The sequence below is a fragment of the Bubalus bubalis genome, chromosome 9 (assembly GCF_019923935.1).
Source record: "Bubalus bubalis isolate 160015118507 breed Murrah chromosome 9, NDDB_SH_1, whole genome shotgun sequence".
Taxonomy (NCBI): Eukaryota; Metazoa; Chordata; class Mammalia; order Artiodactyla; family Bovidae; genus Bubalus; species Bubalus bubalis.
The window spans coordinates 94628934-94763885 of NC_059165.1; the positions used below are offsets into that span (position 1 = coordinate 94628934).

Consider the following 134952-nt stretch of genomic DNA (forward strand, 5'->3'; position numbering starts at 1 on the left):
TGCAGGGCCCCTGGCCCCTCTCTGGGACCTGGGGCCTCTGGGAAAGGATGGTGTGGGTTTCCCCTGACTGCGAGAGCATCCACTCATGACTTTGAGGCGGCAAAGCCCTGGGGAGCAACTGGCAGCATAAAACATTTAGACAATAGTCCAGCAGCAGGGTCTGCTTCTCCAGGGGTGGTCTCCTCCGATGCCCCCTCCCCTCCCCCCAGGTTTCTGAGTCCTCCAGTCTAAACCAGCTCTTCCTCCCCCTAGCCCGCACCCTGCTCTCCACCACCTGAAATTGTTCTGTGGATTGATGAATTTTAAACTTTGTTTTGCTGCAGCAGGGATGAACCTTGGGGACCTTCCACTCAGTGAAGTGAGCCAGAGGCTAAAAGAAAAATACTGATTGATTCCACTTCTAGGAGGTCCCTAGAGTAGTCAGATCCATAGAGACAGGAAGTGGAGTGGTGGGGCCAGGGGCTGGGGGAGGGGAGTTCGTGTGTAAGGGGGACAGAGTTTCAGTTTGGGAAGGTGAAAACATTCTGGGATGGATGGTGAGGATAGTTGCACCCCAGCAATGGACTTAATGCCACTGAAAATGATTAAATGGTACATTTTGTGTCAAATATATTTGTATGTGTAATATAAGCAATATAACATTTGTGTATATTGTATATACAGAATTAAAACCGAAAATCTTTGTTTTCCTCTCTCAAGAGAGCTGGAACTTAATCTTGTCTGCACTGTGGCACACAGTAGGTGCTCAGTGATTGTTGAATCAATGATTGTTGAATGAATGAAAGAGGTCAGAGTTTATCTGTCCACAGTGGATGGAGAGAGAGAGAGATAGGAGACAGGGAAATACGGAAAAGCCTGAAGCCAGTACTTCTCCACTGGAAATCTGCTACGAAGCAGTAGTCCTCAACTGTGGGTGATTCTGTGCCCCTCAGGGGTCATCTGGAGAAGCCTGGACATTTTTGGAAAGGAGAGGGGAGGTGCTAGGCAAGTGCCGAGTGGAGGCCAGTGCGCATGCTCAGTCGCTAAGTCGTATCCGACTCTTTGCGACCCCATGGACTGTAGCCCGGCACGCTCCTCTGTCCATGGGATTTCCCAGGCAAGCATACTGGAGTGGGTTGCCATTTCCTCCTCCAGCGGATCTTCCCAACCCAGGGATCGAACCTGCGTCTCCTGCATTAGCAGGCAGATTCTTTAACACCTGGGATTTCTTTGGAAGGAATGATGCTAAAGCTGAAACTCCAGTACTTTGGCCACCTCATGCGAAGAGTTGACTCATTGGAAAAGACTCTGATGCTGGGAGGGATTGGGGGCAGGAGGAGAAGGGGACGACAGAGGATGAGATGGCTGGATGGCATCACTGACTCGATGGACGTGAGTCTCAGTGAACTCCGGGAGTCGGTGATGGACAGGGAGGCCTGGCGTGCTGCGATTCATGGGGTCACAAAGAGTCGGACACGACTGAGCGACTGATCTGATCTGATCTGATCTTTAACACCGAGCCACCTGGGAAGGCCAGAGCAGAGACCAGGGACGTTGCTAAATATTCAGTAATGCACAAGACCGCTCCCCCATGACGAGGAATCATCTGGGTCCAACCTCAACCAGTGCAGAGAATGAGAAACCCAGTTTTAAAGACACCTCGTCTGGAAGTCCTCCTGAAGTTGGCATGCCTACTTGCCTCCCCCACCACACACTCACACACCCTTTGCTTGCCCCTCCTCACAACATTAGGAAAAACTGAACAGGTGGGGTGAGCCCTGAGCAGTTCCAGGACGGGGTCCAGGTCAAGGCCGCGAGGTTCCTGCTTTCATCACAGCTGCTTTGAGTGTCGTGCCCTGTCCCTGGTGCTGAGAGTCCTAGTGGGCGCCGCACCCAGGACCGGTTAGTGTTGGGGATGGGAGCTTCGTGGGGGACGAATCGGGGTCCAGGGGGTCCCTGTTGCAGCTGGGATCCCGCCTGAGAATTGTTTACGGTCATTGCCTAATCTCTGACCAGTTCCTACGGGAGTCCAGATTCAGGAGTGACTGGCAGCAGTGTAGGGATGCTGATCCTGAAAGAAGAACCGACACCGTCGGGTCACAGCCCACATCCGTGTGGTTTCCTGTTTATCCTCTAACGTCAGTGAGAGACGTGGGTTGTCACTGCCGAAGGGAAGAGGGAGCAGGGTCTGTGATATGGTCCCCCGCCCCCAGAGTCAGGGGCGGGGGGGGTGCGTGCCCTTCAAACATCCTCTTGTCTAAATTGAGTCTTGGTGGGGACCCAGGACCGCAGTGAGCCCTCGAGCCCCAGTTAGAACACGGAGGACCAGTGGGCACCAGTAGAGATCAGGGCAAGGTGCATCCACCTACAGAGCTGTCAGAAGCTGGGAAACTCCAGACTCCATCACTAGCCTCTACTCCAGCCGCAGCCTGTATCCAGGACTCCGTCCTGAGGCCTAGCCACAGCCCAGCAGGACTTGTTCCCAAACTTTCTCCTCCTCTTCCGGTGTCCTCACTGCCCGGCTGTCCACCCAGACACTCCTGCCGAGACTGGTCATTTTCCATAGCATCTTCTGAGCACCCGTCCCCATCTGTTTCCTATCACCAAGACCATCTCATCTCAAACCTACCTGCTTCTCTCCATCTACATAACCACTGCCCCTGGCCACTTCCTCTGGTTCCTGGACCAGGTGACAGCCCCCACCATTGTCCCCATTACCACCTGGCCCCCATGGACGTCCCCCAGGGTCCCCACTCCCCAGGCTTCCTGCCATCTCTGGCCACCCAATGGCTCCCTGTGACCTCTCTCTGATGCCCAGCTGATAACTCTCTCCCCAACTTAAAGTGTTTCTCCTCTGTCACTTGGCAAACCATGCCAAGGGTTCAGGCCCCTACAATTAGCCTGGATCAAGGTTGCAAGGGACACTTGGGGGCCCAGTATGAGCTGCCTCAGGCCACCAGAGTCATTCGTTCAATAGACAAGTGCTGAAGGCTACCCATCCCCAAGCCGGGGATACAATGACAGATGAGCAAACGCAGTGCTTGCTATCTTGCAGTCCGCCGTCCAGGGAAATTCCAGCCAGCCCCTTCCTGCTCGGTGGACAGCCTGGCCTAGTCTTGGTTGGGAAGTGGAACACGGTGGGCACAGGTGGACATCTTTCTGGGAGGCAGAGCATCAGGCCTGGGGTGGGGAGGCAGCCCAACCAGGAGTTCAGCATGGGACGTTTCCCCACTGAGAAGCCCTGGGTTAAGGATCAGAAGACACATTTCAGGGAGGAAGAGCAGGATGCATGCGGTGTCAGGAAGTTCCCTGTCAGTACAAGGCTAGGTGCATGGTGGGGAAGGCTGCAGACTCAGGACCCACACCACCTGGGTTCAAATCCTGGCTCTGCCATTTGTGAGCTGTGTGACCTTGGAAAGTTACTTACCCTCTCTGTGCTTCCCATCGTTCATCCGTAAGACAGCATTGGTAACAAAACAGTCTGCCTCATAAGGTGGTTGGTCAGGAACTTACATTTGTTAATGCATAAGACACAGAGGACTGTGCCCAACATGGGTTGCTACTAAAATAAACCATATAACAAAACTCTCAGTATTTGACTGGAAGGTTACCACATTATCTCATGTATGTTTCTTTTTCATCCTTCCCTCCCTCCCTCCTTCCTTATTTTCCTCTCTCTCCTCCCTCCCTCTCTCTCCTTCTCTCCATCTCTTTGTCTCTCTTTCTCTCTCTCCATGTCTCTCTCTCCCTCTATCTCTCCATCCCTCTCTCTCTCCATTCCTCTCTCCATCTCTCTCTCTGTGTCTCTCTCCCTCTTCCCAGCATGATGATTTAGTCATTTTGGGGTTCAAATCCTGACTCTATCACTTAGCTCCTTTGGCACTCTGGGAAGGTGACTTGGTGCCTCAGAACTCAGTTTGTTCACCTGAGAGATGGAGCTCAACATAGCAGAGGCCTGGCCAGGTGGCAGGGAGCTTCAGAGGAGGCCATGCGTGGACTGGGGTTATCCGGGTGGCAAGCCCATAATTAGGTCTGTGAAAATACAAGCAGTGGGTGAATCTAGTTTCAGGAGAAAGTATCTCTCTGGGTTTAAACTCCTCACCAAGCCCGTGGCTCCTGCCTCCATTGGCCCCAGCTGACCAAGAGGACAGCGACACATTCAAAACTCATGTGAGTGTGCAACACATGTGATTGTGTGTCCGTGCCTCTGAGTCTGTGACTGTGTGTGTGTGTGTGTGTGTGTGTGTGTGTGTGTGTGATGGTTGTGGAAAGTGTAAAGGCTTCCTGGAAGAAACGACCTCTGGACTGAGTCTCAAGGGATGACCAGGAGGAGGACTGCCTATTAAACGGATGGTGGGCAGGGGGGCAGGTGGGGATGGAATTGCCAGGTGTGTGCAGGGGCCAGGTTCAGGGAAGTGAAACCCAGTTGATTGGCATGACTGAGCAAGAAAGATGGGCTCGATGCGTGCATGAGGGTCTGATCATGCCGGACCCTGGGGAGCTATGAAGGCTGTAAGCAGGGGAAGGAGTCTTGTGTTAGAAAGGTGGGCTGGCATAGGACCCTGTCACCCCAGCCCTCGGCAGCACACACACACCAGGAGGTCATGTCTCCCTGGGGTGGAGCCAATAGGCTCTGAGGTCACTCACCTGGGTTCTAGGTCCAGTCCCGCCGCAGTGTGAGGCGGGCAGATTCCTTCCCCTGTGGGTCCCTCAGTTCACCTACTGTGCACAAGCACCTCCAATGTGCCCCCAGGGCAGCCAGTGCTGCCGCTCGCCCCCAGCTTACAGATGGGCAAACTGAGCCGTTTGTCCAGGGAGAAGCCAGGACTCAGCCTCAGGTCTGGTCAGCACGGGCTCAGGCATGTCCGGCCACAGGATGGTGACCCCTTTGGCTTCCTCCAGGATGGCAAAAGACCCAGTTTGAGCAACAGCCTGGCTGACCCCTTCTCCGTTTCTCTGAGACTCAGAGAGGGGAGGCGACTTGCCCATCATCACCCAGCAAGGCAGGGCAGCTGGTGGACCCCAGGCTTCTCTGATGGCAAAGCCCATGCTCTTCAGCACCTAGTAGGTACTTTAGAGTCAAGAGACTTTTAAAAATGCCTTGGGCATGTCGGAAGAGAAGGAAGCTGAGGCCTGGGTGACAGAGTCTGCATTTCCCAGCAGGAATTGGCACAGAATGGATGCTTGATATAGATATTTAAGACCTGAAGACCCACTGTGTGCAGCTGTGCCACAAGCCTTAAGTCCACTGTTATCTCATTTGGTCCTACCCTGGCTCATGGGTTGCCCCATTTTACAGAGGGGAAAACTGAGGCTCAGAAAGATTGAGTCTTGGGCTGAGGTTGCACCGGCAGCAACAGTAACAATAGCTGATGGTATTTTCGGTGCTTGCTATGTCCCAAAGCACTTTACACATTCACCTAGAGCACCCTATGGAGTAGAATACCTTAATTTTGTCACATGGTGGATGAGGAAATTGGTTTTGAGGTTAAGCCACTTGCCAAGATGACTCGGGTACACACTGGTGGAACACCGCTCTGCGCCTCACATGTGATGGACCCCTGGGTGCCCACCTCTGGCTTCAGGCTGCTCACCCTCCACTCCAGTTGCATCCCCCAGTTAACTGCAGCATTGATTTCCCGTCATCAACTAAACAAAATCAGCCAATGGTCACTGCACTCCTCAAGTCCCAGGTGCTGGCCTGTGTGAGTAGCTAGAACCTGACATCTAACCCTCAGCCCCTGTTAAAACCCAGATCCCAGCCAGAACTGCCGCCACTGTGCCCGTCAAGTGGGCTGCCTTGACAGGTAGTGAGCACCCCATCACTGGGAGAATCCAAGCAGCGCTGCCATGGAGGAAAGTTCCTACTCAGGTGAGAGAACTATCTGAAGCTGACCCTGGCCAAATCAAGAACTCTGACCTCCTATTTTCCACCCAGGAGAGGAGTGGGGCTCCAAGGTCCCTATTTGAAATGAAGAGTGATTTTTTAGCAAAAGCCCAGCAAGGGAAGGGAGGTGAGCCCTGACTGGGGTTCGTGGCACAGAGCCAGGCAGACAAAGGAAGCTTCAGGCCACTCCCTTCCCTGACTCAACACCCTCAAGACCGAAAAAAAAAAAAAAAAAAAAAAACCCAGCTCCAGCTGGGGCACGGGGGAGCCCGTTAGACCGACAACCATATGAAGGGGACTCAGAACAAGTGGAATCCAACACAATGACTCCTCACAGCCGGGCTGAGGGGAGGGGACCCAGGCCTGCAATGGGGCAGCAAGGTAGAGTTCTGGGGGAGCCCGGAGGGGGTGAGGGAAGAGTTTGGATTTGGGGAAGAACTGAGACCCAGTGTCTGGTGTTTAGGGAATAGGCCTCGGGGTGAGGGCTGGGGGTGGGGGGCCAGGGACCCGGGGGGCCCGGGAAGGAGGACCCAGTCTTCCTGAGCTGGTGTGGGGTGCCAGCATCGGGGGCAGACGGGTAGCTGAACCCATATAAGGGAGAAGGGGCACAGGTCGGCCAACTGAGGAGGGGGGTCTGTGGAGAATGGGGGAGCTCAGCTCCTGGCCCCCAGACCCATCTCTCTGGACAGTGACCTGGCACCACGTCAGGCTTGCTGGCTGCTGGAGTGTGGGCAGAAGGAGCAGCCGTCTTTGGGCTGGACTGGCAGAGGGACAGACTCAGAGATGCAGAGACGGACAAAGATGGGGGGTGGTGGCGATCGCTGACGGACATGAAAGCAGCATGTGGGTAAAATGTCCAGAGGAGGCTGGGGGGTCCACTGAGGCCCTCTGCTCCACTGTGGAGCTCTGGACGAGCTCCTAGGACTCTGGGTGATGGGACGTCCGGCCGAGCCGGAGCCTAGCCTCACCCTGCACTCCCTGTTGCTCCCCGTATTCCTGGCAGAATTCACGAAATTTTCCAGAAGGCGGAGGCCGTGCTGCTCTAGGGGAACGCAGCTGGCCCTGCTGGCGCTGGTGACGACGGCGCTATGGGCCGGGCTGCTGACTCTGCTTCTCTTGTGGCGTGAGGACACCCCTAACCCCCGAGACCCCATCTCATGTTCCCTCCCAGACCCCCACTCTCAGGTCCTGGGGAGCCCAATTTCCCTCATCTCCCCACCTTGGGACACTTCCCACCCCAAACCTCCATCTCCAGCTGGCAGGTGGGGTGTGGATGGATGGGAACACCCGAAATATATCCTTTCTCTCCTCTCCTCTCCCTCATCCACCCCCTCTCCCATGCTCCAGACTGGGAAAATGCACGAAATCTAAAACAGCTGGAGGAGACCGCTGCCCTGAATGGTATGGAGGGGCTGAGAGGGGAGGCGTGGGGGAGCAGAGGGGCAGAAACCAGGCTCTTGTCTTGCTTCTGCCACTGACTGGTGTGGGATGACAAAGTCTGGGCTCCAGGGTCTCTCCCAGGATCTAAGGGTCAGTCTATGCTCACCCGGGGAGGTGGGGTGGGGGATGAAAACCCAGAGACTCTTGGAGGGGAGGGTCTGAGCTGTGCCTAATGGAACTGATACCTACCTGCTCTGTACCTCAGCTTCCACACCTGTAAAACAGGCATCGTGTTAGTGCTAAGAGGCAAGAAAAAAAAAAAAAAAAAAACTTTTGAAGAGCTCAGAACTGAGTCCAGCGAGCTTTTGAGAAATGCCTGCTGCTTTTGCATCTCGTTCTGGGTGGCAGAAGGGTACACAGGTTCACTGGACTCTTGCCTGCACTTTCCTGAGTACGGGCAGACCTCAGACATATCAAGGGCTTGGTTCCACAATAAAGCCAATGTCACAATAAAGGAAGCCACAGGAATATTTTGGTTTCTCAGTATATATAGAAGTTATGATTACATGATACTGTGGTCTGTTAAATGTGTAATAACATTAGGTCTAAAAAAAAAGTGTACATACCTTAATGTAAAAATACCTTCTTGCTAAAAAAATTGCTGATCATCATCTGAGCCTTCAGCGAGTCGTAATCTTTTTTGCTGATGGAGGGTTTTATTCTGAGATGACAGCAATTTAGTCTTATCTTCAGTGAAAGTGTTAGTCACTCAGTCATGTCCGACTCTTTGCAACCCCATGGACTGTAGCCGGCCAAGCTCCTCTGTCTATGGAATTCTCCAGGTAAGAATACTGGAATGGGTTGCCATTCCCTTCTGCAGGGGATCTTCCCAACCCAGGGATTGAACCTGGGTCTCCTGCTGCTTCTGCATTGCAGGCAGACTCTTTACCGTCTTTACTCTTCCCACCAGGGAAGCCCATCTTCAGGTTCCCCTTCTAATTCAAGTTCTCTCGCTGTTTCCATTGCATCTGTAGTGACTTCTTCCATTGAAGTCTTGAACCCTCTTGAGGGCTGGAATCAACTCCTCCCAAATTCCCGTTAACGCTGATAGCTTGACTCTTCCTATGAATCACACTTGCTCTTCATGTCGTTCGGAGTGGCGAATCCTCTCCAGGAGGTTTTCACTATCTGTGGCCGCTTGGTGTGCTTAGTCGCTCAGTCATGTCTGACTCTTTGTGATCCCTTGGCCTGTAGCCTGCCAGGCTCCTCTGTGCATGGGGATGACCAGGCAAGAATACTGGAGTGGGTTACCATGCCCTCCTCCAGGGCATATTCCCAACCCTCAGGGATCGAACCCAGGTCTCCTGCAAGGGGAGGATTCTTAACCATCTGGGCCACCTAGTCTTACGAAATGGCAGCTCTAGTCTTATGAAATGTATTTCTTAAAGAATAAGACTTGAAAGTCAAAATGCCTCCTTGATCTATGGGTCGTGGCGTGGATGCTGGTTAGCAGGCATGAAAGCAACATGAATCTCCTTGTCTGTCTCCATCAGATTTCTTGCATGGCCGGATACATTGCCAATGAGCAGTCATATTTTGAAAGGATCTTTCTTCTCTAAGCAGTAGGTCTCAACAGTGGGCTTAAAATACCCAGTAAAGCGTGTTGTAAACAGGTGTGCTGTCATCCAGGCTTTGCTGTTCCATTTATAGACCATGAGCTGAGTAGATTTAGCATAGTTCTTAACGGCCCCAGGATTTTCAGAATGTTAAATGAGTACTGGCTTCAACTGAAAGTCACCAGCTGCATTAGCCCCTAACAAGAGTCAACCTATCCTTGGATGCTTTTAAAAAAAATTATTTATTTATTGGCTGCTCTGGGTCTTCACTGCTGCACGCAGGCTTTCTCTACCTTTGGAGAATGGGGGCTTCTCTTGTCGTGGGGCTCAGGCTCTAAGGCGTGCAAGCTCAGTGGTTGTAGTAGCTTTGTTGCTCTGAGGCATGTGGGATCTCCCTGGACCAGGGATTGAACTCATGTCCCCTGCATTGGTAGGCTGATTCTTAACCACTGGACCACAGGGAAGTTCCATCCTCTGAAGCTTTGATGCCAGGCATTGACTTTTCCTTTCCAGCTATGAAAGATGGCATCTTCTTCCAATACAAGGCTATTTCATCTACAACAAAAATCTCTTGTTTAGTGTAGCCACCTTCATGAATTAGCTAGATCTTCTGGAGAACCAGCTGAAGCTTCTACACCAGCATTGGTTACTTTCCCCTTGCTCTTTCATGTAATGGGGGCGGCCTCTTTCCTTAAACCTCATGAACCAACTTCTGCAGGCTGAACACTTTTCTTCTGCAACTTCCTCACCTCTCTCAGCTGAGAGTTAGGGCCTTGCTCTAGAGAAGGCTTTGTTGTTGTTCAGTCACTAAGTCCTGTCCAACTCTTTGCAACCTCATGGACTGCAGCACACCAGACTTCCCTGTTCTTCACTATTTCCCAGACTTTGTTCAAATTCAAGTCCATTGAGTTGGTGATGCCATCTCAACCATCTCATCCTCTGCCGCCCCCTTCTCCTCTTGCCCTCAATCTTTTCCAGCATCAGGTTCTTTTACAATGAGTTGGCTGTTTGCATCAGCTTCAGCATCAGCATCAGTCCTTCCAATGAATATTTAGGGTTGATTTACTTTAGTATTGACTGGTTTGACCTCCTTGCAGTCCAAGGAACTCTCAAGTCTTTTCCAGCACCACAATTCAAAAGCATCAGTTCTATGGCGCTCAGGCTTCTTTGGCTTTGACTTCATGAAATGTTGTGGCTGATTTGATCTTCTCTCCAGATCACGAAAACTTTCTCAGTATTAGCTATGAGGCTATTTCACTTCCACATCATTTGTGTCTTTATTGGAGTAGCATTCTTAATTTCCTCCGAGAACATTTCCTTTGCATTCACCACTCAGCTAACTGTTCAGCACAAAAGGCTTAGCTTTTGGTCTGTTTCAGCCTTCCAGGTGCCTTCCTCACTGAACTTCATCATTCCTAGCTTTTAATTTAAAGTGAGTGACATGTGACTCTTCCTTTCACTTGAACACTTGGAGGCTGCTGTAGGGATATTCATTGACTTCATTTCAGTATTGTTGTGTCTCAGGGGATAGGGAGGCCCCAAAAGAGGGACAGAGATGGGGGAACCGCTGGTCAGTGAAGCAGTCAGAACACACAGAGCACTCATCAATTAAGTTCACCATAATGGGCATGGTTCCTGGTGCCCTAAAACCATTATCAGAGTGACATCAAAGATCACTGACCACAGACCATCATAACAGAGACAGCCAGAATGAAGAAGTTTGAAAAATTGCGAGAGTTACCAAAATGTGACACTGAAACAGGAAGGGAGCAAAAGAAGCTGGGAAAATGGCATTCACAGACTTTTCCTGTGGTCGCCACAGACCTTTGTCTTGTAAAACATGTGTTAGCTGCCAAGAGAAATAAAAGCAGATCTGCTTGTACTCGTGTCCTTGGAATTAAGAACAATTTTTAATTGCTTTTAAATTAAGCAACAGCTGCGGTCATCCAGATGATGTGTTGGGGGTCTGTGCACTTGGGATGGGGTGGGGGGTGATTCGCCAGCCTGCGCTCCTAGCTCAACAGGTCTTCTCTCCCCCTGCTCCAGTCTCTCAGGTGTCCAAAGACTTGGAAAGACAAAAGGGTGACCAGATGGCCCAGAAATCCCAGGGTGAGTGAGCTGAGCTTGGGGTCTAAGGAGGATGGATGAACATGTGGACACAGGGCTCCAGCCCTCCATGAGTTGCAAAATGGGCAGGTGACTCTAAAGACTCAGGCGAGGAGACCACGCTGGTGGCGGGGTTGGGGGGTGGAGAGTGGGAGAGGAGGTGTCAGGAAGGGACTACTGGGGGGTGAGTCTGAGAATTTGCTTACCACTGAGCCCCTCCCCTGCAACCAGCTGCCCAGATGATGCAGGACATGGAACGAATCCAAACTGAACAGAAGAGAATGGAATCTCAGGGTGAGAGCTGGGGGCGGGGCGGGGTGGGGTGTGGCCTTGGGTTCTAGAGCTAAGGCAGGGCTGTGCAGCTCGGGGGCATCATCCCTGACACCAGCCCTGCCCCCGCCACCACTCCCATCAGAGTCTGAGCTCTCCTGGAACCTGGATGGTCTTCGAGCTGACCTGAGTGACCTGAAGTCCCGCGGTGAGCAGCTGGGGAGGAACAGGGGGGTAGGGGGCAGGGAGGTATGCCTGGATCTGTGCCCTGTCCCTCCGCAAATTAAAAACAAACACTTTGACTCCTACCCCCCTACCCCTGACCCAACCACTCAAGGCTTGAATGAGATGCGTCAGGCCTTAGATTCACTGGGAAGACTCCAAGAGGAGGTGGGAAAGTTGTGGATCGAGCTACGCGCAGCCAACGGTGAGCATGCACCTCTGTGGGGTGTGGAGGGGGGGGGCTTGTTGGCTCATGCAAGAGACCTTGGGTGCGACCTGTTCCAGCCTGCAGTAGAGGTGTGGGCATGACAGTGTGGATGGGTGTGTGCTTGTGTGTGTGGCTGGACCCACATAGGGACACTAGAGAAAACCCTTTCTGATTTCAGCAGCTCCCCTCCACTGACCTGGGTGGAGGCTTCCAAGCTTTTTCCTCCTCCAGGTAAAGATGTTGAGCATTCACCAAAAATGGGTTCTCTTTACTGATCTCACCTCTGCCCATCTCCACTCAGGAGAGGGTCGTGGGTAGGAGGCCCTCAGCCACAGCCCTCGCGGAGGACTGTCTGACCCAGCCAGGGGGCAAAAGGGGGAGTAACCTCGCAGCAGTGCGGACCAGGGAAACCGTGGGGGTCTTCCCAGGGGTGACAATGAGAGAGATGATGTTGGCAGTCCTGAGGGTCATAGGGGTGGTCCCAGCAAAGTGCAGAAAGTGTTCAATCACTGTGCCTGGAACCTGGGGTGGAAGCTGGGGGTTCCTGCCTGAAGACCCACCCCCTCGCCCCTCTGGGAAGCCCCTGCTGGGTCAAAGAAGAGGAAGGATCTCTGCTCTGTGTGGAGTCCTGTCCCCTGGGACCTGGGGTGGCTGTGGGAATCCCAGCAAGAAACCCCGCCATGCCCTTCCCCCTACACCGTAACCTGGATCTCATTCGTTTTGACCCGACTCCCTCCCCCAAAATCTGACCCCATGGCCTGGGTTCTGAGCCCAGCTCAGTGGCTGTCTCTCCATGATCATGTGACCCAGAGCCAGGGCATCATCCCCCAAAGTTATCTTGAAGGAACAGCGATGCCCTCGTCTGTTTTAACGCTGTTCCCCTCCCCCCTGCGCCCCCCCCCACCCCCCACCGAGGGCTGACTTCTGGTTACAGTCTGATGTGTGGGAAGTCTCCCCAGGGCTCTTCAGAGTTCGGTGGACCCACGGCTCCTTAGAAAAATTCCACCCAAGCTATGGAGCCCTCCATAACTTCACCCTAAGAAAATCTCATTTAAATAACCAGAGAGTCAGTCCAGTAAGTGTGGTTTTAACCTCCCAACTGGCAGTGCTGGCTGAGAGTTTCCTTGGGGTTGGGGCAAGGAAAGAAAGACCACGGTGGTCCCTGATGGAGATCGTCAGGACCCAGCCCTCCAATCTTCTCCTACCCCACCCCCACCACAGACTCCCCTGACCAACTGAAGAAAATCATCTCAATTTCCCAGAAAGTCACCAAGAGTGCTGGTTGGGGGGTGATGGCCATGATGGTGGCGAGGGCTACTGTCGGGGGCAGCTGTTGGTGGGGATGGTAGTGGGGAAAGTGATGCTGGCGGTCTTGGCCTCCTCGTGCCGTTGGCACTGGAGACTAAGATGTGGCTGGCTTGGCACTGGCTGTGGAGTGGGTGGTGGAGAGATGCCGCTGGCCATTGTGGGTATCTGTGGTGGGGGTGCTGGTGATCACGATGTTCCTGACAGTTGTGGGGGGTGGTGTGTGCTGATGGTGGTGGTGGCTGAGGTGCCCCTGCCGTGGAGATGGTCTCACATGTACATCAACATGGGAGCTCCAGGGAAGGAGACTTTCTGTTAGGCCCTGGGGTTGATCTGCTTTTCAGCCCAGCCCCCAGGAGAGATGCTGCCACCCACTTTGTCTGTGGTATCCACGGCACCCGCCATTGCGCTCTCCACGGTACCCAACACAGCATCCACCTTGGTACCCACGACAACAACATCCACTACAGCACCCACCATGGTGCCCAGCACCACGGCAACTACGACAGCAACCACCATGGTGCCCACCACAGCGTCCCCCCTCAGCCTCTCCTCCACCCCAGGCTCTGTGTGCAACACGTGCCCCGAGGCATGGATCTATTTCCAAAAGAAGTGCTACTACTTCGGGGAGGGTGCCAAGAAATGGATCCAGGCCCGGTACGCCTGCGAAAATCTGCACGGGCGGCTGGTTAGCATCCACAGCCCAGAGGAGCAGGTGGGCCTGGGTTCTGCAGGGGAGGTGGCAGATTCCCACCCCTATCTCCTGTGGGGTGAGGGCGGGGGAACCCAGGGACGTCTCCCCAGCCCTCCAGCCCTATCCTCCTCCCCAGGACTTCCTGACCAAACGCGCCAACTGGAGGGGCTCCTGGATTGGCCTTCGGGACCTGGACATTGAGGGGGAGTTTATCTGGATGGACAACCAACCCCTGGACTATAGGTGAAGATGGGGGGAATGTAGAGGAGGGGAGGGGAGCCTTTCTGTCTTGGGAGAGGAGGGTTTTGGGGTGTATGTGCCTTGGGGAGCTTCTGGATGGAACCCAAGGGAGATGGTCAGGGTTTGGATTCAGACTAGACTCAGGGGAGGGAGGGTGGTATCTCCAGGCTTCTGGGAGTTGTGATGGGAATCCAGTGATGGGGTGGGGAGGGCCCAGGGGACCCTTCCTCCTTCCTCATCCTCTGACCTGAAGCCTTTCTGCTCCAGCAACTGGCAGCCAGGGGAGCCCAACGACGCAGGCCAGGGTGAGAACTGTGTGATGATGCTGGGCTCTGGGAAGTGGAATGACGCCTTCTGTGGAAGCGAACTTCATGGCTGGGTTTGTGACCGGCTGGCCACGTGCTGAGCGTTGGCCTGCCACCTTGGCCCTGGGTGCCCCTGCCCACCCTCCAGCTGCACCCTTCTGCATCACTCCTCCACCTTGAACACGGGAACAGCCCAACCCACAGCAAGACCCTGAGGACCCCCAGCAAGCAGAAGCAGCAGGCTCATTCCCGTGTCCCCACCAACATCCCCGAGGGCCCGTCCCTTGCCTCTCAGCCCAGCGGGCCGTCACCACTGGCCTGCCCTCAAGTGCTCGGAGTTCCCAATCTGAGAATCCCCTGCCCTCCAGTTTGGAGGCTAGAAGCCCCCTTCCCTTTGGGGCACAGCGCCTAGCAGCCCAGCCTTCCAGGGAGCAGCAGGGAACACCTGAGACCCCAGCGTGCCTCCTCCATCCCCAGCTCACCCTCTCCTGATACAGACCCATATCCTGGCCCCAGAGGACAGAGACCTCAGCTCAGGCAGCCAATGCTCCCCCACCACCCACCTGCATCATGCCCTCTCCTTGGGGCCTTGCTGGCTCTGGTCTCCAGGTGTGGAACAGGGATGCTGGGAGTTGTAGAACTTGGTGCCCGGCGCCACCTCTGAGTACCAGGAACTGAAGTGGCATGGATAGTTCCCCTGTTTTTTTTTTTTCCTACTTCATTATAAGAAGCATTTACTAGGCAGGGCCTGAAGATGAAGACTCAGGTCTGATGGAGCAGAGAACACCCCTAGACGTCTACTCAAGAATATTGCAGGGCAAGGCAGTGGACTGCTGTGAACGTAGTTCTCAGTCCAGAATAGGGCCTAGTACACAGAAGGCTGGAGAAGCTCATGGGGGAGGTGGACAGGTCACCCGGAGGCCTGTTTGGGTCCTCAGCTGCCGGCCCCACCCCCATGCAGGGTCTAGGAGGCCGGGGCAGCACCAACCCCAGATTTGACATGGTCAGCCCCACACCTCTGGGGGGCCATGGAGGGAGGCAGACTAGGATCTTAGAATGCCCCTGGTTAAGCACCTCACCTGCCCACCCCGTTTCTCATCTAGAAAAGGAAGAGCCAGACACACTCATGTGATTCTCGGGCCCACTCGAGAAAGAGGAGATCCACAATGGGCCACCCAGAATCCTAAGAGTCAAGGGCTAGGCTAAGCACCAGCCACACGTTTGGAGCCTATGGAGGGTTCCCTGGGGCCCAGAATAGGGTGGGGACAAAGCTGACCCCTTGAGTGAAACATGGGCTAGAACCCCCATTCAGCTGTTCGCTCTCCCTGGCACCACCCTGAGATTTTTCTCTCCCCCAAACCCTTCCTCAGAACTCTGGGCCAGCGCACAGCTGCCTACCCAACCTCTCCTCATGGGAACTCAGGCTTCTGCCTCCGGGCTGCTCAGGTCGACAGGGCGTCACCCTCGCCACCTCTTTCTCTCACCAACCCCCTCCCAAACCCATCAGAAAGAGCCAAGGCCCCAGTCAAGCCACATTCAGAATCCCCTCCCCTCTCACCAACTCCTGCTTCAGCCTTGGTGCAGGCCCCCTCCTTGCTCACCCAGGTCTTCCTCTTCACTGCCCTAAGACCCCCAGAAGTTTCCTTCCAGCTCAGGGAAAAAGCCAGAGTCCCACAGGCTTCTTTCTGATCGTGTGGACCCCTCCTGCAGGCTGTATCGCCCCAGGTTCTCCTCCGCCAGCATCCTCGCTGCTCCTTCAACATTTAGGCTAACTCCCACCACAGGGCCTTTGCACATGCTCCTCCCACCTCCCTCCCATTTAAAAGGACACCTCCTGACTCCCCATCCCTTCTACCCCACTGTGTTTTTGTACCAAAGCCTCTTCTCCTTTCAGCAGGTTGTGTAAGTTACTGATCTGTTTCAGGTTAGTAAGGGCCTTTGTTTTGTTCTCAGCTGTGTCCCTAGAGCCTGGCACAGAGTAGACACTCAATAAATATGGGTTGAATTAAATTGACATGCGACTTGCTCTCAGCACCTGCTTCGGGGGGCTGTGAAACAAAGGATGCTGCCTGCCTTCCTCACCAAGGATTGGTGCTGGGTTCATCGTCCTCACTCCACTCCCCTCCATCTGGGGGCTTCAGTCCCGAGCATCCGAAGTCAGAGCCCCTGTGATGGGAGCCTGCAGGACTGGGCTGCTAGTTCGTTCCCTGCATCCTTCCCTTGCCCTTAACAGGTACCTGGCCCCACAATCCTTCAGCTTGTCCCAAACCTTCTCCCTTTGTCCCGAGTCCCTACCTATCCTCTGCAGGGAGCAAAGGACCCTGGACTCTCCTCTCCCAGCTCCCAAGCTCTCCAGCATCCTATGGGGACCAACTGTATCTCCTTCCCCCGTCCTATTTCCCTAGGGCAGGGGTCCCTAGCTTCTGAGATCTAATGGCTGATACTCTGAGGTGGAGCTGGTATAATAATCATTTCATGTGCTTGAATCGTCCCCAAACTCCCCTCTCCCATCCCCCATTCATGGAAAAATTGTCTTCCACAAAACAGGTCTCTGGTGCCCAAAAGGCTGGGGACCGCTGCTCTAGGGCATCCTTCATTGCTGGGCTTCTGAATGGAGCTTGTCCCGCCACCCCCACCTCCTGCCCCTCGCTCCTGCAAGCTGGCCCCTGCCCCAGTGGGCCCGAAGCCTCTCTCTCTAGGGTCCCTGAGGACCTCGGGTTGCTCAGCCCGAAGGTGATTCCTGCGGCTCCCTCTGAAATTCCGCTTCCCAGAGCCTCTGGCTTGCCATCCTCCAGGCACTGCCACTGCCTCCTCACCCCTGGTTCAGGCTGCCACCCCAGCTAGCCCTCTCCCAACTGCCCGGGGCTGCCTCCCCTCCCCCCAACACCCCCGCCCCACTAGCCATTTCCTGATCATCTGTGCGCTACACAGGGTTGTTGTTTCTCCTGTTGACACCCAGGACCTCCTTGACAATGTGCTGAGCCTCATCTCTTGCTGGGGTTACTGAAGCTGTCCCCAACCAAGCCTGGCACCCCCACCCCACCCCCATCTCCCCATCTTGTATCCCCCTCCAAACAATCAGTGGAAAAGCTGCACCCGCCCTAACCCTTAAAACCCTTCTCATACGCCGTGAGGGGCACCCAAGCAAAAGCGTCTGAGATTCCCTCTCAAAACACACTTGCTCAGGTTTTGGGGCTAGGAGAGAAAGGAAGTGAAAATTTGAATAAATTTCCCCCCCAAAAGTCCAGAAGGGCTTTCCCTGGGTGGGGGGGAGGGGGGAGGAAGGAGTGATCAGGGACCAAGGGTGGTGGGCACATGGGCGCAATTCACCTGAAGTGTAATCATCGTCCTTTTTGAACAAGGAAGGTGTGTCCAGGCATGGCTCACATGTTCAGAAATTAACCGCAAACTATTTTAAGGGCCCAGATGATTTTGCAGAGAGCCTGCCCATTTCCCCTTGAGAAGCAAGTTGCTAGGGCCAGGGTTCTCAAAATGGGCCCCCTCCCGGACACCCTCCCCCCACCTCCGGAGTACCAGCAGTTCCTGGGAACTTGTTAGAGATGCAAATCCCCAGCTGGGGCCCAGATCTGCAGAACTGGAAACTCTGGGGAGTGGAGGGAGGGGGCAGCCACCCCAGTGTGCACACAGGAATCCCCTGGGGACCTCGATAAAATGAAGACTCTGATGGTTAGTCTGGGGTGGGCCCAAGCGTCTGCATTTCCGACAGGCTCTCAAGATGTGACAGACAGAGAAAAGGGGCTTCCCGGGTGGCTCAGTGCGTGAAGAATCCACCTGCAATGTAGGAGAGGTAGGTTTGATCCCTGGGCTGGGAAGATCCCCTGGAGGAGGGCATGGCAACCCATTCCAGTATTCTTGCCTGGAGAATCCCAGGATTCTGGAGCCTGGTGGGGCTACGATCCATAGGGTCAAAAAGAGTCAGACACAACTGAAGCGACTGAGCATGCACGCATCCAAACAGACAAAGCAGGTCATTAGATAGCTAATCCTGCTAGGGGATTGTAAGTAGAAAGATATGGGAGACCCCTGTAAATTAATGATTACTCAAGAAAGCAGATTTGCTTAACCACAAAACTAACCAGGCTTGCTTAGCAACATAACCGTGTAACAGAAGCTCGGGACATGACCCAAAACAATAAAACAATGGTGACATGAGCCCCATCTCCTGCCCAGGGAGCTCAGTAAGTTAGCGATTCCTGGGACAAGCTCACTGCACACAAGAACAATAATTTGCGGCCCTAGCTTGACTATGTGGGGACAAGAAAGTTCCCCTGCCCACCCTGGAGAAGGAGCTGATGACAGAAGCATGACGTCTACCCAAGAAAGACAAAGGAGGTCTTCTCCCCCTCCGCACTTTTCCTTTGATTATAAAACTGCAGCTCAGTTAAATTCTCAGGGTGTGGCATTTCTCACCCACCTGCTTGTAAAGCCTTGCTAGTGTCTTGTTCTAATCAATCATTTCTTATTTATCTCAATCATTTCTTATCACTGCCCCACTCACTGAATTCTCTTCTTCACTGAGACATAAAGGACTATGGTAACGGAGCCCTTCAGAGCCCCCAAGATGACACCCAATTGGTTTCAAATGCTGATGCCAAGGCCCAGGACCACACTGGGAGTAGCAAGGGTCTAAAAAACAGTCGGGGGGAGGGGAGTTGACAAACAACTACCTTCTGCTTGTTTTCTAGATGCACAGCTACATCCGCTCCTCAACCTACTGCTGCCTACCCCTATGGGCACAAAGTAACCTGGGAGAGGCTAGGGGGTAGGGGGGCAACTGCTCACTCTCAGGTCTTTACATAAAGCAAAGCCAGCCCCTGGTCTAAAGGAATCTCCCTCAGCCCGACCCCTGCCCGAACTCTCATAACCACCTCCCCACACCTCTTCTGCAGATGGATGGCCTCCAGCTGTGATTCCAGAAAGTACCAGCATTCCACCCACACCCCAGCCAAACCAGCAGGGGGCTTCTCTTGTGGCTCAGCTGGTAAAGAATCTGCCTGCAATGAGGGAGATCTAGGTTGATCCCTGAGTTGGAAAGATCCCCTGGAGAAGGGAAAGGTTACCCACTCCAGTATTCTGGCCTGGAGAATTCCATGGACTGTGTAGTCCATAGGGGTTGCAAAGACTTTGACATGACTGAGCAACTTTCACTTTTGGAGCCAAATCAGCAGCTCCTTGGGCCTGGTTTCTCTGCCCTCTGCCCCACCCCGGCGTCCCACCCCACTTCCCCCAACCCCCAAGCTAGGTCAAATCTGCCCCCACCCCACTTCTCCATTGTATTAGGCCTCTGGCCACCCTCAGCAGCCTGAGGCAAGGCCCTGGGTCACGGTGGGGTTTGTTTTGTTTGGCAGGGCCCTGTGTGGCTTGCAGGGCCTTAGTTCCCCAACCACACTCTCAGCAGTGAAAGTGCTGAGTCCCAACTGCTGGATTGCCAGGGAAGTCCCCAGTTGAGGTGCTGAGGGGATCTCCGAGGCCCTCAAACAAGACACAAGACACACTTGGGAAGGAGGCTGTCCGCATCCTTTATCTTGAGGGGATCAGCGGCCCTCCAGGGCCCGGTCTCGGGCTATGACCGCCTCCTCGAACTTGATCATCAGCGTGGTGCCCTTGTGCCAGTGCGCCGTGACCTTGGCGGGGAAGCCGCTGTGCGTGAGCACCGCCTCCACGATGCCCGCGGTGAAGCTGGCACAGTTGAGCGTGCTGTTCTCTTTGGGCACGGAGATGTAGGTGTTGATGAGCGGCTCGCGCTCGATGATGTAGAAGGTGCGGGCGTCGTCGTTGGCCTGCTCCAGCTTGTCGGCCTCCTTGCCGAAGAGCGCCTTCCACACGGCGCCCTTAACGAAGAGCAGGGCGCCCAGCACCTTGGTTTCGCGCCGGGCACCCTTTTCGCGAGCCACCAGCGCATCCAGGACGCGGGCGCCCACCTGGCGACCCAGAGCGGCCAGGCGCGCCTGCAACTCCGCCACAGAGAAGACGCGGCTCTGGCAGTGCTGAACCAGCTCGGAGAAGAGCAGGGCAAAGGCGCTCAGGCTCACCTCGGTGCGTGGCCGGGCCAGCGCGCGTTCCAGCAGCGCCGACTTCCCACGCGTGAAGCGCGCCTCCATGCCGCCGCCCTGCAGGGAGAAGAAAAGTGGGTGTCAGAGGCGGGAAGGAGACCCCCTCCCAACCACCTCCCGTGTGTATGCCATCACTGATTTCCCACGTGGAAAGAGATAAGAAGAAAAGGAGAATCTACCCGCGTATAAAGCATACCTCCCTTATGAGGCTTATACCCTTGTCCAGGAGAGGGCTTGGGAGGGAGGCGAGTGGAGGGCTTCCCTGGTGGCTCAGATGGTAAAGACTCTGCCTGCAATGTGGGAGACCTGAGCTCGATCCCTGAGGAGGGAAGATTCCCTAGAAAAAGGAATGGCAACCCACTCTAGTATTCTTGCCTGGAGAATCCCATGGACAGAGGAGCCTGGCTGGCTACCATCCATGGGGTCGCAGAGTCACGACACGACTGAGCAAGTAACACTTCCATTCTCTGATGGAGAGGGGAGGTGGGAGGAGAGACACCTGGAAGGAGGCACTCGAAACCATCCCAACCCATGAGTTCCAGGTGATCTTTGTGCATTAAAAGCATCGTCCTGAACCCTTCAAGCCGGTGCCAGTAATGAGATGTGTGCATGGGGAGGGGACGAGGGTGAGGGGCCGTGAGAGGACACGCTCCAGCAGCAACAGCGCTGACTTCCCAGGGTGAAGTCAGAAGAGAGAAGAAAGGGGATGTGGCGAGACCCAGGGCCAGGAGGGTTTGGGGCCTTGGGGAACAAGCAAGGCACATGGAGCGAGCCAGGAGAGGATGCTGGCAACCCTTCTAAACCCGCAGCCTCGGGCACACCGAATTTGTCAGGCACGAAGCATGCCTCTTGGAGTGGACCCGCGTTGGTAAAAAGACGGGAGGGGCAGCCAGACAAGGCGCTGAGAGCCCCACCTCCCCACCCTCGTGCTTTCCAGAAAACTAGCTGCACTGTGGGAAACAAGACGGAGGGGGCGGACTATCGGACCCGGGGTGTTAGCGGAGCCAGGAGGGGGCGCCGTGATCCTCCCACTCCAGAGCGAGAAGCCATCAGTGGCGGGAAAGACCCGGAAGTGGGGCTGTGGGGAGAAAATCCCTATGGGATGCTGAGACAAACACACTGGATCTGCGACGAGAATGGCCGCGGATGGGGGATGTCAAGGGCTCGGAGTAACACACACACACACGCACACCCACCGTTAGGAGGGGAGCTGAGAGCCCCGACCCCCCACTACGCAGGGACGGGACCAGAGGCCGGAAGGGTCTGGGGAGGCTGAGACAGGGCCCCAGCTAGGGTCAGTGTGGAGGATGAAAAGCGGACCGGAGGGAATTTTAGGAACTCCAGGACGTCCCTGCCCCGCTGCGCAGCCGCCTACATGGGGAGGGCCCAGCGCGCGACATGCGGGGTTGGTGAGCTAAGCCACGGAAAGACCGGGATCCCGTGACCTCGGCGCGGGTGTGGACCAAACAACGGAACCGGGGAGGAGCCCACCCTCCTCGCGCCCCCACCCCCGGCGGATGGGACGAGGTGGGGGATGACCGGGGATTGCGAACACCGAGACCTTGGCCCAGGACCCAAAGACCCGCGGGCAGGGGGTAGGGAAATGGACTAGGCCCGGGCCGGGGAGGGGTCGCGGCGGGCGGGGTCTCACCCGAACCTGCGGCCGCCGATTTGGCCGAGCTGCTTTACGGCGTCGTAAAAAAAAAAGGGGGGGGGGGCGTGCGCAGGCGCAGCGACGGGCGTGTCGGCACGGCGCGCGAGGCGATTCCGGAGAGCGGCCGCAGGGGGGCGCATGTGTCCGTGGAACCCGACTTAAGGGCGCAGGTACCCGGGCAGGGGCCTCGCTGGCCTTGGTTGGCCCACAATCAAGGGGACAGGGGCATGGGTCATCCCCTGCTCAGAGTGCACGTCTGATGGTAAACACGGGTCTCTGTGTCAGGCACATGTGCGTCTGCTCATCTTGGGTCACACATACGCTCACCTTCCGGACAAACATGTCCATGTGCATGCCCGTGGGCACAAGTTCTCTGAGGGGACGTGCGCTCCTGAATACATGCTTTGTGGACAGATAACATGCCGGAGCACAGTACCGTACTCAGGGGCTCATATATCCGTGAGGCCATGCACGCTTAGGGAGACATTAATGTCAATATCTTGATTCTCTGTGCACCAATGTCTAACAGAAGCACGGAGACTACGTTTGGAGGAGAAAAGAAAGAGGAGTTTTATTTTTTTGCCAGGCAAAGAGGGAACGCAGCTGCCTGGAGCCTCAAGACCATTCCCCAGCCTCCAACCCCATCCCCCGCCGTGGGGAATCAGGAGAAGTCTAATAGGTGGGGCTTCAAGTCCCGGGGTGCGGGTTGGTGGCAAGGATCAAAATGGTGAAGGTCTTGTGTTTTTCTTCTTCCTGCATTATTTCAAAACAGTCAGAGCTAGTGTCAGGTGGCTCAGAAGGTAAAGAATCCGCCTGCAATGCGGGAGACCTGGGTTCAATCCCTGGGTTGGGAAGATTCCCCTGGAGGAGGGCACGTCAACCCACTCCAGTGTTCTTGCCTGGAGAATCCTCATGGACAGAGGAGCCTAGAGGGCTACAGTCCATGGGATCGCAAAGAGTCGGACGTGACTGAGCGACTAAGTACACAGTGTCAGGCAATCCAATAATTGGGTCCGTTGCTCTCCCGGTTATTGACCCGCGACCTGCTTTCTGAAATGCAGAATGCTGCAAGCGGTGATGTGCTACAAGGGAGTGTAAAACAACAGGAACAGGATGTAATTCAGAGTGTTAGGTGCTGGGTGTAATTCACAGATTCAGAGAGTGTTAGAGGTTAGCCTTGTGAAGGACAGAGTTACAGACACTACAGATTAGTAACATTTAAAATAAAGCTAGGATTAATTAACTCTTTCAGGCCCGTTTATGCTACTTTTCTAGTCTGTTCATTTTTCCCTATATTTTCCTTGTTATCAGAAGAAAACCTTCATTTCTGTTTTGGTCCAAGAGCATTGCACCTCTCAGTCCACAAATACTTAGGGGCACAGGGATTCAGTCACCCCTGGGTATGGTTCATGGACACACAGGGATCCACTGGGTGCATTGGTTCTCACACCCCCTCCTGCCCCCAGGGCTCCTGGCATCAGGCCCACGTGTTCCCCACATGACCTTTCCCATTCTCCAAGTCTACACACTTACGCACCCTCCCCCACCAGGTCCCAAAGCCCCCCCAGCTGCACCAAACAGACGGGAAAGCCATGTGGTCTCCCTTTGGGCTTTATCATGGTGAATCACAAAACGTGAGTGCAGAAACAAATGGACACATGTGGGGACTGCTCTGAACCCTCGGCGGCGCAATCAGGCACACTCGTGTTGACACACACCTGTTCACGCCGGCATAGCATGACAGGACACTCATCCACAATTACAGTGATACCTTCCCATGCACCCCACCCTCTCACACCTGCATCACACAACACTCAGCAGGACACATGCGTGTGTTTACGCTGATGGTGAAATGGGTGCCTGCGACACGTGCCACCGACACCCACACCTAGAGTGACATGCCTTTGTGGTCCCCACAGCCGCACACAGTGACACGAATTACACTCACGCCACGCCACAGCCCACACATGTGTGCCTGTGAACAGTGACCTGGAAGCACACCACACTCACCATCAACATTCACCTATAACACCTTCCTGTGCGACACATTGAAATACCCACCCTCCTTGAAGAGCTTACCCTGACACACGCATGCACATGCACACATGCAATTCCACAACACTCATTCGCAAGACATGTGATTTTCTACATGTGGGATGAAGGGCAGCTTCAGACCAGCGTGGGTCCCCATGTTCCTTCTTCATGGAAGAAGTGCTGTCTTTCCTCCACGGCGCAGCCAGGGCTGTGAGATTTTCTCACTCATTGAGGTGTGGGACCTGCAGAGTAGGGGCGGGGGTGAAGGATGGAGACCAGAGATCAGACAGATCCCATTCTTGGAAAAGAACCTGGAGCCAAATTCGGGGGACCCCCCTCATTTGCTGCCCTGGCCCCAGCTTACTTGGTTTTGGTGTCTTCAGTGTATTGAGGATTTCCTGTAATGTTTTCTTGACTTCATCTATGTTTGGGACTGGAGTGGTGGGGAGACAGGAAAAAGCTGAGATGGGACACTCTTAGCTTTATTGGAAGCCTTTTCCCTGCCCCACCCCCAACCCGAAAAAGATGCCACACAATCCCAAAGTACTTGGAGTTCCCAGCAGCATATACATACTCCCTGAGGTACTCGGGGTGTGTTTGTGGGGGGGTGACATCCATCACCCCCCCAAACCTTGTGCTTGGGGAGGGCAGGACCCCTGCTGAGCCCTCCCCAGATTCCCCAGCACCCAACCCAGTACTGGGCACGGAGGCATATTCGCCCCAGGGAGGTCTGCCAGGGCACCTGTGGCCAGCTGCTTCCGTTTCGGGTTCCCTTCCTGGATTCTCGTCATGACTGTGTCAATGCTCTGCTTGGCTGCCATTACACTCTGTTTCACGTTGCCCCACTGAGTCTTCTGCTCTTCCTGGTACTCTTGCACCGAAGTGGAGACTAAGGGTGTGGATTGGAGTTGTCAGAGTCACCTTCGCTCCCCCTACTCCCCCAACCCCGACCCAGCTCTTCCCCTCACCGTTCCAGAGCTCCTCTTTCAAGACCACCAGCTCCCTGGACATCTTGGAATCTGTTCAGGATGTGTGGGGCAGGGGGCAAGAAAACCTTAGAAAAACTTTAGAATCACCTGAGTTCTGCAGTCGGGAGCAGCACTGGACCTCCCCAGCTTCTGGGGACCCCTCCACACTGCCCCCAGCCCCTTCCTCCACCAACTGAAACACCCCACTCACTCTTCACCAGGACCACAGCTAAGAGGACCATGCAGGACAGAGTCAAGAAGGTGTTCAGACTCATCATGGCTTTAGGCAACCAGTGGTGTCCCTGGGCAGTGTCCAAGGGTGGCCTGGGCTCGGCTGGCACTGGGATAGAGGTAGGACAGCTCATCTCCAGGGCCCAACACCGCTGCTCAGCCCATCGGCACTGACTCTAACACCACAGACAGCTCTTCACCTGTACCTACTGTCCTCAATACCATCAGCGGCTGTGGCCATCGAACACCCTGCCACTAGCATGCCCCCCAGCCAGCACCACTAGCAGTTGTCCCTAGCACTGTCCCCATGATGCCCTCTTATGATCCCATCACCAGCATCAATACTTGTCCTCGCCAGCACTGTCCCTGTCAACAGGTCAGCAGGACCTCATCAATACGTTCATCAGCTCTATCTAGATGATCCCGTCCCAATCCACCAGCATCACCGACACCCAGACCTTCACCAACACCTCCACCAACACAATCACATCATCCTCTTCATCATCGCCTACACAGCTACCCCCCACCACTATCACACAAAGCCTCGACACCACCACACCCCCACACCATTGACTCTGACCTTCACACACTGTCCTTTGTCCCTGCAGTGCCCTCCCACAGACCTCTCCCAGGGCTGTGTGATAGGGGTTGGGGGGCGGGGAGCGGCTGCTTACCCTTATTCTTGGGTGGTGAATGACTGCCCTTTGGCCGGTTCTGGTTTTTGAAGGTAAAGGTGATGTTCTCATAGTTAGGGTCATCTGCAGCTGTGGGCAAGTCATTGAGAGGCTTGAGGAAACCTGCCCGGAGCTCTGGGGCAGGGGTGAGTATGGGAGAGGGAGCTCAGACATCTTGGTTTACTGAATCCTCTACACAACAGATTTCTCGGGGCAAAGATAAGGAGTAGGGAACTCTGATCTTCATCTTAATGCGTGTGAGCCTTTGGGTCACATACACACACATTTTTTGGGGGGAGGGAGGAGCCCTCCAACCTTCACTTTCAGCTCCTCACTCCTCCCATCCCAACCTCTCCCGTCTCGCCCGAGATGCCTAACCTTCTTTATTGCCTGAGGATCCCCGTCTCTTGTCTTTGAAGGCTACCGGCTGCATCTTGACCTCCTGGTTTATGTATATTTCCTCAGTCTCTATGGTCCCCAGCAGCAAATTTGTCTTCATACAGCCCCACCCACAGGAAAGTGTCTGGGGAGATGAGGAAATCTCTGCGTTGAGGTAGAGGAGAGGAAGGAAAATGTAGGCTTCCTGCTTTCAGGGATCCAGGAACCCCCCACCCTTGGGGCATCCTCACCCCAACCCCGGCTCAACAGGAGTCTTGGGCATCCACCTGCCAGTGCAGGAGACACAGGTTGGATCCCTGATCCAGGAAGATCCGGCAGTTAAGCCCCTGCACCACAACTATTGAGCCTGTGCTCTAGAGCCCAGGAGCCACAGATACTGGAGCCCACGAGAGAAGCCGCCGCTATGAGAAGCTCTCCCACCACAACTGGGGAGTAGCCCCCACTCATCAATCAGAGAACATGCACAGCAACAAAGACCCAGTGCAGCCAAAAAGAACATGTTTTAAAAAGAAGATCTTGTTTTAAAAAAAGAACATTCACAGCTTAAAAAAAAAAAAAAAGAGTCTTAGGAGACCCGAGGTCTCAGGAGGGACAAGAAGAGATTCACACAGACCCAGAAACAAGATGGTCAGCAATTTGTGGTAGAGGTCTTAACTAACGCCCTGTTGGTAGATCAGATGACAAAGATTCTGCCTGCAATGCAGGAGACCTGAGTTCCATGGGGATCGTCATATTGCAATCGAAAAATGTATCAAATCAACATATCGTACACCGTAAACTTACACAAAGTCATGGGTCAATTATATTCAATAAAAATAATTTTGAAAATAGGATAGTCAGGAACTTTACAGGAAGCTCTCCGTGTGTGTGTATGTGCGTCCACCTGGATGAACCTCGTCCTCCCATCTCTTGCTCTCATGGGAGATACTATGGCACCCCACCTTTTGGGACAAGATTCCTAGGTCCCCACACCTACCTTCCCTCTGCCCTAGTCCCACCCCTTAGCTCCACCCAGAGAAGTTCTACTTCTCCAAGGCCCTTTGGAGAAGATTGGATATGAGGCAATAGGGCTAACCACTAGGAAGTCCACTCCCACATCTGGGACTGAGGCCAGATGTCACCTTGACCTACCCCGAAGCAGTTCGCCTTCCACCTGGAGACCCCCGGCAAAGGAACACTCAGAAACACATTCACACTCATCCACGCATCAGCTCACCTACCCAGACCCACACACACACTTGCACACTCACACTTCTGAATACCCTCAAATGCACATCTGTACATCTGTACATATGGCATGGTCATTTGCATGCTTATACATATTCATGTGTGCACACTGTCTCCACTCTGTATCTTTATCTTTATCTTTATCTAGGTATCTTTAAAGCTTTCCTTGTGTCTATCTGACCTTGAAAACTGGGGATTAAAATGAGGCTAAGTATACAAGGAATTTTCTCTTTCAGTCTAGAGCAGTTGCCTTCTGTTAGAAGTAAATATGATGTGAAACACATGTGGGTTTTTGGCAGATATTTTTTCTTCCTTTTTTTTTTGGCTGCACTGACCTAGATCTTAGTTCCTGACCAGAGATAAAAACCCATGCTCCCTGCATTGGGAGCACAGAGTCAATGGATATATTTCCATGTACTGTAAAATATATCCTTGTTGCTAATCTACTATATACATATTAGTTTGTATCTCTTAATCTCTTGCCCTTATATTGCCCTTCTTCTCTCGCCTCTCTCCACCGGTAACCATTAGTTTGTCCTGTCTGTGAGTCTGTATCCATTTGGTTACATGCATTCCTTTAAAAATTGTTTTTAGATTCCACACACAAGTGATAACATACACTAACATGACATACAACTATTTGTATCTCTATCTGAGTTACTTCACTAAGCATGTGCCTGTGTACCTGCTCAGGTGCTTCAGCCATGTCCTATTCTTTGTGTCCCTATGGATTGTAGCACACCAAGCTCCTCTATCCACGGGATTCTCCAGGCAAGAATACTGGAGAATACTGCCTTCTTCCAGAGGGTCTTCCTGATCCAGGGATCAAGCCCATGTCTCCTGCACTGTGGGTGGATTCTTTACCCACTGAGCCACCTGGGAATCCCACACTAAGCATAATACCCTCTGAGTCCATCCATGTTGCTGCAAATGGCAGAACTTTATCCTTTTTGATGGCTGAGTAATATTCCATTGTGTGTGTGTGTGTGTGTGTGTGTATACACACCTGAATACTTCCAGTTGCACGTCTGCTCATGTGTACATATGGCATGTCCAAAAGTCATCTCCCAGCTGTCGATCAGGGGGCAAGAGCTTTAAGGGGAATTTTAGGAGTGTATAGGTGGAGGGAGGGGGCTGTGTGCAGAAACAGTACCTCAGCTCTGACAATCATCCTGAAGTTGCTTATGCAGTGGTCTGATCAGTGTCATCTTGATTGCTTTAAGTGCACTTAATCTTCAGTTCCAGGGTTGGATTGTTCCCATTTCCTTGAGACCAGTTCTTGAAATTGTGTAAGATGTGGCAGCTTATGTCATGGCTACAGTCTGGTCATCATGTAGTTAGCTTCCCCCACCCGCGGGGTTTGGTATCCACGAAACAGCTCCAAGCATATGACACAGTATTATCTATAGCCCTTGAGAAGGGACTAAATGTCCTTGACTTAGTTTAATGGTTTATTATTATTTTATTCTGTTTGATCATTTTTCTTTGTTTCTGCACTTTTAAATTTTCTTTGATTAAATTTATTCTTGGATAAAATTTTTCTTTAGACAAGAGACAAGCAGAGGACATGGGGGGAGGTGGCGTCTGTCCTGGGAAGGCCCATAGGGTCCCACTGTGTTACACTCCCTTCAGAAAAAATTAGATTAAAACTTTCTATGTGTGAGAAGTGAGTATGTTTTAGGTTTAAAATATGTGATTAAATTTTAAGTAACTTTGGGCTTCCCAGGTGGCGCTTGTGGTAAAGAACCTGCTTGCTAATATAGGAGATGTAAGACACACGTGTTCAATCCCTGGGACAGGAAGATCCCCTGGAGGAGGGCATGGCAACCCACTTCATTACTCTTGCCTGGAGAATCCCATGGACAGAGGAGTGTGGCAGGCTACAGTCCATAGGGTCACAAAGAGTAGGACACAATTGAAGTGACTTAGCATGCATGCAATTTTGGAATTACCCCCAAGATCTGGCTGGTGAGGATAATGTTCTCTTTCCTGAAGTATTGCCAATCTTGGGACTTCCTCACAGTCAAGTGATTAAGACTCTGACCTTCCACTGCAGGGGCTGTAGTAGATCCCTAGTTGGTGAACTAAAATCCCACATGCCACACAGTGCAGTATAAACAAACAAATACAGTACTGCCAGTCTTGTCTGCTGAAGGAAGATCAGTTTAACAATAATTAGATGCCAGCTCTTCTATCTCCTCTTACAAAGAAGTCAGTCATTGAGAGATGTGGCCTCACCTCCACTGATGATGCAACAGTTGCAGAAAAGATGTACCAATGGGGAACTGACTCTGCTCTGATGGACAGGCATAGGGGGCGGGCCTGCAGCATTGCACATTTCCCTGACTAAAATGAGGCCAAAACCATGGTACAGCCCTCCGGACTTGGAGAAAAAGGTAGCCCCAGAACTGAAGACCCACAAGCAACGGTGTCATGGTGGCCTAAGAGGACTCCATGGGGTTGGCTGACCCGATGCTTTCATGGGGCAACAGTCTGAATTTTCTTTAAAGAATGATCTAGGTCCAGCCAATCAAAGACCAAGATGTGGCACAGAGCTGTTGGGCAAAGGAGCCAGACTCAACCAATGAAACCCAGGCCTGGGGCTTTTGTTGGGTTAACCAGGGGAAGGGGCATTCTCTCTTTCCCACTTCTGTCAGACTGCCAGGATATAAGCCTGGAGCCATGGCAGGGGAAAACTTGCTTAAAAGTGAGGTCAACACTAAGGAAAGCAGACATGACAAGGAGTCGAGTCCTGGAGACATTGTCTGAAACCCTGGATTCAGTCATTCCTGAGTCTGTTGTTCTGAACCTGAGCCTCTCATTTAGGTAATCCAGAAAATGTCCTTTCATTTTAGCTCGAGATATATATATATATATATATATATATATATATATATATATATATATAAGAGATAAAAACTTTTAGATAAACTCTATTAAAAATAATTATATTTTAATAGAATAATCTATTATTATAATCTAAAATAATCTCTTAGGATTGGAATAACTTAAATTTTTAGAGTTGTACTAAACTAAACAATAAGTTTATTAAATAGCTAGGTCATTTCTAAATAAAATAAGATTTTAAAACATTAATTACTAAACATTAACCTCCTCTTACAAAAAGTTTTTCTTACAGAAAAACTAAAGAGATTTTAAACTATTAAAAATATATAATGTATAATATATATATAAATATATATAATAAATATATATTATGATATGATATAATAATTATGGGAGAAGGCAATGGCAACCCACTCCAGTACTCTTGCCTGGCAAATCCCATGGATGGAGGAGCCTGGTAGGCTGCAGTCCATGGGGTCCCTAGGAGTCAGACACGACTCAGCAACTTCATTTTGACTTTTCACTTTCATGCATTGGAGAAGGAAATGGCAACCCACTCCAGTGTTCTTGCCTGGAGAATCCCAGGGACGGGGGAGCCTGGTGGGCTGCCGTCTATGGGGTCGCACAGCGTCGGACACAACTGAAGTGACTTAGCAGCAGCAGCAGATTGAGGTGGGGTCTGGGGGGCTGGCAACCAACAATCTTGGCTACTATAGGGGGCTGTTGTTCAGTCACTCAGTCGTGGCCGACTCTGCACCCCCAGGGACTGCAGCATGCCAGGCTTCCCTGTCCTTCCCTATCTCCGGGAGTTTGCTTAAACTCATATCCATTGAGTCCATGATGCCATCCAACCATCTCATCCTCTTTCGCCCCCTTCTCCTCCTGCCCTCAATCTTTCCTGGCATCAGGGTCTTTTCTAATGAGTTAGTTTTTCACATCAGGAGGCCAAAGGATTGGAGCTTCAGCTTCAGCATCAGTCCTTCCAATGAATATTCAGGGTTGATTTCCTTTAGGATTGATTGGTTTGAGATCCTTGCTGTCCAAGGGACTCTCAAGAATATTCTCCAGCACCAAAGTTCAACTCTCACAGGGGGCTGAGCAGTTAGCAAATGAGGAAAGAGACTTAAGAAAGGGCTTTGCCTTTCGAAGTCTACACTCTGGGACAGGAGGAAGACTGTGTTGGAACTGAGAGCTCAAAAGAGGCCCTTCTTGGCGTCCAGATACAAGGGGACAATTGTGGATCTTAAAGACAGAGGCATTCACATGAGAGTCTGGGGACAGTGATGGGCAGGATGGGCAAGGAACTATGCTTGCCCTCTCTGGTCCTTAACACATTTCTGACTCTGTGATCCCACTCCAACCCCAAGGCCAAAATGTTTTAAGGGGGAGGAACTGGGAGGGGAATCCCTGGATTGGCATGTAGTGGATTCCATGGGCACCAGGAGTGTTCGTGATCTCAGTTCTCGATCATTACAACCAGTGGGGGCAGGGTGGTGTACCACCATGGGGGATGGTTGTCAGTGGGAAGAGTCCAAATCATCCTGAAAACCAGAAACCCACCCTGTCACCCATTCTTCAGCCTCTGGAGTGTGCTGCTGGGGACTGTGCTATTTAAGTCTGGGGTCCCTCTTAAACCTGGGCACCAAGTGTTCTGAAGTCTCTGTCTGCATCTCTCAGGGACTGGATTTTAAGACTCCTGGGTTAGGGTCCTCAGGAAACTGGACCTTGAATCACCTGGATTTGTGCCCCCAGTGATGCTGAGTATTTCTCTTCTGGGGCATTGACTCCAGACTGAGACCAACGTCATCCAGGCTGGGATGGGGACTTGACGTTGAAAGCACGAGAGTCCGTCCAAGGCACACAAGAGTTCCTGTGTCCCTAGTTCCCTCCCCACGGTTGGCATGTGTGTGTCTATAGGGCGTGGCGTCCTTGTGTGACTGTGGTAACTGGGTTGTGTATTTTGTGTGCACAAGGCCATGTGTCACTGTGTATATAGGTGTAGCATGTGTACCTAGGTGGTGTATTCACCTGTGTGTCTGGTTATTTATTCAATGGACATTTCCTGAACACCTTCAATGTGCCATTCTCTCTTCTAAGCAGGATATACCAAAGAGCCAGCAAGTCCCCTACCCGTGTTGTCACATTTGAATGTTCATGAGGAATAGGAACGAATGTCCCTGTTGCAGGTGGGGAGTGAGGGATGGAGCTCAGGTCTCTGGGTACAGCGATGAATAGGGATGCACCCTGACCCTGAGGCTGCTCATGACTTAAAGCTCTGGAGCGTATGTGGGGTAGGGGCTGGTGGGGGTGGTGGTTCCTGTCCTGTCCAGACCCAGATCCCCAAAGAGGCATCATTGTGGGGGAGAATAACCCAGCAACTTCCCAGGAGGCCTAGGACCCTCGTGTGGCCATCAAGGTGGCCTCAAAGGTAACACTACGGGACTTCCCTGATGGTCCAGTGGTTAAGATTCCCCAGCTTTCACTGCAAAAGGCCTGGGTTCCATAACTGGTCAGTCAGGGAACTAAGATTCCACATGTCGTGCAGAGAGGCCCCCCACAAAAATAGTCTAACACTGTCTTCTCCTTTGACGAAGACCATAAGCCTTGAGTGTGGATGTCATTAAAGGAAGTTAGGGCCCCGTTTTCAAAAATAGAAGTTGCGGACAAGGGAGGAGGGCGGAATGGGGAGAAGAAAAGTTGCGGTTGCTCCCCCACCCCCTCCGGTGCTGATGCACCTTGCTCTTTTTGGAGACGCCAGCTCAGTCACCCACACCCCACAGAAGACACAGCTCAGGGCCCGGGCCCTCCCCATCATCTCAAAGAGGTTTATTTCCAGCCGGGGCCTGGCCCGGCCCCTCAGAGATATGACCCGCCCCCAAATGCCTGGCCACGCCCCCCCAGACCTGCACCGCGCAAGCGCAGTCTTAGGCTACTGGATACGCAGGCGGCAGCAGCGAGCTCCAGTCCAGTCCATGCCTGCGCACTGGCAGTGGCACGTGGTCTCAGCACGCACGTCCCACGAGCCACAGGCAGAGCCACACGTGCAGCCAGTGACGGCGAAGCCTGCGAGGGGGAGCAAGGAGGAGAGAGCTTGGACCCCGAGCCAGAAGCTTCGAGTTTGGGCTTCCAGAGGGCTGGCAGCGTGGGTGGCGGGTTGGCTGGGGGCCTGGACATCAGTGTCCTGAGGAAATGGGGCCCGGGAGTTGGGGGAAGGGACAAGGCCGGGAGTGCAGACCAGGATATTAAGGAATTAGAAGCTGGGACTCCTTGGTTCTAGAGAAATGGAACCTAAACACAGTGGAGGGGGTTATGGGGTGCTGAGAATAGAGCCGGGAGACTGAACAACGGAGTTCTGTACCTACCTGAAGGGCAGGTGACCAGGGACCCCCTGGAGGTGACACTCCGGCAGTCCAGGCCAATGATCCTTACTGCCCCAGGAACTGCGGGAAAGGGTGATGCCAAGTAACTGTGAGACCAAGCTGCCCCAACCCCCTTCTCATGCTGCCTAGGCCCTGGAGTTTGGAGATGGGCAGAGGGTCAAGAAAACGCCCCTGGGGAAGGCCCAGTAGGTGGGGAACTCCCCACCTCTAAGGATTCTGTCCTGGGTGGGCGTTTTTGAGGGAGGAGGGTTTTGAGCTGTAGTTAGAGGTGGAGACCGGTGGAGATTAGTGTTGGGTTGGGTTTGGGGTTGAGATTTGGTTGGGGTTGGGGCTGGCCTGATGTTTGCTCCATGTCAGGAATCAGAGGGGCCCCTGAGGGCCTGGCTGAGGTTGGATGGGAGGGTTCTCACCTAGGGAGGTGGTGACCTCCTGGATCTTCTCACTGATGGCTTTATCTATGGGGCACAGCGACTGGCCACACACCAGCAGCCCCAGGACTGGGATGAAGAGGAAGGAGAGAGCCTTCATCCTGCAGGTGCTGCAAGAAAAAAAACCAAGAGACCCCCAGCTGGGTCTACCCCTCCCCATCCTGGGGAAGCTCAGACCCACAGAGCATGTGGGATTGGGAGCTGTGGGTCCCAACTGGGATTGGGCTGGAGACCCAGCTTTGCCCCTACAGGCAGGAGCAGCTGTCACTTACCCTCTCTGTGGACTCAGCAGGCCAAATTTTGAACACTAATTCCGCGCCCCTGCCTCTGCTCCCTCTTTAAGGCTGCCGGGTGTACAGCTTCCTGTCTTGGCTAAGACCCTTGGCATCCTGGGCCTCCCTTTCCACATCCGGGGCTAAGAGGAAGCCCCCGGGGTAGAGTCCAGGGACCTAGTAATGCCACAGACTCCGCCTTCCAGAGCCTTCCCTGCCCACATCTAGGCTTGGGGGCTGGTCCGGAAGATAGTACCTGGTGGAATAACCATAGTCAGAAGAGCAGAGAGAGAAACCAGCTTATGTGGAGCGGTGGGAGGGCACACACATGTGACCAGAGTCATGTCCTTGTGTAAGATCTGCATGCTGGGCTTCCCTGGTGGTCCAGTCGTTTAGGATCTGCCTTGCAATGCAGGAGACAACAGATCGATCGCTGGTCCTGGAAGATCCCATATGCCTCAAAGCAACTATGCCCGTGTGCCACAACCCCAGAACTCACATTCTGCAAATACTGAGCCCTCGAACTTAGAGCTTGTGCTCCGCAACAAGAGAAGCCACTCTAATGAGAAGCCCAAGCACTGCAACTAGAAAGTAACTCCCACCTCACTGCAACTAGAGAAAGTTCAAGTGCAGCAATGAAGACCCAGCCCAGCCAATAGACAAATAAATAAATCTTAAAAAAAAAAAAAGAACTACATGCCATGTTCATTCCCAAATGCCTATCACAATAGAAAATAAAACCATGATTTATTTCTTCAAAGGAATAATAGACAACTGAAGTTGTCAAACTATGGCCCCTGGGCTAGATCTAGCCCACCATCTTTTTTTTTCTTTTTGGCTACACCATGCATCATGTAGGGCGTAGTTCCCCAACCAGGGATGGAATACCGGTACCCTCTGCAGTGGAAGCTCGGACTCTTAATCAGTGGATCACCAGGGAGCTTTGCCCATCATCTATTTTTATACAACCCATGAGCTAAGAATGGTTTTTACATTGTTTTGGTTTGTTTTTGTTTCCAACAGGGATTTTTTAAATACTGTGGTAAAACACACATAACATAAAATGGACCATTTTCAAGTGTACGGTTCATCAGCACTAAGATGGAGCAACCACCGAGGCAGACACGAGACTGTTGTGGCCACAAGCAAAAGGATGCCAGCAGCCACGAGAAGCTGGAAGAACTCAAGAACTGATTCTTTCCCAGAGCCTTTAAAGGGAGTGTGGCTTGATTTCAGTCACACACGGTGTTGTGTAATCATCACCTCTGTCCATTTCCACAATTTTTTTTTTAATCATTCTAAACTGACTTTACCCATAAACACTAACTCCCACTTCCTCTTCCTGAAGTCCCTGGTAACCTCTAATCTACTTTCTGTTCCTATGAATTTGCCTATTTATACCACAAATAAGTGGAATCCTAGGATAGTTACCCTTCTGTGCCTGACTTATTTCACTAGCATAACATTTAAACATTCATCCATGTTGTAGCATGGATCAAAACCTCATTCCTTTTTCAGGCTAATATTCAATTTTATGTACACACTGGATTTTTGTGTGTCATCCATTTGTTGATGGACAGTTAGGTTGTTTCCACCTTTTAAAAAAAATGTTTCTTTTCAATGAATTTTTTTTTTTTTTTTTTTGGCTGCATTGGATCTTTGTTGCTGCACACAGGCTTTCTCTAGTTTTGGTGAGCGGGGGCTACTCTCCAGGTGCGGTGAGTGGGCTTCAAATGGCAGTGGCTTCTTTTGTGGAGCATGGGCTCTAGGCACGCGGGCTTCAGTACTTGCGGCACATGGACTTCACTGCTCCATGGCATGTGGGATCTTCCCCGACCAGGGATCAAACCTGTGTCACCTGCATTAGCAGGCAGATGCTTAACCACTGGACCACTAGGGAAGTCCTGTTTCTACCTTCTGGCTATTGCCAAGGATATTGCTCTGAACTTGGGACCACAAGTATCCTTCAAGTGACTGCTTTCAGTTATTTTAGGCTTAAACCCAGGAGTGGAATTGCTGGGTCCTTAAACCCAGGAGTGGCATTGCTGGGTCCTTAAACCCAGGAGTGGAATTGGTGGGCTTCCCTGGTGGCTCAGAGGTTAAAGCGTCTGCCTGGAATGTGGGAGACCTGGGTTCAATCCCTGGGCTGGGAAGATCCCCTGGAGAAGGAAATGGCAACCCACTCTAGTACTCTTGCCTGGAAAATCCCATGGAGGGAGGAGCCTGAGAGGCTACAGTCCATGGCGTTGCAAAGAGTCGGACACGACTGAGCGACTTCACTATGGTGACTATAGCAATTCTATGTTTAACTTTTCGAGGGACTGCCAAACACTGTTTACATTTTTAAATCATTGACAGAAATTTAATATTTAGTGAAATAGGAAGAGTATGTGCAATTCAAAGTCCAGAGTGCACATCAAATTTTCTCAAAACACAGGCATGCCCACTTTTGAAGATACCATCCATGGCTGCTTTTACGAAGTCACTCACAGAGTTGAGAAGTCATGGCAGTGTCCATAATGACCCACAGAGCCGACCGCATTTGCTGTCTGGCCCTTTACAGAGAGGGCTTCCAGGTGGCACTAGTGGTAAAGAATCGGCCTGCCAATGCAGGAGACACAAGAGACATGGTTTCCATCACTGGATGGAGAAGGTCCCCTGCAGTAGGAAATGGTGACCCACTCCAGTATTCTTGCCTGGAAAAGTTCCATGGACAGAGGAGCTTGGCAGGCTATGGTCCACGGGGTCACAAAGAATTGGATGTGACTGAGCACACCTTTACAGATAAAAACTTTTGCCCACCCAGTAGCCATGAATGTGAATACATAATGGACATATGAATTTCAGGCAGCTACATGCAACAATCTGGGTGATTTCCACCAACCTAGCGGTGAGCAAAGGAACCCAGAGATAAAAAGAGGACATATTATATCAATCCATCTATTTTAAAGGTCCAAAACTAGGACTTCCCTGCTGGTCCAGTGGTTAAGACTCAATGCTTCCAATGCAGGGGCTGTGGGTTCAATTCCTGGACAGGTAACTAAGATCCTGCGTGCTGGGAGGTGCTGCCAAATAAATAAAAAGTTAAAGAATGCAAACCAAAACAAACAAACAAACAAAAAAACCCACTAAAGCACAACTGGTCTGTGCTGTTGGGAATAAGAATGAAATTTTCCTGGAAGTAATGAATAGAGATGAGAAAGGAGCAGAAGGAAGGCTTCTAGGAAACTCATGAAAATTTTCAGCTGTACATGTGTATTTGCACATTTTTCTTTATGCATATTGTATCTCAATAAAAGTGTTGTTTTGTTTAGTTGCCAAGTCCTGTGGGACTCTTTTGTGACCCCATGAACTGTAGCCCACCAGGCTCCTCTGCCCATGGGATTTCCCAGGCAAGAATACTGGAGTGAGTTGCCATTTCCTTCTCCAGGGGATATTTCTGACCCAGGGATCGAGCCTGAGTCTCTTGCATTGGCAGGTGGATTGTTTACCACTGAGCCACCAGTGTGTAAAATGGCTGTGTAAATACAACAATGTTCACATGGCCAAAGTGTAGATAGTATTTATTGAGTACTTACTAGTGTGGCACCCAGAGAAGGCAATGGCACCCCACTCCAGTACTCTTGCCTGGAAAATCCCATGGACAGAGGAGCCTGGTGGGCTGCAGTCCATGGGGTCGCTAAGAGTCGGACACGACTGAACGACTTCACTTTCACTTTTCACTTTCATGCATTGGAGAAGGAAATGGCAACCCACTCCAGTGTTCTTGCCTGGAGAATCCCAGGGACAGGGGAGCCTGGTGGGCTGCCGTCTATGGGGTCACACAGAGTCAGACACGACTGAAGCGACTTAGCAGCAGCAGCAGCAGCAGTGTGGCAAAGATGCTAAACATTGGGCATCCAGTAAGGATCAAAGGGACACTCCTGCCCTCTCAAAGTCTGCCCTGTCACAGAAAGACAGACACCAAGAGAGCACTCAGTCAGCCTCAACCTCCACCTGTCCTTTTCTCCCTAAAGCAGAGGAACCCAATTCTAGGAGGATTTCTGACACAAGAATAGAAGAATAGACCTGAACAGACATTCCTCCAAATAAGACATACAGATGGCCAATAGGTACATGAAAAGATGCTCAACATCGCTATTAGAGAAATGCAAATCAGAACTACAGTGAGATATCAACTCACACCTGTCAGGATGGCCATCTTCAAAAAGACTGCAGATAAAACTTGTTGATGAGAATGTAGAGAAAAAAGACACTGTGTACACACTGGTGCCGTCAAAATGGAGAACAGTGTGAAGGTGCCTCAAAAACTAAAAGTAGAACTACTGCTGCTGCTGCTGCGTCGCTTCAGTCGTGTCCGACTCTGTGCGACCCCATAGACGGCAGCCCACCAGGCTCCCCCGTCCCTGGGATTCTCCAGGCAAGAACACTGGAGTGGGTTGCCATTTCCTTCTCCAATGCATGAAAGTGAAAAGTGAAAGTGAAGCTGCTCAGTCGTGTCCGACTCACAGCTACTACATGATGCAGCAATTCCACTCCTGAGTATATATCAGAAGACAATGAAAACACTAGTTTGAAAGGATACATGCACTCCAGTGCTGTTCATTGCAGCATTATTTATGATAGCCCAGATATGGAAGCAACCTAAGTGCCCATCAACAGATAAGTGGATAAAGATGTGGCATATATATATATACACACATATATACACATATATGGCACTGGCACCCCACTCCAGTACTCTTGCCTGGAAAATCCCATGGACGGAGGAGCCTGGTAGGCTGCAGTCCACGGGGTCTCGAAGAGTCGGACACGACTGAGCAACTTCACTTTCACTTTTCACTTTCATGCACTGGAGAAGGAAATGGCAACCCACTCCAGTGTTCTTGCCTGGAGGATCCCAGGGACGGGGGAGCCTGGTGGGCTGCCGTCTATGGGGTCGCACGGAGTCAGACATGACTGAAGTGACTTAGCAGCAGGAGCAGCATACACATATATATGTATGATGGTATATTACTCAGCCTAGAAAATATTATGCTTAATGAACTAAGACAGAGAAGGACAAATACTGTATGTTATCAGGACATATGCAGAATCTAAAAAATACAACATAGTAGTAAATATAACAAAAAATAAAGAGAACAAACTAGTGGTTGCCAGTGGGGAGAGGGAAGGAGGAGGGGCAAAAGAGGAGTAGGAGATTAAGGGGTACAAGCTACAATGTATAAAATAAATAAGCTACCAAGATACATATTGTACAGCAAGGGAATACAGGTGACTTTATAATAATTATAAAGGAATATAATCTATAAAAATTTCAATTTTATGAAATTTTACCATTTACACTTTTTATTTACAATTTAATTTTACAATTTTACGTATTTATATTTTACAATTTACAACTATGTTGTACACCTGAAACTAAGGCAAAAGTCATTTTTTGAGTGCTCTGATTTTTTCAAACCCTTTAGTCTCAGAACTTTTCAGATAAGAGCTTTTGAAGGAAGCAAAAGAAGTGGGCAGCTCTAACTACAGGAGAGGTGAAAAACAAGGACAGTGGGTAGAACCCCCGGGGATTCCCTGGGGACTCAGTTTGAAAACCCCTAGCTCAGTAGCAGGAAAAAGGTATACATGCCCTGATAAAAGAAAGGTTCACATACGGAGGTCTGGAGAAGTCATTCTGGCTTCTACATGAGTTAGCTTGAATTTTATGCTAGCTCAAATAGCCTGCTTGTGACCTATCAAACCTACATTGTATACTTGCTTTAATTATTAAAGAAAAGGGCACACTGACCAGAAGTCAAGAATGTCCATGTTCAAAATAAAGATTAAATGCCTCCCTTCCTGGGACATCAATGCTGGTCCTCCTTTGGTGATAAGACTCCCTTCCCAAGCTCCAAGGCCGTACTGGCTGACTATCCACATTCTGGCCTTGTTTCTTTGAAACTTTGAAGGAGTGTCTTTCTGACTTGTCTGACATTCTTTGCTCTGACAAGACACAAAGTGAAAGTCATTCAGTCGTGTCCGACTCTGCAACCCCATGGACTGTATCAGTTCAGTTCAGTTCAGTCACTCAGTCATCTCTTACTCTTTGAAACCCCATGAACCACAGCACGCCAGGCCTCCCTGTCCATCACCAACTCCCAGAGTTCACCCAAACCCATGTACACTGAGTCGGTGATGCCATCCAGCCATCTCATCCTCTGTCATCCCCTTCTCCTCCTGCCCTCAATCTTTCCCAGCATCAGGGTCTTTTCAAATGAGTCAGCTCTTCGCATCAGGTGGCCAAAGTATTGGAATTTCAGCTTCAACATCAGTCCTTCCAATGAACATCCAGGACTGATCTCCTTTAGGATAGACTGGTTGGATCTCTTTGCAGTCCAAGGGACTCTAAAGAGTCTTCTCCAACACCACAGTTCAAAAGCATCAATCCTTCGGCACTCAGCCTTCTTTATAGTCCAACTCTCACATCCATACATGACTACTGGAAAAACCATAGCCCTGATAGACAGACCTTTGTTGGCAAAGTAATGTCTCTGCTTTTGAATATGCTGTCTAGGTTGGTCATAACTTTCCTTCCAAGGAATAAGCGTCTTTTAATTTCATGGCTGCAATCACCATCTACCGTGATTTTGGAGCCCAGAAAAATAAAGTCTGACACTGTTTCCACTGTTTCCCCATCTATTTCCCATGAAGTGATGGGACCGGATGCCATGATCTTAGTTTTCTGAATGTTGAGCTTTAAGCCAACTTTTTCACTCTCCTCTTTCACCTTCATCAAGAGGCTCTTTAGCTCTTCACTTTCTGCCATAAGGGAGGTGTCATCTGCATATCTGAGGTTATTGATATTTCTCCCGGCAATCTTGATTCCAGCTTGTGCTTCTTTCAGCCCAGCGTTTCTCATGATGTACTCTGCATATAAGTTAAATAAGCAGAGTGACAATATACAGCCTTGACATACTCCTTTTCCTATTTGGAACCAGTCTGTTGTTCCATGTCCAGTTCTAACTGTTGCTTCCTGACCTGCATATAGGTTTCTCAAGAGGCAGGTCAGGTGGTCTGGTATTCCCATCTCTTTCAGAATTTTCCACAGTTTATTGTGATCCACACAGTCAAAGGCTTTGGCAGAGTCAATAAAACAGAAATAGATGTTTTTCTTGAATTCTCTTGCTTTTTCTATGATCCAGTGGATTTTGGCAATTTGATCTCTGGTTGCTCTGCCTTTTCTAAAACCAGTTTGAACATCTGGAAGTTCATGGTTCACATATTGCTGAAGCCTGGCTTGGAGAATTTTAAGCATTACTTTACTAGCGTGTGAGATGAGTGCAATTGTGCGGTAGTTTGAGCATTCTTTGGCACTGCCTTTCTTTGGGATTGGAATGAAAACTGACCTTTTCCAGTCCTGTGGCCACTGCTGAGTTTTCCAAATTTGCTGGCATATTGAGTGCAGCACTCTCACAGCATCATCTTTTAGGATTTGAAATAGCTCAACTGGAATTCCATCACCTCCACTAGCTTTGTTCATAGTGATGCTTTCTAAGGCCCACTTGACTTCACATTCCAGGATGTCTGGCTCTAGTTGAGTGATGACACCATCGTGATTATCTGGGCCATGAAGATCTTTTTTGTACACTTTTTCTGTGTATTCTTGCCACCTCTTCTTAATATCTTCTGCTTCTGTTAGGTCCCTACCATTTCTGTCCTTTATTGAGCCCATCTTTGCATGAAATGTTCCCTTGGTATCTCTAATTTTCTTGAAGAGATCTCTAGTCTTTCCCATTCTGTTGTTTTCCTCTATTTCTTTGCATTGATTGCTGAGGAAGGCTTTCTTATCTCTCCTTGCTAGTCTTTGGAATTCTGCATTCAAATGGGTATATCTTTCCTTTTCTCCTTTGCTTTTTGCTTCCCTTAATTTCACAGCTATTTGTAAGGCCTCCTTAGACAGCCATTTTAGTTTTTTGCATTTCTTTTTCTTGGGGATGGTCTTGATTCCTGTCTCTTGTACAATGTCACGAACCTCCATCCATAATTCATCAGGCACTCTGTCTATCAGATCTAGCCCCTTAAATCTATTTCTCATGTCCACTGTATAGTCATAAAGGATTTGATTTAGGTCATACCTGAATGGTCTAGTGGTTTTCTCCACTTTCTTTAACTTCATGGAATTCTCCAGGCCAGAATACTGGAGTGAGTATCCTTTCCCTTCTCCAGGGGATCTTTCCAACCCAGGAACCAAACCCAGGTCTCCCCCATTGCAGGTGGATTCTTTACCAGCTGAGTCACAAGGGAAGCCCAAGAATACTGGAGTGGGTAGCTTATCCCTTCTCCAGTGGATCTTCCCGACCCAGGAATTGAACGAGGGTCTCCTACATTGCAGGTGGATTCTTTACCAACTGAGCTATGAGGGAAGCCCTGACAAGACATAAAACTGCACTGAAAAGCCATACCTCTCCGGAGCACTTCCTCAGAGTAATCTGAGAGGCTGTCTTCTGAGTTATAGTCCTCAGTTTGGCTTCAATAAAACCCTATTCTATTCCTATTATAGATGTTTATTGATTATTGTCATCAACAGTCCCTTAATTATCTTCTATTAAAAATATATTTTATTATTTTATTTGGCTGCACTGGGTCTTAGTTGCAGCGTGCAGAATCTTTAGTTAGGGCATGCTAACTCTTAGTTATGGCTTATGGGATCTAATTCCCTGACCAGAGATCAAAGCCCGGCCTCCTAAATTCACAGGGGGTCTAAGCCGCTGGACCACAAGGGAAGTCCCACTTAATTCTCTTTTTAAAAAATCCTTTCATTCTCCCTGATTTATGCCAGCAAAACTGAGCTCTAGTGGCTGTAATTTTACATGTAATACTACCTAATAAAATTCTAGAACCAGGTCTTTTAAAAGTACAATAAGGCAATCACCCACCTATAATTTTTAAAAATAGATTTTGTGTGTAATTTCATAAAATAAAATATGTCTATCTTAAGTGTTCAGTTGGATGCATTTTGACAAGTCTATATACCTGCATACTGCATCAATGTTTTGTTTTTCCCAAGTATTGGGTTTTATTTTTAATTGTGTGTAATTGACATACTGCAAAATTCACTCTTTTTACTGAGTTCTATGAGTTTTGACAAATGTGTACAGTTGTGTAACCATCATTACAGTTGTGTAAACCAAATATTTATAATTCAAATTATAATTGGAAAAAAAGGAGTCTCCCAAAGAGCTGAAGGTAATGTGTGTCCTGAAGTCACAGAAAGGAAGGGTTTTTCTGCCCCAAACAACTGTTTTTTTTTGTGCTCTGCAGATCCCCTAAGTGTTACCAGCTTGTTCTTGCCTCTGTTAATATACATCTGCCCTTTTGAACAAAGAGACCTGTATCACTTGGAAGACGGGAAACTGTTGCCACTTCTTGTGAAACTGACTTGCAGAGGCAACCCGTGATTCTGACTGGTTACTCCCTTCCCTTCCCGCTATTCTGACTGGTTACTGCCTTGCTACATAACTTGGCTAATGCCGATGTAGCAATGACAGGTAGCCCTGCCAATCAGAAATGAATCATTGACACTTGCTTCCTGTCCCACATGAATGACAGAAGATAAAAGTAAAAGTCTTGATAATTACTAGAGAAATGCAAATCAAAACCATAGTGAGATACCTCATGCTGGTCAGAATGGCCATCATCAAAAAGTCTACAAACAATAAATGCTGGAGAGAGTGTGGAGTAAAGGGAGCCCCCCTACACTATTGGTGGGAATGTGAACTGGTGCAGTTCCTATGGAGAACAGGATGGAGCTTCCTCAAAAAACTAAAAATAGAGTTGCCATAACAATCCAGAAATCCAAGTCCTGGGCATATATCTGGAGAAAACTCGAATTCAGAAGGATACATGCACCCATATGTTCACAGAAGCACTATTCACAATACTCTAGAAACAATCTCAATGTGTATCCATCAACAGATGATGGATAAGGAAGATGTGGAATATATATTCTGTTTACATATATATGTCAATTGAATATTACTCAGGGATAAAAAAAAGGATGAAATAATGCCATTTGCAGCAACAGGGATGGACCTAGAGATTCTCATACTAGATGAAGCAAGTCAGACAAAGCAAGACAAATACTATATGATATGGCTTATACATGGAATCTGAAAAAAGATACAAATGAACTTGTTTACAAAACAGAAACAGATCCACAGACACAAAAGACAAAATTATGGCTACCAAAGGGGAAATCAGGGAAGGATAAATTAGGAGGTTAGACTTAATATACACACAGTACTACTATAAACTAGACGACCAACAAGGACCTCCTGTATAGCACAGGGAACTGTACTCAATATTTTATAAGTTATAAGGTAAATGAATCTGAAATATATATGTGTGTATATACATATGTTCGGAGAAGGCAGTGGCACCTCACTCTGGTACTCTTGCCTGGAAAATCCCATGGATGGAGGAGCCTGGTTGGCTGCAGTCCATGAGGTCGCTAAGAGTTGGACACGACTGAGCGACTTCACTTTGACTTTTCACTTTCATGCATTGGAGAAGGAAATGGCAACCCACTCCAGTGTTCTTGCCTGGAGAATCCCAGGGACGGGGGAGCCTGGTGGGCTGCCGTCTATGGGGTCGCACAGAGTCAGACATGACTGAAACGACTTAGCAGCAGCAGCAACAGCATATACATATGTTATATATCTAACTGAATCACTGTTCTGTACACCTGAAACTAACACGACATTGTAAATCAACTGTACTTGAATAATAAAAAATAATATAATTTTAAAAGCATAAAAGATAATGGAGTGGCGGCAGAACGGAAAGCCTGGCCAAAGCTTCCTGAGAGCCCCCACCACGTGCCCCATTTCACAGATGGGAAAACTGATGTTGGGTGAGACTGAGTCACTTTCAAAGGGAAGGTTTCAGACGCAGATTTGTTAGGTACCAAGGTGCTTAGTCTGTTTTTTTGGCTGTGGCGTGGGTCTTGCAGGATCTTACCTCCCGGACCAAGGATTGAACTCATGCCCCCTGCAGTGGAAGCACAGCGTCTTAACCACTGAACCGCCAGGGAGAACCCTCAAAATCCTTACTTTTAACCAAGGCATTTTCCCCCCATACCATGAGGTGGGGGGAACACATGGAGGACAAAGTAAGGGGCAGCCCAGCTCTTGGGGCCCTGCTGGCCCAGGATGAGCTGTCTCTCCAGCCCCTTTGTGCTGGGCTCCCCACCCCTGCACCCACCTTGCCCAGCATATCCAAACAACAAGAGCAGATGCCAAAGAGTTTTAAGGATGCTGGGGTGGTGATGTCCAGCCCCCTTCCTGGGAATCCCAGCTCAGCCATTGACTAGCTGCATAGCTTTGAGAAAGTGGCTAAAACACCTCTGGGCCTCTGTTTTCCCTTTTGTAAAATGGAAGTATTCTCAGTAAAACTGACATGTAGCATTGCCTGGGTTTAAGGTGTATAATGTGATGATGTGACATGTGTATGTTGCAAAATGACTACCACATAAGGTTAATTAACACCTCCATCATCTCCCATAATTATCTTTTTGTGTGTGTGGTGAGAACACTTAAGACCTACTCTCTTAGCAACTTTCCAGTACACATACAGTGTCACTTGTAATCACCGTGCTGTATGTTAGGTCCCCAGAATTTATTCATCTTCTAACTGAAAGTCTGTCCCCTTCGAGAAACATCTCCCCATGTCCCCATCCACCCAGCCCTTGGTCACCACTATTCTGTTCTCTGTTGCTCTGGCTCAGCTTTCTTAGATTTCACAGAGAAATTTTTAAAAACAAAATCAAACTCATAGAAAGAGATTGGCGTTTGCCAGGGCCTGGGAAATAAGAGAAATGGGTTAAGGCTTGTTGAAAGGTACAAACTTCCAGTTATAAGAGGAGTAAATTCTGTCTGGGGGTGTAATGTACAACATACGGATGATGGTTAACAATATTGCATATTGTGTATTGAAAGGTCGCTAAGAAAGGAGAATTGAAAAGTTCTTGGAAATTCCCTGGCAGTCCAGTGGTTAGGGCTCCACCCTTTTACTGCCAAAGATGCTGATTCAATCCCTGATCCGGGAACTAAGATCCCAGGAGCTGGGCAGTGTGGCCAAAAAAAGACATAAAACTAAAAATTTCTCACAACACACAGGACAACTATGTGAAGAGTTGGATATACTACCTAACCTTATTGTAGTTATCATTTTGCAAATATTGTCAACACAAATAATCAATAAATCATCTGTTGTGCATGCCAAGTCACTTCAGTTGTACCTGACTCTTTGCAACTCTGTGGACTATAGTCTGCTGGGTTCCTCTCTCCATGGGATTCTCCAGAAAGAATACTGGAGTGGGTTTCCTACTCCAGGGATCTTCTTCACCCAGGGATCAAACCTCCATCCCTTACATCTCCTGCATTGGCAGGCAGGTTCTTTAACCACAAGTGCCACCTGGGAAGCCCAAAGCACCTCTAATAGAAAAAGAAGAGTTTTTTGGTTTTTTTTTTTTTTTGCTAATGCCACCCAGCTTGTGGGATCTTAGTTCCCTGACCAGGAATCGCACCTGGGCCCACAGCTGTGAGAGCACAGACTCCTCACTACTTGACTGGTACGGAAGTCCGAGAGAAGAGTTTTATTTGCGCCAAACGGAGGAACATAGCCCAAAAGAGAGCCTCTCTGATGACTCCGAGGAACTGCCTCAGAGAAGCATGATTTTAGCTCTGTTGTATGTCTTGTTAAAACAAAGAACATCAAACAAGTCAGGGAGACACTCCTTCAAAGTTTCAAAGAAACAGACCGGCACATGCACAGCAAGTCAGTATGACCTTGGCACCTGGGAAAGGAGTCTTATTACCGAAGGAGGACCAGCGCTGGTGTCCCAGGAAGTGAGGCATTTAATTTTTATTTTGAACATGGACATTCTTGACTTCTGGTCAATGTGCCCTTTTCTTTAATCATTAAAGCAGAAGTACAATGTAGCTTTGGTAGGCTACAAACAGGCTGTTCTAGTTAGCATCAAGTTCAAGTTAACCCAGGTGGCCCAGTGGTAAAGAATTCTGCCGGCCAATATAGGAGACACAAGTTCGATCCCTGGGTCAGGAAGATCCCCTGGAGAAGGAAATGGCAACCTGCTCCAGTAGTCTTTGCCTGGAAATTTTCTTGGATAGGGGAGCCTGGCAGGCTACAGTCCATGGGGTCACAAAAAGTTGCACACGACTCAGCACACATGTAGAAGCCAGAACGACTTCCCCAAACCCCAATAATGGGAAGATTTCCTTCATCCGTATACATGTATTAAATCACTACTTTGTACATCATAAGCTTATCTCAACACAGCTAGGGGAAAAAAAGTAGATTCCACAGTTAAGTGAGGTCAGACAGTATTTGTCTGTCTCCCTCTGACTTATTTCATCCAGTGTGTAATTTATGTGAATCTACGTAGACAATGCATGATGAATGTTTTGTAAACATCTTTTTTGTTCATTACTTCCCCAGAATTTCCCCAACTGCTGACAGGGATCAAAGCTCCGAGTGGTCACTGAAGGTGGAGGGGCCCCCAACCCAGACTTCCTCTTCCTGTCCCAACCCCTCAACACCTCAGCCCTGGGGACTCCATCTTGGCCCCACAGGAATGGAACTTTCCCACTCTTGGGGCTATTTCCACACCCCCAGGAGCCTTTTCACAATATTCTTAGCAGGAGCTGTTGGTTAATTTCTGTTTTCAGATTTTGAGCAACTTTACAGAAAAAAAAATAAGGAAGCTTGCTTTGCTTCCTTGATGTCTACTGGGTTCCTCAGAAACCCTCAGCTCCTCGCCTGGAGGCCTTGGGCACTTCTTGCTCTGCCAGTGTCCCTGGCAGGGGGCGGAGGGCTACCATCCCACCTCCACCATCCTTGCTCAGCTGGCAGTTCCAGTGTGTCCCAGACCCTCACTTTTTTGTTCTTTTTAAAAGCAGCTTTTGTTGTTCAGTCACTAAGTCATGTCTGACTCTTTGCCACACCATGGACTGCAGCCCACGAGGCTCCCTTGTCCTTCACTATCTCCCAGAGTTTGCACAAACTCATGTCCATTGAGTTGGTGATGCCATCCAACCATCTCACCCTCTGCTGCTCCCTTCTCCTGCCCTCAATCTTTCCCAGCATCAGGGTCTTTTGCAATGAGTCGGCTCTTCACATCAGGTGGCCAAAGTATGGGAGCTTCAGCTTCAGCATCAGTCCTTCCAATGAATATTCAGGATTGATTTCCTTTAGGATTGACTGGTTTGATCTCCTTGCTGTCCAAGGGATTCTCAAGAGTCTTCTCCCAATACCACAGTTGGAAAGCATCAATTCTTCAGCACTCAGCCTTCTTTATGGTCGAACCCTTACATCCCTACATGACTACTGGAAAAAAACATAGCTTTGAGAAGCAGCTTTATTGAAGCATAATTTACACGCTACATTTATCCATTTCAAGTACAGGACTCGATGGTCTGCAGTAAAATTTCACGGGGGTGCGCAGCCATCGCTGCAACCCAGTCCTGGAACATTTCCATTGCCCTTAAAAGGAATCCTGTGCTACTTTTCGGTCCCTGTCTATTCCCACTCCCATCCCTAGGCAACCACTTTCTGTCTGTGAATTTGCTTATTCTGGACATTCCATATAAATAGAATCATACACTATGTGGTGGTTGTTTTTTTTTTTTTAGGATTTTTTGATGTGGACCATTTTGAAAGTTTTTATTGAATTTGTTACAATATTACTTCTGTTTTTCATGTCTTTGGTTTTTTGACCCAGAGGCAAATGGGATCTTAGCTTCCTGACCAGGGATGGAACTATCACCCCTGCATTAGAAAGCAAAGTCTTAACCACTGGACCACCAGGCAAGTCCCCCAATATGTGTTCTTTTGCATCAAGCTTCTTTCACTTAGCATAGTGTGTTTGAGGTTTATTCGTGTTGTAACAAGTATTTTGGGCTTCTCTGGTGGCTCAGACGGTAAAGAATCTGCCTGCAAAGCTGGAGACCTGGGTTTGATCCCTGGGTTGGGAAGATCCCCTGGAGAAGGAAATGGCAACCCACTCCAGTATTCTTGCCTGGAGAATTCCATGGACAGAGGAGCCTGGTGGGCTACAGTCCATGGGGTCACAGAGTCAGACACGACTTAGCAATTGAGCACACTTTTTTTTTAAGTAGAGCAAATTCAAGACCACAAACCTTTCCCTCCTGTCATTTGGGGGAGATAATACTTTAGAAAAGCCCCCTGCCCTGCATAGCATAGACTGAGAACCATCCTCTGCTGTGATGTGTTCCCAACTCCCCCCTCCAGAACATCAGTGCTCACCACCCCAGGGGTGCCCTCCTGACCTTCCCAAGCCCTGCTGCTCACCTGAGGAATTGCCTTCTCACTTTGTGGGGCTCTCCTTCTTAGTACATCCTGGGAACTACACCACCCAGCCCAGAGCCAGACCCCCTTTGGGTATTCAATAATAATAATGTATTATTACATCAAGACTATATTATTATAGTATATATTAATATTACATCCATATATTATCATCACTGTGGCAGCCAGGAGTTCCTAAGTGTTGCCTCTAAGGTTATACTGTGACCCAACAGTGACTCTGGCATCTGTTTGCACCTGAGGCCTCCCTGATGAGCTCACATGTTCAGTTGTCTCCTGGGGATCCTGGGGACCTAAGCCACACCCACAAGTAATAGGTAAAAAGCCTTAGGTTGCTACTTTCCCTACAAATCAACTACAGTTGTTTTTAAGGGACAGTCCTTTCAAGAAGGGTTCCAGGGACTTCCCTGGTCATCCAGTGGCTAACACTCCATGCTCCCAATGCAGGGGATCTGGGTTCAATCCCTGGTCAGGGAACCAGATCTCATATGCTGTACCTAAAGACCTGGTGAGGCCAAATAAATACATATTAAAAAATTAAGAAGAAGAAGGATTCCAGCTGATTTCAGTGTGAGGAATGACAGGGATGAAAATAATCCTCAAGAGTTATTGGCAATAGATAGGTATATAGATTGGAGTAGGAACTGGCAACTCACTCCAGTATTCTTGCCTGGAAAATTCCATAGACAGAGAAAGCTGGCGGGCTACAGTCCCTGGGGTTGCAGAGTCTGACATGACTGAGCATGCACACACCCAGTTACATGAAAGTGAAGTCGCTCAGTTGTGTCCGACTCTTTTGCGACCCCATGGACTGTAGCCCACCAGGCTCCTCTGTCCATGGGATTCTCCAGTTAAGAATATTGGAGAGGGTTGCCATTTTCTTCTCCGGGGGATCTTCTCGACCCAGGAATCAAACCCAGGTCTCCTGCATTGCAGGCAGATTCGTGACCGTCTGAGCCACCAGGGAAGTTTTAAATACTGGGGGAAAAAAAAAAAAAAAAGATTTAGGAATTCCCTGGCTATCCAGTGGTTAGGACTCCTTGCTTTCCCTGCATGGCCTAGGTTCACTCTCTGGTAGGGGAACTAAGATCCTGCAAACCTCCAGACACCGCCAACAACAACAAAAAAATAATAATTAATTTAAAAAGGGAGATGGAAGGAATTCCCTGGGGGTCCAAGGTTCAGGGGGCAAGTTTCAATCCCTGGTAGGGGAACTAGGATCCTGAACGTCCCCAGGCAGAGAAAAAAAAAATTTTTTTTTTAAGGTGTAAACTGGCAGGGATCCACGACTGCTAAAACCTTTATGGGGAGAGTTGTTGGGAATCACAGACCTCCCCCCTTGCCCTCACCCCAGCCACCGACTGACCGTAGGGACATGACATCAATGGAGTCCCTGACGTAATGCATCATGGAAAGCAGAGAGGTTGGAGTTTACTCTCCTGAGAGGGTTTTGAGAATTTTGTGCAACGCGTGTGGGGCACTTGGCGTGATACCTGGGGGCGTGGTCCGGACTGACACTGCTGGCTGCTCTGATCCATGGTGGGTGGGTCCGTGAATATTCTTAGAATAAAATGCCCTTAGGTGGGAGATTTTACATCATTTAAGTACAAATAAGGGGCCGAGGCCGAGGCGATTTAAACAGAGTTTAGTTGGCGCTGAGAACTACGGAGTAACTCATGACCTACTCTCCCTCCTCCATCCCCCCTCCCCCCGCCCCGCCACCGGCGAGGTCTCTAATTAGGGTCACCCAAATTCCCGGTTACAGACGCTTTTTGATCTTTCGATCAAAGCAACCGGCAAGTTGAGCCACAGCGCCCCCTTGCGCTCAGAGAGTTTACCTGCCTAAGCGGGCCCCGGAGGGAACACCGTGACTTCCCAGTTCAGTTCAGTTCAGTTCAGTAGCTCAGTCGTGTCCGACTCTTTGCGACCCCATGAATCGCAAAACGCCAGGCCTCCCTGTCCATCACCAACTCCCGGAGTCTACCCAAACCCATGTCCATCGAGTCGGTGATGCCTTCCAGCCATCTCATCCTCTGTCGTCCCTTCCTCCTGCCCCCAATCCCTTTAAGCCAAACTTTTTCACTCTCCTCTTTCACTTTCCAATGGGTCTTTTCCAATGAGTCAACTCTTCGCATGAGGTGGCCAAAGTTAAGAGTTTCAGCTTCAACATCAGTCCTTCCAATGAACACCCAGGACTGGTCTCCTTTAGGATGGACTGGTTGGATCTCCTTGCTGTCCAAGGGACTCTCAAGAGTCTTCTCCAACACCACAGTTCAAAAGCATCAATCCTTCGGCACTCAGCCTTCTTTATAGCCCAACTCTCACATCCATACATGACCACAGGAAAAACCATAACCTTGACTAGACAGAACTTTGTTGGCAAAGTAATGTCTCTGCTTTTTAATACGCTGTCTAGGTTGGTCATAACTTTCCTTCCAAGGAGTAAGTGTCCTTTAATTTCATGGCTGCAATCACCATCTGCAGTGATTTTGGAGCCCCCCAAAATAAAGTCTGACACTGTTTCCATCACTGTTTCCCCATCTATTTCCCATGAAGTGATGGGACCAGATGCCATGATCTTAGTTTTCTGAATGTTGAGCTTTAAGCCAACTTTTTCACTCTCCTCTTTCACTTTCTTCAAGAGGCTTTTTAGTTCCTCTTCACTTTCTGCCATAAGGGTGGTGTCATCTGCATATCTGAGGTTATTGATAGTCTCCCGGCAATCTTGATTCCAGCTTGTGCTTCTTTCAGCCCAGCATTTCTCATGATGTACTCTGCATAGAAGTTAAATAAGCAGGGTGACAATATACAGCCTTGACGTACTCCTTTTCCTATTTGGAACCAGTCTGTTGTTCCATGTCCAGTTCTAACTGTTGCTTCCTGACCTGAATACAGGTTTCTCAAGAGATAGGTCAGATGGTCTGGTATTCCCTTCTCTTTCAGAATTTTCCACAGTTTATTGTGATCCACACAGTCAAAGGCTTTGGCATAGTCAATAAAGCAGAAATAGATGTTTTTCTGGAACTCTCTTGCTTTTTCAATGATCCAGAGGATGTTGCAATTTGATCTTTGGATCCTTTGCCTTTTCTAAAACCAGCTTGAACATCTGGAAGTTCATGGTTCACGTATTGCTGAAGCCTGGCTTGGCCAGTTCAGTTCAGCTCAGTCACTCAGTTGTGTCCAACTCTTTGAGACCCCATAAACTGCAGCATGTCAGGCTTCCCTGTCCATCACCAACTCCCAGAGTTTACTCAAACTCATGTCCATCGAGTCAGTGATGCCATCCAAACATCTCATCCTCTGTCGTCCCCTTCTCCCCGCTTCAAACTTTCCCAGCATCAGGGTCTTTTCAGTGAGTCAGTTCTTTGCATCAGGTGGCCAAAGTATTGGAGTTTCAGCTTCAGCATCGGTCCTTCCAATGAATATTCAGGACTGATTTCCTTTAGGATGGACTGGTTGGATCTCCTTGCTGTCCAAGGGACTCTCAAGAGTTTTCTCCAACACCACAGTTCAAAAGGATCAGTTCTTCTGAGCTCAGCTTTCTTTATAGTCCAACTCTCACATCCATACATGACTACTGGAAAAACCATAGCTTTGACTAGATGGACTTTGTTTAATATGCTGTTTAGGTTGATCATAGCCTTTTTTCCAAGGAGCAAGCATCTTTTAAATTTCATGACGGCAGTCACCATCTGTAGTGATTTTGGAGCCCCCCAAAATAAAGCCTCTCACTGTTTCCATTATTTCCCCATCTATTTGCCATGAAGTGATTGGAACGGATGCCCTGATCTTAGTTTTCTGAATGTTGAGTTTTAAGCCAACTTTTTCACTCTCCTCCTTCACTTTCATCAAGAGGCTCTTTAGTTCTTCACTTTCTTCCATAAAGGTGGTGTCATCTGCATATCTGAGGTTATTGATATTTCTCTGGCTTCCCAGAGCAAGGTTTAAATGTTAAATTTTGGGGACTTCCCTGGTGGTCCAGTAGTTATAACCCACTCTTCCATTGCGGGGAGATGCGGGTTCCATCACTGGTCGGGGAACTAAGGTGCTCCGCAGGCAAAAATAAACAATTTTTTTTTTAAGTTAAACTTTTAAAACCATCTCCCTCCCATTGTGTCTCCCACCAGTTGAAAGGCTTCCCTGCCGAGTCTGTGAAGGGAGCCTCGCATCCAGGGCGGGATGTCTCAGGGGTCCGAGATGACCCACTTTCTTCCCTGCATCCTATCTACTCAAGGGCCTTGCACGTCCATCTTTCTGCCCTGTTAGGAGTTTCACGTAAGTCTTAGTTTTTGCTATTGGTGTTGTTTAGTTGCTCAGTCGTGTCCGACTCTTTTGCGACCCCATGGACTATAAGGCTGCCAGGCTTCTCTGTCCATGGGATTCTCCAGACAAGAATACTGGAGTGGGTTGCCATGCCCTCCTGAATCTCCTGCATTGGCAGGCAGATTCTTTCCCACTTAGCCACCAGAGAAGTCCTGTAAATCTCAGAAGAAATGCTGAATTGGAGAGGTTTTTGCTTCTCTGAGGCCCCACCTGCAAAACTGTGTGTGTTATTTTTCTGGTTAGGGTGTCTTTAGATTTCTCCAAATTCTCAAAAGGAGAGGTGACCTCTGGACTTCCCTAGTGGTCCAGTGGTTAGGATTCCACACTCCCTATGCAGGGGGCAGGACTTCGATTCCCAGTTGGGGAAACTGGGATCCCGCGTGTTGCACAGCCTGCCCCCACCAAAAAAACAAAAAGGATAGGTGACCTCAAAATCAGGGCCAAGTCTTCGGTGGGTGGGAAAGGAGGGGCCTAGGTGTCCCATTTCTGCCCACTCTCTTGGTCCCAACCTCAGATGGGCCACAACTCCGATTACAGGTTGGGTAGTGCTCTACCTGGAGGGGGGTGGTCACGATATTCAGCTTATCCTCCCATCAGGGTCCCCTCCCCAGGCACCCATCCCAGCTGAGTCCCATCACCCACATTACACTTGGACCCCACCTGACCCTGCTGAGATCCCTTCTGCAGTTTCCTATCACTCCAGCAGGGGTCATATCCAGGGGTCATATTCTTACTCAGGCCCCAGGTGGCTATTAGACCTTGACCCCTCAACACCCTTTCCCACTGGCTCCATTCTGCTGTCTTGCTTTTGCCTCCACACACCCCCTCCCTTCCCAGGTAACACCTCTTCACTTTCTCTTCACATTCTCTTAAGTGCCCCCTCCTCCAGGAAGCCTTCCCTGACTGCCCCAGGCTGAGTGGATTATGGTGTCCTCAGGGCTCTCTTAGCCCCATGTGGTACAGACTTCTGACCAGGCTATGTGTCTGTGCCCTCAGAGGAAAGGGGCCTCATAGCTCTTATTCAGGCTGTAAAATTCACATCTGATTTTAGCTGAGGGTTATGGACTGAACTGGGTCCCCAGAAAATTCATATGCTGGAGTCCTAAGCCCCATGCCTCAGAATGTGACTCTATTCGGAGATGAGACTTTCAGAAAGATCATTAAGTTGGGAGTTCCCTGGTGGTTCAGTGGCTAAGACTCCATGCTCTCAATTCAGGGGGCACAGGTTCCGTCCCTGGCTGGGGAACTAGATTCCACATACTGCAACAAAAGATCCTGTGTGCTGCAATTAAGAGTTGCTGCTGCTAAGTCACTTCAGTCATGTCCGTCTGACTCCGTGTGACCCCATAGACAGCAGCCCACCAGGCTCCCCTGTCCCTGGGATTCTCCAGGCAATAACACTGAAGTGGGTTGCCATTTCCTTCTCCAATGCATGAAAGTGAAAAGTCAAAGTGAAGTCGCTCAGTTGTGTCCGACCCTCAGCGACCCCATGGACTGCAGCCTTCCAGGCTCCTCCGTCCATGGGATTTTCCAGGCAAGAGTACTGGAGTGGGGTGCCAGTGCCTTCTCTGAATTAAGAGTCGGTGCAGTCCAAAAAAGTTTTTCTTTGACAGTGTCAGTCAGGGAGAATAAATCAAAGGGATGATCCAGAATGGAGAGAAGTGATTAAAAAAAAAAAGATAATTAAGTCCAAATGAGGTCAGTAGTGTAGACTCTAAGCCAATACGACTGGTGTCCTTAAGAGGAGATTAGGACACAGATACGCACAGAGGCAAGAGCATGTGAGGACACAAGGAGAAGACAGCCATCTATGCGCCAAGGAGAGGGGCCTTTGAGGAAATCAACCCTGCCAACACCTTCATCTTGGACTCCTGCTCTCCACAAATGGGAGAGAGTAATTTCTGTTGTGTAGGTCACCTGGAACGTGGGACTGGGTTATGGCAGCCCCGGCATACTAATCCACCCAGTAAAGTCCCTGATAAGTCCTTCAGTTAGGAAGCCCTGTGAATACCCTGCCGGAAACGGAGAGGAAGAAGCAGGAGGAGCTCCAACTCTCTGGGATGGGAGCTGGGCAGGCCTCGTTTGCCGTGCTCCTGTCCTCACACAAGTGCCAGTTCTCATCGTAGCAAGTGGAAAAGACTCCTGATCTGTGTGGCTGCAAGTCCCAAGGAGACAGTGCCAGAGGGGCTGGGGAAGTCTGTCTGGTCTGTTGACACTCTGCTACTGATGGTCCCATCAGAGTGGCCAAGAGAACCATCACTGGTTCCCAGGTTCTGGAAAGGCCAACCCAAGATGTTGGCTGGAACCTGGAAGCTAGTAGATCTTGGAGTCCATGTTTACCTTAAGAGTGTGGAATGCCCTCTAGAAGAACAGGGTTGGGTGGGGCCTGAGGCACAAGGTCAGGGGACGGGACCCAAGGGAGGTGGCCCCATATGGCTCCTTTGGAAAGAAAGCAAGGTGGGTGCCAGCTGGCAGATGGGAGTTTATTTCTCTGGAAAGGGATGCAGCAGGTCAGGCGGGGGTCAGGGCAGGGAGACACCCTCTAGCTTCTGGTCCAGAGTCTTCAGATCATCCAGGAAGCGGGTCGGGGTGAGGATGTGTGAGGAGCCTGGACGGGAGGGAGGGGCTGTGAGAGTGGCCTTGGCCCCTGACCCTTCCACCCAGAGGGTGGTTCAGAAACACCCTGGCTCTCAGGACTCAGGAGTCTCACCTCCTGGAAAGGGAAGGGTCCACTCCCAGGGGACCCCATTCCTGGGAAGCCAAGCCCTAACCCTTCTCACCTAGGGCTCCCAGATGCCAGCCCTGCAGAGGCTCCAGGGTTTGGGGACCCAGAAGGCGCACAGCTATCAGTTCCCCAGGAACCCACAGGCGGGAGAGTCGGGCTCCCAGCCCCTGCCCACCCCAGGAGACCCCAGTCTTGGCCACTCACCGATGAGCACCTCCCACTTGCCATCAGTGGCCCTGGTAACTTCGTAGGCGGCCCGCATCTCTGACATGGCCACACCACCCACGATGTAGACGATAAGCCGGGGCCCTGCCCGGGCCTCCACACCTGCCTTGTTCTTGTGCCAGTGGCCGAAGCGGGCACTGTGCGAGGAAGGCAGGTGGAGGTCAGACTGGGTAGCAGATCACCCCCCCCCACCCCAAGCCTTATGTCCTGTGCATCTGGGCGTGTCCCTGGCCTCACCTGACGGCAGCCTGGGAGCTGGGTGTGGGGGCAGGGTCAGACACAAAGGGCCACAGTTTTCGGTCTAGCCGGTCTTCCACAGCATCCTAGGGCCGGAGAGGGAGGCTGAGGAGAGGGGCCCAGGCAATGAGGCCCAAGGTCTGGAGTCTCCTCCATTGGGGTATGTTCACGGGCCAAGATCCTGGCAGACAGGGGCTGCCACCTGTACCTTCGGCCCCTTAATGACCCAGGACCCGGCGTCTTAGCTTCTTAAGGACCCTGCTCCTGCTCAGCTCCTCAGGGACCCAGGAGTGTGGACCTCCAGTCCCTGGAGAAGCCAAGATTCTGAGCCCCTAACCCCTCAGGAACCCAGAGGTCTAGGCATCCAGGATCCATAGGGATAAGGGGGTCTCCAAGCAGGCAGAGATGCCAGGACTCCATACAGATGGCAGGAAGCAGGAAGCTAGGTCCCTGGCCAGGTCTTTTAGGCTGCTGCTGCTTTTGGCTCCCACAGTGGGGCCGGGGCTGGTATGGGCAGGGCAAAGGGGGGCCCAGGTGGCGTCCTGGGGGGCAGGAGTGAATAAAGGGGAACAGAAGAGGGGACCAGCAAGTGGAGAGAAGATAAAGCTCTTCTCTCTCTATGCGCCCCTGTTCCTCCAGTGTGGGATGGGGTTGCCCCTGGACCCCAGGCAGAGCCATAGGGATGCCCATAATGAGGGATTTTCTCTTAAGCCCCGGGGCTTAGGACAGTGAGCAGGGAGGGGGCTGAGCATGGCCTGGATCGGGGAGGTCAGGTCCCACCCCTACCAGCGGTACCTCCATCACGTCCTTGATGACCGGGGTCCAGCGAGACAGCTGATAGGTGGGCTCTGAGCGCTCCCTCCGCTCCAGTCGGCTGGTGGTCCCAGAGCTCTACAGGGGGGGCGGGTGGGGTCGGTGGGGGAATTAGGGAGGAGGCAGGTCACAGATGGGGCTTGTCGGGCTGGGGGAGGTTGCAGACAGAGCGAGGAAGGGAAAACAAGAGAGAGGGAGGAAGAAATACACAGATGAAGAAACCAACATGAGACAAAGAAGAAGATCAAGACTGAGAGAGATGGGGACTGACGATGGAGGTCGCAGAAACAGGGGAACTGAGAGGAGGTGGACAGGGTGACAGACGGAGGAGCCTGGGAGAGAGGCAGAGGGCAGGCAGGGGGAGAACATGAGAGGTGCCTGCAGTTGAGTGGCAGTGGAGGCAAGGTCGAGGGAGGAGGGACGTGCTGAGAGCCGAGCCCAGGAAGCTGCTGAGTGTGTTCCGGGTGGACTGGAGGCCCTAAGACCTCCGGGAGCCCAGGGTCGACCATGTGCCCCCTGCTGGGGACCCAGCTATCGACCTGTGGGACTTGGACCACATGCCCCACATGGCAGCACCACTAGGACTCAGGCTCTATGCCTCATGGCCCCCACTTCTCCTGTGACTCTGAGACTGGGAAGAGCTCTGCTGCCCCCCAATCCCCAGACCCTACTCAGGCTCCCCGTGCTCCAAGAACCACATCATGCCTGGTGTGTCCCTGCCCTGGTGATGTGCCCTCTGACCCCAGTCACCCCCCTCTGACTCAGTGCCCTCTCCCTGCCCAGCGTACCCCAGGGTTGGTGACAGTGCCCCCCAGCTGCTCCAGGTTCCTGATGAGGTTGCTGTGTGCCTGCACATTGGCGTGCTGAATCAGCTTGGCCAGGTTCTCCTCGCTCACACCTGGAGGCGGCCGGAGGGCGGGGCTTATGCGGAGGCTCACAGGGTGGTGGTGGGCAAGGGGGAGGGTGCAGAGGTGGCCACGCAGGCTTCTGGGTTGAAGGGCTTGGGGTGGGGGCATCCAGCAGTCGGGACACCCTGGGGACGGGGGGAGCCACCTACGCTCACAGAGGGGGCGGATTCCTCATGTTAGAACTCTGGATGGGAATCCTAGAGGAGGTGGTAGATTGGGGGAGCCTCTGGAATCAGTCGAGGGGGCCAAATTTGGAGGAGCCCTAAAATAGATTCAGAGGGTCTCCATGCCAACGGAGGCCAATGGAGGGTGGCCCAAGGTCCAGAGCAGTATCTGCGGGGTTTGGTGTACCTGGTGTGCGGGGGCATGTGCGGGAATGAGAGCCTCCCACAGTCACCGGAGACCGTGGTGAATGATGGTATACCAACCTCCCCCGCCTCTTCAACTCCAGGCCCCCTACCTACCATTCCGTAGCAGGATGTAGAGCAACAGAACCCGGATCTTGTCGTAGGCTGGCACCGCAGCGTCCAGTAGCACCGGTACAATCAGCTTCATGGGGTCCTTGATCTTCTCACCCTCTGCGTCCGAGCCCATGGCTAAGTCCTGAGGGACATGGGGGTCAGCCACCATGTTGAGGGACGGGGCAGGGCAGGGACGTCCCCATGGGCCTCGGCAAGACCTCTGGGCTTCATTTTGCTCTACCAGTCTCTGAAGGTTCTACACTTGATCGCCGTGAGGCCCCACCCCTTACACAGGCCCCTCCTCCCCATAGGCTTCACCCTCTAGGAGGTTCAGCCTCCTCCCCTACAGGCCACACCCCTCACACAGGCCACACCTCTCCACAGGCCCCGCATTTCCAAGGGTGTGTGTGTTAATTCGGAGAAGACAATGGCTACTCACTCCAGTACTCTTGCCTGGAAAATCCCATGGACGGAGGAGCCTGGTAGGCTACAGTCCATGGGGTCACTAAGAGTTGGACACGACTGAGCGACTTCACTTTCACTTTTCACTTTTATGCATTGGAGAAGGAAATGGCAACCCACTCCAGTGTTCTTGCCTGGAGAATCCTAGGGACGGGGGAGCCTGGTGGGCTGCCGTCTATGGGGTCACACAGAATCGGACACGACTGATGCGACTTAGCAGCAGCAGCAGCAGTGTGTTAATTGCTCAGTGGTGTCGGACTCTTCGTAACCCCATGGTCTGTAGACCGCCAGGCTCCTTTGTCCATAGAATTCTCCAGGCAAGAATACTGGAGTGGGTTGCCATTTCCTTCTCCAGGGGATCTTCCTGACCCAGGGATCGAACCTGGGTCTCCCTCATTGCAGGCAGATTACCGTCTGAGCTCCTTGGGCCTGCCCTCCCCACAAGAAACTGCCTCTTCAAGGGGCTGGCCCCACAGGCCCCACGCCCACACTCCAAGTCTGGAGAGGAGACAGATCCCACCCCTCACACAGGACACACCTCTCCAGAGGCCCCAGCCCTTACCCAGGTCCTACCTATTTCCAGGCTGGGCCACCCCCTACAAGTCACAGACTGCCCCAGAAATGCCTCTCCACTCCCAGCCCAGCCCATACGGACCCCACCCCTGCCCAGGGCCCACCCACCTGCTCCACGCTGCACAGCTTCTCCACACAGCCCTTGAAATGCTTCATGCAGTCATCGGCTAAATGCAGGTGTGTAGAGTACTGCAGGGTAGGTGTGGGAGTCAGGGGTAACAGAGACTGAGTCAGGATGGAGACGGGGTGACAGTTGGAGGCACACAGGTTCCTGGTCCCCGCTTATCGCTCACCTTGTTCAGCTCCTTCTGGTACTGTGGCATCTTTTTTAGGATATGGGACAGGTCTTTGATGTTGGCCTGGGAACAAGGCTGAGCGTGAGGCCAGGCCCTGCCTACCCGAGGCCCCCAATCCAGGCTGGGGCTCCAGACTGAGGCCCCGCCCCTCCCAAGTGGCCCACCCTGCCCCGGGCCTGCACCCTACACCCTACAGCCTACCTTGTCTGTGGTCAGCCTCTTGCTCTCACAGAAATTCTTTAGGAGCTCTGTGACCTTCCTGGCAGTGAGAGTGGGCAGGGGGTAGGTTGGGGACTGGTGCCGAGACGGTCATGTGGGGGCAGAGCTGGGGGGTGGGGGAGTCACATGGCCCGGGGATGCCAGCCAGGGGACACAGGCTGCGTGTGAGCCCACACTGGAGAGGCATGCGGAGGCCAGCAAAGGCGTGTGGCTTGCTGACAGGCATTCACACAGAATGGGTCCATAATGGGAGGGAGGGGTGGGGACCTCATGCCAGAGGGCCCCCAACCCTGGTGCCCCCCGCGAGCACACGCACGCACGCGCACGTACTTGGACACGTCTGCAATGTGCATGTGCCGAAGCTCCACCCACAGGTCATCATCCTCGTCCAGCAGCACCGCCTTCTCCCGGGCCTCACTGAGCCCGGTGGTCTCGTACCTGGGAAAGCCAGAGACATGAAGGTTGTGAGCACTTGCTGAAGACTAGGGACCCGGGTCTGCAGTGACGGCAGAGGACAAGTTCCAGGGTCTGCCCACCTGTAGGTGTCCTGCTCGATGTCCAGCAGGTCGTAGGCCATGGCCTGGAAGGTGAGCTCATGCAGCAGGGGGGACACAGGGTCGGCCGCCCGGTCCATGATGAGCAGCTGTGAGCGAGTCTTCTCAGGGCCCTGGGGTGCAAGGGGTGGGCAGGGGGATGAAGCCATTGACCCTGACCCTGGCTGGGGCCTCCCTCCACCTCCCCAGAAAGCCCCCTCACCTCGCCCAGGTTGGGAGTGTCTGCCTTAAAGGCGTTCAGCTTGGCTAGGACAGCGTGGGCCAGCTGTGCTGTGTCCTCTGGGCCCCTGGGGATGGGGTGGGCAGACACGGGGTGGGTGCCTCAGGGTGTGGGGTTTGGGAGGGCCAGCCGGCACAGACTGGGAGTCAGGGGTCAGGGTGAGGACTGGAGCTGGGGTTGGAAGAGAGGTGCAAGGTTGGAAGCAGGATAGGGTCAAGGTCAGGGCGGCATCTGGCTGGGGACCCACTTGCGGTAGCGGATGGCCGGGTACTCTTGCAGAGTGGCGCACAGGGTGGCAATCTGCTGGGCCAGAGCCTCCAGCTGCCGTGCTCGCTCGCCCGCCCGGAAGGGGCAGTAGAGGTTGTAGGTGCTGTGGGGGGCATCCAGGGAGAACACCTGCGAGGACACAGAGCTGCCACTGCTGGAGATGCGCCCCTGCCCAACTCCAGCCGCGGCCATGTGCCACTCCCCGGGGCTTCCTCTGGTCTCTGGAGCCTGCTCTGCAGGCCTGGGGCAGCCCCCTAACTACTGTTTTGTGGAATATCCCAGCCCCTCCGCCTTGTGGGGGAAGACAGAGCAGTGAGCTGTATGCTGCCCCCTGCTATTGCCCAGGGAGACAGAACTCCAGGTGACTACCGCTAAGAGCTCATTCCACCGGGTGTTAGCTGCTTTCCTTTCTGATTCAGCACCCCCTTTACTTATCGCCCTGCCTATTTCCGAGGGAACCTGGGATACTTGGTGACGAAGCCCCACTTCCTACCCAGAACTAGGCTGGGCTATACCTGAGCTTCGTATGGGAGGAAGGCAAGGTGGATCTCTTTCAGCGTCTTCACCACCTTTGCCAGACGGGAGCGACCCAGCTCACTGAACAGGGGCTCAGGGCAGGCTGGGAATGGGCAAGACGGGGCATCAGACCAGGGCAGCCCTCACACCCCCTTACCCTGACCCCCACACCACACCCCTACCCGGCTCTCCTCACTCACTGTCTGTGAAGAAGACGTGTGCTGCTTTGTAGGTGAAGGTCGGGGTCCCCCGGAAATCTGCGATCAGGGCCTGTACCGACTGGGGAAGGCGGATCACTCTCCAGGCCTGGCCAAGTAGCCTTAGACAGACCACCCCTGACCCAACCTCCCAGGCACTGCCTGCCCCTCATACACACACAGACATGCACGCCCGCACACACGCATACACACACACACACACACACACAATCATAGGCACCTTCTCCGTGGGGCTCAGCAGATAAATAGCCTCCAGGCTGGGGATGGGTTCTCGCCTTTTGTTGATGTCCTCCACAACTAGTAGGAACAGAGAAAGGGGACATGTGTGGATGGCACTGGGGCCAGGGCACATACAGAGTCGCACACTCAGGGAGCTGGACACTTGGGGTGCAGAGGCAGGAGGGGATATGCACACTCCCTGAGGGTCCTGAGCTTCAGGGGACACATCCATGGATCACAGGACTAAGAGCTACATGGGCAGGGCTCTACACATTCAGGATCACACAGTCATCGCCTCCTGGGGATCGACCTTAGAAAGTTACACATTCTCGGGGTCAGACGCTGAGAGCCCCACATGGGGTTCCATACAAAGGGGTTGCACAGCTGGGGAGGCTGACCCCTTCGGGGTTGCAGCTGGGGAGCCCCTTGTGTGGGAAGTCTGACTACCTAGGGGTTGCCATATCAGGGCTGTCTGTAAAGGAAACCTCATCCTTGGAAGTCCTGGACAATTTCAGGGGATCCCACACTCTGGTCCCAGCTGGGAAGCCTGGGGTTGGGGTAGCCACTCACTGGTGATGCCCTCAGCCAAGATGTCTGACATCTTGCAGCAGGACGACAAGATGCGCATGCTCGGGTGGTCCATGATGAGCACCTGTCCAGACGGATGGAATGGACAGAAAAGAGGGTGGGAGAGGCTGAAGCTGTCCCCAAGAAGGGGCTGGAGCCACGGGCAAGTCTCTCAGCTTCATGAGCTGATTGAACAAGAGGACCCAGGACCCTACCCAAGCCCATCCCAGACCCACCCACGTGACCTCTGTGGACCAGCAGCCTCCTCGGGGAGCTGGAGTCGGGGCGGGGGAGTGTCCCACATTCAGGGCCTCCTGACATGGGTTTGGACAAGGCATTCTATCTCGCCCCTACCTTCCACTCCCCATCTTTCTTGACGCTCCGAATGACTCCGCTCAAAATTTCTGCAGGGAAATGAGGGGCGGGCTCAGTATGTGGGGTCCTCTGGCCCCACGGTGCCCCCCAATTTTCTGGGTCCCCATCGGAACTCCATTTACTCCTCCCCTCAGTCCTTTGAGGTAGCTCCTAGTCACCCCCAAATTATAGTCAGGGCCACTGAGGTTCAGAGAGGAGAAGGAAGTTGCCTAAGGACCCTCAGCACCTAAGTGGCAAGTGCCTGGAGCATAAGTAGTAGATAAATATGCTTTAGATAAACGAATAACTGGAAAGCCACGACTCACATAACAGGTCTACCTGCCTCCAGAACTGGGCTCTCCATCCCCCTATCTACTGGAGTACTCCTGGCATGTAGATTTCAGCCACACCCTCATTTCACCTCCATCGTTTACCCTGAACCAGAATGCAGGACGCCTGGATCCCTGTCTGAAACATGCCTGGCTGTGGTCATCCCATTACCCAATATCCAGCCTCAGTTTCCTCATTTGTAAAATGGAATCAATGGCTCTCCTGTCTCTCCATCAACCCCTTCATAGGAGGAGGCTCCTTTTTCAGTTGGGGTTTGGGGAATTTGAGCCACACTCGGCTCTGCCTAGTGGAGGGAGTGGGCAAAAGGGCCAGGGCGGCCCCGCCCAGCAAGAGTGTCTTGTCCACTGTTATCAGCACTGCCAGGGCGGAAGAAGACTCTGAGGCCGGAACTACCGGAGGTGGGGGAGGGGACGACCTCCACCCACCCCCCACGAAAGAATCAGGCCCGCGAGGCCTGGATGCCAGGGTCCCCAGGCTGCAAGGGACTCCTGGGGGCCGGGCAAAGAGCAAGGCGTCCCCCGCCCTTGGATCTGCATGGGAGCCTGGACGCGCATCCTGAGCACTCTCACCAGCTGGGGTCGCTGACCAGAGCACCCAGGCCCGGCCGCGGTCCGCAACATGGGGCCCCAAGAGTCCAGCCCGCCGGACTTTGCCCGGCTTAGAGACCCCGGAGCCTGGCTGTCCAGCGGTGCCCTCCCCACGCCCATTCTTTAGGGTGTCCAGGAGTCCATGCCCAGCGCCTGTCTACGCCACCCTTAGTCTGATTTCTTTCGGTCCCCGGAGTTTAGTCTCCCAACTTTGTTCCGCTCCCTCAAGGGAGAGCCAAGTCCCCGCCCACCCCCTCGAGGGTCAGGTGCTCGACGTCCTGCCAGGTCCCCAACTCCCCGCCGCTAGACTCCCAGAGTCCGTGCGCCCCCGGCCCCCCGCCCCCAGGGGGCGGCACTCACTTTCTCCTACCACCGCCTTCAGCCCCGAGGGCGCCATCTTTCCCTAGGGGCGCCGCCGCTTCCGGGTCTGTCCCAAGGTGGGGGCGTGGCCCCGCGCGTCATCCACGTGGCCCCCGCCCCGCGGGTCCAGGGCACGCCCCCTGCCCACCTGGCCCCGCCCCTCCACCGGTTCTCGGAGAAGTTGCGTTCCCTGCTGAAACGCAGGCGAAAGCGTCCCTGCAGATATCTTCAAAGTCGCCGGAGGAGCACGGCCCGACGACACGTTCATAGACGTGAGCTCAGACACACTTCCCTAGCTTGTGTGCAGCGAGAAAGTGGGATCGCAAGGCAATAATAACCCCTTTATCTTCCCCAGGCATAGTTCCACCCCGGCAGAAATTTCTCCCCTGGGTCTAAAGGATACTGTGTATGCCTACCTGGAGCTACGGGACCACAAACCCGTGATCCACTTACCTTCTGTTCCCGAGTTTAGTAGCAGCAGTGGGCTTGGGCAACACTTGATAAGGAGGCCTGGGGGAAGGTTGGAGCTAAGCCAGCAATTATTGGGTGCTAGGTTCTCAGTCCGGAGAAGGCAATGGCACCCCACTCCAGGACTCTTGCCTGGAAAATCCCATGGACGGAGGAGCCTGGTGGGCCGCAGTCCATGGGGTCGCTAAGAGTCGGACAAGACTCAGCGACTTCACTTTCACTTTTCACTTTCATGCGTTGGAGAAGGAAATGGCAACCCACTCCAGTGTTCTTGCCTGGAGAATCCCAGGGACAGGGGAGCCTCGTGGGCTGCCGTCTATGGGGTTGCACAGAGTCGGACATGACTGAAGGGACTTAGCAGGTTCTCAGTCGGGGCTTCTCTGGTGGCTCAGATGATAAAGAATCTGCCTGCAACACAGGGGTTCGATTCCTGGGTCGGGAAGATCTCCTGAAGAAGGAAATAGCAAACCCACTCCAGCATTCTTGCCTGGAGAATTCCATGGACAGAGGAGCCTGGAAGGCAACAGTCCATGGGATCACAAAGAGTCTGACACGACTGAGCAGGTAACACACACATACAGGTTCTCAGTCGACCCTGCAGAGGCCCTGATGGGCAGCGCAGGTTGGACAATGAAACCGCAGCTCGGACTGACCCTTGTCCAAGGCCCAGTGATGAATAGGCCTATTGCAGTCTGAAGCACGAGTTGGTCCCAGGAGGTATGCTAGCCACAGCCTTGCTGATGCACACGTGAACTCAGTGGCATGTTCAACCACTTGCACACATACATACACACACATCTCAATTTACACTCGACTTGAAGTATTAGGGCCTGCCCCGGCTGTGTGCCAGCAAAGGGCTGACACCTTATCACACAGCAAGCACAGTCCAGCATCACCTTCTCCTTTTGATGAGGATTTAAGGTATGACACTCGTGTGTGGGTACAGACTCCTGAGCTGGCTCAGTCCTGAACGCGTGCTTTTATTTGGCCGTGTTTTTTTGAGAGTTTAGCCAAGTGCCAAGCCCTGTGCCACTTTCACAGGACAGGCATGGGACTGACCATAATGAGTAAGACCAGAAAGCCTGCCAGGCACACTTAAAGTTGAATGGAGGAGGAGGGGAGAGAAAATGATCAATTATGCCTTAAGGAAAGAAAGTGACATGATAGCAAATTTGGGGGTGGGGTGGGGGCACTCTATTGGGGGTGGTGCCAGAGGGGTATCCTGAGGGGGTGATCTTTTAGCCCTGAGCGATATTAGGGAGCAGCTGTGCATAGAGAAGCAGGAGGTGAGATTGGAGGAGTGGCTGGAGTGAGATGAGGGTGGGGATGCCCCCCTCCCCGACAGAAGCTGAGGTTGGAGGGGCCACAGAGACCAGACCCCAGTGGGACATGGCAGGACTAACCTGGCCCAATTTGCATGGGATTGAGAGGTTTTCGGGACCCAGGGCTTTCAGTGATAAAACTGGGACAGTCCTGGCCAAACCAGGAGGGCTGGCCTCTCTACAAAGGAGCTTGGGTTTTTCTTTTTTCTTTTCTTTCTCTCTCTCATCTTCTCTCTCCCCCTCTCTACCATCCTTTTTTCCCCCTTTTTGTTTCTTAGCTTTATTACAATATAATTCACATACAATACAATTTAACCACAGAGAGGGGACAATCAATGGCTTTTGCCATATTCACAGTTGTGTATCCATTACCTGTCAATTTAAAGTATTTACTGAAGTTTTGTTGATTTACAATGTCAATTTCTACTTTACAGCAAATGATTCAGATATACATGCACGTTCTTTTTCATATTCTTTTCCATTATGGTTTATCACAGGATATTAAATAGTTTTGTGCTATACTCTATATAGAAGTTTTCATTTGCTAATCCCAAACTCTTAATCCATTCCTCCTCCACATCTCCTTGCATTTGACAACCACAAGTCTCTTTTCTATGTCTGTTAATCTGTTTCTGTTATGTAAATAATTTGTGTTGTATTTTAGATTCCATACATGAGTGAAATCAGATTCTGTTTCTCTTTCTCACTTCACCTAGTATAATAACCTCTAGGTCCATGTTGCTGCAAATGGCATTATTTCATTCTTTTTAATGGTTGGGTAATATTCCATAGTGTATATGCACCACATCTGATTTATCCATCCATCTGTTGATTCTCCATTTGTTATCCATTCATCTGTTGTTTCTGTGCCTTAGCTATTGTGAATAGTGCTGCAATGAACACTGGGGTGCATGTATCTTTACAAGTTACAGTTTTGTCCGGATGTATGCCTAAAAGTGGGATTGCTGGATCATATGGTAGCTCCATTCTTAGTTTTTTGAGGAACCTCCAATACTGTTCTCCATAGTGACTGCACTATCTTACATACCCACCCACAGTGTAGGATGGTTCCCTTTCCTCCACATCCTCTCCAGCATTTATAAGATTTTTAAATGGTGGCCATTCTGACTGACATCACCAGTCAAGTTTAGAACATCTCCACGGTCTCATGGTATTTGGGTTTTCTCCTGAGGACAATGGGGGCCAAGGGAGAGTTCTGAGTGGGGGAGGGAGGAGACCCCCGTGGTTCCTGGGAGGAAGGATGGATTGTAGGGGCAATGGGGATGGGGGAGGGAGCTGGAAAACCCAGAGGAAGCTGGGACCACCTCTAGTGTCTCTCTGGGTCTGTCCCCTCGTGGTGAGACTCTGTAGGGTCTGGCCTCACTCTATCAGGTGAGGATAATCAGGTCTTCTGCTGCTATGGGCTCAAGGGTGTGCTAACTACCTGCTTGAAGGAAGAAAAAAAAAGTATGTTACAGCCCTTACTCCCAGTACCTTAGAATGTGCCCTGTTTTGGATATATGGTTTTTGCAGGTGCAGTTAGTACAAGATGAGGTTGTGCTGCAGTAGGGTGAGTCCCCAAAACCGTGTGACTAGTGTCCATGTCTTAGGACAGCCGTGTTAAAACAAGTACATGATGGGGATGCCTGTGATGACAAAGGCAGACTGAAGTCCTGCAGCGACAAGCCACAGGTCACTAAGGACTGCCCGCAGCCACTTGAACCCAGGGAGAGGCAAGGAAAGAGTCTCTCCTCCGCATGGCCCTGCCAACACCTGGATTTTGGACTTCTGGCCTCCAGAACTGTATGACAATAAATGTCTGCTGCTCTAAGCTACCTCGTTCAGCACACTTCATTAAGAAGCCTGGGAACTAATATGTCTGGGGAGGAGCAGGACAGCACATTGGCATTTGGGGTCATGGGGCCACTGAGAAGATGTGGACAGGGGCTCCAGAGGGCAGTGGGCTGTCTGGGGAGGAGGACCAAGCTTTACAATCGGGCAGAGATGGTCATGGTGCGGCCCCTTTATCCTGTGAAGAAACTTTAACTGGTTTCCAGAAAGGCATCCTGGGGAGGGGGTGGGGTGCACTTGGGGTGCCTCTCCCAGGGCACTGATGGGGAGCCACAGCTGCTCAGGGGAGGGGGTGGGGTTTCCTTCTTGCCTCCCTCGGCAGGACTCTAGCCTCTCATCCCTAACTGGGACTAGGGGAGGGGGGGTCAAATGGGAGGAGACAGGCCAACTTGGCATTGGTGATAGGGAGACAGGTGCTTCCACAACTTCCAGTTTTTTGGGGGGATGGGGTGGGGACAACCAGACCTGGGGACAGTAGTAGAAGGGATGGCCAGGAGACAGAGGTGGAGCCAGGCTAGCTGGTGGTGGCTCAGGTGTCCTTGAACTTCCTCTCCTCCCACCACCTGTGGATGGCAACTGCCTTTCCAGCAAATACGGGTGGGCAAGGTGGATGCAGATCTCACCTGAGCTGTCCCATGATCCAGTCCTCTCCCAAGGGGGTCCAGTCAGCTCAAGCTCTCCACTGTGGGGACCCTGCACTCCACCTCAGAGTCCTCGAGGCCCAGCAGGTCCTAAACCCAGGTCACCCTGCCTCCTGCCCCCACAGCAGCCCCGGCCTCACGCTGCAAAAACAATTATCTGGATCATCTTTATGGGGCTTAAGCTTGGGTGGGAGCAGATGGGGCATGAGCTGGGGATTTGGGGCTGGGTATCCACTACACACACCCCGCCCCCCTCCATATCCCAGTCTCTTAAAAAGCCTTCTCTGGCCTGGGGCCGGGGCAGAGGCCAGCGGAGAGGTGGACGGGATCCAGGGGAGGGCAGCAGGGACAACGATGGACCAGGAACAGGAGGATGTGGGCTCAGCCTGTGACAAGGTGAGCAGGCCCCACCCCCACCCCCCACTCAAGGGCCTGTGAATGACAATACTAATTCATTTGTAGGGCACCTAATTAGCAAGGAGTCTTCTGGGACCCCTGACCCAGTTGCCACCTAAGAAGGTGCAGGAGGGCACTTGAGGTTCTGAGTGCCTAATCCAGCCCTCAGCGAGGTCAGGGCTCTCAGTGATGACCCCATGGAGGGAGGGGGTTGAGATAAGGGAGCGGCCCCCGGGATGGTCCCCTGGCTAGTGTCCCAGTCCCAGGCCACCCCGCAGTCAGGCCCCCATGTAGGACGTCAGCCCTCTCTCTTGGGGCAGCGCTGCAGTCACGTGGCACTGCTGGTGGGGCCCCCTGGGGCAGGGGCCAGGGCGAGATTGAGGAGGAGACTCATGTCTCATTTGGAGCAGCTCTGCAAAGCAGCACATCAGCGGGGACCATGGTGAGAGCCACAGAGAAGCTCAGGGCGGGCCCGGGAGCCAGGTGGAAGCTGGCTGACTGGGTTGACGGGTCTCCTGGCTGAGGGCCGGCTGGACTGAGCCTATCTGTTCCCCAGGCTGGCTCCCCAGACCAGGAGGGCTTCTTCAACCTGCTGAGCCACGTGCAGGGCGGCCGGATGGAGGAGCAGCGCTGCTCGCTGCAGGCAGGGCCGGGCCCAGCCTCTGACAGCCGTGAGAGTGGGCAGCAGGGTGTGCAGAAGTGGCTGTGATGTGGGTGGTCGGGCATGAATGGGGCAAGTGGCCATCTGGGGGGCCTGTGGGAAAGAGTCTGAGAAAGTGAGCCGGTGACTGGGGACAGAGATGCCCATGGGTTGGGGGCAGATACCAGCATGCTTCTCGGAGGATGTGAGTTGGGGGTGGCAGGGTGGGCTGGGGGGCTCCAGCTGGGCTGAGCTCCCCACGGCCTTGGCTCCACGCAGAGAGCGGCCCTGCACCCGAGATGGACAGCCTCATGGACATGCTGGCCAATACCCAGGGCCGCCGCATGGATGACCAGCGAGTGACGGTCAGCGCCCTGCCTGGCTTCCAGCCTTTGGGCCCCAAGGTAGGTGATGTTCTGCCTGGGCTGAGGAGAGACCCACCAGGCTGAGGCCTTTAACCCTGCCTTCCACCCCCAGCCAGGAGTACAAGAGGCCCCACCCCCACCTCTGTTCATCCATCATCTGGTAGGAGCACTCATCCTGAGTCCCTGCCAGTCACAAGACCCTGGTGGATCCAATACCCCGGTTCAGAGGGAGGGCAGAGGCCCATACAGGGCTGAGAAAGGATCGAGGTCATGTCTGGGGCATGTTCAAGTCAGAGACATGGCGGGAACTCACAGCTTCTGAGCCCGAGTGTCTGAGAGCTATGAGGAGGTGACAGAGAATAGACCCCTTCCTGGGACGGCACCCCGAGGGTGGAGGACAGGTGAGCCTGTGCACAGGATGCATCCAGACCCCCACACGTCCACATCACACATACTTGCCCATAGCTTGGGTTCTGATCAGGACCCCAGTGAGGCCCCCAAGACCCACCAGCCCCAAAATACCACCCTTAATGTTGAGTAACCAAGGAGCACAGAGGCTCCGGGATGGTGGGAACAGGTAAGGGGAGGGAGGGGAGGTGTGACTCAGTTGCCATCTGCCGCCTCCTTCCAGTGTCTGTGTCCCCCTCTGGTTGGCACTACCCTCGGCCCCTCTCTCTGGTTGACCCCTTTGTATCAACAGGACGGAGTGCAGAAACGAGCTGGGACGCTCAGTCCCCAACCCCTCCTCACCCCCCAGGACCCAGCTGCTCTCAGCTTCCGTCGGAACAGCAGCCCCCAGCCCCAGACACAAGCCCCCTGAGGGCCTGAGGTGTCCTGGGCCCCACTTGGCCCCTGAGAGCCGACAATAAAGCACTTCCATGAGCAACAAAGAACCGTGTGTGTGTTATTCTGCAGGGCGGGCTGGAATTCAGGCACGGAGAGACCTCAGGGGCTCTGCTGGGCAGCACGAAGGAGTTTCTCCTCCCGCTGCTTCCGTATCCTCTCTTTGAATTCTTCTAGCTCCCGGCGCTGGGGAGGTGAAATGGGAAGGAAGGAGAGGCAAATGCACCTCAGGGCCTGGATCTTGCTCCCAGCCCACCTCCCCTTAACCCCCCAGACCGTGGCTTCAGAGTTCCTGTCTACAATGAAGCCTGTGCCAATTACAACCCCAGATTAGCTTCAACCTTCAGGGAGTTCCCTGATAGCTCAATTGGTAAAGAATCCACCTGCAATGCAGGATACCCCAGTTCAATTCCTGGGTTGGGAAGACCTGCTAGAGAAAGGATAGGCTACCCACTCCAGTATTCTTGGGGTTCCCTTGTGGCTCAGCCGGTAAAAAATCCGTCTGCAATGCGGGAGACCTGGGTTTGATCCCTGGGTTGGGAAGATCCCCTGGAGAAAAGAAAGGCTACCCACTCCAGTATTATGGCCCAGAGAATTCCATGGACTGTATAGTCCATGGGGTCCACAAAGAGTCAGACACGACTGAGCGACTTTCACTTTCAGGGAGAGGGCAGTTAAGGAAATCATGTGTCCCTCCACTCTAGGTTCCCTGCCCACAACTGAGGGTTCCACCATGGCCACAGGAATCCAGGCCCCTCCCCCCTCCGGTGGGAGGAAAATTACATGGCTTACCTGGTCCTCCTTCTCAGGGGGCCACAGCTCCCTCTGTAGGGACAAAGTCACAGATGGAGTCACAAGCCAGAAGCCTCCAGAGCCCCGCATCCAGGGCAGGGTCGGCTCAGGGAAGGCTGACCCTGTTCCCTCATACCCTTCCCCATCCCCTGGAATGAACCGGTGCTCACCTTGCGCTGAATGACATAGTCCTCAAACCACTCGGCCTGATTGGCAATCCAGAACATAGCCACTGGGAAGGTGAGGTAGATGGTCATCTGGAAGGGAAGGGGAGGGATGAGTAGTCAGGAATTACCATCCCCGCCTCCACCCCTACTGTACAGAGGCTGCTCAGAGTCGGGAAAACCATCCTCTGGCCGAGACCAGAGGTGTTTCCTCAGGACCCTCCAGAACCTCCAAACTCCCAGCAAGGGTACAGAAGTCACACACCTTGAAGTCTAGTCCCAAGAATCCAAGAGTAACCCCCCCCATCCCCACCCCGAAAGCCACCTCCAAGTCTGAAAGACTCTTCCTCAAAGAAACACAGACATATTGGCCCCAGGAGCAGAAGAGCTCGTACTACAATAAAGGCATCTGTCTGAGACCTCAAACCACCCCCAGCTAGATTCCAGAGCACCCTCAGACCCAGAACTCATTCTTTAGAGTATAGGAGTCGGTCTAGGAGAAAGACGCACACCCACTGTAAACCTGAGAGCTCCGCCACAGCCTTAAGTCTTCCTTCTTAGAGCCTCCTCCCCAGGCCACATCTCTCAGAGGGTTTTCCTCACACCGGCCCTCCCAGAGCCCCAACCCAGCGCCCCCTTCTCTGCGTCTCCAACAGTAAAGGTCCCTTTCAAATCAATGGAGCTTTCGCCCCAGAGCCCCTCTCTCGGAGGCCTCCCTTTTCAGAGCCTTCTCCTCATCCAGAAAGAACCCCGCGCCCAGCCTTCCGACCGCTCCGTTGCTCACTGACCCGAAACACCTCAAGCTTCACCCCCATGTTTCTGCTCTTAGGCTTCACAGCCGCTTCCGCCCAAAGCCAACCGTCCAACAAGACAGTAGGTCATTGGGAGTCCGCGGGCTCCACTGCTAAAGCTGATTGGTCCAAGTAGCTTCATGATGACGTCATCTTAGGGCGCTCGCCAATGCTTCCGGTAGCTGGGGTGGTCGAACGGAAAGTCAACAACACCTGGCGCATGATCGGGAAGAGTTCAGCCAATGGGAAATTAGTCTGGTTCGAGATAGGAGGCCTTTAGGCATAGACGTCATCATACCGCGACTCCTGTCCGTATCTGGAGAACCTGGAAAATGGTGGTGATGGCGCGGCTTTCGAGGCCCGAGCGACCGGACCTTGTGTTCGTGAGTCCGCGGCGGGCCGGGGGTGGCATTCATAGGGGCGCCGGGGCTTAGATACCTCAGGGGATTGGGGCTTGGCCACTCGGGGTATTTAGGCTAAAACTGGGCCGGTCTGAGAGCAGGAGGACCCTTACGGGCCGACTCGTGATGTCTGGACCAGGCTGGTCAGCAGCAAAGATCTGGTGCCGGAGCTCAGGTGACCTTAGTAAAGAGCAAATGGTCGAAGTTAAGGGCCTGGCATCCCAGACCTGGGGCGGAAATGGGAGCGCGCAGGGTGTGGGCGGGAAGGGAAACTCATGTAGCTAAATTTTGAGAGGCCTGGTGTTTGAAGTAAAAGCTTGGTGAGTAGTCCAGGGCTGGTTTCATTGGTAAAATCTAAGTGTTCCGGGTAACCGTCCAGGTCTGGTCCTGAGCGTTATAGTTTCTGGGATAAAGGCATGGTGTCTGGACCGGGAGAATCTTGGGAAAAGAAGTAAAGACCTGGTGATGTGGAGCTGAGTGGGCGACGGCCAGTAGAATCCTGGAGAGTCAAAGTCTTGGTGTTTGGAGTAGAGGCGTGGCATTTTCCCTAGATTGCTTCTTGGTGTCTCGAGTTAAAGGCTAGGGAACTTGTCCATACCTTTCTTCCTGAGATAAAGGATTTAGCTTCCAACTTCTGGGGCAGAGTTGAGCTAAACTGGCTGGTGGGAGCCTGAGATGCCAAAGGTCTGGTGTCTGGGGAGTCATGCTCTGAGGAGGTAAGACTTGGTGACCAGGGCAGAGGTCTAGCGTTGGACCAGAACCTTGGTGTCTGTAGAGTCTGGTGACCTGGGCCAGAAAGTGGATAGCTTGATTCGGAAGGCCAAGAGAGTGATATCTGGGTGATAGTTTCATGCCTGACCTGGAACCCGGTGACTGAGGAGTCTGATAGTCTGGGTCACGTTGTAGGTCATCAGATTCTGAGGGGTAAAAGTCTGGTCCTGGTATCTGGGTGACTGGGCTCCAGTGGTGAGCAGTGGCATCTGGGACCTGGGTAGGGGTCCCAGTAGGAGTGGTGCTGTGCGCAGGCTCTGAGAGCAGGTCTATCTTCTCCCCATACCCCGGCCCTGGCAGGAGGAAGAGGACCTCCCCTATGAGGAGGAAATCATGCGGAACCAGTTCTCTGTCAAGTGCTGGCTCCGCTACATCGAGTTCAAGCAGGGGGCCCCCAAGCCCAGGCTCAATCAACTGTATGAGCGGGCGCTCAAGCTGCTGCCCTGCAGGTGAGATTGGCAGCAGCTGCCTTGCCTGCCCCCGCCCCCTGCCCCACCCTATCTTATCCCATCACACCAGAACTGGCTAGTAGGTCCCAGGTCCCTCCTAGGTGTTGTGTCAGCGAGTAGACATCCCAGGAATCGCTGAGCACACCTTCCCTGATGTCCTGGCCATCCTCCCCAGGCCCCTGCTCCTAGCCCTCGTCTCATAGGGCAGAGGGAAGGGTCCCCGGAGTCCATAAAAGCTGACCAGTCACTGCCCCTCCCTCCAACTCCCAGCTACAAACTCTGGTACCGCTACCTGAAGGCCCGCCGGGCGCAGGTGAAGCATCGCTGCGTGACCGACCCCGCCTATGAAGATGTCAACAATTGCCACGAGAGGGCCTTTGTGTTCATGCACAAGGTGGGGAGGGGGCATGGCTGGGCCAGGGAATGAGTAGGGAGGTGAGGCTCAGAGTCCACGGAGGTGGACAGAGCAGGGGTGGGAATTCTGTGACCTCTGTGCATGCCGGGCTGAGCAAGACTTAGTTCCAGGGACACTGGGGTTCTGGGTCCTGCTGCAGGGGACATCCAGCATCCTGGGGCCCAGTGCTGAGGCTGGCAGCTCAGCCCCTCCTCTCCCCACCCCTCCAGATGCCCCGGCTGTGGCTGGATTACTGCCAGTTCCTAATGGACCAGGGACGTGTTACGCACACACGCCGAACTTTCGACCGGGCCCTCCGGGCATTGCCCATCACCCAGCACTCTCGTATTTGGCCCCTGTACCTGCGCTTCCTGCGCTCACACCCCCTGCCTGAGACTGCTGTGCGGGGCTACCGGCGCTTCCTCAAGGTGAGGCCCCTAAAAGGGCAAGATGGGGCCAGGTTCAGGCAGGTGGGCCAGTTCCCCAGGTCAGGACTTTCCAAAAACGGGCTCGTTGGGGGCACTGTGTGCCCTGACAGACAGGAAATGGGAACATGGCTCATTGAGACAGACAAGGTTTTGTTTGTGAGTTCTGTGTTCAATCTCCAGAGAGTTTGCGAGCATCTGCTCCACGTCCGGCATTGGGATACAGGTGCTGGGGATAGAGTGGCTAAGACTGTCCCTGTTTTCATGGAGCTTTCAGTCTCACCTGGCAGACAGATGCTTGCGACCTGACTGCATAAACCGGAGTAAATCTGCAACCATGAGAGGGCAGGGAACAGGAGATAAACACATAACAGGCAGGGCTGAGAGTCGAGGGGCAAACAGTATGGAGGCCTCATGCGGTTTCCCCAAATTTATAGTCTCTTATGCATCGTGAAGTCCTTAGTGCAGTGCTGTTTTAGGTAGGGGGCTTGTGATGAAAGCAAGGCCTGGTCTGTGCAGGCTGGACCGCTGGTGTCTGACCCAGACAGTGAGGGCTGGACCTGGACTGGTGAGGGCTGGGGCTGAGACTGGAAGTGCAGTGCTAGCTCCTGCCCAGAACAGTGGTGGGTGGCTGACCGGAGGTGGGGTGGGAGGGGGCATGGTGGTGTGGCCCTGTGGCCCCACTGACAGCCGGTGGTGTGTGGGTGCCCAGCTGAGCCCTGAAAGCGCTGAGGAGTATATCGAGTACCTCAAGTCAAGCGACCGGCTGGATGAGGCGGCGCAGCGCCTGGCCACCGTGGTGAACGACGAACGCTTCGTGTCGAAGGCCGGCAAGTCTAACTACCAGGTGGGCCCTGGGTGCTGGCCAGGGGGGAGGGCCGGCCCCTTGGGGCCAAGGCTGACCTTCCCTCACCCCGCAGCTGTGGCACGAGCTCTGTGACCTCATCTCCCAGAACCCTGACAAGGTGCAGTCTCTCAACGTGGACGCCATCATCCGCGGGGGCCTCACCCGCTTCACCGACCAGCTGGGCAAGCTCTGGTGCTCGCTGGCCGACTACTACATCCGTAGCGGTCACTTCGAGAAGGTGCCTGGGCAGGCAGGGGTCTGGGAGCGGGGCGGGGCCTCCCTCCAGCACTCAGCCTTTGGGGACACCTGTGGACGTGCATATGAGCAGAAACACGTGCCAGTGTATTGTTAGTGCACACCTTTGCACGTGCCTTCCTGAAGGTGGGGCGAGGCAGACTGCCAGCGAGCGCACCCACCTTGAACCAGCGAAACCTAGTTTTCCATGGTGGTGCCTTGGACCTGTTTTAGCTTGGGTGTCCTCATTTGCTGAAGTTTCCTGAGAATGAACTTTTGAGAGTGACAGTTGCCTTCCCACCTACTGGGACTCAGGCTGGAGTTGGGGTTTGGTGTGAGGGTCCCTCCTGAGGTGTTGGTTTTACCATCTGTTCATGTTGGCTGTTCTCCTTGTGACAGTGGAGTGGCAAGCTTGGGGATGGGGGCCGTGGGGGGGGCTCGGAGAGGTCCCTGGAGGGGCTGGCTGGGGCTGCGAGGATGGGGAGGGGGTGGGCCAGGGGTGATCAGAGCAAGAGGGTGGAGCTGGAGTCGGGGCCCAGAGGGGGCTGTGCAGGCCTGGGGGAAGGAGGAGCCCTGCAGGCCAACAAGGGGCCGACTGTGTCCCGCTACAGGGAGCTGCCAGTTAGCCAGCCGTGAGCAGGACACAGGCCTGACCAGCTGTGCGTTCTACAAAAATACAAAGACCCTTCGGGCTGACACTTTGAGTGGACCGCATAGGCCGGGGCTGGCAGCAGGAGACTGGCCAGGCAGGGGCAGAGTGAGGGGGCCTCCCACCACTTTCCTTTCATACTGCCCGTCCCCTCGGGGTTTGGGGAATGACCAGGAGAATGTGTGCTGGAAAGAGGGGTCAGACTGGTGTGAGGGGTACTTTGTAGCAACAGCTGAGCCCTCCGTGACCTGCTGAGGTTCAGGTCCTGGCAGGGTGGTTGGTCCCCGCTTCGGTCCCACGGGGGCTGGGCCATCATGTATCTCACTTGAGCCCCATGGTTACTGCATGAGGAGCTGTCACTCTTTACTGATGAGGAGCTGAGGTCCCGGATCACCTGGTAGAAGAGGGGAAGGGAGAGCTCCAACCATTGTTGGGTGCTGGCAGTGCTGGGCAGGCCCCAGGGAGTACCCTGCGGGGATTCTGATCTGGGACGGGTGCTCAGAGGCCGGTTCTGTCAGATGCCTAGGGTCCCTGCAGTGGTCACACGCGCCTCTCCCCCGCACTTTGCTTACACCCTCCTCCCCCACTTCCCTTCCCTGCAGGCTCGGGACGTGTATGAGGAGGCCATCCGGACTGTGATGACCGTGCGGGACTTCACCCAGGTGTTTGACAGCTATGCCCAATTCGAGGAGAGTATGATTGCGGCGAAGATGGAGACTGCCTCGGAGCTGGGGCGGGAGGAGGAGGGTGAGCTGGGGGAGAGGGGTCCTTAGTGACTTCTTGGGGGTGAGTGGGTCTTGGGGTCAGAGGCCAGCAGCAGGAGAGTGTGAGTGGGTGGGTTGCCAGGACTGGGGACACTTTTCAGTGGGGCTTGGGTTGAACGCTGGTGGGAACGGAGAGCAGGGTAGACAGTGAGGTGGAGAGGGGGCCTGGGCCAGAGCTTGGCAGGGAAGGAGGGCTGGTGGGGGCGGTGGGATTGAGGGGTTTCCAGGGTAGCCTGGACCCTGCCCACCTGTGGGTTCATGGTGGCCCTGGGGCAGCTCGGAGAGGGAGTGCCCAGATGGACAGTGGGGGCATAGGGTAGGGACCGGCAGTGAGCAGGAGGTGCCCTGGGTACTGTGAACAGACGCCCTCCGCCCTGCCCCGACTTCGCAGATGACGTAGACCTGGAGCTACGTCTGGCCCGCTTCGAACAGCTCATCAGCCGGCGGCCCCTGCTCCTCAACAGCGTCCTGCTGCGCCAGAACCCGCACCACGTGCACGAGTGGCATAAGCGTGTGGCCCTGCACCAGGGCCGCCCCCGTGAGGTGTGTGACGGCCCCGCCTCCAGAGCCTGTCTTGGCCCCCCCCCTCCTCCGAGGCCCGCCCCCTCCCCACCAGGTCCCCGCCCAGCCTGACCCAGCCCTTCCCTCCCAGATCATCAATACGTACACGGAGGCTGTGCAGACGGTGGACCCCTTCAAGGCCACCGGCAAGCCCCACACGCTGTGGGTCGCGTTCGCCAAGTTTTACGAGGACAACGGGCAGCTGGACGATGTGAGTGTGGGTGTCGCGTATGGAAGTCTTATGGGTCCTCTGCCCCGCCCCCTTTGTGGGCGGGGTCTCAGCCTGGTCTCTGTCCCGCCCCGCCCCCCCCCCCACACCCCCCGCAGGCCCGCGTCATCTTGGAGAAGGCCACCAAGGTGAGTTTCAAGCAGGTGGACGACCTGGCCAGTGTGTGGTGTGAGTGTGGAGAGCTGGAGCTCCGGCATGAGAACTACGACCAGGCCTTGCGACTTCTGCGGGTGAGCATAGGCTGGCGCGGGGTGGGATGGGCCGGCGAGGGGTGGGATGGGCCGGCGAGGGGTGGGATGGGCCGGCGAGGGGTGGGATGGGCCGGCAAGGGGTGGGATGGGCGGGCTTGGGCGCTGCAGGGTGTGCGGTCAGGGGGTCAGGGTTCCGGACGCCCCCTGAGCGCCTCCCACTGCCGTCCTTGCCCCTGCAGAAGGCGACAGCGCTGCCTGCCCGGCGCGCTGAGTACTTTGATGGCTCAGAGCCTGTGCAGAACCGTGTGTACAAGTCTCTGAAGGTGTGGTCCATGCTGGCCGACCTGGAGGAGAGCCTCGGCACCTTCCAGGTGAGCCCCTGGAACAGGATGGGGGTGGGATTGCACCTTCCAGCGGAGCCCCTGGGATGGAGTGGGGGAGTGGGACGCGCTCCCCAGGGAGGGGAAGGGGGCTGACTCCACCCCTGGGGCGCACCGCCCTGTCCCCGCCCTGCAGTCCACCAAAGCAGTGTACGACCGCATCCTGGACCTGCGCATCGCCACGCCGCAGATTGTCATTAACTACGCCATGTTCCTGGAGGAGCACAAGTACTTTGAGGAGAGCTTCAAGGTATGGGGGTCCCCACCCAGGTGTCAGGGACACTGTGTTCCTGTGCTCAGGCCGCCCCCACAAGGTACCACCCACTGGGCGGGTACCACCCACTGGGCGGCTTAACCCACGGAGGTGCGTTTTCTTCGTCGTGGAGGCCCCAAGTCTGAGATCAAGGTGTGGGCAGGGTTGTTTTCCTCCGAGAGCCCCCTCCCTCTGGCTTGTAGAGGTCGCCTCTTCGTGGTGTTCTGGCGTGGCTGCCTCTGCTGTCATGAGGATGTCAGTTGTATTGGAGTGAGGTCACCTTAATCATCTCATTTTAACTCAAGTTACATCTTGTAAAATTTTTTTCCAAATAGTCTTGTTCTGAGGTACTGGGAGCTAGGGTTTTGACTTGAATTTGGAGGGGCACAGGGACACAGGAACGGGGACATGGCAGGGGTGGGGTGTTGTACACACATGAGTGCCGCCTCTGAGTGTCAGGCCTGCCCCCCTGCCTGGGTGGTGACCTTTCTCCCTAGGCTTCAGTGTCTGTTGAGCTGAGGATCTACTCTCATCTTCAGCCATAAAGTTGCTGAGTAACCTTAGTGAGTCCTAGTCCAGCTCTGTCTAGGGTCCTGGCAGCCTATAGAGGGAGACAGGCCATGCATTGGCCGCCAGGCTGGGTTTTGATTACGTGATCATGGGGAGGAGCAGGAGGGAGAGGCAGGCAGGCCAGGGGCCCGCTGAATGAGCCAGAAGGGGACATGGGCATGAGGGGTCCTCCTGCTGAGGGCTCACACACAGCACCCCCTCGGGCAGGCATACGAGCGTGGCATCTCGTTGTTCAAGTGGCCCAACGTGTCGGACATCTGGAGTACCTACCTGACGAAGTTCATTGCCCGCTACGGGGGCCGCAAGCTGGAGCGGGCACGCGACCTCTTTGAGCAGGCGCTGGATGGCTGCCCTCCCAAATATGCCAAGAGTGAGGGGGTCAAATGGTCTTGGGGGTGGGGGCGCATCCCAGGCCCAACCGCTGATCTCTAACCCCACCCCCCGCTTTGTCCTGCCGCAGCGCTGTACCTGCTGTACGCGCAGCTGGAAGAAGAGTGGGGCCTGGCGCGGCATGCCATGGCAGTGTATGAGCGTGCCACCAGGGCTGTGGAGCCTGCGCAGCAGTACGACATGTTCAACATCTACATCAAGCGGGCGGCTGAGATCTACGGGGTCACCCACACCCGCAGCATCTATCAGAAGGCCATTGAGGTGCCTGCGTCGGGGGTGGGGGGTGAGGGGGGAAGAAGAGGGTCTTGCAGGCAGGGAATCTGAGTGAGTCTGTGTGTGTGTGGTAGAGGGCAGGCTCACTGCCCAGGGGCCAGCCTGGTGTGCCCAGAGGGGTGTGTGCACCCCCGCCCCCATCCCAGCCTCCCTGACCCCTCCCAACCCCACCAGGTGCTGTCTGACGAGCATGCCCGGGAGATGTGCCTGCGGTTTGCTGACATGGAGTGCAAGCTTGGGGAGATCGACCGTGCCCGGGCCATATACAGCTTCTGCTCGCAGATCTGCGACCCCCGGGTAGGGACGGTCCTGGACCTGGGGAGGGATTGGGGGGTGGGAGGTTGTGGCCAAGCTGACCAGCTCACATTCCTGCTACCCACTCTGCAGACGACCGGGTCCTTCTGGCAAACGTGGAAGGACTTCGAGGTCCGGCATGGCAACGAGGACACCATCCGGGAGATGCTGCGGATCCGCCGCAGCGTGCAGGCCACATACAACACGCAGGTCAACTTCATGGCCTCGCAGATGCTCAAGGTGTCGGGCAGCGCCACGGGCACCGGTGAGCGAGCCCTTGCCATGGGTGCTGGCCTCCCAGGTCTGAGAGCATCAAGGTTCACCCCGTTCCCCATGCCTCAGGCTGGGAACTTCCTGGGGGATTGGGGCCTCAGGCTTACATGGGGGGCACCCAGCAGCACCCAGAGCAAAGCAGGCACGGTCCCCATGGCATCTGACCCCCACGTTCCCTGCCCCCACCCCCAGTGTCCGACCTGGCCCCCGGGCAGAGCGGTATGGATGACATGAAGCTGCTGGAGCAGCGTGCTGAGCAGTTGGCGGCGGAGGCTGAGCGGGACCAGCCCTCAAGGGCCCAGAGCAAGATCCTGTTTGTGAGGTGAGGGAGGGCGCCCTGAGGCTGGGGCTCGGAGCCAGTCAGCTCTCAGGAGGGGAGGCACCAGGAGGTGGGGGGCCGCTGGGCCTGGCTGAGCAGTGTGGCCCCTGCCCGCCCCAGGAGTGACGCCTCCCGGGAAGAGCTGGCTGAGCTGGCCCAGCAGGCCAACCCGGAGGAGATTGAGCTGGGCGAGGACGAGGATGAGGATGAAATGGACCTGGAGCCCAACGGTGAGGGGCCAGTGGGCCAGGTCTGGTGGAGGGTGGGGGTGGGACCCCTTCCCAGAGAGTGACCGAGTCCTCCTCACATCCCACCCCCATCCAGAGGTGCGCCTGGAACAGCAGAGCGTGCCAGCCGCTGTGTTCGGGAGCCTGAAGGAAGACTGACTTCTGCCCCTGCCCACTCTGCCTCTCCCCTCAATGAAGCTTGTGTTTGTATGTCCTGGTCTGAGCCTCCTTCCTGCCCCCTCTCTCCTGCTGCCCAGGTGCCTGAGGGGTTTGCCAACTCAGCGCCCTGCCCCCCTCCACCCCCGGATTGGCTCATGTGGGAGGTGGGGCAGCTGGGCTCTAGGCCAGGGCAGGCACCCGCCCCACCCTCACCCCACCGAGCCAGTTCTGGACTCTGAGAGGCCAGTCTCTCCGTGGCCTGAGGGCCTGATCCTGGAGGGGCCCTGTCCCGCTTCCCATCAGCAGGTAGACAGCACCCCACCTCGAACCCTTCCTCCCTGGGCGAGGGCGGCACCCTGATCACCTCTGCGATCTTAGCAAGGCTATTCTCTACCTGGACAGCAGCCAGGAGCCAGACCTCCGCCCTGGGCCACGACCAGGGCGTGGTCCTTAGTCCTAAGTTCTGGGAAGCCATTATCGGGCTCTAAGCTATTAAAGGATTTGAAGCATCCAGGGACTTAATCAGATTTGTGCCCTTAACAGGCCAGGCAGACTGCTGTGGGACCGGCTGGTGGCAGGAGGTGACTGGGGATGCAGTCATGGGGACAGAGAAACGAGTGAGCAGGTAGGCCTTCAGGAGGCGAATGTGCAGGATCAGGTGACCCTGGGGAGGCTGAGGTTCCCCACTTGAGCTTGTGACTTAGCTCCTCCACCTGAGACATCCAGGGGCCACGCCAAGGCAGCAACCTCAGACCTGGAGCTCGGCTGAGAGAAACAGGACCCCCTGGCCCAGAGGCAGTCACCGAGTCTAGAAACGTAGGCAGGCGGCTGAGGGAGAGAAGATCAAGTTTAGCAGTTGGCCAAGGACCAAATGACAAGAGGGGCCGATAATAACAGCCAGGCTGAGGAGGAAAATGAAGCCAGTGGGGGTGGGGAGGGCTGGCTAGAAGCCCCAGGTGCCCAGGAGTTCAGCTAAGAGGCAGCTGGGAAGCGGCCACGGGGCCCTGGCAGGGGAGTCATGCCAGACCTTGGCAGGAGCTGCACCAGAGCCATCAAAGGGGGCAGACAAGAGGCTGGAGCAGGATCAAGAGAGAATTGGGAGACAGGAAGTGGTCGGCGAGTGTGGGAAACCTCTCCTGCAGAGATGTCCCCAGCCCCCCAGCCAGCCTCGGGGAGATGCTAGTAGTCTCCAGTAGTCTCGCTCTCTTTAAATTACTTTATTCAAGAAGGTGGGGAGGACAGACGGTTGGGGGGGACTGAGCTGAGCCCTGAGTCCCTGAACCTCCCAGCTCAGCCCCCACAGCAGGACGGGACAAAAATTAGGGGGTGGGGACTCCAGCCCCACCCAGACAAGGTCGGGGACAGACAGGACCCAGGAACACCGACTGACTGTCCTCCGGGCTGGTCCCCGGAGGGGTCGGCGGTCGGAGTACACAGGGCCCGGCCTGCGGACCACCCAGGATGGGGCTATTTGGGGGTGCTGCTGCCCTTCTTGGGAGTGGTGGGCTTCTTGCTCTGCCAGAGGTGTCCCTGGATGGTGAAGGCATCCACGCTCATCGACATGGTCTTGGCAGGGATCTGCGTGAAGCGCTTGCGGTCTGAGTTGTACTTGTAGATGCCCTCGACCATGGCTGGTGTGACCGTGCGGGGGCCATAGCCTGCCAGCCGTGACAGCTCCTCTGTTTCTGCGGACAGTGTGTACAGGGCCCGGAACTGGCAGCTTGAGTCGCGGAAGAGGATCAGGAAGTGGTTGGCCTTGCTCTTCTCGATCTCCTGGTGGGCAGCAGACACAGTTAGCCAGGCCACCAGAGACCCCCCACCTGCCCCCGACCCCCTATAAAGCCCCAGCAAGGGCCTACCTCAAGAATGCGGTTCTTCTGTGGCTCATTCACCTTGCCCGCCAGGCAGCAGTGTGACAGGGCATTGTGGATGATGAACTTGTTGGACTTGGCACTCGGCTCCTTGTACAGCCGCGGACCTAGCGGGCAGGGCAGTGAGCAGGGACTGGCGGGGGCCGGTGCTCACCACCCCCCCACCCCCAAAAGTCCCACCACCTACCCGTATACTCAGGCACTGAGGCCGGGGAAGATGCGTTGCTGCCATTGTCCCACTCACGTTCGCGGCTGCCGGGCAGGCGGCTGGGGGACATGAGGCCCGATGGAGATGGAGCCCTGCGGGGGAGGGTGGGATGGGGAAGGGGTGCAGTCAGTGGTGGACGAAATCAGTATGCAGTGAGACCCAGGAAGGGTGCGCCCAGGACAACGGCAAAGCAGAATGTATCCACAGATACTATCTGTGCTCTTAAGTCCCTGCAGGGCCAGGTCCCAGCCCTGGGCACGCTGAACATGGGAGCAGAGAGATGCATCCTTAGGTTCTGTCTCAGGTGTGTGACCTTTCATCTCTGGCACCATATCACCATATAGCTCTTTGTGCCATATCACACTCCTAGGCACGCATTCACACATGCAGTCACACACACACACACGCACACTCCGAGAGGCATGTGGCACATAAGCACATGCACGTCCAGGCCAAACTCACCGAGATGTGGGCCTCTTCACACCAAGGTTACTGGGGGCCTCGTTGGCCACCGTGGACAGAGACAGGGTGGACTGGGAGTAGATTTTGCTGAGCCGAGAGCCTGGGAGCAGAGGGTGTCAGATCAAGCACCCCCCACCAAGCCCCCTTACCTCCACGTATGCCCAGGGGGCCTGACCTGGCCAGTTGGAGAAGGAACATGGGGGTCAACCCTGCCTAAGACCCTCACCCCACACTGACCACCCCCCGTCCCCCCTAAGCCAGGCTGTAGGGAAGCAGTGCCTGACCTATTAAGCTTTGGAGAGAACTCTGAGCCAGTACCCTTTACCCTGCCATGGCCCCCACATCCTTCTGGAAGCCTTGATCCCCCACACTGCAGCCCTGTGTGTATACCCCAAGCCGCCCCACTTGCCCCCCGGGGGCCTCACCCAGCAGTCCACGGGCTGGGCTCCGAGCCAGGGCCGAGTCATCACAGCAACCAGAGCGTGGCCGGGGGGCCCTCCGACCGCCGCGGCCCGGCCCCCCACTCCCTGCTGCCCGGGGCCGCAGCACCTTATCAAGATCGTCCATCAGCTTCAGCTGGGCCCGGCGTTCATACTCCAGCCGTGTGAACTCCCCCCGCCGGGGGCCCACCTCCTCCTCAGCAGGGGCCCGGGCAGCTGGGGCTGGGGTTGCAGCAGAGGCCGTAGGAGCTGTGGGTGCAGGGGGGCTGGGGGCCACCTCCTCCTGGGCCAGCCTACGCACAGAAGAGATGGACACAGTCAGACAGGTGGCAGGGTTGCCAGAAGCAGAGGTCCTGGGCTGAGCTCAGCCTCACCTCGAGGCCTCCTCCCTCCGCTGCTCCTTCTCGGCCTCCTGCCACTGCTTCCTCCGCCGCGCCTCCTCAGCCCGCCGCTGCTGCCGTTCCAGCAGGCTGGCCCGCTTCTGGGCCATCTCGTCCTCGGGCTTGTCTTCATCCTGGGGGCAGGCACTGAGTGTAACTGGCTGTCCCTCCCCTGGTTCGGCTGGAGTCTGTTTTGACCCAGCCTGCCAGCCACTCACATGTCCTTGAGTTTTTGTCATTGGTCTGAAGGCATTTGGTGTGTGCCTGCTCTGTGTGTGACCCCATGCTGGGTTCTGGGCACACAAAGGCCTCAACCCAGCTAGGACGCAATACTGGTGAGCACACTGGTGGGGCAGGATCTATCCTAGGAGATACCAGGAGAGGTTTCCTGGAGGAAGCAGCCTAGGAGAATGATGTGGACTGAACTGGGTGGGGTTGAGTGGTGAGGAGTGCATTCTGGGGCGGGAACAGGAAGTGCAAAGGCCCTGAGACCAGAGCAGGTTGAGCAGGTGTGGAGCAGGGAGGCCAGTTTATTCTAGGACCAAAGGGGAGCCACAGGAGGATTTTAAATAGGGGTATGTGTGTTAGTCGCTCAGTTGTGCCCGACTGTGACCCCATGGACTGTAGCCCGCCAGGCTCCTCTGTCCGTGGGATTCTCCAGACAAGGATATTGTTAGCGGGTTGCCATCCCCTTCTCCAGGGGATCTTCCCGACCCAGGGATTGAACTCCAGTCTTCTGCATTGCAGGCAGATTCTTTACTGTTTGAGCCACTGGGTAAGCCCACAGACGGGAGTGACAGGGTCTAATTTACATTTTAGATAAATGCTAACTGCTCAGTTCACAATGGCCAGGGATTGGTGTGGTGAGGGGTGGGCAGTGGAGACCAATCAGGACGAGACTGCTGGTGTCCAAGTAAAAGGTGCTGGCCCAGGCTGGGGATGCCGACAGGAAGAAGAGTGATTGGATATGGAAAAGTTCAAAAGAGGAACTGTAGGGCCATGCTGGGGGCAGTGGGGAGGAGAGGACAGGAGGGAGGGGATGCTGTGGAAGATGCCAGCTGCATCTGTCGATCTGCCTATTCCTGTTCACCTGTCCATAACCCACCTACCCATCCGTCTACTGGGCCACCCCTGTCCATCTGTCTACCACTTACTTTGTATTCACCCACTACCTACCGCATCTACATGTCCATCTGACCACACACACCTAGTAGGTCTGCCTCTCCCACCTGGCTAACCATCTATCCATTCTGTTCCCCTACCAGCTCTGTCTGTCTGGTCATACACTGAGAAAGCCCCATCCATGCGACCACCGTCCACCTGCCTGTCTGCCCATCCGTTCGTTCTTCCATCTGCCCACCTGGCCCCGCCCCCGCCTGCTCAGGTGCTCACCTTATAGAAGAAGCCCAGTCCGGTGCGGGGCTCTCCCTCTGAAGACGCTTCCTCCTCTAAGGAGTCCTCAGCCCCAGGGGGGCTCCCATCTCCCTCGTCCTCAGCCGCTGGCTCCTCCAGGCTGCTCAGTGGGATCTCGATGAGGCCAGGCCGTGCTGCGGGCTCCTCGGGGGGCGGCCCCTCGGCCAGGAGGATGGAGGAGCGCGTCTGCACCGGCACCTGGCTCGGTGAGAACTTGCGCAGATGGGGGAGGCTGTCCACGTCGTGTGGGGGCGTGAGCACCCTGGTCAGGGGCGCCAGCCGCAGCTCTGCTGGCCGCGCGTGTTTGGGGCTGCGGGGTGTGGGGCTGGGGCCGGGGCTGGGGCCCGGCCCGTGGCTGCGCCGGGCAGCTGGGGCGCGCCGGGCGGGGCTGGGGGATGCAGCTTTGGGGCCCGTTGTGGGACCGGGGATGACCCACGCGGCGGCAGCTGGAGTAGGGGCGACTGTGGAGGACTCGGGTGGGGCCAGGAGCCGCTGCTGCTGGTCTGTGAGCCTCTGCATGTCCCGCTGCAGAGAGTTGAGTGCCGCGCTCAGCTTGCTCACTGCCCGGTTATAGTCCCCCAGTCCTTCGGGGGGCACCGGGCCCAGTTCTGGTGAGAAGGTCACCGCCTTTGGCCGTGGGGATGGCTCACCCTGGCCCTCACCTGCTGGCCGCTCCCCGCCAGGGGCCGGGCCCAGCTCTGCCTCTGCTTCCCCACCAGCCTCCCGGGGCTGCACCTGCAGGAAAGCATTCTTGCCCAGTCGTTGGCGGTGCTTGGCAAAGATGGCCTCGATCCGTCGCTTCTGGGCCTCGATGGCCCGGCGTTTCTCCTCTAGCCGGGCTCCAAGCTCACTCATCTCCGAGCTCAGGGCCTCCGGTGCCCCCGGGGTGGCCACTGGGGACCCGGCCTCGACCTCGGCCTTCACCAGCTGCTTCTTGCGTTCAGCAAAGCTGGTCATCTTCACTTCAGAGTTGCTGGCTGCTGGGGATGAAGCTGCCACCTTTGGGGAGCCCTCAGGCAGGGCTGGTGGTTTTGATACCTCCCCAGCTGGGCAGGGAGCCGGTTTTGAGGGGCCCTCGGGGTGGGGCAAGTAGGCAGATACTTTGGTGGGCCCGTCAGGCAGTGGTTTTGAGGCCCCCTCCTGTGGGTAGGGGGAAGCCAGCGGCAGTTTGGAGGACCCCTCAGGGGAATGGAGGTAGAAGCTGCCGTCGGCAGCCCCATCTGGGAGCAGCCGGGGCTCGGCACTGTGGATGATCTGCAGGGCCTCCTCGATGGTAGGCAGGTCGCCAGTCTCTGGGGGTGGCTGCGCAGGGGTCCGGGCTGGCACAGGGCGCTGGGGACCCAGGCTGTCTGAGCTGACGGAGCGCAGTAGGACGGGATCTCCCATGACAACATCCACGTCGCTGTCCAGGCCAAAGGGGGTGCTGAACGACACGGCCTGGGAAAGGGGACGGCTGGGCGGCCGGAGGGAAGGGTCAGCCCCTGGGACAGGTCCAGGCCCCACCTGGCCCCTCTGACTCCACTACCTGGGCCCTTTTGATGTGCTCACCTGAGCTGACGGTTCCAGGCTTTGCCGAGGGCCTCCATGTGGGACATGGACGGGGAGGACTTCAGCGAGCCTGGGGAGGGGTGATGAGTGGTCATTCTGGGGTCACTGGGGACCCTGGGTGGGGTGAGCCATGGGGTGTCAGTGGGTGAGTCACTGATGGGGCATTATGTGGATGGATAGCTGGGGGCCACGTGGTGTCACTAGGGGGTCCTTGTGAGGAGGTCACTGTGGGGGCCAGTGAATGTCACCAAGGAAGTCATTCAGGTACCAGACAGACCCAATGGAGGGGTCACAAGGTGTCCACATGAGGTCAGCAGGGGCAGTCTTTGGGTGTGGGGGGTGCGGATCTCCAGTGACCAGCCATCCCCCTGCCCTCACCTGTGGATCCTCGGAGTGGGGACTGGGGCCCACCAGGTGACAGGAGTGGATGGCGGAAATTGAAGACAGGAGAGCTGCCAAGAGACGTGTGTCAGCCAAGGGTCCCCCCCATCCCCCTCCCCTCCCCCCTTGGGAGTGGAGACCAGAGTACCCTCTGACACCTCCCCTCTAGCCTACCCAGCAGGAGGGACCCAGCAGGAGGAGGAACCCATCGTGGCTGGGAAGTCTCCACCCACCAGGGGATGTACCTGCTGCCGCTGTTCTGGGGAGTAGAGGCCTCTGTGGCCTGGGGGGAGGCGGCTGTACACAGAGCAGAGGGTCAGGCAGGGCTTGGTCTTCCCACCATCCCCCTCAACCTCACCCCACCCCAGGCCCAGGGCCAGGCCTTACCGTGACCATCAGGCAGATCCTTGACCTGCACAAAGTCAGGTTTCAGCACCTCGAAACACATGAACAACTCAGCCAGCAGCACCATCAGGTTGACCTGGAGGCGAGAGGCAGGGTCAGCCGCCCGGACCCACAGCCCCGGATGCCCATGAGGCCCATGAGGTAGCCTTACCTTGAGGGGCGGTGGGACATAGAGAAGGTCCTCCAAGGACAGCGGGCAGCCCCGAGGGAGGCGGGAGGCACAGAAATCCTGCACCAGCTGGAGGTTGTACAGGCTGTCCGCCACAGACATGGGGTCCTTGAGGCATACCTCTGTCGGGACAGGATGCCTGGGTCCCTGGCTCTCCAGGAAGGAGGACGGGGTCCCAGCACACAATACACACGGACACCTCGACTGATGAGCTGAGCCGGGCCCCCTTCATAAGGTGGGTGTCATGATAGGCTGGCTGTCCCTCAGGTCTTTGCATCTATTGTCCCCACCGCCTGGAATGCTAGTCCCCCTAGAACTCACCTCAAATGGCTTCTGACTACCCAGCACTTAACAAAGTACCTAACATCCAGAACATTGCTCTAAATGAACTTATGGTTCATTCTCTCTCAACTAGGATGTGAGCCGCCTGAGGCCAGGGGCAGGTCCATATTCTTTTGGTTGGATCTCTTGGTGCCTACAATAGGATTTGGCACACAGTTTCTACTCTACTCACATTTGCTGCAGGACTGAATTATGGAATCACACAGTATGGCTCAGATGGTAAAGAATCTTCCTGCAATGCAGGTGACCTGGGTTCGATCCCTGGGTTGGCAAGATCCCCAGGAGGAGGGCATGACAACCCACTCCAGTATTCTTGCCTGGAGAATCCCATGGGCAGAGGAGCCTGGCAGTCTACAGTGGGGTCACAAAGTGTCAGACACGACTGAGCAACTAACACACTGAATTATAGGCAGCACAGAGAGGTTTAGACACTTGGGCAAGGTCACACAGCTCATTAATAGAAGAGAGATGTTCAAACTCAGGTCTGCCAATCCTGAGTCTCTGCAATACTCTGGGGACAGGAGCCAAGGCCTGGGTGCCAGGCTTGTCGGGAAAGGATCTGGCTCAGACCCATTTACTCACCCTCAAGTCGCAAGAGCTGGGGACAGTAGCAGTGGATTGTGGCGGCCAGCGCTGCCCCACTTGCCAGGTCCTGGAGGCTGGTCACCGTCGGAAAGCAGGGGGCACGTCGGGCCACCGCACGGTCCTTGCGATATCGAATCTGCGGGTGGGAGCCGTGTCAGGTCAGAGGTCAGGCTGGCCTCCAAGTCCGTGGTCATGCAAGCTGTGTGGGGAGGCCTGGGGTTTCTACCACGAAGGGGCATGAAGCCAGGGGGGTCCCAGAGCCAGAGTGGGAGGGGGGCCAGCCTGGAGCAGGGTGGGGAAGGGCAGCAGCAAGAGGCAGAGGAGGTGTCCGCGAGCAGCCAGGCCAGCAGCGGGGGCTGGGAGCAGGGACTCCTGAGACCCCGGGGTGGGGGATACATTACCATGGGGGGTTTGCTCCCCGACTCCTTCAAACAGAAGGCAATTGCGTGCTGGGGGGGAGAGGAGCAGCCGTCAGCGGGGCGGGAGGGGTGCTGACTTGCTGGGCCCCCAAGCACACCTCCGGGATAGGGGACGGCCCTGACCCCTGTCCTGAGCCCTGGCCGTCCAGCTCCCTGGCTGTGCTCTGGCCGGCTTTGGGGACCCCAGCACCTCCCAGCACGGAGGGACCCAACAGAGCAGCCTCTCATGCAGGAAGTCCTCCCCCACCCACTCAAAAGACCCAGGCCCCAGCTGGGAGAGGGCATGCAGAGGAAGCAGGTAGGCAGGAAAGGAGCCCCTGACCCAGGCCCTAGGGTGGGAGGAAGGAGGAGGCCCTGAAGTGAGCAAAGGCAGGGGCTTCAGCCCAAAGTGCCCCCACCCTCACCCCACTTGCAGTGGTCACTTTCCCCTTATTGCACTTCAGGGATGGACACTCCACTGCCTCCAGAGCTGGGAGCAGGGAGCTGTCCTTAGGGAAGCTGGAGGCTCAGTTAGGAAGGTTCCTCTCCCCTCTTTTGGGTTTGAGCATCTTCCTCTTGGCCAGAAGGGTCTTCTCCCTGTGCCCTGCCTGCTGGGGTCAGGATCCATGTGTCTGATGGGCTGGGGTCCTCCCTTCAGAAGCCCCAGAGGTCTCCCCACCTCGGCTCAGGTGGACAAGCCTCTGGATTACTGGGAGGGGGGGTCATATACCAGGGGAGAAGTAAGAGCAGAGATGACCCTCTTGCCTTGGTTCCCCAAAGGGCTTCCCTCTGTCCCGCAGGGCTGGGTCCTACTTCCTTTGCTCATAACTGGGAGCAGGGGAGAATAGGAGAGGGAGCGGGACAGGCAGGCAGAAAGAGACACACAGACAGCGACAAGCGGGGCGGGCAGACAGGGCAGAAAGACAGCCCCACTTACAGGAACCAGCTTCCAGTACCAGCGTGTGGGGCACTGATGCCAGAGAGGCAGAGAGGAGAGTGTGGCAGGAGTGGGCAGAGGCAAGGGGGCAGAGAGAGAAAGAGAGTCACTTCCGGCCCCGCCAAGAGCAAGAATGGCCTCGAGGCACAGCCCCGACCTACCCATCCAGCCCTGAAAGATCCGCCCCTCCCTCCTTCCTTCCATCCATCACCCCAGCCTCACCGAAGGCTGCGCTGGGGCCACCCCATCTGCAGGGGCCGCTGGAGTAGCTCTCTGGGCAGCTTCCTGCTCCGTCTTCTCCTGCAGACGCCGGATGGTCTGCGGAGGAGGGAGAGGTTAGCACTCTAGTCACTGGACCGGTCCTGGCCACCTCCGCCCCCCCACCCCCCATCTTGGCCCAACCCCCACCTACCGTGTCTACCCAGAAAAGGAGCTTGTGCTCCAAGCTGGCTAGGGCCAAGGGACCAGGCAGTGTCTTTGTCCACTCGAAGGCGAAGGCAACCATGAGGGCATCAATGACAGCTAGATGGGCTCCCTGTAGGGGCAAGGGCTGAAGGGTGAGCCCAGAGCACAGGTTGGAGGCCTCCAAGGGAAAAGAAACAGGAAAAACCTAGAGGTGGGAGGGGCTTACAGTGGGACGGGCTTGGGAAGCAGGCCAAGCTTGAAAGGGAAACTTAAAGTCTCTCAATGTCTAACTCTTTGAAACCTCATGGACTATACAGCCCATGGAATTCTCCAGGCCAGAATACTTGAAGGTCACAAACTAGGCCTTAGTGATCTGGCGTCCAGAGTAGCACCTTTTTGGGAGGTGCCTGACTTGGTAGGAGGAGCCAGGGCTGATGGGCGGAGCCTTGGTGGGGGAGGGACTTTGTTTGGTGGGGCGGGGCCTGGCTGGGCAGGGGCGGGGCCTACCATGAGGATAGGCTGGTGCCTCAGGTCGGCCTCCTGCACTGGGCGCTCGGGCAGCGCAGGCACTGTGCCCCTCCGTGCCAGCAGTGCCAGAAGCGCAGAAGGGCTAGGGGGTGCTTCGAGCTGCGGCAGCGCCTGGCGCCAGGCCCGGCAGTACAGCTCGGCCGAGAGCAGCAGCCGTGTCACCGGGGGCTTCACATGCTCCTGGGCGTACTGATCCGTGTAGAAGGGCTCCCACAGCTCCGAGGGCACATGCTCTGCGGGGGCGGAGTGGAGGTAATGGCAGGGTCAGGGCATGGGGCACAAACGCCCATACTTGCAACCCCATGGACTGGTAGCCTACCAGGCGCCTCTGTCCATGGAATTCTCCAGGCAAGAATACTGAAGTGGGTAGCCATTCCCTTCTCCAGGACCCAGGGATCAACCCAGAAATCGAACCCGGAACTCCAGCATTGCAGGCAGATTCTTTCCCGTCTGAGCCACCAGGGAAGCCCTTACATACAATTACATGGCCCCAATTAAAGCAGGGGGTGGGTGGGATGTGGGTTGGGGCAGGTCTGTACCAAGGAGGATGGCACCAAGATGGGAGAATAGGGGAGCTGGGCTAAGATGAGAGGCGCAAATGCGGAGGAGTTTCCCAGATGAAGGGATGATGTTGTTTCTGGCAGGGGGATCTGCATACAAAGGAGAGACGGTGGGTGGGACGGAGCACCAAGCCTAGAGGAGATGGCGGGCTCTTGGACCCAGAGTGGAAATGGAGGTCAGATAGGCGGGGTCTTGAAGCCACGCCTCTCGCCCTCACCTAAGGACTACAGAGACTAGAAGGGTTAATAGACCTCCCCGGTGCTTCCCCTTACAGCAACCCTAGGACGAGGCAGCCTGGGCACACGTGGTAACTCCGCTTTATAGATGAGGAAACCTAGGCACCAAGGCCACACAGCTCATCAAGGCTGGGACTGGGGGACTTCCTGGTGGGCCAGTAGCTAAGACTCCGCACTCCCCTGGTCAGGGAACTAGATCCCACATGCTGCAACTAAGAGTTAGCATGGCACAACTAAATATCCAAACAAATAAATATTTAAAAAAAAAAAAAGGTTGGGACTGGGATTCAAACCCAGGTCTCAAGGAGACTACACCCTTAGAGTGGAGGCTGGAGGTGGGATGAGCTGTGGAGCGGGGGGCTGGCTGGAGGGGCATAGAATGGAGGAGGGGACAGACTGCAAACACGTTGAGAGGGGTGAATGGCCTGAACTTGGTGACTGAAGGGAGGGGGTGGGGGGAAGAGAGGCCCCCAGAGCCCTATCTGGAGGGGGAAGACAGGCGGGAGAAAGAGGGTGTTGGCTGAGATGGGGGTACAGGAGGGCCGGGGACTTAGAGGCAGCCATGGAAACTCTGAAAGAGAGGGACAAGGTAAGACGAGGAGGCTTGAGGAAGCTCCAGGGGGAGGAGGGCAATAGCAGAACCCCAACCAAGTAGAACCCAAGGGTGAGGAGGAGAAAAATCAGAGCCACTAGGAAGATTCGGGAGGTAGAGGAGGAGGATCCAACTCAGTTAGATCTGCCCTCCTGGGCCTTCCAGGGAGGCCCCAAGTCTTATCCCAGTCAGAGCCGCTGATCTGTACACGTGGGTTCTGCCTGTGTTGGAAGAATGCGAGGAAGCAGGATTGTACCGTTCAGAAACATTTGAATGTGACATACCAGGCCTTCCTCAGGTGCCTGAGTTCACAGCAGTGCTCCCCCGGGGTCCCGGCCCTCAGCTACAAGGACCCAGGCACCCTTGCCTTCAACCCCTCCCTGCCCACTCTGATCTTTCCCCACCCCTTAAACTCACACTTGACCTTCCCACTTAATACCCAAACCTTGTGAAGAGTTGGGCCATCTCCCTGACCCTTGAAGGAAAAGCTCTCCAGAGTGAGAGATTATATTATGTGAAGTCAGACAGAGAAACACATATATCAAACCCCATCGCTTGGAATATGTGGAATATTCCATATGTGGAATCTAAAAAAATGATACAAAGGGGCTTATTTACAAAACAGAAACAAGACAGAAAACAAACTTAGGGTTACTAAAAGGGAAGCAGGGAGCGATTAATTAGGAATTTAGGATTAACGTATACATAGCACTATGAACTGGATAACCAACTAGGACCTACTGCAGAGCACAGAAAACTATACTTAATATCTTGTAATAACCTACACTGAAAAAGAATCTGAAAATGAATGTGTGTGTGTGTGTGTGTTCAGTCGTTCAGTCATGTCCAGCTCTTTGCAACCCCATGGACTGTAGCTCGTCAGCTCCTTTGTCTGTGGAATTTTCAAGGCAAGAATCCTGGAGCAGGTTGCCATTTCATACTCCAGGGGATCTTTCCAACCCAGGGATCGAACCCATGTCTCTTGCATATCCCTCATTGACAGGTGGATTCTTTACCACTTCGCCACCTGGGAAGCCTATATATGTATGTATAACTGAGTCAGTTTGCTGTTTATGTGAAACTAAACACAACATTGTAACTATACTCCAATTAGAAAAAAGTTCTCCAGGTTCTCTTTCCTTCCACTCTACTCCCGATTGGACCCCTCCCAGTCCGTTCCTTCCCTTGTAGCTCCCAGCCTTCCCAAGGCCAGCAGTGGCCTTCCAAAGCCCACTATCTTGCCTGGGCTCTCTGCCGAGCATCTCCTTCTTTGGGAAGTCTTCCTCCCTCTGGTGTCTCCCAACATCCTGTCTCTTTTCTCTTTCTCCCACCACTCAAGCCTGGCTGCCTGCCCGCATGCCTTTTCATTGCTGGGCTCCTGATAGCTCTGTCTGAGCAGCCCTGTCAATGGACATGCTCTCCCCACCTCCTTCCCACCACAATGATGGCTTCCATAGTCATCTGAGCACTGCCTCCTGCTGCAGCTCAGGCACTGCCCCTAATCCTTAGCATCCTTCTCCTTCTCTCTGTTCCCATCACAGTGAGAGAACACCATCCCTCCTTCTCTCTCCCCACCTCCAACATCCAGCCTCAACTCACCGGGCTTCAGCTCCTGGCATCCCCTGAAGCCAAACCCTCCTCCCTCTCTCTCTAGCTCCAGGTTTGTTTCCTGCTCTCATCAGCAAAATGAAACAAGTTTCTTTCCTGCAGGACTTGTCAGGGCCTTGAAGATGACAACTTGAGCTGGAGCTACCGATGGCTACTGTTTATTAAGGGGCTTCCGGGGTCAGGGGCTTCCCAGGTGGTGCAGTGGTAAAGAATTCACGTGCCAATGCAGGAGACACAAGAGACATGGGTTTGATCCCTGGGAGGGGAAAATCCCCTGGAGGAGGACATGGCAACCCACTCCAGTATTCTTGTCTGGGAAATCCCAGAGACAGAGGAGCCTGGTGGGCAACAGTCCATAGGGTTGCAGAGTCGGACACAACCCAAGCACACACAATGTTTATCAAGTACTTAGGTTATACTAGTGTGTCTTTGCCGAAGCACAACTGGCATTTGGGGCTGGACGATTTGTGTTTAGTGGGGCTGTAGGTGTGGGGAATTGGGGCAGGGAGTGCTGTTCTGGGCATTGTAACATGTTTAGCAGACTTCCTGGTCTCTCCTCGAGAGCTGACAAGAACACTGTCCTCTCTAATAGTGACAACCAAAGATATTCCCAAACATGGCCCCTAAGTGACAAACTCATCATCAGTTGAGAACTGCGGTTCTATGCTATGTTTATTGGAGCACTTAATACTGTCCAACAGGAATAGAATACGAGCCACACAAGAAGTTTAAATTTTTCTATTGTACTGTTTAAAAAGCAGCAAGGAGTAACAAGACCTTATAATATATCTCACCCAAAATATATATATTGGTAATATATATCTTAGTAATATATCTCACCATATATATATATATATCCCCAAAATATTATTTCAACATGTCAACATAAAAACATTATTAATGGGATGTTCACATTTTTTGTTTTTGGTACCAGGTCTCCAGAAGCCACTGTGTATTTTACATTGACAGCCTTTCACAAGTTAGATCAGCCACATGTTGCTCTTGAAAGTCCCTTGGACTGCAAGGAGATCAAACCAGTCAGTCCTAAAGGAAGTCAACCCTGAATATTTATGGGAAGGACTGATGCTGAAGTTCCAAAACTTTGGCCATCTGATGCGAAAAGCCAACTCATTGGAAAAGACCGTGATGCTGGGAAAGATTGAGGGCAGGAGGAAAAGGGGGTGACAGAGGATGAGATGGTTGGATGGCATCACCGACTCAATGGACATGAGTTTGAGCAACCTCCAGGAGATAGTGAAGGATAGGGAAGCCTGGTGTGCTGCAGCCCATGGGGTCGCAAAGAGATGGACACAAGTAAGTGACTGAACAACAATATGTTGCTCGTGGCTACCACGCTGGACAGCACAGCTAGTCTTTGGACCACCCGCCTTGTGTGCATCTGCTCCTGGCATTCCTTTTCTTTTTTTATTTGGAGGATAACTGCTCTACGATGTTGTATTGGTTTCTGCCATACACCGCTGATATGGAATCAGCCATAAGTATCTATATATCCCCTCCCTCTTGAGCCTCCTCCCACCTCCCTTGCTCATGGAATTCTTATGAAACTTATCCATTGTACAGATAGGAAAACATAGATCCAGACAGCTAAGATGACTTGGCCAAGATCCAAAGAGAGAGTAAAGGGTGGAGCCGACAGGACCCTAGCTCCCTAGAGCACCACAGGGAGGTTCTGGAGGCCTGAGGGACTGCATGTAGCACTTCCCAAACTTGTGTAAAGATGGCACCCTTCCTTATCTTATCTCTGAGCTCACTGTGGAGCCCACTAGCCTGCATTCTTGCCCAACCTCCTCAGGCCTGTGCCCCGGGTCACCCGAAAGACCCCATCCCCCTAGCCATTTTTCCCCAGGGGGGCAACTGCATAACTGATCTCATCTTGTCAGTCCCCAAACACCTTCCCCAGCTCCCCAGGGCCCTCAGATCCCCACATGTGGCCTGAGAGGACCTCTCCAATGGCACCAGACTCCCTCATCACCCCCAGCCACTCCTGGGCACGGCACAGAGAACTCCCTGTGGGTCTCCTCCCCCTAGAAAACTCCTACACAGCCTTCAAGGTCCAAACGCTCCCTCCTCTAGTGAGCTGTCTGTCCCTTCTCCTCCCTTCCCTGGAAGACTTCTAGGATTTCCTCCCCTAGCCCCTCTGCAGGGCTGGCAGCCCTCTTCAACACTGCTTGAACATCACCAGCTTTATCACTAGAAGAAGCAACGGTCTGGTTTCAGGTCCCATCGTCCTCTCTCCAGAGTTCATCCCCATCTTTTCTGTCCTGAGAGCCCAGCACTGGCCTGGCACCCAACAGGCATCAGTAAAGAGTTCCAGAGTTCATGGATCAAGCAGGGGTCTGCTCACCACTTCCTGCTTAGAGCCTGGGGTCTCCCCTTGCTCAGTCCCCCCACTGTTGAGAGAACATGGGTGAGGGGACAGACTGAACTTGACCCTCTGGGACCATATCACACAATTTGGGGGAGCTGAGGTCAGTAAAAACAGAACCAGGTGAGTCAGGGCATCCTCCCAGAGACCTGACTTTTCTTTCTGCAAAATGGAATAGTAATTTCTCTTCGGTCCCCTGGACAGAGGACAAATAATATTATCATTAATAAAAATACCACTGGTCATGGCAGCAGAAATAGCAACATCCGCTTAGTGTGTATAGTGGGCCAGACACAGAAGAAGCCCATGGTCTGTCTGTCTCACCTTGTGAAAGATGAAACTGGGACCCCACTCACCCCAGCACTGCCCTGGGACTTAGTGGACAATTGTGAAATGGATAACAAAGTGAATACATGCCTTCTTTTACAGAGGACTCAACAGAAGCTTAGAGAATTGGGTTAATTCGTCCACATTCTGGGGGAATGTGGCACTCAAACCCAGCTGATTCCCAAAGCTGAGTCCTCTGTGGCCTCATAACTTGGGATGCAGGGGACTGGGGCAGGCTGGGCTCTCTCCCTGCCAATCCTTCCTCTCTTCCTCAAGCAGGTATTTGGGGGTGGGTGGGCCCTAGAGTGGGCCCTGACTGGGAGACTGCAGGGAAAGAGACTGGGAGAAAAAGACAGGCTCAGGCGGAACCAGGAGACAGACGGACAGCTGTCACCAAGACCCACACCCAGAACAGGTTGATCTGGGAAGGCCACTGAAGGGGGGATGGGCTGTGCTCAGCTGGTGCCAAGACCAGTGGGCAGGACCCGTAGGCGGGCAGGGCGTCCCCCCAGAAGGCCCAGACCTTAATTAACTCCTCTTCCCCATGGCCAGGCCCTGACTCCTGGCTCTGGCATGAGGCCATGACTGAAACTGCCCTGGGCCTCAAATCCTAGGGATGTACCCGCATCCTCCTCCCCCGTGGGGTGGCCCAAAGTCTCCACACATGTGGGTCTTGGGGAGGAAGTGGGACAAGGCCCCACACCTGGGCCCCCACTCCCGGCGATCATGGATAAGCCATTTCCCTTCTGCCGGGCTCGCCCGCCTCCTGAGTAAAATGGGGCAATAAGTCACAGCTGCCAGCCGCCGGCCGGGGCCATGGAGGCGAGAGAGGGGCTTCCTGGAGCTCCCTTCGCCGCCCGCAGCGCAGGCAGGGCCGACGCCGGGTGTGTGTGTCCGGCCTGGACAGGGGCGGGGGTCCTCGCGGGCGCGTGATATAAGGGTGTAAAGGGTGGGGGGAGGACGTGCCAGAGGCGAGGCGAGGCTCGCCCTGGGGGACACCACTCGGCCCACAGACCCTGCCCGGCTCACCTGGGGACCCGGACGCCCCGGTCGTGGCGCGGAGCTGGGCAGCCGGCCCCACCCCCACCGTGCTCCCGCAGCCGCGCGGGCAAAGTCCACCGCCCGGGCCGAGCAGGAAGCCCAGAGGCCCGGCGCCGAGGGGCCCAGGCCCGGGGACCCCCCCGCCCCCGGCGGCCGGCGCTATTGTTCCCACGGCCCCGGCCTCCCCAGCGCGGCGCCCCGCCCCCCGCACCTGCCGCCCCCTTCTTCCCCTGGCCCCGGTACCTGCGCCCCCGAATGCGGCCCGCAGCACCCACGCCAGGCTGGCCGCCGCCTTAGCCCGCGAGAAATCGTACTGGTCCAGCGACTTGATCTCGGGCACCAGGAAGGTCCTCCGCAGCGGCCCGGGCCCCGGGGGCGCCGCCTCCACCATGGCGGCGCGGGGGCTGCGGGCACCGGCTCCGCGCTCGCTCGGGCTGGGCTTCGCCGCGCTCGCACCCGGGCCGGGCCCGCTGCCGCCACCACAGCCGCCACCACCACCACCACCGCAGGCGAGCCAGGTGCGGCCGCTCGCGCTCACGACGCTGCGTCGGCCCCGCCCCGGGGCGGAGCCCAGGTGCGCCCCGCCCCCGGCCCTGGCCCCCGACCCGGTCCCCTCGCCTCTCCCGGTCCCCTCGCCTCGCCCGACCCCTCGCCGCCGCAGGGTGGGGCGGGCCCAGACTGCGGTGGCGGCGGGGGAGGCTGCGGAGGAGTGTGCGTGTGTGTGTGCGCGCCCGCGCGCGCTTGTCTGTGTGCGCGCACTGGGGAGGATGAGGGACCCTCGGTTGCGGGTGTGGGTGCAGGCACAAGTGTTGTTTCCTTAGATGAGAATGTGAGCTTGTCATTCCTGGCCCCGGAGGCAGCGCGCGCGTGGGTGCACCTGTTTCTCATTGTGTCTTGGGAGCGTCCAAGAACGGGTGTCTGTGTTCGCACGAGTGTATGGTCTCTGCAAGTGTTGGGTGGTGCACGAGTGTCTTTGAGGGTGTCTGCATGTGCGTATCTGTGTGAGTGTGTGACAGCGCTTGTGTGTGTCCTTGATTTTCATGAGTGTTGTGTTTTCAAGGATCTATATTGTGTAGGTGCCTGTGTCCTTAGAAAACAGGAGTGTGTTTTGTCATTGTGCTTGTGAGTGTGCCTATTTGTGAGCATTTAAATGTACTTGTATTATGTATCAGAATGTGATGAAAGTCAATGAAGGAGGATAAGTGAAAAATTGAGTATGTGTATTTATAGAGTGTGACGGCTTGTAGCTGTGAGTGTGTTTGAGTGGCTGTTACTGGGTATATCTGCAAATATATTTACATTCATGTGTGGATTTGTGATGTCAACAGAATTGGTTGGGGGCGGGGCTCCAACTGTGTATAGATGGGGATTATGTATTTGTATCCAAGTGCATTTGTATATGAGTCTATGAGTGTGATTGTGTGCAATGGATGTCTATGGGGGAAGACATGGCAGAATGTGCTCTGTGCATATATGTGTATTTACATGTAAGTGTATTTGTGGATGACTGCGTTTGGGTATATGGTGTCAATCAGGGTGGTGTGACAGGGTGTGTAAATCGTGGAAGGAGATGTAATTATGTAAGAATGTCCATTTCTTGGATGCATTTATGAGTGTGTGTGCATGTTAAGTTCTTTCAGTCCTGTCTAATGCTTTGAGACTCCATGGACTGTAGCACACCAGGCTCCTCTGTTCATGGAGTTCTCCAGGTGAGAATACTGGAGTAGGTTGCCATTTCCTCCTCCAGGGGATCTTCCTGACCCAGGGATCGAACCCATGTCTCTTGTGTTTCCTGCATTGGCAGGCAGGTTCTTTACCACTAGCTAGCGCCACCTGGGAAGCCCTTTATGAGTGTGTGTGCCTATTTCTGTAGGAACTGCAGATATGTGTGAGCAAATCTGTGTGTGGTATGAGCCTGATTGTGTATGTTGGCATGGAGGTGTGTGTGTATGTGTGAATATATGTGTGTGAGCTCAGATATTTGTGTACACGATGCAATTGTGTGGATGTTACTGGGTATACTTGTAAATGTCTGAGCGCCTATTGGTGGATATTTGTTTAATATTTGCTTGTGTGTTCCATAGTGTTTTTTTTTTTTTAATATCAACTGTGGGCCTCTTAACTGTGTGTAATTGTGAACACAGGAGTGTTTGTGAATGTTAGGTATTTGTGTAGGTCTAAATGCATATATCGGAGAAGGCGATGGCACCCCACTCCAGTACTCTTGCCTGGAAAATCCCATGGACAGAGGAGCCTGGTAGGCTGCAGTCCATGGGGTCTCGAAGAGTCTGACACGACTGAGCGACTTCACTTTCACTTTTCACTTTCATGCATTGGAGAAGGAAATGGCAACCCACTCCAGTGTTCTTGCCTGGAGAATCCCAGGGACCGGTGGGGGGCGGGGGGTGGGGTGGGGGGTGGGGGGCGCCTCGTGGGCTGCCGTCTCTGGGATCGCACAGAGTCGGACACGACTGAAGCGACCTAGCAGCAGCAGATGTGTATATCAGAGTGCAGTTTTGTGTGTATAGTAAATGTACGTATATGTTTGGGTTTATATGTTATCTGTTTATATGAGCATTGACCTGTATCACTGAGTGTATTGTGTGTATATTTGTGTGTGTGGAGCTGGTGTTTACCTCTGTGTGGATTTGTGGATATTGCACCTGTAACAGTGTGTGTATCTGGTTTCTGAATGTAAACTGAGTGCCTGAACATATCTCTTTGTGTATAAGTGCTTTTGTGGGTGCCTGGTTGTGAACATATGGCTGTAGTGTGTGTGTAGGTGTATGTGTGTAAGAAGTCATACTTTGAATGGCTTTGTGGGTGAATAAGGGTAAGTATTTGTGCATCTGGATGCACTTGGGTGTCATATGTAAGTGAGACTGGGTGGGTGAATTTCGTGTAAGGGAAATTGAGTCTGTGCATTTACAACTACAGAGGGGTTTCAGTCTATAAACACACACACACAACAGTGTTTTCTTGACTGTGTAAAATTCTATGAGATGAAACTGACTACAGCAAGTCAGTCTCTTTACAACTGCCCCCCACAGGGGTCCCTGAGCCCCATTCTTTGTAGAAATTGCCCATCCGCTTAACACACAAGGTACAGGGGTGCTTGAGGAGTGGGTCTCCTGGTCCAGAGTATGTTGGGGGGGCAGGAGGTGGGTGTGCCCAAGGGAGGGGAGCTGGGGCGTGGGCCCTCCTGTCTGGATGTGCCCGTGCAAGAGTGGGTGTGGACGCACTCACAAAGGGGCCAGTGTGGATGTGTCTGAACACACGTGTGGGATGTGTGTGGCCCACGTGCCCTGGCCCCTATCCCAACCCCCCGCTCCTCCCGCCTGAAAGACATGGACGAGTCCCTTTTTCCCTTGGGCTTCAGTCCTTTTTCCTTTGGGCTTCAGTGTCCCCATCTGCAACACTGTCAGGGGATCCCGGGCTCCGGGGCTAGGGAGGTGACCTGGCGGGGATGGGCGTGCCTGCGTGCCCTGCCCCTCCTGGGAGCGTGGCGTGTCCTGCCGGGGCACACGTGTCTGTGCTTTCCCTGGGGAGGTTCTCACGACCTTTGTGGACCCCAAGGGCAAACATGGGTGAAGGCAGTGCCTCCAGCTTGTGGGCACTCTCCCGGGGCACGCATTATGACCACGCAGCCAAAGGCTTTCCCGCCTTGGGAGGCGCCTCCGCTAGCCCTCAACCGCCCGGGGGTGGGAGAGCCAGGGGGCTTCCGGTGGCGTAGCGAGCCGGAGCCAGTGGCCTCCTGGCGCCCAGCCCCCACACTGGGCGGACTGGAATGCCTGGCTGGGCTGGACCGCCCCACCCACGCCTGCTGGAAACCACGTCCCACCTTCCCCTCCGGGGGCTTGTTCCTGGGGCCCGGGCGGCTCCAGACAAACTGACTCTCCAGTGTGCACCAGGCGCCCCATCCTAGCAGCCCCCTCCCACCCTGCCGGCTTCTTTGCCTCCAGCCTCCTTGCTCACCTGCAGGCCTGACTCTCAAGCCTTTTAACTCATTCGATGGGCCCTGGTTATTAAACGGGGGTGGGGTAGGGATGACTTAGAGGCTTTGTAGGTCAAGGGTTCAGAACTAAGTTTAGGGAACTGATGAACCCCGAAAAAGCCATCTGCAAAATTATGTATGTGCAGTGCACTTTCGGGGATTGTGCTAACAGATAACAATTTCTGAGAGTACAATATGCCCAGCACAGTCTCGTTTAATCCTCACAACCACCCTAGCATATTATCATACCCATTTCACAGACAGGAAAACTGAAGCCGTGCACCATGAAGTCAGGTGGCAAGGAGAATGTAAGGAGGCTTTGAGCCCAAGTCACCAGGATCCAAGTTGCATCTGCCTAACAAATATGCTGCCCTTCCATTCCAAGGCTGGCCCACATTCTCTACATATCTATGAACCTTCAAACAGAGTTGGGTGAGGCCTCTAGTTTTGGGGATCTCAGAGTGGAGGAAGAAGTTTGAGGTCCCTTTTATGTACCTGCAGCCTATATACAAGCTGTGGTGATGGGATTCAGGTATGGTCAGTGATTCTGTCCTCCACATCCCCACAGTATTCCCATGGTGGTACCTCTGAAGTTTGGCCAGAGTAGAGGGAGATTATTATCAGACCTCCAGGGGCCTCCAGGAGACAGTTCTAAAATATTTCAAAATAACATCTTTTAAAACTAAAACACGATGGTGCATTGCCCAGGGTTGTCCCCGTCCTCATGACTCTTCCATACAGAGGCAATAAACAAATCCATTAAAGAGATCATTTCAGCAAGGGATGAAATAGGGAGACAGGAATGAAACAAAGTGGTGGGGGGCGGGCAGCGGGGGAGGACCTGGAAATAGCCAGGGTGGGGGCTTCTTCAGTTTGAGACCAGGAGACTTTTTTGAGGAGGGGGAGATGGAGCTGAGACAGGATTGATGACCCAGAGCAGTTTGAGGGAGAGCATTCCAGGCAGAGAGAGTTGCCTGGGCAAAGGGCAAGGGGGGAGAGTCGGGGAGGCAGGTAAAAGCCTGGTGCTCAGGACAGGTCCCTGGAGCTGGTGTGAGTGAGGCAGGCAGAGGAAGATGTTAGAAGGTTTTGGAGTGCTCCTTAAATTCTCTGAAACGCAGATTTTTTTTTTTTTTTTTTTTGGTAATCAAAATGCAATAGAAATTAATTTCTAGGAAAATAAGATTGAAAATGAGATTGAAAAAGACACGCATGGGAATCCCCTGGCAGTTAGGACTTGCGAGCTTTCATTGCAAGGGGCATGGGTTTGATCCCTGATCCAGGAACTAAGATTCCACAAGCCATGTGGCATATGGCCAGAAAGAAAGAAAAAGATGTGCTTAGAGCCAGAAAGCAAGGAACAGCTGACAAGGATCAAGGACAAGAGGGTATCATCCACAGGAGTCAACTAAAAGAGTTTCCAGAGGACAAAGCCAGAGCCATTTGAACAACAAAATTAATCAAGTATTGGGGGACTTCTGTGGTGGTCCAGTGGGTAAGACTCCAAGCTCCCAATGCAGGAGGCCTGGGTTTGATCCCTGGTGACAGAACCAGATCCCACATACCACAACTAAGACCCAGCACAGCCAAATAAAATAAATATTAAAATATATATATATAGTATTGGATTCGGAGAAGCCCGGTAGGCTGCAGTCCATGGGGTCGCTAAGAGTCAGACATGACTGAGCGACTTCACTTTCACTTTTCACTTTCATGCATTGGAGGAGGAAATGGCAACCCACTCCAGTGTTCTTGCCTGGAGAGTCCCAAGGACGGGGGAGCCTGGTGGATTGCCGTCTATGGGGTCGCACAGAGTCAGACACGACTGAAGCGACTTAGCAGCAGCAGCAGCATAGTATTGGATTATAACCCAAGGAAGACGATTTCCCTAGTGGTGCAATGGATCCCACATGCCGCAGGGCAACTAAGCCTGTGCATGCCACAACCACTGAGCCTATGCTCTAGGGCCTGCAAGCTGCAACTGCTGAAGCCCTCCAGCCCATAGCCCATGTTCCGCAACAAGAGAAGCCACTGCAATGAAGAGCCCGTGCACCGCAATGAAGCGTAGCCCCTGCTTGCCGCATCACAAGAAAGCAAAGCAGAGAAGACCCAGCACAGCCAAAAAAAAACCCAGGAAGAAAATAAATGTCCTTGAGTTTGTAAGCGATACACAGAAATGATGGAATACATTAACACATGAAGGACAGGTATGGAAGGTTTTCAGATAATTTATGTAAGTACTCCACCCCGAGGGATGGTTAGAACTGCACACAGTGGGTTCCTTCCCAGAAGGAACAGTATGTAAAGAAAGGAAAGAAAGAGTAACTTTTCAGTGGGGAAAACTGTCATACATGCTACATCACCTGGCTGGGTGTTCAAGGTCAACAGTCATAATTGTACTCTTGATCATATGCACTCTTGAGATGATGTGATGAAAATGGCACTTTACCTCTGTGATCTTTCTCTCCCCAAACCCATAACCCTAGTCTAAATATGAGGGAAATAATCCAAAAAGTTGAGAGGCATCCACCTGTTTGTGTGCATGCATGCTAAGTCGCTTTAGTCATGTCCCACTCTTTGCGACCCTATGGACCGTAGCCCTCCATGCTCCTCTGTCCATGGGATTCTCCAGGCAAGAATACTGGAGTGAGTTGCCATGCCCTCCTCCAGGGCATCTTCCCAACCCAGGGATCGAACCCATGTCTCTTACGTTTCCTGCATTGGCAGGTGGGTTCTTTAACACTAGTGCCCCCTTGGAAGCCCCATCCTCCTGTATACTTGACCATGATCCTCAAAACTCTCAAGGTCATCAAACATAGGGGGAGCTCAAGAAACTGCCCCAGCCAAGAGAAATCTAAGGAGACATGTCAATTAGTTGTCATATGGGCTCCTGGACCAGAAAAAGTATATTCTGGGAAAACTGAAGAAATATGAATAAAGCATGAACTTTAGTTCATGCTAAAGTTAATGATGTCATGTCCCACTCATTGAGACCCTATGGACTGTAGCCCGCCATGCTGCAGTCATGAACTTTAGTTCATGCTAAAGTTCATGCTGTTAGTTAATGATAATGTATTGATGTGCTGTGCTTAGTTGCTCAGTCATGTCCAACTCTTTGTGACCCCATGGACTGTAGCCAGCCAGGCTCCTCTGTCCATTAGAATCTCCAGGCAAGAATACTGGAATGAGTTGCCATGCCCTCCTCCAGGGGACCTTCCCAACCCAGGGATCGAACCCAGGTCTCCCGCATTGCAGGTAGATTCTTTACCAGCTGATCCACAAGGGAAGGCAAGAATACTGGAGTGGGTAGCCTATCCCTTCTCCAGGGGATCTTCCCTATCCAGGAATCGAACTGGGGTATCCTGCATTGCAGGTGGATTCTTTGCCAGCTGAGCTACCAGGGAAGCCTTGGTTCACCAATCCCAGACTAGTGGAAGATGTTACTTCCACTAGTTACTGGGGAAACTGTATGTGTGTGTGTTGGGGCAGCAAATATATGGAAATAGTACTATTTGCCCAATGTTTCTGTAAATTTTAATTTGTTCTAGAAAAGTCTATGAATTAAAATAAAGAATTTGTATGGAAAAGAATCTGAAAATGAATATTTATATATGATTCTATAACTGAGTCATTTCGGTGTGCACACGAAATTAACACAACATTGTAAACTATTTGTTGTTGTTCAGTTGCTAAGTTGTGTCTGACTCTGTGACCCCATGGACTGCAGCATGCCAGGCTTCCCTGTCCTCCACTATCTCCCAGAGTTTCTCAAATTCAGTCCATTGAGTCCATGATGCTATCCAACCATCTCATCCTCTGCCCCCCGCCCCTTCTCCTTTTGTTTTTCAATCTTTCCCAGCATCAGGGTCTTTTCAATGAGTCAGCTGTTTGCATCAGGTGGCCAAAGTATATGTCAATTTAAAAAATGTTTACAAAAAAGAATTTACAAAACATGCAAAACACAAGCCCAGTAGTCCATGAAATGACTATGGCAAGTTGCTATAAAGTTTCTGAACACTTATTCTTTCTTTAAAAAAAAAATATCTATTTATTTGTCTGTGCCTGCATAAGTCTTTGTTGCTGCAAGCAGGAGCTTCAGTTGCATCATGTGGGGTGTAGTTCCCAGAACAGGGATCAAACCCAGGCCCTCTATATTGGGAATGCAGAGTCTTAGCCACTGGATCACCAGGGAAGTGCCTCCTTATTGTTTTCTATACTCTCTTATCTGGATGGATAATCAGCCGGATGGGACCAGCGCTGGTCTGTGGGTTGATCTGAGCAGTTCTAGGTCAGTGGTTCTCACCCTTGGCTCTGTTGACATTTGGGGAACAGATCAGTCTGCTGTGGGGATCAGTCCTTTGCATTGTGGATGTTTAGCAACATCCCTGACCTCTGCCCACTAGACACCAGTAGCAGCCACCCCTCCACTTGTGACAACCAAAATTTTCTCTACACATTACCAAACGTTCCCCAGGCCACCTGAATCAATCACTCACCCATTGAAAACCATGCATGTGTGCAGGTGATGAGGTCAAACCTGGTAAAAGTCCAGAAAGACCTAGGCATGTCTGTGACCTCACGGCTGCCTTGAGGTGCTTGGGATCTCCGAAACAATCCTCCTCGTGCCTGGTGGACCACAGAAACATGTCTTAGGAGGCCAATCCTAGGGCCTGGCTTTGGGACTAGATAGAAAGCAAGGATTCAGAATGTGTTGAAGAGAGAAAATTGAGGGGTTTCCCTGGTGGCCCATCGCTTGCAAAGAATCTGCTTGTCAATGCCGGAGACATCGATTCCATCCCTGGTCCAGGAAGATCCCACAGGCTGCAGGGCAACCAACCCCATACAACTACTGAACACAACTACTGAGCCTGTGCTTTAGAGCCCACAGGCCACAACCTCTGAAGCCCGACTCACCGGGAGCCCGTGCTCTGCAACAAAAGAAGCCACCGCAAGGAGAAGTCCACACTCCACAGCTAGAGAAAAGCCCGTGCAGCAATGAAAACCCAGCGTAGCCAAGAATAAATAAATAAAATTATTAAAAAATGAGAGAAAGAGAGAGAGAATTGGGGGATTTCCTGGCAGTCCAGTGATTAGGGCTCAGTGGTTTCACTGCCCAAGGTGAGGGTTCAATGCCTGGTTGGGAACTAAGACCTCGCCAGCCTCCTGCCATGGCCAAAAAAAAAAAAAAAAAATAGAATTGACAGGACTTGCTGATTGATGGGAGGAGGAGGACAGAAGGAGAAGGGAGGAGTTTGGAAGATGCCCATATCTTTCCCTTTCACAGCTGGGTGGATGTGGACTCATCAGCTGAGATGGGGACACGAGATGAGGGGCCAGTTTGGGTGAGGGAGGGGAGGATGCCAAGTTTCATCTTGGGCAGGATGAGTTGCAGGTCCTGGAGGGAGGAAAGGAGGGCATCTGCTCATAATCTCTTACCTGCCTCGATGAGTGGTGCCTTGTGTGTTTCCACGAATGTAAAATAGTCCCAAAGGGGTAATTTGGCCCCTTGCTTCTGTGGCACAAAGACACGATTTGGGGGCTTCCATAGTGTAGTGGCCCACTGGCTAACACTCCCATGCTCCCAATGCAGGGGGCCCAGGTTTGATCCCTGGTCAAGAAACTAGATCCCACGTGCTGCAAGTAAGACCCAGCATGGGCAAATTAAAAAAGAAGAAGAAGACACAATGGAGACTTGAAAACCACTAAGATGTCCTTCAGCAGGATAAACAAACTGTGAGACATCCAGACAATAGAATACTGTTCGATGCTAAAAAGAGGAGCAGTCAGGCTGTGAAAAGACTCAGAGCAACTTTAAAAAATGCATACGACTAAGTGAAAGAAGCTGATCTGAAAAATCTATGGAGTGGGTGATTCCAACTTGAGGATATTTTGGAAAAGGCAAAGCTACGGAGACAGTAAAAGAATCAGTGGCTGCTGGGGATGAAGCGGGCAGGAAGGATGAACAGGCAGGGCCCTGTGGATTTTCAGGGCAGTGAAAACACCCTGTGTGATGCTATAATGGCAGACCCTTGCCATTATACTTTTGTCCAAAACCCACTGAATGTACAACACCAAGAGTGAGCCCTAATGTTGACAGTGGACTTTGAGTGATAACAAACTGTTAGTATTTGCTGTAGGTGTGTTCACTGTAACAAATGCACCATGTGGTGGGGGATGGCAATAGTAGGGGAGGCTATGGGGGGAGGGGTATGTGGGAAATCTAATCTGTATTTTCTGCTCAATTTTGCTGTGAACCTAAAGCTGCTCTAAAAGTTAGTCTATAATGAACAGATACAGTGAGACACAATATAAACACTGAGCAAATATTCATAAATACATACTGGGGCATTTAAAATATACCCAATGGGAAACATGTGAGGGAAGATAAATTAGGAACTGGGGATTAACCTACGCACCCTGCTCTATCTACAACAGATAATCAACAGGTATCTACTCGATATTCTGTGATAACCTACCTGGGAAAAAATCTAAAAAGGAATGGATATATGTGTGTGTATCACTGAATCACTCTGCTGTACACCTGAAACTAACACAACATTGTAAATCACTGTATCCCAATATAATTTTAAAAAACACACAATAATACCCACATGCTCAGCCTCACGAGCACCAATATCTGTGTACGAACACCTCACACACACACGCTCATGCCATATTCATTATTGATGTAGGTCAAGGCAAAAAAGATTATCTCGAGTGTGCCTCTGTCCTCTGCATGTCCTTGATGGAAAGAAATTTTCTATCCACATTGTTCCTTTCTCCCTTTTCCTCCCTCTGGGAGGAGATCTGTGGGCAGACAGAAGGGAGGCAGTGACTTTCTAAAGTGAAAGTGTTAGATGCTCAGTCGTGTCCGACTCTTTGCAACCCCTTGAACCATATCCCGCCAGGCTCCTTCAGGCAAGAATACTGGAGAGTGAGTTGGCATTTCCTTCTCCAGGGGATCTTCCCAACCCAAGGATCGAACCCAGGTCTCCTGCATTACAGGCAGATTCTTTACCATCTGAACCACCAGGGAAGCCAGTGACTTTCTAAAGAAGGCTAGAAAACAAAAATCTAAGGTGACTGTGGGCTTCCCAGGTGGCGCTAGTGGTAAAGAACCCACCTGCCCATGCAGAAGACGCAGCCTCAATCCCTGAGTCGGCAAGATGCCCTGGAGGAGGGCATGGCAACCCACTCCAGTATTCCCATGGACAGAGGAGCTTGGCGGGCTACAGTCCATAGGGTTGCACAGAGTTGGACACGACTGAAACGACTTAGCAAGGACACACACAAGATGATTGTATGTAGGCGAAAGATGGAGGAAGAGAGGCTGATCTTCAGATGCTGATGAAGACTGTAGAGATTCAACACAAATGAAGGGTCTGTATCATCCTTTGAATTCATTACTGTGCTCAACCACCGTTTTCAACTCTAAGAGACACTCAGCAAATCACACACAAACTTTGGGGTCTTGCAATGGCCCCATCTGCTAAGACCCCATGGTGTGTGAGCTCCTCAAGAGTAATGGTCAGGGCTGGAGATGCCTGTGTGGGAGTCCGAGAAATCGAAGGCTTGAGAAAAATGAGACACGGGTGAAGGACCGAGTGGGCAGGGGCTTCTGGATGGTGAGAGGGATCCCCAGGGTCAGGGCTAGCTTGGAGTGTCTGCTGGAGAAAGAATGGGCAGTCACAGCTGATGCAAGGACAGAGCGGTTCAATGGTGATTTTGGGGAAACTGGCCTCAAAGAAATGTGTGTGAAGAGGCCCAAGGGAGGGAGTAGATGAGGCAATGAGATGAGAGAGTAGAAACATCACTGAAATTTTCAAGCCACCATTCACGCTTTTCCTTTGCTCTCTCCAAAACTGTTATCCCCCACAAGTCCATCCTTCCTGCTTTGTGCTTATTTTCCACTTCCTATCATTCCCCAAAACTTAATCCTGCCAGCAGAATTGTAGAATGAAAAAAGGTGGAAAGGAAGTGTCTTGGAGAATGGCATGCTTGTCTGCTCAGTCACTCAATCATGTCCAACTCTTTGCGACCCCATGGACTGTAAACCCTCCAGGCTCCTCTGTCCATGGGATTCTCCAGGCAAGAATACTGAAGTGGGTTGCCATTTCCTCCTCCAGGGGATTTTCCCAGCCCAGAGATTGAAGAGCCCGGGTCTTCCACATCGCAGGCGGATTCTTTACTGTCTGAGCCACCAGGGAAACCCAAGAATACTGAAGTGGGTAGCCTATCCCTTCTCCAGGGGAACTTCCCGACGCAGGAACTGAACCCGAGTCTCCTGCCTTACAGGCAGATTCTTTATCAGCTGAATTACCAGGGAAGCCCATAACATTACATGGATGTGAGATATTCCATTTTCGATTGCATCAGAGAAAGTCAAAGTGTCAGTCACTTCATCAGTAGATGCTTTCCGACTGTGATCATGTCCCAGGTCTTCAGGTGTCCTCTGGAATCAGACTTACATCCAGTGCTGGGGACGACAGACATTTTTTCCAGGACCACTTAGCACAATGCATCAAGAAACTTAACAAAACCGTGTATTTTTATTATTTTTAAATTATTTATTTATTCTTTCGGCCACTCAGCTCGGCTTGTGGGATCTTATTTCCTTGACCAGGGTTTGACCCTGTGCTCTCAGCAGTGAAAGCTCAGAGTCCCAATCATTGGACCACCAGAGAGTTCCCCAGATCACTTATTTATTAATTTATATTTTTAACTTAAAGTTTTTTAATTTTATGTTGGAGTATAGTCGATCTACAATACTGTGTTAGTTTCAGGTGTACAGCACAGTGATTCTGTTATACACATACGTGTATCTATTCTTTTTCAGATGGTTTTCCCACGGAGGTTAATTGCATCCAAATCACTTGTTTTTTAATCCAGTATTTCCACATCTGGGATTATTTTCCTTAAGAGCATAAGCAAAGAAATAATAAATATGTGCTTGTGTATTTATTTCTTCACTAATCAGTTGGGAATAGCGTAAAGAAATCACAGAGGCAAATAAAGGTGAACATTCAAGGATATTCATCCCAATTTCATTCATAATAGTGAACGTTAGAACCAACCTGAATGCCCAGCAGGAGAGACCTGGTTAAATAATTACGCAGCAGCCATGTTGGCAGGGGAGAGAAGGAGTCTGGTGCTTTTGTTTCTTTGTTTGTTGTTTTTTGCTTCTTGCCACACCACAAGCCATTTGGGATCTTAGTTCCCTACCCAGGGATTGAACCCATGTCCCCTGCAGTAGAAGCAAAGAATCTTTTTTTTTTTCTTTTCCTTTCATGAAGCCCTGCAGTTTTTTAAAAAACTTATTTTTAATTGGAGGACAGTAGCTTTGCATAGTTGTGTTGGTTTCTGCCATACTACAGCATGAATCAGCCACACGTACACAAATATCCCCTCCCTCTGGAACCTCTCTCTTACCTCCTTCCCCATTCCACTCCTCTGGGTCATTACGGAGCACTGAGCTGAGCTCTCTGTGTTACATAGCAGTTTCCCACTAGCTATCTATTTCACACCTGCCAGTGTATATAGTTCAATGCTACTCTCTCGATTTGTCCCACCCTCTCCTTCCCCTGCAAGAAATATGGAATCGTAACTACTAGGCTGCCAGGGAAGTCCCAGGAATCTTGTTTTAGAGGAATATGTAACAAGTTTTTTTCTGGGGGGCTTAAAAAATTATTGAAATAGTACAATCTCATTGTACAAAAGGGTCAAAGAATGCAAAAGGTGATGATACAGAAGTTCCACTTTTAACTGTCACCCTGCCACTTCTTCCTAAGAGGAAACCACTGTTAATTGTTTGGAATAAACTCCCAGGGCATCTTATATGTGTACATACTTGTGTATCATTCACGTTCTTTACAATAAGTGCAATCAGACTGTATACAATGTTATGGTTGTTTTTTTTTTTTTCCCCACGGAGCATTATACCAGCAACACACACAGGGATTTTTCCATGTCTTTTTTTTTAATGGTTGTGCTGCGTTCCCACAGTCTGCCATGCCCTAATTTGTCTAACTATGCCCCTATTGTCAGTCATCAAGACTGTTTTCCGTGTTTTGCTTTTACGAGCAATGGCATCATTGCAAGCAAGGCTTTGATGAGAACAAATCTTTGGGCACGTATATTCCTGGGATCGATTGTTGGCTGTAGAGTGGCCAGGTGAAAAGTGACGTGCTTTAAATGGTTTGTTCGACCACAGTCAAATTCCTTTCCAAAAAAGTTGCAGTAATTTACACTTTCCCCACCCAACAATGTGGCAATGCTTATTATTCATCCAATTCTCCATAAGATCTCAGGCTTGCAATAGTTTTAATGTTGGGCTTCCTATGTGGCGCTAGTGGTAAAGAGCCTGCTGCCAATGCAGGACACTCAAGAGACTGGGTCGATCCCTGGGTCAGGAAGATCCCCTGGAGTAGGAAATGGCAACCAACTCCAGTATTGTTGCCTGGAAAATTCCACGGACAAAGGAACCTGGTGGGCTGCAGTCCACGGGGCCACAAAGAATCAGACACAACTGAGCACAGCACAAGTTAAAGAATGAGGATTAAAATCTGTCTGATTACTAGTGAGACTGAGCATGTTGCTGTCTTTTTTTTTTTTCTATTTATATTTCTAGCCCGCTTACACTGTCCAGATGTCAACCTAATTTATATAAAGAGGCATGATGATGTAGGGGTTAGGAATATGGACTCCATGGCCAAGCTGCTTTGCTTCCAGCTCAGTTGTTTACTGGCTCTGTGACCTTGGGTAAGTCACTTAACCTTTCTGTGTCCCTGTTTCTCATCTGTAAGATAGAGATAATGATAGTATCCATCTCATAGGGTTGAGGATTAAATTACTTTATGTATACAAAGGCCAAGAAGAGTATCCGGTATTCAGTGAGCAGTTAATAAAACAGCAATAATTGCCCTTTTGCTATCATTTATGTTGCAAATATTTCCTTCAGGGGCTGCAGCTCTGTTGGCCCTTTTGTCTTTGTTCAGCGTGTTTCCATGTCATCAAATCAGTCTGTCTTTTCTTTCACGGCTCTCAGTTTCAAAAAAGCAAAACCAGAACGTTTAAACTGAACATAGAGTGGGCATCAGAGACTCAGTAGGACATGAGTCTGAGCAAATTCTGGGAGGCAGTGAAGGACAGAGGAGCCTCGCATGCTGCAGTCCATGGGGTTGCAAAGATCTGGACACGACTGAGCGACTGAACAACAAGAGTAAGAAACTGAGAAAGAAGAAAATATTAGCAATGTTCACCTCTGGGCGATAGAATTCAGACGACTTCTCCTTTTTTTATGTTTCATGTTTTCAGAATGCTCTAAGGAGCATGTATCATGAATATGTATTTCCAAGTGAACACATATTACCTTTATTTTTATGCTTTATGTGGTCTTAAATTTTATGCTAAGCACACTGATAATCATTTTATAATGAGAAAAAGCACCCCTTCCCAATAAGTGTTGTTTATTTTAAAAGACCAAAAAGGGAGTCAGCTTGGGACTCCACACTTAACCCAAACAGAGCCAGCAGAGGAAAGCTCCACCCTGGAGGGAGCCAGCTGTGGGGACTGAACACTCAAACATTATGGCAGGATCGCCCCCTGGTGGTAGGTGGTAGAGAGATGAGGTGATCCGGGGGGAGGGGGGTGTGTGTGTGTGTGTGTGTGTGTCTCTGTGCGCACACTCACCTGCCTACCCTCCTGTTAAGAAGTTCTGTTCCATTTTACTTACATCACAAAGTAACCCTTTGAGTTGGGGACAAAAATTATGTAAAATACACAGATGAGGAATTTGAATCAACCTGCTGGCAAGGTACATCTCCTCACCTCCTTGGAGAAATGTCCAAGTGCCTATTTTTTTCTTGCTGTTATTTGGTTGGTTTTTGTCTTGTGTGTTTCTTGGCTGTGCCATAGAGAGTGCAGGATCTTAGTTCCCCAAACAGGGACCAAACCTATGCCTCCTTCAGTGGAAGTGTGGGGTCTTAACCACTGGACCACCAGGGAATTCCCCCAGGTCCCTGTTTTTGATCACGAAGTCCTCTGTTCCCAAAGGTCCCCTGCCCTGTCTGTGAATCTAATTCATATACTATTCAATTCACCCATTGAAAGCGTACAGTTCAGTGGGTTTTAGTCTATTCCGAGTTGCGCAACCGTCATCCCTATCAATTTGAAAACATTTCTATCACAGGATGTGGAGAAAAGGGAACCCGCATGCACTGTCGGTGGGAATGTAAATCACTGTGGAAAACAGTAGTGAGGTTTTCATGAGAAATTAAAAATAGAACTATCATATGGTCCAGCGATCCCACTCCTGGATCTACATCCAAAGGAAATGATACTTTTTCCCAGAAGAAATAGTTGCACTCCCATTTCATAGCAGCATTATCTACAATAGCCCAGGTATGAAAACAACAGAAGTGTTCCTTGATGGCAGAAGAGATAAGGAAAGTGGGATATGTATTTTTTTCTCCGCTATATAGGGGATGGAATATGATTCAGCCTTTAAAAAGAATGAAATTCTGTCATTTGCAACAACATGGATGAACATGGAGGGCATTGTGCTATGTGAAATAAACTAGACAGAGAAAGAAAAATACTGCAATCACTTACTTTTTAAGAATTTTTGGCTGCTCAATGCAGAACATGGGGTCTTAGTTCCCTGACCAGAGATGGAACCATGTCCCCTGAAGTGGAAGCACGGAGTCTCTACCGTTGGACCACCGCGGGAGTCCTGCAATCACTTATATGTGGAATCTAAAGGAAAGAAGTAGAGCTCATAGAAAGGGAGAGGGGAAAAGAAGTTTCCAGACGCTGGGGGTGAGATAAATAGGGAGATCTTGGTAAAGAGTATAAGCTTTCAGTCAGAAGATGAATAGATAGCTCTGAGGATTTAATGTATAACATGGTGATTACTGTTAACAACACTGTATGGTATGACTGAAACTGACCAAGAGGGTAGAATTGAAGTGTTCTCACCAAAAAAGAAAAAAAAAAAAGTAAATATGAGAGGTGATGGAGGTATTAATGAACTAGACAGAGGATATCATTTTTCATTGTATACATTATCACATGGCACACTTAAAATATCTTATAATTTTTTCAATTATACCTTGATTAAAAAAAAAGCTGGGTGGAAAAAAGAGAATATTTCTGTTACCCCAGAAAGAAACCCTGAGCTCATTAGCAGTCATTCCATATTTCCCCTCCCACCAACCCCTGACAACTGCTAATCTGTCTGTCTCCAGGGATTTCCTGTTCTAGATATTTCGTATTAATGGAAGCACTCCTACAGATGGAATAGTACAACGTGGGGCCTTTTGTATCCAGCTTCTTGCACTTGGCACAGTGTTTTCAAGTTTCACCCACATTGTAACGTGTCTGTACTTCATTCCTTTTTGTTCTGTTGTGCTCAGTTGTGTCTGACTCTTTTGTGACCCCGTGGACTGTAGCCCACCGGGCTCCTTTGTCCATGGCATTTCCCAGGCAAGAATACTGGAGTGGGTTGCCATTTCCTACTCCAGGGATCTTCCCAACCCAGGGATCGAACCCGCATCTCTTGTGTCTCCTGCATTGGCAAGGAGATTCTTTACCACTGTGCCACTTAGGTCCAAATAAATGTCCCATTGTATGGATATGCCACAATTTGTTTATTCAGTCATCAGTGGTTGGGCATCTGATTGGCTATTATGAAGAATGATGTCCTGAACTTTCATGTACAACATTTCTGCGGACATATACTTTCATATCTCTTGGGTAGAAACCTAGGAGTGGTATTTCTGGGCCATAAGCTAACTCTCTGTATAAGAAGTCTTTTAAACTCAACTTCCCAGATGTCTGAGGTCCAACTTAGTTGTCACTTTGCTGTCCAATCTCTATATGGGCATTTCCAGAAACCTGGCTAGAAACACACACACACACACACACACACCCCTCTTGTGAGCCTGGCTCCATCAGCCTCCTCTGGCTCCACTCTTCTTTCCCAGCTTCTGTGAGTTCGGGTCTGGAGAAGGAAATGGCAACCCACTCCAGTGTTCTTGCCTGGAGAATCCCAGGGACGGAGGAGCCTGGTGGGCCGCCGTCTATGGGATCGCACAGAGTTGGACACGACTGAAGCGACTTAGCAGCAGCAGCAGTAAGTTCGGGTCAGGGCTCTGGAACCCCGAGATTTCTTAGTGTTAGCTGAGGCGCAAGCTCCGGAATAGAGAGAAGTAGCCAAAACAGCTCAAGAAGATCCAGTGAAATCTGACTAACTCTATTAGTGATGAATGTTCATCAAATGTTTCCAATGCTGTCTCTTCTGAGCACAGGGTAGGGCTGTTCTTTCCTGCCCTCTCTTGCTTGGGTGGGACCACGTGACTTATTCTGGCCAATGAGAAGTGAACAGAAATGCTGTGTCATTTCTGGGCCAGAGTATTGAATGGCTGGCGCAAGACCCTCCAGAGAGTTCCTATCCTCCGCTATGGTGTCCTGACACATTCCAGGCAGTGGCTGCTTCATCACCTGGGTCATGGAGTGAAGGCACATGGGAAAGAATCCCCAGTGGATCTGTGATGGATACATCCTGGGAGTGAGAAATTAATTTTGTATTCTTTAGACACCCTGGTTCAGTTCAGTTCAGTTCAGTCGCTCAGTCATGTCTGACTCTTTGCAACACCATAGACTGCACCATGCCAGGCCTCCCTGTCCATCACCAACTCCCAGAGCTTGCTGAAACTCATGTCTATTGAGTCAATGATGCTATCCAACCATCTCATCCTCTGTTACCCCTTCTCCTCCTGCCTTCAATCTTTCCCAGCATCAGGGTCTTCTCCAGTGAGTCAGTTCTTCACATCAGGTGGCCAAAGTATTGGAGCTTCAGCTTCAGCACCAGTCCTTCCAGTGCATATTCAGGACTGATTTCCTTTAGGAATGACTGGTTTGAGCTCCTTGCAGTCCAAGGGACTCTCAAGAGTCTTCAACACCACAGTTCACTGGAAAAACCATAGCTTTGACTAGATGGATCTTTGTTGGCAAAGTAATGTCTTTCCTTTTTAATATGCTGTCTAGGTTGGTCATAACTTTTCTTCCAAGGAGCAATTGTCTTTTAATTTCATGGCTGCAGTCACCATCTGCAGTGATTTTGGAGCCCAAGAAAATAAAGTCTGTCACTGTTTCCATTGTTTCCCCACCTATTTGCCATGAAGTGATGGGACCGGATGTCATGATCTTCGCTTTCTGAATGTTGAGTTTTAAGGCAGCTTTTTCACTCTCCTCTTTCATTGTCATCAAGAGCTCTTCTTCACTTTTGGCCATAAGGGTGGTGTCATCTGCATAATCTAAATTTTATGCACCCTGGTTAGCATAATCTAAATTTTCCTGACTGATACACTAACCCATCTACCTCATGCACCTGGGTCCAACCAAGGGCTCTCTATTCATTTGATAGGGTTGCCACAGCCAGGGACCACAGACTGGGTAGTTTAAACAACAGAAATGGATTATCTCTGTTCTGGAGGCTAGAAGTCCAAGATCAAGATGCTACAGCCTTGATTCCTTCTGAGGGCAGTAAGGGAGAATCTGTTCTATGCCTCTCTCCCAGCTTCTCAAAGTCTCAGGGATTCCTTGGTTTTTAGGTGATGTTCTCCCCATGTCTCCCTATCATCTTTCCTCTATGTGTGTCTGTGTTCAAATTTCTCCCCCCTTTTTAAGGACACCAGTCACATAACAGATTAGGACCCATCTGAATTATCTCCTTTCAACTTTACTGCTTCTTAGAGATCCCATCTCCAGATAAAGTCCCATTCTGATGTCCTGGAGATGAGGATTTCAATATATGGATCTGGGGGGATGCTGGCTTGAAACTCAACATTGAAAAAGCTAAGATCATGGAAGCCAGTCCGATCACTTCATAGCAAATATAAGGGGGAAAAGGGGAAGCAGTGACAAATTTTGTTTTCTTGGGTTCCAAATTACTGTGGAGAGAGACTGCAGCCATGAAATTAAAAGATGTTTGCTCCATGGAAGGGAAGCTGTGACAAACCTAGACAGTATATTAAAAAGCAGAGACATCACTTCGCTGACAAAGGTTCATACAGTCAAAGCTATGGTTTCTCAGTAGTCATGTATGGATGTGGGAGTTGGACCATAAAGAAGACTAAGCACAGAAGAATTGATGCTTTTTAATTGTGGTGCTGGAGAAAACTCTTGAGAGCCCTTTGGACTGCAAGGAGATGAAACCAGTAAATTTTAAAGGAATTCAACCCTGAATATTCACTGGAAGGACTGACACTGAAGCTGAAACTTCAATACTTTGGTCACCTGATGCCAAGAGCCAACTCATTGGAAAAGACCCTGAAGCTGGGGAAGATAGAAGGCAAAAGGAGAACCGGGCAGTAGAGGATGAGATGGTCAGATAGCATCAGCGACTCAATGGACATGAATCTGAGCAAACTCCAGGAGACAGTGAAGGACAGGGGAGCCTGGCATATTGCGGTCCACAGAGTCACAAATAGTTGGACCCCACTTAGCAACTGAACAACAACAAAAATCACCCCATTACAGACTCCATTTCAACTCTAAGGTGCCAGGGGTCCCAGCCTTCCCAGCATCAGTGAGAGAACAGAGCTGGGTGATCAGGGGACTCTTTCCAGGTCCACAGAAGACTTCTTTCCTGAGGATCAAGTGCTGTCCACAGGAATGCAGCCTAGCGAGGAAATTTCAACAAATCCACTTCCCAGGGAGATAGTATAAGTTGGTGGTTAAGCTTCTGAATACGAAAACCAGCTCCATCTCTTAGCAACTGCGTCACTTAACTCTCTCTTTGAGCTTCAGTTATCTCTTCTATGAAATGGGATAATAATAATAATAATAATATACATCATCCATGGAGCTATTGTGAGAGTTCAAAGAGAGAATATGTATGCATCAGCACAAGACATGATATATGGAAATTCTCTCCAAAACTTGTCATTGTTATTGCTGCTGGTGGTGCTCATATGTGCTTAAGGGAAAAAGAATGTTATGTGGCTTCCAGGTGGGGGTCTTGAGATTCCTAGAGCATAAGGGACATCTCAGGTATCTTTGCTTTACCCCCAGAGCCTGATCTCATTAGACAAACATTACTGAGATCCTACTATGGGCCAAAAGCTCTTCTACACAAGGTTCCTCCAGGGTTGGAACTTATATTTGAGCAAAAAAGAGACAGATGATAAACAAGCAAAGCAACTGTGGTCAGTGAGTATGATTAAAAGGCAAGGAAGGGGGCTTCCCTGGTGGCTCAGTGATAAACAGTCTGCCTGCCAAGGCAGAAGACACAGGTTTCATCCCTGGTCTGGGAAGATCCCACATGCCATGGAGCAACTAAGCCCATGCACCATAGCTATTAAGTCTGTGCTCTAGAGCCCAGGAGCTACAACTACTGAGCTCACACACTGCAACTACTGAAGCCCGAGCTCCCTAGAGCCCACCCATGCTCTGGAATGAAAGAAGCTACCACAATGAGAAGCCTGCATATTGCAACCAAAGAGTAGCCCCTGCTTGCCACAACTAGAGAAAAGCTGCACATCAACAAAGACCCACACAGCTATAAATAAATAAAATTATTTTTTTAAAAAGGCATGGAGGGGACTTGCCTGGAAGTCTAGTGATTAAGACTCCATGCTCCCAATATGGGAGTACAGGTTCAATCCCTGGTCAGGGAACTAAGATCATGCATGCTGCACAGTGCTGCCAAAAGATTTTTTTAAAAGAAAAAAAGGCAAGAAAACAGGGCAGTGGGAGTGGGGAAACTGATTTAGACAGTACTTTCAGACAATCTGAAGAGGCAATATTTGAGAATAGACTTATTCAACTACACAGAGTAAAGAGCTCCAAGGCAGGAATCTATGAAGAGTTTGAGTTGCAGAAGAAATGCTAGTGGAATTGGAGGAGCAAGTGAACATGGAGTGGGGGAAAATTATGGTGGAGATGTCTGCAGGGTACAAACTGGGGCTTAATTTTCAGCTTAATGTGTTCCCCAGGATCTGGAGAGGGCAGGGATATCAGAGGCTTGGAGGTGAAGGCAGAGGGAGGTGGGCCTTGGGAGCACCTTGGATAGCACCCTCGCTGTCCATGGTGCTGACATGCTGAGACACTGTTCCCCAAAAGGGAGACATCATTGATTCAACAATGAAGACACAGGAGACTAAGTTCCTACCCTCGAGATGCTGAAGTTCCAGGTATAAATAGTCATAATGTCAATAATGATCTACTGATCATCCTAGTAACAACCATTATTCACTGAGAGTCTCATATTGGCTTAGCTTGTGAACTTAGGAACTTATAAAGTGAAAGTGTTAGTCACTCAGTCGTGTCTGACTCTTTGTGACTCCATGGACTGTAGCCTGCCAGGCTCCTCTGTCCATGGAATTTTCCAGGAAAGAATACTGGAGTGGGTTGCTGTTGCCATTCTCTTCTCCTAGGAACTTATGGTAGGCAAGTGAAAGTGAAGTCGCTCAGTCATGTCCGACTCTTTGCAACCCCATGGACTGTAGCCCACCAGGCTCCTCTGTCCATGGGATTCTCCAGGCAAGAATACTGGAGTGGGTTGCCATTTCCTTCTCCAGGGAATCTTCCCGACCCATGGTTCGAACCCAGGTCTCCCGCATTGCAGGCAGACGCTTTAACCTAGGCAAAATACCTCCAAAAATTTAACTCCTGGAACCTATGAATGTGTCACCTTACATAGAAAAGAGGCTTTAACCCATGCATCTATGGTCAATTAATCTACAACAAAGGAGGCAAGAATATACAAAGGAGAAAAGACAATCTCTTCAATACGAGGTGCTGGGAAAACTGGACAGTTACCTGTAAAAGAATGAAATTAGAAAATTCTCTAACACCATACACAAAAGGAAAATCAGAATGGATTAAAGACCTAAATATGAGAATGGATCCTATAAAACTCCTAGAGGAAAACATATGGAGGACACTCTTAGAAACCACAGAGAGATCTTTTCAGATTTGTCTCCTAGGGTAATGGAAATAAAAACAGAAAATAAACAAATGGGGGTTTCCCTGGTGAGGCAGTGGATAAGAATCCACCTGCCATTCAGGGTACACAAGTTCAATCTCTGGTCCAGGAAGATTTCATCTAAGCCCACGAGCCACCACTACTGAAGTCTGTGTGCCTAGCCCTGTGCTTCGCAACAAGAAGCCACAGCAATGGGCAGTCCATGCACCACGACAAAGAGCAGCTCCTGCTCCACACAATTAGAGGAGAGCCTGTGCCAAAAGCCATGAAGACCCAGATAAACCATAAATAAAATTTTAAAACGAATACATTTTAAACAAATGGGATGATCCCCTGGAGAAGGAAATGGCCACACACTCCAGTCTTCTTGCCTGGAACATCCCATGGACAGAGGAGCCTGGCAGGCTACAGTCCACGGGGTCCTAACACTTTCACTTCACACATGCCCAGGGTCAACTAAGCCCATGTGCCACAACTAGAAAAGTCTATGCACTGCAACTAGAGTCTGTGTGCCACAGCGAAAGATCTCCCACGACACAACGAAGATTCCGCATGCCACAATGAGAACCCAACACAGCAAGATAAATAGTGAGTCAATAAAAACACTCACTCTCACTTTATTAAAAAAACCAGATAACCAATAAGGACATGATGTATAGCACAGGGAACTATCCTCAGTATTTTATAACAATCTGTAAGGGAAAAGAATCTGAAAATGAATGTATGGCTTATATATAACTGAATCACTCTGCTGTGTGCCGGAAACTAACACAGCATTGTAAACCAACTAGACTTCAATTAAAAATAAAAAAAATTTAAAACATATACATATAAAATTTTATTTACCTTTTTTGGCCATGCCACATGGCATGTAGGATCTTAGTTCCTCACCCAGGGATCGAACCCATGCTCCCTGCACTGGAAGCATGGGGTCTTAAACACTGGATGGACAGGGAAGTCTCCTATGCTATGTATATTTTATAATAAATCATACACACACAACTAAACAAACACAAAATCACCCAGGGTTCCCTGCTGTCCGCAAGATAGTCTTGTGAATGAGCCCAGCCATTGTCACATCCCCGCTCTGGCTCCGGGGAGGCAGTGATGGGGAGCCCCAACAGGCCAGCAGCACACAGTAGAGGAAACTGGCTGGGAGCCTCCGAGAGTAAAGTTCTTGAGCCCCGTTCATGCGTGTATGTATGGGACATCCTCTGGGGACCAGGCTCAGGAGAACACACAATAGGAACACATAGAAGACATGGAGCTTCTGCACACAGTAGGACTAGTCAAGGGGCAAAGGCTGTGGGAACCTAGTATGGAGAATGAAGGGTGCCAGAATGGGCATCCGTGATCCCCAGAGAGGCACACAGCATCTGCAGGCCGTGTGGTCCAGAGCCTGCACTGAGTGGGACTACAGGCCACTCCCACTGGGAGTGGGGGATGTTCAGCCCAAGGCTGGGAGCACTGGTCACTGTGACAAGCTCAAGGCTGTTTTCAGTGCCAGCCTCCGCCATCCTGAGCATGGAAGGCGGAGTGAGGTGCCCCCTGAACCCAAAGATGACATAAGGCCACTTCCAAGAGGGGAAGGTTTATTGGTGTGACTGATCGAGGGTCATCAGTGCAGTGCTGCCCCTCCCCCACGCCAGGGAGGGGGGACAGGCCAGTCCAGTGTGTGGGCCCTGGGGGTCAAGGGGGACCCAAGGGGTCACAAGCATAGCAGCAGGCAGAGGGGGAGTGAGCCACCCCCACAGGGCTCACCCCTTGTCTAGCTCAAGGCGGGGACCCCTCTGGAGGTCCTCAGGTATCCGCAGCAGGGCTGGAGTGTTCCTGCGGCAGCCAGCGCCGGTGCCGGAGGATCGACTTCTCCTCCTCCTGTGGGGACAAGGGGTGGCCCCCCACGCCCTGCATGTGCCATCACACAGCCCAGGCCGGGGGGGCATGTCAGCAGAGTCTCCCCACTGCGTGGGCGGTGGGGAGGGGGGGCCCGGGCCATCCTCCTCTCACCATCTCCAAGGCAGTGCTGGGGCTTGCGCCCTCCGGAGAGCCCCCTTCGTCCCGTGAGCACTCGGGGCCCGCGTCCTCCTCGTACTCCGTCAGACAGTCCGACTCCTCCCCTGGAATGGCGTGGGTGAATTTTGACGCGGCTCAGGACTGGTCTGACCTCTCCGGCCACATACATTATCCCCACCCTCCTAGGGTGGCCCTCGGTCCCTCACCATCAGCACAACCGTCGGAAACCGAAACGTAGCTCGTGGTGGGCGGCTCGATCCGGGACACTATCTCCGCCAAGTCGGTGAAGCCGGAGCTGGGGAAGGCGAGCACCTGCCGGGTAATGTGGATGAGGCTCTCGGCGGTCATCTGAGGTGTGTGTGTTGCTGGGGGGAGGGGGGGGGGCGGGGTCCAGAGGTAACTGGGGTTGGGGGGAAATCTGTTGTCAGAGGGGCCCTGCCGATGGAGGAAGGCGCAAGCTTACATCTGCACGGCGGCTCTCGTTCAGGTCGGCAGAACGCCGGTCTGTGAGCATCTTTTCAATGATGTCGCCCCGGCTCCAGCCCCCGAAGACAGTCGATCCATACTGGTAGCCCACATCCTGCAGGAAATGAAGGGGGCTTGGGGCCATGTGTGCAACCCCCAGAATGTTCCTCTCTGCTTATCCCCACCATGCCTGCTCCTCCCCTGGCCCCTCAGAAGCCTGCTGCTCTGTAGGAGCTGGCATTTGAGACTATATAAAGTTCAGAGTTGGGTGTACTTTGCACACTCACCCCCATGTCCTGTGATCTTGTGCCCCTGCCAAACATTACTAATCTGTCTTAGCACATTTCTTTCTCCACTCAGCCCCACGGAGTGTGTCAAGTGTCAAAGGACACAGGTGGCAGTGTGCAAGCTTATTTCAAGCTCTACAAATAAGTGTTAGTCGTTCAGTCATGTTTGACTGTTTGTGACCCCATGGACGGTAGCCCACCAGTCCCCACTGTCCATGAAATTCTCCAGGCAAGAATAATGGAGTGGTAGCCATTCCCTTCTCCAGGGGATCTTCCTGACCCAGGGATGGAACCTGGCTCTCTGGCACTGTGGGCAGATTCTTTACCATCTGAGCCACCAGGGAAGCCCTTGCAAATATGTGCTATACCCCTAAATATCACCATCTCCCATGCCCACTACAGACATCACTAATCCATCATGGCTTGCCTTCCCAGTGAGCCTGGAAAGGGCATCATACATTTTTTACTCAGCGCACTGGACAGGCAGCTACTGATGCTTTCTTTTTTTTCTTTTTGGCTGCACTATGCGGCAGGCAGGATCATAGTTCCCCAGCCAGGAATTGAACCCACGCCCCCTGGAGCAGAAGCTCGGAATCTTAACCATTGGACCAGGGAAGTCCCCAGCTACTGATCATTTTCTCTTGGCATGCACTAAGATCCATTTTTTTGGACCAGTGGCACATTACACACTGCTGCATTCAGCGCATCACAAACCTGTGGCAGACATTACTAACGGACCGTGGTGTTTATTCCCACCAACACAGAAATGGTGTTAGAAATCTCTACACTGTGCTTTAGGCCGCGCAACTTGGCTGGTAGTTCATATATAGCGCATGTGCAGCCACGCCCCCTTGTGATACTCATTCTAGACATCACTAATTGATTACCGTTCTATTCCCCCCAGATCCCAAACAGAGCCCTAGACTACTTCCCCTTCTGTGGTTTTGGGCTTTCAGAAGTAAAGGTCTACTGGCCCACCACACTGTCACCAGGTGGCTCTCACCAACTCACATAGATCTGGTCGAACTTCCCGAAGTCCATGGTCTTGAAGCAGTCGATGGGTGGGCGCAGGTACTCACAGTAGGAGCTGGACTTCACAACCTCCAGCTGTCGCACGCAGGACACGTAGGCCAGGCGAGACTGGATCTCTGCCATATCTGGAACCTTGATCTTGTCTGCCCAGGGGTTCAGCCGCTTCCACAGAAGCCACCAGCCAGACAGGCTGTCCCCGTATGTGCTAAGGTCTGTCTCATCCTGGCTCCCCACGTCGATGGCGATGACTGTCTTGGCACCCATGCTGCGGGCGATGTCCGCTGTGGGGCCAGGGAGTCAGCTGGGGGCTCCCCACCAGTACCGGGGCAGGGAAGATCAATCCAGTCCCACAAACACCATCACTCACATGGTCATGCTAAAAAACCATGTGAACGACATGTAGGCATGCAAAGGGGTATGTATGGATGGATGTAGAGGCTGATGATGTGTGGGAAGTGGGGTTGGGTGTTGGAGCTTTGGGGTTTGGGGAACCAGGGCCAAGGGAATGGAGAAGATGGAGCACAGGGACAAAATCACTGTGGAAAGAGACACGAAGTCAGATGCATGGGGAACAGAGACATGGAAGGAGAGTGACACAGAGAGAGAGTATAGTAAGGACATCAGGAAAGAAAGCTGAACGGATCAGAGTCATGGAAACAGACCGAGGGTCCGAAATGCAGGGAGACAGGGGTGGAAGGAAACTGACAGGGAGATGTGGGAATAAAGACACCCAGAGAGGGACTTCCCTGTTGGTCCAGTGGTTAAGAATCCACCTTCCAATGCAAGGGACATGAGTTTGATCCCTGGTTAGGAAACTAAGATCCCACATGCTGCAGGGCAACTACGCCCTTGTGCCACAACTGGAGAAGCCCCATTGCACTGCAACCAGAGAAAGTCTAAATACCTCACCAAAGAGCCCACATACCACAATGAAGTCCCAGAGCAGCTAAAAACAAAAAAAGACACCAGGAGACACAGCCAAGGGAAGAGAAACACAGGGGACCAGAGACAGCAACAGAGACAGGTGGGAGAAAGAGACACAGATCAGTGGCCAGAGATATGGAAGGAAAGAGAATCCAGGTAGAATAAGAGACCTCAAGACTGAGGCATGACAACAAAGAGCTGGTTCAAGGAGATTCAGGGGAGCAGGATGGATAGGGGAAGGGGTGGAGTGATGGCACAGTGTGTGTGGGGTGCTGTGGTCACAGTCTGCGTGCCCCACTGAGGGTCCCTGTGTGGGGGGTGCCTATGGACAGGTCCTATAGCCATGCCCATTCCCCAAAGACACCTGAGTCTCCATCAGACTGCTTGTGTCCCTCACAAGTTTTTGTGTGTGCACGCGTGCCGTACGCACCCTTATCAGATATATGCAGCTCTTGTCTGTATGTTTGTGAATACACCCACCTCTGGGTGGGGTATACCTCTGTACACACACCCAGTACTGTTTGTATTCCTTTCACATGGCCCTAGATCAACGTCTGTGTATGTTTCCTGTGCGTCCAAGCATGCCTGTCCACCAGAGTTTGTACACACCTGCTTACGTGAATGTGGTTGTGTGAGTGCATGTATCTATATGGGCTGCCTGTGCCGGAGTTGGCAAACCGTAAAAGGCCAGAGGAAAAATTATTTTGGCTTTTTAGGCCGTGTGGTCTCTGATGCAATTATTTGACTCTGCTGCACAGACACAGCCACAGACAAAAGGTTAATGACTGGGAGTGGCTGTGTGCCAATAAAACTTTATTTATAAAATCAGGCAGGGGGCTGAACTTGGTGTGCAAGCAAACTGTGTGGATCCCTGGCTTATGGGACCTCAAGTGTCTGTATAGCCAGCATAGGTGTCTACTTGTGTTTGCATGCTTCTGTCTGTGTGGAATTTTAAGTTGCAAATGCCCCTGTCTCTTGTCTGCATGCTTCAAGTCAGCAGGTGTGAGAGAAAGCTGGTGATGGAGGCACCCGACCCATCTGTGTGTGTATGTGCATGTTCAACACAGCACATGCGTGCATCCTACACATGCACATACCAGCTGTGAGCTCGCCCGTGTGTCCACACAGGGGGATGAGCAGGTGGCTACTTGCCTGGCAGGTTGTTGATGTAGCCGCCGTCCATGAGGAGGTGCCCGTCCTTGGGGTCGCACAGCGGCGGCAGGTAGCCCGAGAGAGTCATGCTGGCACGCACGTATCGCCACAGGGAGCCTGCCCAGCGGGACACACAGACACAGACACGCACAGGCACACTCAGACACACTTAGAGGCCCGGCCAGCCCCGTGGGCTCGCTGACCTGGCACGTTGTTGACGAAGCACCCATCCACCAGCAGGTGCCCGTCCCTGGGGTCGCAGAGCGGGGGCAGGTAGGGGCAGTAGGAGGCACTGGCCCGGACGTAGCGCCACACGCAGCCTGCGGGGACGGGGGGTGAGGGGGTGAGGCGCCCGACAAGTCTCCCGACCCCCCCGCCCTCCCCAGGACAGACATACCTGGGGCCCTCTGGGGCATTAGTGGGTGACGGTTAGTGCTCAGCAATCAGGCCAGGAGGGATGGTCACTCATGTTAACAACTTGGCTGCCCCCCCAGCACCCACTCCCCAAACGGCCCCAGTGGTTGTGGTTGGGCCACCTGGGGGCACGCACCATCTTTGTGGACACGCATGGCCGAGGAGGTGATATCCGTGGTCACGTTGAAGTATGGCAGCCACAGGTCCTGCAGGAACAGGGACCACGATCCAGGAGGACTGGGGACGCCTATGGGGAGGGGTGGGGGTGGGGCGGGCATGGGGGAAGTATGCACCTCGATCTGCTTGTCCTGGAAGACACGGTGGATGCTGCGGTTGAAGGCTGACCCCGTGAACATGGAGGTGACGGGGTAGGTGAGGTCCAGTACGGGCTCCAGCACCGAAGTCATGCTCTAGGGGTGAGCAGCGAGCTGGGGTCAAACAGGAGTCACCTGGGGGTCACTGACTAGTAGGTCCTTAAGGGTCTTGATTGTTCTAGCTGGGAGCTGAGGGCTAGGATCACTAGCCCGGAAGTCACAGGGGTCATCCAAGGTCCTGCAGGTATCTCTATAAGCATCTGGATGGGCTTCACAGGATTAAGTCAGGGAAGGCCAGGAGAAGTCCAGAAGCCCCTCTGAGGTCAGGTTTTTCAGGGTGCTCCTGGGGTGGGGGAACCCTTCCCCATCACCTCCCCACCCCCTCCCCGTAACGCACACCTTAGCCCACTCCCGGGCCCGCTGTTTAGTGCGGCTGGCGCTCCGCTCCTCGGCGTACAGGGCCCCGATGAAGGAGCCGATGGACGTGCCACCCACCAGGTCAACGGGGACCCCCGCCTCCTCTAATGCCTTCAGCACCCCGATGTGTGAGCAGCCCCTGCACGGTGGAGGAGACTCAGTGACTTGCTAGGGATCCCCTAAGCCCCACCCCCAGGAATCTCCTCCAGTCTCCCCCACCAGCAAGGAACGTGGTGCTAGCCGAGTCCCTGTGGGATCCCGCTCAAGGAGTCAGCTCCACCCCTCAAGGCACCTGGTCCCGCCCGTGCCGGCACTGACCACACCCCTCACCTGGCTCCGCCCCCGCCCAGCACCAGGGCGATGGTGTTGCCTGTGAGCACCCGCGCCAGGCGGGAGAAGTCGCTGTGCCGGTCTGCGCGCCTCGAGAAAACCTTCTCGTAGAGCTCATGCTGGTATGAGGGGAGAGAGACACGGCGTATAAGGATGGGGGTGTAGGAGGCTCCCTCTGGACCTTCAACACACCGCCAAGCCCCTCTGGCCTCTAAGCCAAGCCCCTCCACTAGCCACGCCCCCGAAGGGTTCTGCCAGTGGACCTACGTCCCGCAGCACCCCTCACCAGCTTGGCCGGGCTGCGGCGTGAGAAGAGGCGGCGCGGACAGCGCAGATGCAGGTGTCCCGAGCACCAGCTGCGCATGTTGAGCCACTCCACAGTGCGCGTGGGGCCTGCGCCCTCCTCGCGGTGCAGCAGGACCAGCTGCTTGAGGGCGCGCACTGCCGTGTTCTCCAGCATCTGCTCCAGCTGCATTGGGGGGTGGGAGTGAGGAGGACCGAAGTCACTCTCACCGGTGGTTTCCTCCTTGCCCCCCACACCTGGCCCCCTGGGTTCTTGGTCACCTAGCCCCACTGGTGAAGGTGCACATGGCCCGGCACAGGCACCCAAGGGCCTGGGGCGGGATCCTGGGGATGGGGGTCACTGTGCCTGGTCTCCGGACCTGGCCGAGTGTGGGCTCCTGGTCGCCCAGGCCCACGATGAGGATGCAGTCAGCCTGACGCAGGCAGCGCACAGTCCAGGGTGTCAGCGATGTGTCTGTTTGGTAGAGCACGATGCGGTGCGTGTCCTCCTGCTGAGCCAGCCACCCTGACAGCCGGAATTCTTGGATGCTAGGGCAGGAGTGGGGAGGGTCATCTTGGGGCTGGTCAGGGGTCCCTGCCCTCAGAGACCATGTAGCTCCACTGCTGTGGGGATGTGGATGTGGACATTCAAGGCCCAGACATGACTGCATCCTCTAGGGACCGATTCACCCCACTGTCTCCCCAGTGGCCAGAGGGATGGGGGCCCACGCTCCTTGTTTCACAGCCTAGAACTCAAATGAGACTGAAGGAATCCTACGTTCTGAGCTCATCCCTGTGCTCCCCGTCCCCATACCCCCAACACACACCTGTCCAGTGCAGAGGCCCCCAGGCGGGCCCGGATGATGTCACTGTTGAGGAGGAGTGTGGGGCCTGGAGATGGATGAGTGAGGAAGGGTGTTTAGGAACCTGGGCCAACAGAGGTGGGGCCTCTCCCATGAGAGAATACCACCTACTTGGCTTACAGGGCCTTGTTCCAGCTCCACCCCCACCTTGACCCACCAAGGCATCTCCATTCCTTGACCAATGCCCCACCCACACGCGCCTTGCCCCACGCAGACCAAAGGCCTGCCCTTGCCCACGACTGACCAATGGCTTGCAGAGCGTGCTGCAGCTCCAGCATGAAGGCCACCATGGGCACCTCGGCACACACAGGCAGCACTGCCACTGTTGACAGGTTGCTGGCAGGGTTGGTGAGCTCCGAGTGAGGGGGGACACCTAGTCCCGAGCCTGCTGAGACCCCAAAGGATGGTATTTGCTGTGCGGTCCTGTGTTTGGAAAGGTCAGCTCTCCCCCACCTTCTCAGAAATCCCTTCTCCTTGTCCCCCAGCTGAGGCTTAGTGACGCCATACTGAAGATCATGGTCTCAATCTTAGTCCCACAGCCTCAACCACTGTCCTTGATAAGATGTGGTTATCTGACCCCCAGTTTTGGCCCAGTCTCCTCAGGGGGATCCATTACACAACTGTATAACCCTTTCTGTTTTCCACTCTGCCTACATGGACTTGATCTGTGCCCCTACCCATTCTCGCCTGGGCGGGGCGGGGCGGGGGGTGTCTCTGTCCACTAAGAGAACTTGAACACAGAACTAGACTGAGATAAAGATGTTTCTGACCCACCTATTGCATCTCAGCTTCTCTGCATACACCTTAGACTAAAACATCGACCCCCATCTCTTGATCAGACCTCTCACTGCCTCTTCTTCTCCACCAATTTCTATAACAGTCTTGTTGTCGTTCAGTTGCTAAGTCATGTCCGATTCTTTGGGACCCCAAAAACTGCAGCATGCCAGGCTTTCCTGTCTTTCACTATCTCCCAGAGTTTGCTCAGATTATAACAATCTAAACAAGTTCAAATGCCTTTCTGGTTCCTACAAGACTTGCCCTGGCCCATGCCTCCCCCTCACTCACTTTCCCCCTTGAAGTGTTTCAACACCACCAAACCTTTTCGGAGTCTTGTCTGGTCCCATCTCATTTATCAAGTCTCTGCTCATTGTCCTCAAAAAAGCCTGCCTCCTTAGGTTAGTCACGCCCCATCAAGACTCTCTTTTGTTTTCTACACAGTACCTTAACTGACATTGTACTCTTTCTTTGTATTTTAAAAACTGTTATCTTGCAAGCCAAGCCATAAACCTTTCTAGGGGCTTTGTCTGTCTTGTGTACTTTCCCACCACCCTGCACCCTGCAGGATGCCCAGCACACACTAGATGCTCACTAGAAACTGGCTCTTCATAGCATCACAGAGAGGTTCTCAGGGGTCTGAAATTTTTAAAGCCCCTGCCCCATAGCTGCCCCAGAATCACATCAAGGGTGGTCCTGCCAGCAGAGTGGGAGTGAAAGTGTACTTGGGCACAGAGTGTAGGACTAGGGGGAAAGTCTGTCGGGGAAGACCCTGGGTGTAGGGATGATTCCTTGCCGTGGCTTACCCTGGCCCCACCCCAGAGATCCAGGTGTCAGGGATAACTGGGCAGAAGCCCCCAGGGGAAAAAGGAAAGTAGAGGTTGCCTAGGCTAGTCCAGGGTCAGGTCACCATAGTCGAAAACCTCGGGCCCCTATTTCTGCACGCCCCAAATCCAACCACTTTCCAGTGTATCCTAGCTGGGAAACGTCACCTCCCAGTATGCCCTGAAAGGGAACCACACCTCCCAGCATGCACTGAAACTGAGAAATACAACTCCCAGCATCCACCAGGACCAGGAACCACATCTCCCGCCATGTTGGTAACCTATTGAAGTCACTTCCCAATATACCCTAGGCCCCAAACACAACCCCACAAACGACACTTCCCAGCACACGTTAGTCTAGGCCTTCCTTTTCTAGTAGGTAGACTCCATCCTCCAGCCAGCTCTGACACCCATAACCGGGTTGCCCCTAAGACCCCCAACCTCTCGTCATGACTGACACTTTAGATTCCACTAACATCCATTCTAAAGGAGACCAGTCCTGGGTGTTCACTGGAAGGACTGATGCTGAGGCTGAAACTCTTTGGCCACCTCATGCGAGGAGTTGACTCATTGGAAAAGACCCTGATGCTGGAAGGGATTGGGGGCAGGAGAAGGGGACAACAGAGGATGAGATGGCTGGATGGCATCACCGACTCGATGCACATGAGTTTGGGTGAACTCCGGGAGTTAGTGATGGACAGGGAGGCCTGGCGTGCTGCGATTCATGAGGTCGCAAAGAGTCGGACACGACTGGGCGACTGAACTGAACCGAACTGAAGCGGCCCTGGCTCCAGGACTCCGTTTCCCGGCATGCCCAGGAACCCGAACTTCATCCCCCAGCATGCACTAGAACTCGGATTGCCATTTCCTGCTTCAAGCTCCACCCAGAGCAGGTTATACGCCGGACTCCACCTCCCAGCATGCCCTGGGTTCAAGGCTCCCTCCCCCAGCACGTTCTGCGGCGTTGGACTACATCCCCCAGTATTCCCGGGCGCTTGCAGGCTCCCACCTGGAAAGGGTCCTCGCAGCTGCTGCAAATTCCCCAGAATCTTCTGACTCAGCAGGTGGATGAGGCGGGTCACGACCTGGGGCGTTGGAGGCCGGCGGTCCAGTTAGACTGCAGGAGCAACTCAGCGAGTACCACCTTTTCCTCCTTGACCAGGGCGCCTGGGTCCTTTACCTGGGCCCCACCCCACGAGCCCCGCCCCTCACTTGGAGGCTTCAGCTCCTCCCTAGGGCTCCATCTGCACCCAAACCCCCCTCCCCACCCATTAGGCCCCGCCCCCTCTAGGGCCACACCCCCCCCACTCGTCTGTCCCACCCCCATTAGGAGAACAGCCCCCAGCCCAACGAGCTGCACCTGCGGGTATCGACGTTTGATGTGGCCCAGGGTGCCCTCGGGGAGTTTAGCCAGCTCTGTGTCGCGCACCGCGTGCACCGTCGTGGCACGTGGCTGCCTTGTCAGCGCCTCCACCTAGGGGATTGCGTGTGTGACCAGGGCTGAATGAGCCAGGAGGCTGATAGGTAAGGGAAGACCGACTGTGGGTGCAGACATAAGGCGGAACGAAGCCTCGCTATCCATCTCCGAGCTCGGGGAAAGAGAGGCCAGGAGAGGGTTCCACACCGGGTGAGGGTCCCTCACTACGCTGATGAGGTTGCCCCCATCTCCCCGCCCCATGGAAAGCAGCTGGAGAAAGTGGAGTACAGGAGGTTAGAAGCGGGGGGTGGGGGGTTGCGGCGCGTTTAGTGCCCCATCCTGTTGCCTGGGATGAAATGTATGTTGTGGGTGGGGGGAACCTGGACTGGGAGAGATTAGAGGTCAGTGGGTGGGGCCACGCTCACCACTCCTATGAGATCCCCGCGGCCGTACTCGCCCACCAGCTCTTTTTTGCCGCTGCCCCTCTGAATGACACTACGCAGTCGCCCGTTGAGCACGATGTAGGTGCAGTCTGAACGGTCTCCCTGCCTGGGGTGGGGGTGCGGGTGTCAGAGTAGGCAGGTAGGCAGGACCTGAAGGAAGAGGTAGGGGCGGGGGCTGCACCTGTACAGTGCGCGTCCCGCCTCCACCGCCGTCCAGTCGATGGCGAA

At 52.9% G+C, this 134952-nt stretch overlaps 10 protein-coding genes and 1 long non-coding RNA gene across 45 annotated transcripts in view; 4 read left to right on the forward strand and 7 right to left on the reverse strand.

Moving 5' to 3' along the window:
• Nucleotides 1-6089: 6089 nt before the first annotated feature.
• Nucleotides 6090-16226, forward strand: FCER2 (Fc epsilon receptor II). 2 transcript variants are annotated; one of them, XM_025293399.3, is made up of 10 exons: nucleotides 6090-6247; nucleotides 6870-6989; nucleotides 7214-7267; nucleotides 10909-10971; nucleotides 11200-11262; nucleotides 11384-11446; nucleotides 11576-11665; nucleotides 13318-13688; nucleotides 13804-13910; nucleotides 14175-16226. In XM_025293399.3, the coding sequence occupies exons 1-10, from the start codon at nucleotides 6190-6192 to the stop codon at nucleotides 14311-14313; spliced, it is 1128 nt and encodes a 375-aa protein (XP_025149184.1). In that variant the 5' UTR covers nucleotides 6090-6189; the 3' UTR covers nucleotides 14314-16226. The 2 variants fall into 2 exon arrangements, with proteins under 2 accessions (XP_025149184.1, XP_006046815.1); XM_006046753.4 differs by having other exon boundaries at nucleotides 13537-13688.
• A 3506-nt stretch (nucleotides 16227-19732) lies between these two features.
• Nucleotides 19733-21994, reverse strand: TRAPPC5 (trafficking protein particle complex subunit 5). 5 transcript variants are annotated; one of them, XM_025293405.3, is made up of 3 exons: nucleotides 21938-21975; nucleotides 20483-20623; nucleotides 19733-20343 (listed from the first exon to the last, which is right to left on the reverse strand). In XM_025293405.3, the coding sequence occupies exon 3, from the start codon at nucleotides 20332-20334 to the stop codon at nucleotides 19768-19770; it is 567 nt and encodes a 188-aa protein (XP_025149190.1). In that variant the 5' UTR covers nucleotides 20335-20343; nucleotides 20483-20623; nucleotides 21938-21975; the 3' UTR covers nucleotides 19733-19767. The 5 variants fall into 5 exon arrangements, with proteins under 5 accessions (XP_025149190.1, XP_025149191.1, XP_025149193.1 ...); XM_025293406.3 differs by having other exon boundaries at nucleotides 21944-21961; XM_025293408.3 differs by having other exon boundaries at nucleotides 20483-20576; nucleotides 21938-21955.
• A 491-nt stretch (nucleotides 21995-22485) lies between these two features.
• Nucleotides 22486-26371, reverse strand: MCEMP1 (mast cell expressed membrane protein 1). Of its 4 annotated transcripts, XR_006553517.2 has the most exons (8): nucleotides 26226-26360; nucleotides 25848-25982; nucleotides 25154-25282; nucleotides 24943-24993; nucleotides 24717-24863; nucleotides 24339-24407; nucleotides 24020-24216; nucleotides 22486-23022 (listed from the first exon to the last, which is right to left on the reverse strand). XR_006553517.2 is itself a non-coding variant. In XM_006046756.4 (7 exons), exons 1-7 carry the CDS (start codon nucleotides 26344-26346, stop codon nucleotides 24200-24202), a joined length of 624 nt encoding a protein of 207 aa, XP_006046818.4. In that variant the 5' UTR covers nucleotides 26347-26371; the 3' UTR covers nucleotides 23536-24199. The 4 variants fall into 4 exon arrangements, 3 of the variants coding, with proteins under 3 accessions (XP_006046818.4, XP_025149187.3, XP_025149189.3); XM_006046756.4 differs by lacking the exon at nucleotides 22486-23022 and having other exon boundaries at nucleotides 23536-24216; nucleotides 25848-25937; nucleotides 26226-26371; XM_025293402.3 differs by lacking the exon at nucleotides 22486-23022 and having other exon boundaries at nucleotides 23536-24216.
• A 6760-nt stretch (nucleotides 26372-33131) lies between these two features.
• RETN (resistin) lies at nucleotides 33132-39200 on the reverse strand. 3 transcript variants are annotated; one of them, XM_006046759.4, is made up of 4 exons: nucleotides 34401-34666; nucleotides 34111-34238; nucleotides 33683-33760; nucleotides 33132-33383 (listed from the first exon to the last, which is right to left on the reverse strand). In XM_006046759.4, exons 2-4 carry the CDS (start codon nucleotides 34226-34228, stop codon nucleotides 33250-33252), a joined length of 330 nt encoding a protein of 109 aa, XP_006046821.1. In that variant the 5' UTR covers nucleotides 34229-34238; nucleotides 34401-34666; the 3' UTR covers nucleotides 33132-33249. The 3 variants fall into 3 exon arrangements, with proteins under 3 accessions (XP_006046821.1, XP_044804017.1, XP_044804018.1); XM_044948082.1 differs by lacking the exons at nucleotides 33683-33760; nucleotides 34401-34666 and adding an exon at nucleotides 39148-39200; XM_044948083.2 differs by lacking the exon at nucleotides 33683-33760 and having other exon boundaries at nucleotides 34401-34806.
• A 17375-nt stretch (nucleotides 39201-56575) lies between these two features.
• On the reverse strand, nucleotides 56576-65374 carry STXBP2 (syntaxin binding protein 2). Its single transcript, XM_006046761.4, has 19 exons — nucleotides 65246-65374; nucleotides 63948-63997; nucleotides 63597-63678; nucleotides 63028-63104; nucleotides 62790-62868; nucleotides 62589-62692; nucleotides 62054-62202; nucleotides 61789-61873; nucleotides 61569-61699; nucleotides 61363-61470; nucleotides 61015-61072; nucleotides 60811-60876; nucleotides 60626-60706; nucleotides 59486-59624; nucleotides 58902-59011; nucleotides 58096-58191; nucleotides 57301-57386; nucleotides 57043-57200; nucleotides 56576-56721 (listed from the first exon to the last, which is right to left on the reverse strand). The coding sequence occupies exons 1-19, from the start codon at nucleotides 65280-65282 to the stop codon at nucleotides 56636-56638; spliced, it is 1782 nt and encodes a 593-aa protein (XP_006046823.1). The 5' UTR covers nucleotides 65283-65374; the 3' UTR covers nucleotides 56576-56635.
• A 4431-nt stretch (nucleotides 65375-69805) lies between these two features.
• On the forward strand, nucleotides 69806-71821 carry PCP2 (Purkinje cell protein 2). Of its 4 annotated transcripts, none has more exons than XM_044948085.2 (4): nucleotides 69806-69923; nucleotides 70480-70612; nucleotides 70843-70967; nucleotides 71629-71821. In XM_044948085.2, the coding sequence occupies exons 1-4, from the start codon at nucleotides 69882-69884 to the stop codon at nucleotides 71746-71748; spliced, it is 420 nt and encodes a 139-aa protein (XP_044804020.2). In that variant the 5' UTR covers nucleotides 69806-69881; the 3' UTR covers nucleotides 71749-71821. The 4 variants fall into 4 exon arrangements, with proteins under 4 accessions (XP_044804020.2, XP_044804021.2, XP_006046829.3 ...); XM_044948086.2 differs by having other exon boundaries at nucleotides 70480-70594; XM_006046767.4 differs by lacking the exon at nucleotides 69806-69923 and adding an exon at nucleotides 69988-70365 and having other exon boundaries at nucleotides 70480-70594.
• Nucleotides 71808-73665, reverse strand: LOC102410992 (protein PET100 homolog, mitochondrial). The gene is made up of 4 exons (XM_006046763.4): nucleotides 73516-73665; nucleotides 72734-72820; nucleotides 72564-72596; nucleotides 71808-71957 (listed from the first exon to the last, which is right to left on the reverse strand). The coding sequence occupies exons 1-4, from the start codon at nucleotides 73540-73542 to the stop codon at nucleotides 71874-71876; spliced, it is 231 nt and encodes a 76-aa protein (XP_006046825.1). The 5' UTR covers nucleotides 73543-73665; the 3' UTR covers nucleotides 71808-71873.
• Nucleotides 73666-73743: 78 nt separating this feature from the next.
• XAB2 (XPA binding protein 2) lies at nucleotides 73744-82622 on the forward strand. Of its 2 annotated transcripts, none has more exons than XM_025293422.3 (19): nucleotides 73744-73901; nucleotides 74991-75139; nucleotides 75410-75533; nucleotides 75764-75961; nucleotides 76671-76805; nucleotides 76879-77043; nucleotides 78291-78435; nucleotides 78844-78995; nucleotides 79105-79224; nucleotides 79341-79472; nucleotides 79673-79804; nucleotides 79950-80063; nucleotides 80844-81006; nucleotides 81097-81287; nucleotides 81474-81596; nucleotides 81687-81858; nucleotides 82059-82188; nucleotides 82306-82415; nucleotides 82510-82622. In XM_025293422.3, exons 1-19 carry the CDS (start codon nucleotides 73851-73853, stop codon nucleotides 82569-82571), a joined length of 2568 nt encoding a protein of 855 aa, XP_025149207.1. In that variant the 5' UTR covers nucleotides 73744-73850; the 3' UTR covers nucleotides 82572-82622. The 2 variants fall into 2 exon arrangements, with proteins under 2 accessions (XP_025149207.1, XP_044804019.1); XM_044948084.2 differs by lacking the exon at nucleotides 73744-73901 and adding an exon at nucleotides 74144-74239.
• A 1416-nt stretch (nucleotides 82623-84038) lies between these two features.
• On the reverse strand, nucleotides 84039-100324 carry CAMSAP3 (calmodulin regulated spectrin associated protein family member 3). Of its 4 annotated transcripts, XM_025293418.3 has the most exons (19): nucleotides 100038-100324; nucleotides 93023-93276; nucleotides 92523-92645; nucleotides 92333-92428; nucleotides 92111-92143; nucleotides 91177-91224; nucleotides 90773-90911; nucleotides 89831-89970; nucleotides 89662-89755; nucleotides 89520-89571; nucleotides 89272-89345; nucleotides 88894-88963; nucleotides 87325-88798; nucleotides 85927-86066; nucleotides 85538-85845; nucleotides 85113-85212; nucleotides 84630-84742; nucleotides 84431-84549; nucleotides 84039-84344 (listed from the first exon to the last, which is right to left on the reverse strand). In XM_025293418.3, the coding sequence occupies exons 1-19, from the start codon at nucleotides 100183-100185 to the stop codon at nucleotides 84039-84041; spliced, it is 3831 nt and encodes a 1276-aa protein (XP_025149203.3). In that variant the 5' UTR covers nucleotides 100186-100324. The 4 variants fall into 4 exon arrangements, with proteins under 4 accessions (XP_025149203.3, XP_025149204.3, XP_025149205.3 ...); XM_025293419.3 differs by lacking the exon at nucleotides 92111-92143; XM_025293420.3 differs by lacking the exon at nucleotides 91177-91224.
• A 24024-nt stretch (nucleotides 100325-124348) lies between these two features.
• The window catches only part of PNPLA6 (patatin like phospholipase domain containing 6), a 24306-nt gene continuing 13702 nt past the window's right edge, over nucleotides 124349-134952 (reverse strand). For 8 of the 18 annotated variants that reach the window (XM_044948088.2, XM_044948090.2, XM_025293434.3 and 5 more), the window contains 18 exons: nucleotides 134906-134952; nucleotides 134707-134830; nucleotides 134225-134338; nucleotides 133874-133949; nucleotides 131511-131654; nucleotides 131231-131294; nucleotides 130784-130952; nucleotides 130408-130590; nucleotides 130122-130240; nucleotides 129774-129930; nucleotides 129354-129470; nucleotides 129197-129266; nucleotides 128647-128763; nucleotides 126550-126851; nucleotides 125250-125366; nucleotides 124993-125098; nucleotides 124781-124890; nucleotides 124349-124678 (listed from right to left, as the gene is read on the reverse strand). The exon at nucleotides 134906-134952 is cut by the window's right edge and continues 85 nt beyond it. In XM_044948088.2, coding sequence (XP_044804023.2) covers nucleotides 124574-124678; nucleotides 124781-124890; nucleotides 124993-125098; nucleotides 125250-125366; nucleotides 126550-126851; nucleotides 128647-128763; nucleotides 129197-129266; nucleotides 129354-129470; nucleotides 129774-129930; nucleotides 130122-130240; nucleotides 130408-130590; nucleotides 130784-130952; nucleotides 131231-131294; nucleotides 131511-131654; nucleotides 133874-133949; nucleotides 134225-134338; nucleotides 134707-134830; nucleotides 134906-134952 — 2241 coding nt within the window. In that variant the 3' untranslated portion in view covers nucleotides 124349-124573. Of the gene's footprint in view, nucleotides 124679-124780; nucleotides 124891-124992; nucleotides 125099-125249; nucleotides 125367-126549; nucleotides 126947-128646; nucleotides 128764-128849; nucleotides 128967-129196; nucleotides 129267-129353; nucleotides 129471-129773; nucleotides 129931-130121; nucleotides 130241-130407; nucleotides 130591-130783; nucleotides 130953-131230; nucleotides 131295-131510; nucleotides 131655-133873; nucleotides 133950-134224; nucleotides 134339-134706; nucleotides 134831-134905 lie in introns of those variants that run through there. The other 10 variants (XM_044948091.2, XM_045166705.1, XM_006046781.4 and 7 more) reach the window with 5 other exon arrangements.
• Nucleotides 134256-134952, forward strand: part of LOC123335151 — a 3968-nt gene continuing 3271 nt past the window's right edge. The window contains exon 1 of the long non-coding RNA XR_006553520.2: nucleotides 134256-134388. This is a non-coding gene — a long non-coding RNA (uncharacterized LOC123335151). The remainder of the gene's footprint in view (nucleotides 134389-134952) is intronic.

Bases quoted from the DNA above. Each gene is read 5' to 3' on its own strand.
- MCEMP1 (XM_025293402.3), bottom strand. From the start codon at position 26,346: ATGAAGACAAATTTGCTGCTGGGGACCATAGAGACTGAGGAAATATAC. The intron at 25,283-25,847 runs GTAAGCAGCCGC...CCTCTATCCCAG, and splicing joins TTCACCACCCAAGAATAAGG to TGCCAGCCGAGCCCAGGCCA. The intron at 24,408-24,716 runs GTGCCCTGGCAG...CCACCACTCCAG, and splicing joins ACGGAAGCAGCTGGCCACAG to TCCCAAACATAGATGAAGTC.
- PCP2 (XM_044948085.2), top strand. From the start codon at position 69,882: ATGGACCAGGAACAGGAGGATGTGGGCTCAGCCTGTGACAAG. The intron at 70,613-70,842 runs GTGTGCAGAAGT...GGCTCCACGCAG, and splicing joins CCGTGAGAGTGGGCAGCAGG to AGAGCGGCCCTGCACCCGAG. The intron at 70,968-71,628 runs GTAGGTGATGTT...TTGTATCAACAG, and splicing joins TCCAGCCTTTGGGCCCCAAG to GACGGAGTGCAGAAACGAGC.
- CAMSAP3 (XM_025293418.3), bottom strand. From the start codon at position 100,185: ATGGTGGAGGCGGCGCCCCCGGGGCCCGGGCCGCTGCGGAGGACCTTC. The intron at 88,799-88,893 runs GTGAGCACATCA...CCGGCCGCCCAG, and splicing joins GCCTGGAACCGTCAGCTCAG to CCGTCCCCTTTCCCAGGCCG. The intron at 85,846-85,926 runs GTGAGGCTGAGC...TTCTGTGCGTAG, and splicing joins CGGAGGGAGGAGGCCTCGAG to GCTGGCCCAGGAGGAGGTGG.
- LOC102410992 (XM_006046763.4), bottom strand. From the start codon at position 73,542: ATGGGGGTGAAGCTTGAGGTGTTTCGG. The intron at 72,821-73,515 runs GTCAGTGAGCAA...CTTCCCTTCCAG, and splicing joins TGAAGCTTGAGGTGTTTCGG to ATGACCATCTACCTCACCTT. The intron at 71,958-72,563 runs GTAAGCCATGTA...TCACCTCCCCAG, and splicing joins CCCCTGAGAAGGAGGACCAG to CGCCGGGAGCTAGAAGAATT.
- FCER2 (XM_025293399.3), top strand. From the start codon at position 6,190: ATGACTCCTCACAGCCGGGCTGAGGGGAGGGGACCCAGGCCTGCAATG. The intron at 11,263-11,383 runs GTGAGAGCTGGG...CACTCCCATCAG, and splicing joins GAAGAGAATGGAATCTCAGG to AGTCTGAGCTCTCCTGGAAC. The intron at 11,666-13,317 runs GTGAGCATGCAC...TCTGCTTTTCAG, and splicing joins CGAGCTACGCGCAGCCAACG to CCCAGCCCCCAGGAGAGATG.
- TRAPPC5 (XM_025293409.3), bottom strand. From the start codon at position 20,334: ATGGAGGCGCGCTTCACGCGTGGGAAGTCGGCGCTGCTGGAACGCGCG.
- XAB2 (XM_025293422.3), top strand. From the start codon at position 73,851: ATGGTGGTGATGGCGCGGCTTTCGAGGCCCGAGCGACCGGACCTTGTG. The intron at 75,534-75,763 runs GTGGGGAGGGGG...CCACCCCTCCAG, and splicing joins CCTTTGTGTTCATGCACAAG to ATGCCCCGGCTGTGGCTGGA. The intron at 79,473-79,672 runs GTGAGCATAGGC...TTGCCCCTGCAG, and splicing joins AGGCCTTGCGACTTCTGCGG to AAGGCGACAGCGCTGCCTGC.
- RETN (XM_006046759.4), bottom strand. From the start codon at position 34,228: ATGAAGGCTCTCTCCTTCCTCTTCATCCCAGTCCTGGGGCTGCTGGTG. The intron at 33,761-34,110 runs GTGAGAACCCTC...CCTTTCCCGCAG, and splicing joins GGAGGTCACCACCTCCCTAG to TTCCTGGGGCAGTAAGGATC. The intron at 33,384-33,682 runs GTAGGTACAGAA...TCCCCCTCGCAG, and splicing joins CCTGGTCACCTGCCCTTCAG to GCTTCGCCGTCACTGGCTGC.
- STXBP2 (XM_006046761.4), bottom strand. From the start codon at position 65,282: ATGGCGCCCTCGGGGCTGAAGGCGGTGGTAGGAGAAA. The intron at 59,625-60,625 runs GTGGGTGGGCCC...CATGTCCCTCAG, and splicing joins AGCTGTGCAGCGTGGAGCAG to GACTTAGCCATGGGCTCGGA. The intron at 57,201-57,300 runs GTGAGGCCAGGG...TTCCTCGCACAG, and splicing joins AGCTCCCAGGCTGCCGTCAG to TGCCCGCTTCGGCCACTGGC.